Source organism: Pollicipes pollicipes, unplaced genomic scaffold (assembly GCF_011947565.3).
Source record: "Pollicipes pollicipes isolate AB1234 unplaced genomic scaffold, Ppol_2.1 Scaffold_2555;HRSCAF=2994_pilon_pilon_pilon, whole genome shotgun sequence".
NCBI lineage: Eukaryota > Metazoa > Arthropoda > Thecostraca > Pollicipedomorpha > Pollicipedidae > Pollicipes > Pollicipes pollicipes.
In genome coordinates, this window is record NW_023596136.1 from 2,120,533 (window position 1) to 2,262,612 (window position 142,080).

Here is a 142,080-nt window from a genome sequence, read left to right on the forward strand (position 1 = left end):
CACACCGCGGGCAGTATTCACAGCTTGCACAACCCATTGTTCTACATAAACAGAGTTATAACTTAAACAGAGGTAAAGAAAAATAGAGCGAAATTTGTCGTATAAAATAGCCAACTTTGCCCATTATTTGATAAGGTACTCTTTTGTTTGCCTTTCATTCTGAAATTGTACAAAGCCTACATGCTTTCGTTAAATATGTGACTCACTCTGTCATGGGCTCACGTTTGCCGAAGTGGGTTAACTAGATGACCGTCGCTGAGGAAGCATCAGATGCAATGTTTGTTTAGGAAGTTCCTCACGAAAATTCGTGCGAAAAAATCTTACGAAAAGTTGTCGCAGTGTCCTCTTACTACATCATGCTGCTGAAATCCCAGCATCCATTCATATCGAGCTGCCGAATAGGTTTGCATTTGTCAGAGTACCCCAAGTTGAAATATTTTTCATTAAAGACAGCAATGAAATCAGTTATGCAATGAGGCTACCTATGTGACGAATGACGAGTTTAGGTGACGAACCGAGGTTTTGATGTCGACTGAGGTTTGTATGGTGAAATTTCTGTGACCTTGCAGGCTTACGCGATGAAAATTGAATGGTCAGACGGGAATTTCTCTAGATGTTGCGATTGTTTTTCATCGCGTGCTGTTAAACAGATCAGTTATCTGACACACCCGACTAAGAAAATGTTCTCACGCGTTTGTCAGCACCTTCGTGTTCCGGAAGGGAGCATGTGCTTATTGTCTGCAAAATAACTGGGGCCAGCGTCCTTCACGTACGCACGAAAGGATGATACGCGCGCACCGCCGCACGCATTAAATTGAAACGAGTTGGACTAAGCACCTAATTGATGCTGGATATATTTACAATATGCCCTCAACCATTTACTGAATTCAGGGGGAGTCCTGCCGGTCAAAGCCTCATAGCTGCCATCAAATAGCACTCAGTCATGAATGCGAATTAAGCCCTTCCATTTGTCAGTGGCGCGTTTGGTCGTCTCCGGTCGGGGCATGTCTGCGTTTTTACTGCCTGTTTGAGCTCCGGCGCACGCCCCTTCTACGCACCAGCGGCTGCGCGCTCAGCTAATCGTCGGCACAAAGTGACGCGGCAGGCGCCGCCTGTTTGCCATAGCGCGGATCCGACACTGAGCCCCCGGCGGCGGCGGCCGGCCCTCAACCCTTCCGCGCGCGGCGCACGCCCGATTTCACCGCGATATGCAGTCGCGGCGGGCTAAATGGCCGCCGGGCATGACAGGGTGGCGGCCGCGCGTGAAATGCCCGCCGGTGGGTGGTCACCGCCACCGGGGGCGGAGGGGGGAGTGATGAATCGGCCTGTCACCGAAGGCGACAGGAGCACGCAGTCTATGTGCGAGTCAGTTCTAAAAGGCGGACCACGCAGATTCTGACATTTCACTCGCGTTTGGACATGTGCATTATGGTTTTGGCTACGGTGATTGAGCGGAATCCGCTCCGTGTGTGGTAACAGACAGGCGTGTTAGGGTGCAGAGCTGCATGCCTGAAGAGATGGCCCAGAGAATTAATAGCACGTGATGAGAGCATGTGACACGTCAAGGGCGGCGGTAGCTTCTCGTTTTGAAGCCGATGCTTAGTAACGCCGCAAATTTAGAGTTTTCAGGCTGCGATGTGTATGCATAAGTTGTAATGCCACAATTACATGTGTGTTAACGTATCGCACGAAACAGATAGCAGCCTTGCAAGACCGTGCGAGTGTGTGAAATACGCGTCCGGCGATCGCATCCATGCATCGGCCCGGCCCTCCCTATCACATCCGAGCGGGCCGACTACGTGCTGACGGCATCCCTTTATCCACGAAACATAATCCACAGGCGGTGCCAATCAATCTGATGAGTTTCCGAAAAAGCGGCGTTTCGCCCCAGCAGGGCCTGACGTCGACACGTGGCCGTCTGCGGCTACGGCTTTGTCCGAGGCGTCGCCGCCGGGGCGACCTCATCTGGCGCCGGCCGGCCGTCCCGGTCGCCCCTCAAAAGCCGTGCCGCGGGGGGCCACTGGCCATCCCCTAATTGCACCCCCGTCCACGCGGCGCCGCGTTTTTAGCCGGGCCTTACCGCGTGCCGGCGATAAGATCTCGGGCGGCGCTATAGTGCCGCGTGCGCCGCGCCACAATGGCCGTCATCAGCGGCGCGGCGAGGGTGGCGCAGACGGCACGTGTCGTAGAAAAAAGAGATGGATTTTCATTGAAATTTGATACGCAAAACTATGAAGGCAAATGAAACCGGGCTTCGGTTCAGTTTAATTCCCTCGGTCGTTGAATCGGATGGGGTTTAGCCATGTGTTTTATACGTGGATGTCATCAGCGCTGGTCGTGTTTCGGAAATATGGCGATATTTGTATACAAATACGCCCTTTGTATGGGAAATGAGGGCAGTAAGCTCCAATTACTGGCTACTTGGTCGATGACAATGGCATTTTGCCATTCATATAACTTCGATGTAAGAGAATATGTGGCTTGATCTCTGCGATGGTAGCCATTCTGCTCCACTGCACAGTCCAGTTTTAATTGTACGTGGTCAGTCCTTAGCGCTCGCCCTTATAGAGGGTGATGCGAGTCCTAAGGTTTTTTGTTAAGGAAATATATTGCGGAATGTTGTGCAATCGCCCCCAAATTTTTAGAAACCTTAAGGGCATTCATTCACTGCCTTATTTTGACATTTAAAACGTGTGCCTAGCTTGTCTTGTTTCATAGTACCGGCGGTTTTGAGGAGCACTGCACGGTGATCTACGGCCGGTGCGAACGGCGGGTGGCAATCGCCGATACCGCGGACCGCGCGGTAGGCAGACGTTGTTACATAATTTGAGCCGTATATAATACATTTTTGCTCAAAACACATAGAAATATACACCATTGTGCTCCAAATTGAAGACGAAACATGCCTGTTTAGTCTTGGTGTCTCTTCAAAGCTGGTCTAGGCATGATGTTGTAAAACTGAATACTGCGATTTTGGGGAGAAATTTGACGCTTAACCTGCCATTATATGACCAATTATTAGATGAACAACATACAGACAAGTATAAAACACGAGACTTTGTTAAGATCAACCCACTGATGTTTTCCGCCAAGCTCTATCTTTATTGATTTGGAAACGCCGGGGGTTCGCATTCCCCATCCCCCTATCAATCTGCGTTTTGAAAAACGGCAAATCCAGGGCAAATGTTAATCCAATAAAAATTGTATTGGCTAAATGCTAGGTTCTACGCTTGGTTAATTGGACTATCACATGACGCTCTCCATAAGGTCTGCACAATAGCTGGGAAGAATGGTGCGCCCAATGTCAACAGTCAGTCAGACCGTTGCGCCATCTGGTCGCACCTAAAGGACGACACTGTACTCCCAATCAGCGTCCCTCGATCAGAACCCAGAGCACGCCGCACCTCTGACCCGGGATCATGACCTAAGTTCCGCCTCTGACCAGGGATCACGGCGTGTGTTCCGCCTCTGACCAGTGATCACGGCACGTGTTCCGCCTCTGTCCCGGGATCACGGCATATGCCCCGCCTTTGACCCTCGGCATCACGCCGCGTTCCCCGCGCCTCGTACTCTCCCGACCCGCAGGGATCCGCGCCTGAGCCTCAATAAGCGGTGTGGCGGCGGCGGTGCAGCGACGGCCTGTCGACCAGCGGGGTGCAGCGCCGCCGTGGAGGCCAACCCTTCCCTCCGCGTGACTCTGCCGCCGAGCCATTGACGAGCGGCACCTCCAGCGCGACGGGCCGCCGGCGCGCCGCGGGGCTCCGGCCCAACAAAAGAAGAAGCCCCGATTTTTACCGATGTCGGCGACAATGCGAGCTTTGTGAGCCGCGGCATTCAGCACGGGTCGCTGATTAACAGGACAGGTCGCTCGTGACGTCAGGGACGAACGTGTAACGTCACCGAGGCTGACCTCGCCTGGCGTACAGCCGGCCGGCTTCGCTGATTGGTGAGAACGATCAGTGGAACCGGTCTGTGGCCGATTGGATAGGGCAGCAAAGTCTAGCTCGGTCTCCAATGGGCAGGTCTGTGGGATGATAACCAGTTGGCTCGGAAACCTTCCCAGTCGAAACCTTCCGACTCGGAAGCCTCCCCAGAGGGATGCTAACAGAGTGAACAATTACGTCCACCATGGTACCATTTAGTCCAACGATTTGTCATTTAGCCGCTTCGTTGGCAGAAGATGGCGGGTTCTGGCACAGATGGATTTTTGCCTTTTCAGCTTTGTCTATCAGTTATGGTCTGTTTCCAGTTTGTCTTGATTTGGAACATGTTGCTGGTTCATTTGTCAGTGACCATCCCCGAAAGTCTTGGTATATCGTGAACACGGTCTCATGTTAGCTGTATTTTCCTGCAGCACACATTGTTCAGGAAAGGCGCACTTTGACAAACGCGTATGTTGTCGATAAAAAAATGTTAAGATTAATGCGCTGTTCTCAGTTAGGACGGGCATAGGATGCACGCTGAAAGGCTTTCAAGATCGTGTCATTGTATCAAAACTCATCAGAAAGAGCGCGTGTGATTGACAACCTTGACATTCATGGCTGAATCGGAATCATTTGGAAATTCTGAGCATCTGTCAGTGCGCACTGCGTTGTCCGTGTCCGCGGCCGTCGGTTCCGATTGTGTGCGCAGGCCGGGACATAAGTATGCTGCGCCGTTTACAAGGATGCTATGCGGCACAGCATTCACGGCCAAAAACAAGCAAACAGCTGCCTCGGAGTCGATGGCTTTAACTCTGGTTTGATGTGCATCCATCCCCGCCCATGCGAGACAATGAACTTCTCGATCAATGGAGTAAATCTACTAGCCTGAGATGTGCAGCAATTTTTCGTTCAGCGGCCATGGCGCCACGCTTTCAGGCAATCAGCTTTATGCAGTCTCCACAGAGCTGTATCGACAGGCTGATCCCAGCTCTCCTTGAAAAAAGGATTTATAGGTTTTCCGGTTGAAAGGGGGAACAAAAATTGAGATAATAAGAGCGTGTCTCTTTTGAACGTACCGTCGAATTCCTGCTTTAAACCAGGGTGGATTACTATATGATCTATTCGAGTGGCTCGGGCGCAGTGGGATTAGCCCAACTATATTGACGCCACCCTCAACCCTTTCTTGTGTCACGTGCCCCGTTTCACGTATGATTGGAGGCGGCACGTTTCAGTCATGTCTGAAAATTTAATGTGCCGCTTGGACAAGCGGCGTGGGCCTGATTATTTCCCCGCCCACCGCAATGTGCCCCCGACGACGAGGCGGCGGTGTGGTGCCGCTCAACCAGCCGTCATCAGCGGCAAGAGTGAGGCTCGCAGCCGCCGGGTGCGCCAGAGCGTGGCAGCACCGCATCGCACCTGCGGTGGAGCCGAGCAGCACGCAGGGCAGTAGTGAAATCAGTCGCAGTGTAGATCCCGACAGGTAAGGGCTGGATGCACTGCCTCTAGGTCATGTGACATTGCTTAAGCATTTGCTTTTCGCCCATTCTTCCTGAGAAACCACCGTCTTCTTACAGGACCCATGCTCCTGAATGTGACAGCTTGTGCAGGAAAGCTGGTTAATAAGGCTACTGTATTTAAGCGCTATGTTTCAGACTGTTCAGAAATTTGAAAAGACATAAGCAAATTAAAATTGGAGAGGGCTAAAAATATTCTGATCAGAGAAATATGGTTCACCGCTGTTGGGGAGTCAGGTAAAAAACTGAGCACCCGTTCGCGTCTGTATTCCCAATGTCTTGGGATGCCCTTTACATATATGCAGTTAATAGTGCCGAGCCGATCACAAATGTCTAATATTTTGATGCCTTTTTGTCGCAATAATTCACAAAAGTGAAAAGATGCTTTCCTCAGCGCACTTGGTGCATAAATGTTGGTGTCGCCTATTTAGACTTCACACCAAGATATGTGAATTGGAGTTAGGACTTTAATCTTGACCCACCACTTCCTGTTTTCCGCAAAACATTCGTTGGGCATGTAAAATGACTTATCACGATCATATCTATCACACCTTTTACAACCATACAGTTACATATAAGCACCGCACATGTAACGATATATGAAAAGTAGTTCTTGTTTGATGACGGCTTTATGGTACTTGTAAACCCTTGACTTTTAAAATTTAGTAGCTCCGACAGTGGAAGAGCGCATCCACCAATAACAGCTCCGTACCCCCGCAATTAGCGCAAGTTAGAAGTACTTAGATGATCTAAGTTGGTCAATCCATGTGCTGAGCGGCCTCGATGACCCCTCTGCTCGTGCCATGGGCGTATTTTCAGCTTCCCTCGGAAGCTTTGTATACTAATGGGTATTTTCCCACCCCGGTGTGTCATCGGAGGCGATTGCCAGCCTACCGGTTGTCTAAAAGCACATTTGACAGCTAAACGTTGTTCTCGAAAGCATACACTTGCCTGCAGTTTTTGTAAAATGCAACCGACGCGGTTCCTATCCTGGGTGGGGTCCTGTGAGTGCTGTTAGCCGATGTCACATCCGGACATTTCTGTATCCAAAGACAATCCCAGCCTTACCTACCTGTTGCTGAATCACATGATTGCTGACCGGATTATTGTCCCCACTGCTGACAGCAGCATAACAGCAATTCAATATCACGTGAATGTTGGCTACATTAAAAGTGTCCCAAAGATCCTGCGATAATCCAATCGATTTTCTACTTAATTTATTACACTGACATGCGACAATAATGGGCAATAAAGGAGTCTAACTCGGTGCAGTCGTCCCTCCAAGTATGACAGTGATTCCGCTATAATTTCAACTAACGGCTTGCTATGTTTACCCAGGGAGCGAGTCGTACCGTCATCACCTAAATACTGACAGCGTGGCCGGCAGCGCTGCGGCACCGCCGACAACGGACGCCTGCGTTGACTGCGATCGATCGTACCTGTTCAGCGGCGAGAGCGGTGACGGCAGGTCTGAGCCGGAGCTGTCGGCTCTGAAAAGTCAGACCATGATTTCAGGTTTATAACTCCATCACGAGATTGGCCTGTTGTCTGAGCGTCGCGATCTAGCGCTCAGCCGACTGTGACTGATCGCACCGGGTCTCGCGCCCCGCACGCACCGTCTCCTGCAGTCGGGCAATTCTTCCACTGCTCCCGGCTTGATGACAGCGATAAAAAATCTCCAGGGTACTAAAGCTCATTTGAATAAAGCGATAAGCCTGCCGGTTTCGGAAAATGAAAGAAGGGAGCGCCCAATGAAATAATGATATCGAGCTTTTCATCTTGTTTGGCCAAAGCGTCGCAGATGTGTTTCGCTGCGAGTCGGCGAGCAGGTTTAATCAGGCGCGAGGAGACATATTGACTGCTTTTGCCCGAAGGAAGAACTCCATTAAAGCAAGAAAAAGGAATATGAAGGAACTTTTCGAAGTAAACGGCAACGTCAAAACAACGTTGCGGAGGAGATGTACTGGGGACATCATGCCAATCTCTCCTCACCGCCTCTTGCAATGGTTGTTACTTGCATCCATGAGCGTCGTACGCATGATTATTAAAGGAAGGTAGCGATCAGGAGCCCCTCACACCGCATCAAGAGAACGAGAGACAGCTATCCTATCGTCGTACGCAGGATTATTAAAGGAAGGTAGCAATCAGGAGCCCCTCACACTGCATCAAGAGAACGAGAGACAGCTATCCTATCGATGTCTGGCGTTTGACGTTAACCGTTTAAGCGCTACATAAAAAGAAATGATTTGAAAATCTCAATATCTCCCAAAAGTTTTCATCCGTGGGAACCCTGTTAACCACAAGCCATCACGTGGAACCAAATGGGCAAACGCCTCCGGTCCAATTCGTCGGTAGCGTTTTAAGGCAATGCAACTTAAATGATCAGCGAACATGGCATAGCCGGTCCACCATACGACCCTTAATAGGCGGCATGGTTCTTGGATACGCCATACGACCCCTAATCGGCGGCATGACTCTTGGGTACAACTGCGCATTGCGTTTCGCATGGAAATGGGGTTGTCACGGCCCGTACTTTTCCCTTAAAGACTTAACAGCACCACTTCATGCCCCAATGGTTTTGGGCTAATTGGGTGCAATCGAACAGATGGATAATTACCACTGCTGTAGCTAAAACGAAAATACTTATGGCCCATGATCACATTGTGACCAGAATGCGACAGGGCGCCTTACGCATAACATGACCAAAGTGACGTCATTATGCCAGGACGTGCGTGGACAGTGCTAATTATGTGCAATGCCAACAGCTATGATTAATTCTCAGGATCCACTGCATTATGATGATGGACAAGTCAATCCCTGTCTCATTTCCCCCCGCTCATAAGGTGTAATTGCCTGGGTTTATGTGGTGCCTGTTGAAATATTTTACATTAAAGCGCTGAATGCCTTCATATATATACATATACATATATATATATATATATATATATATATATATATATATATATATATATATATGTATATGTATATACACATAATGGTCAGAAGGCCCCGAAAGCATCATGCAGATACTAGCATTGTATTCTGCTGAGCATTACCAGGCAAGTCGTGGTCCGTTTTCTAGAACGTGTCCCATGCTGCCATCAGCCGAAACGACATTCTATTGGGCCCTCCCACTTTCCTGTCCCAGTCTGTTATCTTAACGTGCTCCGGCTCCCAGCGTGCTCTCCTTCAGGCGCAATACGCCGTGCTGAAACAACGCGCTGTCGCTGCCTTCATTAGCCGGCGGGCCTGCAAACAGAGGCCGCCGGCGGCACGCGCCGCCCGGTTTGCTTTTCCCATCGAGGCGCTTACCGAGCCCCGGGGCGTGCAATAATCATAAAGGGCGGTCGCATTTTTTACCGGCGGCCTCACATCCGGCGGGCGGCCGGGACATAAATCTCTCCCGACTCGACCGCCGGTATTACGGATTTATACTGCACGCCTGTTTGCAGTAAAGGCCGCCCGATCGGCGCCGGGCCATTGAAGGCACGTGGCCGGCCGGCTCGCCCAACCCTTTCCTACCAGCCGCAACAATATGCCTAATTGAAGGGATAATATCTGAGTTTAAACCCCTTCACTCCCAGGTTCACGGCGAATCCTGTCCCGGCTCCGGACCATGGATTTGTAGCCACGCACGTGCTGACACACACAATAGGAAGGGGCTTGAGCGCGGGACCCTACAAATGATGCTCTTTAGCTTCCGCTGGTATAAAATCGAAAAGCTTTAGGTCTGCATCTAGCATACAAAACGGCCCTTGAAGAAACGCCAGCTGGAATGTAAGTCATGATATTTCTTGCGGCGATGCATGCGAGTGATGTGTGGTGCTGAGCGATGCGATTATCACCCCTCGATTGCCACCGATTTGATCTTCAGTCAAAACGATTGCCTGTTGTTATTAGAGTTATCATCATTATTAATTATCCTCATGCCATCGATCTGTGTATCATGCGAAGCAAATGTTGGTCTCGGTTCGATGTCCATAACCACAGCTATTCGCATATGGAATAACAACAGGGAAGGTTTATCACAAATACCGTGACCTGGTTTGCGGTTGTCGTTATCACCTGCGGACTTCTCGGAAGGCTCACACCTGCCTCATCGAACATCTCCCCAATATCAGCAAGTTGCCTGTGCTCTGATGGCCCCTTATCTCCATCACAATTGTTAATCTACGCTGGCCATGATGCCACTAAACTCAGCCTGATCCCCCGACAAGCAGATTTAGTTTTCCAGTGGCCTGGTCAGATTGAGTGATCTGGACGGATTCCAGCTCACGACAAGCGGGCAGGACCGGTGCCGAGGACGCCTGTTCGCTCCAACACTTCCCCGATAACTGGGCAATATTTTCCCAGCGCGCGCACAGAGCGCCGGCCTTCCCCGCATTCGGGAGTGCTTTATGCAAATGAAACCTAGTAAATGAAGTCAATGGCGCGGAAGGGGCTGTCTCGTAAATACAGAAGCGGTGCCGGGGGACGCCCCACGACCGCCGCCGCCGCCGCCAGCCGGGTCAGCCGCAGCGGCGCTGGTGAGCGCTGCCCAGCCGGCGCAACCGGTGCCGCCTCATGACGGTGACCCAGGCGCTACCGGACAGCCCAGCGGTACGCGGAGGGGGGGGGGGGGGGGCGGCAGGAGTGACGTCTGATGCGGAGCGCTCGGTAGCGCCGGCTTGGAACGCTGTCGGTGGAACTGGCAGAGCTCCTGCGTTATGGCAGAGCCAAGGACGGTCTGGCCATTTCCAGACGTGACTCTAAATGCCGCGGTTGGTGTCTCGTGTCCAGCTCTGAAGCCAGGTCATCGACAGGTAACGTGCGTTCGCGATGTCGATCTGCAGGTCACGGAGGGATGGCCTTGCCGAAGACGCTTATGTGTGAATTGTAAAAATTGTTTATGTGGATTCAAGTCCTGACCACGTTAATCACGTTAGCGAGCGCAATATGCCTGAAATAAGTCAATATACATACGTTTATTTATGTAAGCCTGGTCAGGTGTCAGACCATGGTCCGCTAGCCCCGGCCAGTTGGGCCAGACGGTCCGGCTCCAGTCTAAAACCCGACGGCGCCCATCCGTCATGCGTCGACGGTTCGGCGGCGCCGGTGTCATCCGAGCCTTTATCTCGCCGCTCGAGCGGAACAAAGCGGGGTATTTTCCATATGTGGGCCGGCGGCAGCCATTGACTGCGTCAAGTGACCTGTCCATTAGAATATCCTGCACGTCATTGAGCCACGTGCGGCCTTTGGAGCCTGAAACAACTCTAAAAAGGATCGCATTCAAGGCAGGCGGCCACCGCGTGCGGCTCGCATCATGCCTAAAATAGCGGTAGAGCCTTCGGATCGGGCAGCGCGGGCCGCTCGCTCCGCGGGACTTCCGGTCGCCCGGCACCGGACGGCGATGTGACAGTTTGGAGACCGCTTCATTATCTGTCACGTACGCCACCAGGGCCCGCTGGTGCGCCGCTCGCAGCTCAGGAAGTCGGCAAATGCAAATCTAACTGTCAAATAATGAAGCCGCCCTAAATGTCGCCCGCCATGCGGAATTGAACGCCGGTGAATGGGTCGTGAATCAGAGCTCGGTCGTGCTCGAAATTCAGACGGGAATCTGGCTTGATTGTGCTGGTAAGGGATACATCTGGACCTTTTGATGACGCTCTTTTGTGACAGTTGTCTGGTGCCAGTGGTGTGGGCCTGGGTGACCACCAAATCATCGCTCCTTTTCTGACGCTTCAAAAGATCTGGTTTTTACGAGCTCAGGCTGACAGAACCACCAAGAACTATTCATATCAACATATTCATTCAGTTTATGATAAAGCCAGAAACCGCTTTCGCACATAAAATTCGCGATTGTCAGACATAAAAGTGAGACATTTGCATATATTCAAAACGTTCACTTTAGGTTTTACGGGACGCGTTCACGGCTGATCGCCATCTTGCGTCGTAAACGTCACTCAGCGGCGTGTTCCACCGCGCCGCAACCGTCCCAATCACGTCATTATTGCCGCTTTACGACAACACCAAAAATGGATCGCATCTCACAAAGGAAACAGAGGCGATGACACATCCTGGCAGTCGCACCGCCACCAGCTTTGATGTCAAGTAAAGGAGCGAGCTGGCTGGGGACAATCTTTCGTTCCGCTAGCAAAAACGTGGTCGCTACCTACACGATGTATGGAGGCCTTTTTAGCACCGTTTTGTTTTCGTAAATTCGTGACAGCAGAACTGCATCTCCCGTACTTTCCTCGCTTTATCGTCGGCGGAAGCCTGTTCATCCGCTCCGACTGTCCCGTCATTGGTCTCTCTGCGCTTACAGCTGCGCGTTCTGTCGTGTCGCCTCATTCATCTACAACAGGATTATCGCGTCGCAGTCGAGGACCGCGCCTCCCATGCTCAACGCGACATTGCGCTTGATTTATCTTTCGCTGAAGGCATTAGTTGTCCAATGAGGCGTCAGAGCCGAACGCGCCAACGCTGGCAGCGGGATTGGCGACGCCGCCAGCGGCGGTGAGGGGGGGGGGGAGGGGCGATGATGACGATGGTGAGTGACACTCGAGAGGTGCAGGGCCGTCGCTGGCGTCGGGGCGCAGCCCCCTGCACAGGCGCATCGGCGTGTCGTGGCGCACTGGCATGTGTAGCGCCATGGACCTGGGTGTTCGTCCTCAGAGCCGGACGGTCTTAGTCCCGGTCGTCCAATTCTAGCGAACACTATCTCGGATCGCCCAAACAGAGCGGGCACGCTGTGGTCCAACGGCTTTGACTTATCTGTGGGTTTTTGCTGTTTCTTTTCCTCTTTGGCTTCAGTGCTGCTTGGTGGCCCTCGGCCATCTCCCGTCCCAACCCTCGGATCCTAGTGGCGGTATGGTCCAGTGGCGTGGACCTCCCCCTGAACCTCGGCCGTCTCCCATCTCCGTCACCGGGGTCCCAGTGGCGGCGTGGTTCAGTGGCGTGGACCTCCCTCTGAGCCTCAGCCGTCTCCCTTTTGCGTCCCCAGAATCCCAGTGACTGTGTGATCCAGTGACTCGGACCTCACCCTGAACGCCGGCCGCCTCCCTTCTCCGTCCCCGGGGTCCCAGCAGCAGTGTGGTCCAGTGACTCGGACCTCACCCTGAACGCCGGCCGCCTCCCTTCTCCGTCCCCGGGGTCCCAGCAGCAGTGCGGTCCAGTGACTCGGACCTCCGTCTGAACCGCGGCCGTCTCCCGGAGTACGCTCCGCTGAGCCGTATGATGTGAACTGATGACATTGGCGTCGGTTTTTAGCCTCGCGGCCGTGTCGACGGTAATGACCAGGGCGTTGTGTGGACGGTCATCTTCGCCGGACCCTCTCAGTCCAGATAAAAACACGCTGACGCGTCTTCAGCGGACTGAGATCTGATACCCAAAATGAACGCCAGGGCAACAATCGCCATCACGCTCGTTAGCGGCTTATTGATTTGTACATAGAGCATGAAATATGCGAAGCGCAAACAACTGAATGCTGCGAAACACGTGACTCGATGTAACTGTAGTTAACTCTCTCTTCCACATGATTTTCCATGTGCATGTATACTGAGTGACTCACATCATAATGGTGTCGCGAAAGATTGCACCTGCTTGCATGATAAATGGAAATTAGTAACACATTAACGCGGAAGTAAATTCGAAATCCTAGCAAGCTTATTAACTCTTCGTTGGCAGCGCGGTGGGCTTTTCCCATTAAGTCGTAAATCTGCATACGGAAGCGTTTTGTGTTTGCCATCCGCCAATTAACCACGTGCCACCCAGCCATAATCGTATGTCAGCACTCTCCTTGATATTCAACACAACTATCCGCATTACCATAGTCCTATTTGAGCGCGACTACGACTGCAGTTGCCTATACGGCGCGGTGTTTGAACGCTTCGCTCCCCTAGAGCTGTGACGTCACCGGTGACCCCCTGGCGGGTCGGCATGGGGTGATTAAAGGCGGCCGGTGCCCAGCGCCGGGTCGACAGAGCCGCGACACGTGACGCAGTGTGGTGCCACCGCGCGCCCGGCAGCCCCGCCGCCAATTAACACCACATAAAGGGTTGCCGGATGAGGCGTGAAAGGATCGCTTTGTGTGAACGCTCTTGATAAATGCTAATACTGTGATAATATTTGAATGACAAAGTGGTGTGGCCAAAAGGTGGCGAGCGCAGAGTGGCTGCAGTCCCTGACGCGTCCCATTCAGACAAGGAAAAGGTGCATGTCACGTCTATCGATGGAGAAGTCGCCTGCAGCGTCCAATAGATCGAGCCATTTGATGTCGGTAGAATCGACTATGGCATCGTCCAACAGATCGAGCCATCTGATGTCGGTAGAGTCGACTATGGCATCGTCAGAACACGCGGCCACCGCAAACTAAGTCCCGCAACAGCTTACCAAATATCTGACGCCTCCGAAGTAGTAGGGTCGATCAAAAATGCATTGAAGCATGTTGTCATGGGATTGCGTAGTACTTCATTATTGGTACCCTTCACCTAGCCACCGCGCCTCATCACCAGCCAGCTCTGGTAACCAAACAACACGGGGAAGGCAGTTGGCAGACGCGCCTAAGGAACTTAGGCAGGGGGCAGACAGCTGACAGACACGGATACGGGCCGTTGACACAAACAAATGGCAGACTGAAATGGCAGACAGCGGTAGAAAAACAAACAGCAAACGACAGGCAAACATTGTGATAAGCAATGGACTTGCTTGAATGACGGCGGACAGCAACGCAGTCACTAGCAGTAACTAAGGACTACAACTAACAACTGACAGGCATAGCGTTACATGCATGTAAGGTGACTATGGCTATCAATATGGCAATGTGGCAATAAGTGGCAACAAGTGGCAATATTACCGATGCCATATCATTCCGACAGACACACATATCTACGAATATTCTATTGTGTGTGTTGTCCAAACCATAATCGAACCACCTCCACTCAAGCCTTGAATCCACTTGTGGGCTCCCAGTGAACAGACACGACTGCACTTCACATCCAACGCACGACTCGTTTGGGATTCAAAAAGTCGGGACGTACTCAACGCATTCAGGACCTATCCAGGCTTCCAATATGCTAAAAAGCCAACGTGTCGGATTATGCAGGCATTGTTGGTCGGCCGCTGGTGGTGGCATGGAGCACCTGAACGTGAATAGCACGAGCAGAAGAGGGTCTTGTGTGCCCGACCACGGAACGGTACTAAATCGGCCTCATCTAACACCCTCTTCTTCCAAAACTGCATAAATAATTTCCACACAAAACGCGGTTTTTGTCGAGCTAAGGACAGCTGGACTGTGAAGCCGATTTCACCTCGCTTTCCAATGGTTTTCTCTAAAAACCCTCCTTAATGAAAATTTATTGCATTTTAATAACTGTAACGGTAAATGATACGTGAAATGGTGTAAAAAGACAGCACGTCGTGCTAAAATAGCCCGCGTTTTTTGTGAGAAAAAGTCCCGACTGCGCCAGACGCACAGGCGCCCGGGTGAATTAGAGGCGCGAATAAATCTCGTGCGGACAAAACGCTGGCTCGTGCGCTGCTGTGTGTCGGAGGCGACCGTGGTGTGTCTGCGCGTTTTATCAATTACGTCTGCGCCATTGGCGTCGCCAAAAGCAACGCTGCGGCCGGCGGAACAAAGAGGAGCACACACAGCCAGTTAGTGAAAACGAGCCTCAGAGACGCAAGGCGCTCGGCGGCGAGTTATTACCTATTTGATTTGACAGCGGGGAACGGCGGCGGTCGATTTATGGCCAATAAGGGTAAACATCAGATAGAGAGAGCCTAACCGGACACTGGCCAGACGGAAGGAATCCCGTCACAGCTGGCGTGGGAGAAGCGGCAGCCCCTTGTCTCGATCGGTGGCGTAGATTAGCAACGCAGGAAGACGTCTTCTGGGGTACGACAGCATTGCCACAAAAAGCAGGCTGCCGAACACAGATTACACTAGTGGTTTGGTGTTATTTTAGGACGGGGTTGAACCCACAGCAGTGGCCTGGTTTTGTTTCACCTAGCTTTCACCTTGCACTAATGTTGGACGCCGTTGCGACTGGATGGAATGTGTTTTGGAAAGCGGAAACTATTTTTTTCGCGCACATATTGATATCGGAAACAATATGATGCATGGTTCCAAAGGGTAAGGTCAGTCGTTAGGTCGCAGGACAAGGCTGATGTTTCTCACGAATCCAGTTTGGAACCGCTACAATACACTATTACTGACTCATCTAACTGTGGTATGCTTCTTTTCAGAGTACTGGGGTGATGAAGACGACGAATCAAGACACATGGTTATATCACAATGTTCTGGCGTCGTCTACGGGCGTTTTTTCACTCGTTCCTAGATCGGGCTCCTCTAAAATCCAGTCATATTATGGCGTGTCTGTCGTCGCAGTGATGGAAGAAGTTGGAAAGGAGAGCCGGGCCACGCTCCAGGACTGTCGAAATTTGCCTTTTTCTATAAGTTGGATGTTTATGCCCCTCTCTGACCAGGCCTGCGCTGTTTTGTTGATCAGCGATACTAGAACTAACCCGTGACAATAATCGAACACGGGCTTACGACAAGTCTACGGAGCACTTTACATGTCGTAAAATTAAGAAAGACGATCCCATTCAGTGCACCGCCAATATCCGTGGGCATCTTATCAGCCCACGGCGTGCGCATAACAGCGCTATTTATCCCTGCCATCGTCCCAAAATCAGCCACCCTGGCGTCACAGCCCCGCTTACTCTTGTCCAACGTCACTTGAGCCCGCACCACGCGCTCACAGCGGGAGAGGCGTAACCTGGCCGCTCGGAGTTATAAAGCCAGGCCGTGCGCGCTGGGCCAGCTCCACAGATCCGATGCGGAAGCGGTGAGCGGACATCGCAGGCCCTGTTATAAAGGCCGTCCGTCCGCGCTGGGCCAGCTCCACAGATCCAATGCGGAAGCGGTGAGCGGACATCGCAAGCCCGGTGCCTGCCTTCCGTGGCCTGTGAAGGCTCGTCCGCATGGGTGCAGTGTGACGAGACGTCCCACACGCACCTCAGGGTTTGTATAGGGGTGCAGTGTGACGAGGCGCCCCACGCGGACCTGGAACTCTGCAGGGGTGTGTTGTGACGAGGTGGCCCACGCGGACCTGAAGATCTGCAGGGGTGCAGTTTGACGAGGCGCCCATGCGGACCTGTAGATCTGTAGAGGTGCAGTGCGACGAGGCGCCCCACGCGGACCTGTAGATCTGTAGAGGTGCGGTGTGACGAGGCGGCCCACGAGGACCTCAGGGTTTGTATAGGGGTGCAGCGTGACGAGGCACCCCACGCGGACTTCAAGGTCTACACAGACTATGCAGCGCGATACTGCAACGGTAATGCTCGACCAATCTTTGCGACCGTGTTTACTGTGTAGCCTGGTCCACAGCACGAGTTTCCTTGCCGAAGTGAGAACCGCAGTAAACCGGTTTGCTCCAGATCATGTTTACAACTTACGAGGCACAGTGTCTTCCGATCCAGACATTCCGTTGGGTTTCTTCTCTCTGCATACATGTGTAAATTTGCAAAACATTTTGGCGCTGGCTGTTATGTATCCAAACACAGCCTGTCGATTAAGCCAGCTTTTCTGCGGTGCTAATGAACAAAACGATTCATGTTTGCATACATACGTATATCATATGTCTTTCTATAGCTGATACAATATGACTCATTTAGTCACAAAAACTCATCCTAGATGCTTTTATTCACTATACTCCCCTTTGCGCTTGTAGACTTAGGTTCGGCAAAACGTCTTTCGTTGCATTTGTTGCGATAGATGGAATATATTTTGGATTTATCTTTAAACTTCACACACACATACGTGATAGGCATTAAAAATCACTGCTACTGATACGCGTGCCGTGGTTACACAAAAGTAACGCTCATGCAGTATTTTAGTAAGTCCCATCCTGGGGGTTGACTGTCTACATCTCCGGTTATTCCGTATCCATGGGCATTAGAATACTTTTTGCGATGAATGAATTATGAATCAAGTTAAAGGAGCCTGCCTGCTTTACATGGACGCGAGCCACGAACCGCAATACGCATTCGAGGCACCAGGCCGGACAACAATCCATGGCCAGCCACGACGTAAAAAGGAACAGAGGACGCTTCAATGGTTGACATGGCAACAACGGTCACCACCGGCCGACGGAGAACTCATAACTGACGAACGCCGCAAGATGGCGGGTGCTGTTGGTGCTCAGCCGGCTGCGGGCTCTCTGCCCTGCGGCGGTTCATCGCCGCGAGGGATGCCAGTCCGTCGCCGCAGGTAGTCAGCGGCTCACTGGGGGGCCCAGTCTCCGTTGTACACCTCGGGGCTGAGACTGCTCTGGTCGGCGTTGAACTCGGCGCTGGCCAGCCGGCGAAACTCGTCGGCGTACAGTGGAAATTTGGATACCATCTGTTCGGCATCCCAGCTCTCCCTCCCGTCCAGTGTCCACGCTGTGGGCCATGCACGGTCAGAGGGAGGGCTGTGAGAAGGACTGAGGGGAATTGAAATGGTGAGTTGGGGCAGTCGGTCGGCGCAGGCGATACAAGTAGAAGAGGGGTCCACGGTGCGAGGATGAGTTGCGGTGGTCCACACAGCGAAGTCACTCGAGAAAATAATTTTGTGAACATATACTTCAAACATGGATTTTTTTAGCGGGTAAGCATGTACATGACAACAAGCAGGCGGTAGTGAAGAAACATGTGCAATACGACATGACACCAAGCACTCACCAGACATCATTGTTTGTTTTCAATGGACAAGACAAAAGCAGCTGACTATCGTTAGTTACTTTAAGAGCGCTGTAAAGCTACTGACACCCTTCTAGGCACTAAGCTATCCTGGCAAACGAGTTGCGATTCGGTCTGGATCAAGCCTTGGCGCCCCAGGCACCCAGCCTCTCATGCATAAGAAACGGACCAGCTTTAGGGAGGAACAGCATGATGCGTCGGACGCGGACCTGTGACGCTGACGTAGGAGACGAAGGTGAACATGTCCTCGCAGAGTGACTCCACCGTCTGCAGGTCGCCGGCCCAGAGTACTAGCGTCGGCCTGAACTCGGCGTTCTCCAGCGGGTTGCCGAGGAGTTCGGTCGTGAGCTTGCCGTCGCGGATCTTGTAGATCTGGGAGCGGACGCGGACTCTCCGCTTTAGCATTCTCTCGCCGTGCCAGATATCTGCGGATGCGGCTGGACGTTTTGTAAACAGGTGTTTGTTATGCGGGTACTATATCACCGTAATATAAAAAGTCAATGCTGCAGTATTCTTTAACTCTTAAATGACATCGATTTACGTTCCATGTTCGGCGTGGGCGGCGTGGGATAGGTTTCCATACTAATCAGAGGTCGTTTTTCCGACCCGTTGCCGCCCACCAACTTCCTATTCGTGGGGTTGGGGGGGTGGAAGGGACCTTTAGACACCGGGACACTAGGCCAGGTAAGGCGCTGCGCTCTCTACGCCGTAGCGGCTCGACAGCTGATATTTGGAGGGTGGTCTCGACAGAGCTATCGTCCGTCTACCTGGACCGGGCAGCCGTAGTGGTAAGAGAGCACCAGGGTGACGGTCTTGTGACTGAACCAGACGCCCCGCTTCAGTGCCGAGGTGCCCTTCTGAGCGACTTCAAAGAAGCTGTACACGGTGGAGAAGCTGGGCGATGGCGTAGATGGCGAATCGACCGGGGTAACCAGCAGCTGCGGCATGGGAGATAGCTTTAACTTGACCTGCACAGCTACAGATCACGCACAGAGGATTAGCAAAAATGCAGTTTTTCTAAAATTTGAAGCGAACCATTTGCAGCACTTGGAGTTCATCGCAGGCAGACTGCGACAGTTGGTGGCATTTTCCGATGATCGTGGTGCAACTGCACAGGTCGTGGCACTTGTTGGCTGTGCAGGGTAGCACTTCTCCATTTTGAGGTTTGAAGGCTGTTGGGCATACCAAAGGGAGTGCGCTACATTTGGAGTACCAGCCAGGGCCATCCTTATGAGCATAAGCCCACCTTGAAACATCAAACATTGTTGATGTAACCATTGTTTGCACGGTGACGTCGTTTGACCAGTATCTACTGGTTAAGACAGTGGTTAAGCCTTATTCCTCGAAGAAAAACCAGGAGAATGGAGGTATAGTTTGATATTTCGGCAGCGTGCCTCTATCGGAACAATAGAAAAAGTGCATTTAAAATTGCCTGCCGATGATTCTACTCGATTTTACAGTCCTTTTTTGAAACAGTAAGCCACAGTTTTTACAGGACACAAATATTCCGGGGATTAAACAAGGAGCATTTGCCGGCTATTATTACGATGCAGTATATACCTAAGAATTAGAATAGGTGAAAAAAGGTGCACATGCAAACAAATTCAAGTAAACAGGCATCACTTATCACGGTTCATTCAAACATGTAACCACACATCACGCATCAGTCATATATGCAAGCGAATTCAATTGAATAGGCATCGCGCACCACGCGTCAGGCATCACGTGCACATGTAAACGATTTTAAGTGAGCGCACATCACACATTAAGAAGGTACATGTCACGTTCGCAGAATCGGCCATAATGAGCTCTGTACGTTAAGATTTGGTCGCCGACTTTTCATAAGAACAGATTCGCTTATTTTCCTGTCTGTGTGGTCCTGTACTCTGTAGATGACTTTGAGCTCTAAAAGCAGTATAGGCCCATACCTCCCTGGATTTCAGCCTGACCGTGTTTTGCCAATAAATGGCGGCCAAAAGGATATTATATCATATATGCACTGCGCGCTGTATATATATGAGAGTAGATATATACATATATGTATATATATATATACATATATGCATATGTACATACATATATATATATATATATATATATATATATATATATATATATATATTTCGTGTTTTCTTTTTTAGCGTCCCGCGGGTATTCATTACTTCTGAAACGAAAAGGGCGCATGGACTCCCCGACACCTAAGTTTCTCCCCTGTTTTTGACACAATTAACACTTAATTTTGCAAACCACGTTATTTGCGTGCAAACCCCCTGAAACCCAAACTTGCATACATCACAGTATTATCACCCGTGCACTTAGCTTTAAGATGGAATATTTCACCAGATGCTTTTTTAGCTTATTGTCGTTCTTCCAAGCTGTGCGCATGGGCAGTTTTGATTCTTTAAAGATGTGTTTGATTTTCCAAAGCAGATGCTCAACTCTGTAAGGAAGCGTTAAGAATCCGTCTTCCGATAGGTCGGGTTCCTATCATTATGCCCGCAGCGATCTAAAGACCCTTCAACTGGCCAGCAAACCATAAGACGGCTCAGTGCGTAATGCATTCTTGGCGGAGACAAGAAGTGGGCGACAAATAGCGGAGACAAATATAGAGAATAGGCGGCAGATAGTGGGAGACAAATAGCGGAGACAAATAGAGAGAATAGGCGACATATAGTGGGAGACAAAAAGCGGAGACGAATAGCTCAGATTCTTTCATGATTCACATTAGAAGTTCCAAGGATGGCCAAAGAGGGAGTACCTTACCATTTTGTACCCTTCGCGGATAGATCATACTCGTTCGACAAGGTTGGCAGGACCGGTTTTTGGAAATCCTGAGTGGCTCAATAGCTCTATTTGGAGAAGGAGATCCAGATAGATTAGAAATTAGGCTCTCCGTTCACAATGATATAAGTTACACCACTGAGTTGTATTGGTTTCCCAACATGTAGACATTACTCCTGTCTTATCTATGTAAATAATGCTCCTCGCAAATGCACTTAACAACTTACAGTATCTTCTGGTGTATTGGAAGTCGATTACTCAGCATAAGAACTCTGAACTGAATATGAGGTTTTGTTGAACGCAGGTGATGACATATTTGTGTAGTTTTCCTCAGAATGTTTTAAAATTTCATACCATTTATTTCACAAGCATTTTGGCCAAGAAGGGCATCGCAAACGCCGCATAAGACACATGTCGGGAAACCAGAGCAACTTAATGGTGTTACTTTTATCATCGCGAACGGGGAGCCCAACTTCTAACCTATTCTGCCGGAGCTGCTACTTTAAATAGACATTTTAAGAAACTCAGGAGGATTTCCAAAAAAATGGTCTTGCCGACTTTATCGAACCAGTATGATGTATCCACCAAAAAATTCCAGGAAGGTAAGTTAGTCCCTTTATGGCCATTCTCTTGGAACTTCTGATGTGAATTATGAGGGGATTTGAGACCCAACATTTGTCGACGCCAATAATTCGCCACTCACTGAGCCGTCTTATGATTTGCTGGCCAGCTCAAGAGTCTTTAGATCGTGCGGGCATACCTGACTGTTTTGGGGACCTTAGCTGACTTGGGGGTTTCATCAAGCTTTGTTCAAGCCAACCAAAAATGGGGCACCTTTATTTTTCAATAATATGAAAATTACGGCGCTAAGAAGCATCTGTTAAGCTATAACGATTGAAACAACGAAATTCGTGGCTTTTGCTTGTATACTTGCCACCCTTAAGGCTTTTGCTGATTATCGTAATGCTGAAAAATTGTCAATGCATGCTCGTTCTGCCCCATAAAGGTTGTGATTTTCAAAATAGTTCGAGTTTTTTTAAACTCAATCTTTCATGCGGCTAATGGTTTACGGCATTCAGTAAAGTTTGCTCTTGCTTACAAATAAGACATGTCCTAGGCTACTCGTCTCTGGCATTATAGATAAGTAATGACCGAAGAGCACTGTACCATTGGAATCGGCTGGAAAACGAAGTTGTAGGAAATCCCTCTCAAGCAACATTGAAGAATCGTTTGGACAACCGCTACCGGTCTAAAGATCTCATTTACAGCTGAATTTATGTAGGTCAGATGATTAGTTTTGAGGATATGTACGAAACCTGAGGTAGGCAAAGCTCGATGGGCCCTTGGGGCTCTTTGTTGGCCGGATATCATTATGCCTTATGTCTATAGGTGTGTAGTTTTATGCTGGCAATAATAGTCTTTCATTATGAAACAAGGTACTGGTTAGACAACGTCATTAAGCAAAGATAGGTTGCGGGTCTGAACAATAAATACAGTGGTTTAATAAAACATGTTCCACTGGTTTCTACAAACCTCGCGTATTACCCGCGTCCTAACACAATTTTTTCCCAACTATTCCCGCATAAAGAAGTTGGTTACGTTTTGCAAAAAATAAATACATTATGTGAGTATGTGGAAGGGGTTAGCTTACAAAAGACTTCAATGAAAGTGCTGAACATTTCAATTAGATCTGGATTATGCGTATCTCCTCTGATACATTCACCTCCCGTGCTTGCGGCCTTGGGCTGCCCCTAACCGCCATTAGAGCCTTGCTTACAACTACGCTAGGCACCCTTTGAGAGCTTAAAGCTCATGGACTGCCTATATTCCACTTCCATCAATGAATTGGCCGTTTCTGGGGCCTCTGGAAATATACGCGCTCTAATTCAATGCGTAATATACATAACGTGGCTTAGTTATCTGATGCATTGGGATAAACGTCACCCAGACACGTTGGAAGGCGTAAAGACTTGATTCTGCAACACAGCACCGTGCACACTATCAGCAGCGCACGCTGTTGGACACACCAGTACCGTGCACACCATCAGCAGCGCACGATGGTGGACACACCAGCACCGTGGACACCTTCAGCAGCGTGCGCTGTCGGGCACACCAGTACCGTGCGCACCATCAGCAGCGAACGCTGCTGGGCGCACCAGCACCATGCGCACCATCAGCAGCGTGCGCTGCCAGAGACGCCAGCATCGTGCGCACCATCAGCAGCACACGCCGCTAGAGACGCCAGCACCGTGCAAACCAGCACCGCAAACCAGACGCCAGCACCTTGCTGACGTGCGCTTCCACGTCTGAAGCCTCCACATCTGTTACTCACCGGTGACACCACCGGAGCGCTGACGTACATGTCCCCGAGCAGCCCCACGCCCACCCGCTGCTGGAGCACCAGCTGGTCCGGGTGTAGCAGCTCCGTGTCGTTGCTGGCAGCCGGGTCTTGCCCGGCGGCGGCGGCCGCCAGGCCGGCCAGCGCGGCCAGCAGCACCGGAGTCGAAGCGCGCAGCATGATGGGCCTGTGTCGGCTGACTGCCACTGACGGCCGGCCAGCGGCCGCTCCTCTGTCCAGGCCGAGCCGGCAGATAACAGTGGCAAACACAGGCGTGCTGTGTTTACAAGCCGTCAGCGCCCGGACACGTGTCGCTGGACGGCGGAGGGGAGGGGAATCAGAGCCGAGGGTCCCCTCAGCGCCCACTCTCTGCCGACGTGCAGGGCAGCAAAGATGCCGGACAAACTGTACGGTGCCGCGTAGCTATCGTGTGTCGTGTGATGTCTGCTGTCGGATGCGCTGCGATGCATAGTTCGATAGCCCGGCAGGAGCTGTATACGTTATGAAGCAATGGCGCGAAACGTATAATTACGAGACGTCGACACGCTTGGAATTACGCGCCCATGTGTTGTACTCGTGTCATCTCCTCTATTTTTGTTTGTTCTTGTTTTTCGTGACCTTACATGCATCTCTCTGATTCAGTGTACTGGTTGAAAATTGGTTCAAAATCCTCGTTTATTTATTAACTTTTCGCATGCTAAGGGATAAAACCATATGGCTGGTGTGTACAACACACACGCGTAGGTAGACGCACGCAGTTACCCTGCATGCTGGAATTGTTACTGGAAAAGTTCCGAATGCATTTCAGGCTAAACGAGACGAAGTAAATATTTGTATTACAACAAACGCATGTAGTTTTGCTAAGTCATAAATCATTTTCGCCCTGGATGGAATGCTGCTAGTAAGACCAATACTGGATTTTGTGAGGGATGATGTGAGCAAAACTCCGTTCCTCCAGCTTATTTCGTCAAGTTTGATCTCTTACTTTAAACTGTTTATACAGCTAGTGTGAGGGAGATCCATCGCGATCGCAGGACACGTCATTGTATACGCAAGCTTAAACAGACTGCTTATAACCGCAGCTGAAAACTGTGAGGATCTCCGAAGAATATTAGCAGAAACGCAATCTTAGAATAAAACGTTGATGTCTGTCCCGGTCTGCAATCAATCTGAGGTTCGAGATCTTCTATTACATTGCATACTTTCTACGAGTACTCGAAATCCTTTTCATGACTGTAACTTTACTCACTAGCTCGCATTCGCTGGCTTGCATTGCACTTGGACTTGAGCTCTGCTGGGTGAATGATTCCAATAGATATATGAATTGTTATATTCGAACATCCCCGTAGACTATAAACTTATCCAGCTGATTACAAAAATCTTGAAAACGTCCAGATCGCATGAGCCCAGCACGTGATCATCCATAGATCACATGAGCCAAGCACGTGATCAACTGTAGATTGCACGAGCCCAGAACGTGATCATCTGTAGATCGCACGAGCCCAGCACGTGATTATATGCAGATCGCACGAGCCCAGCGCATGATCATCTGAGGAGTCCAGCGCGTGATCATCTGTAGGTTGCACGAGGCCAACACGTGATGGTTTGTAGATCGCACGAGCTCAGCACGTGATGATCTGTAGATTGCACGAACCCAGCACGTGATCATCTGTAGATCTGGAGAACGCTGATTGCGTGACTGGTCAGGTCCAGTTCCATTTTTTGAACTTTGTTTTCAATCATTCAGGTTTTCAAATCAAATGCAATAATGTGAATCAATAGAGCTAAAACATGTAACGGCGCAAATAAAACGTAACCTATGATGGTTTTAAACCTGATGAGTCGGGTTAAAACGGCCATAAACTTACTTTTATGCACATTTAATTCGTTGATAAAATGTCGAGCATGGTAGTTTAAAATTATATCTACACTTCTGCCCTCCCACTCCCATCCATGCGTACGTATCATTTCCCCCATCGCCACACACATCACACATCACCGATGTGCCACACATCGGCAAGCTGCACTTAAGTATAACTTTGAATGAACATGAAACGCATTCAACGTTTGATTGTGCGGGGTCATTTTGACGTGAAACTGGATCTTGACGTGATCTGGATCTAGACTTGGCTTAGCTCTAACTTGTGCCAAATTAGGAGGCTCATCAAGAAAGTTTAAACTCAGTGCGGCGGGCGATAACATAACGAAGTATGAGAGCTAGCCTCGTAATCAGAGGTTGATTTGTAAGACTAAGTGCAAAAGCGGCAGCATTTCAGTTGCTGGAGGCTGGTCTAGATAAGTAGCTGCGTTCTGGAATGGGCATGTTATGAGGTTCGAGGAACACACCAATTAGAAAGCTCTTTTAATGTACCTGATCCTTTTAACATGCATTGTTTGTACACAGCCACGAAAATTTGGTTGTTAATCAAGTGAGAAATCATTCTTGTTCTGCTTTCAACCCATTTTCAAGAAATTGGTCCCGCATTTTAAGAGGCCGGTGCATGGGTTTTCAAACATAACTGAAGCAAATGGTCTAATTTTTCCCGAACCGTTACCCGTTCGGGGGACAGCAGTAACCATTTCGCGCCCAGCCTCACTGTCTGAGCAATTGTCAGAAAAACCAGCTCATCAACCTGCGTGGCGCCGGTAACAGATGGACCGAGGCGGCGCCCCACAGTCGGGGAGGGCGGCCGGACGCAGCGCCGGGGTGATCCGTCCGATACACCGTCCGCTGGCGGCCGGCTGTCGACCCTTCAACGCCGGGCGAGGCACGGCCGGCCGATCCTCCGGCCGATAACGGCGCCGGGGCCGCGACAGTGCATTAGCCAGGGGACGTCACGAGAGCACTCACCGCTCGAAACTGGGTGAGTTGGGGGCGGGGGGGGGGGGGGGCGCTGGTCCGGTCGTGGGAGGGGTCCCCGAGGTGGGGGGGGGGGATGATTGGCGGGATGTGTTGTGCGCCGGTGTGTACGCAGGACGCGGCTGCAGCACTATCGTTCACATGCGGCGTCATCCTTTCAAAGGGATTAGAGAATGCCTTTGGGCTGTTAACGAACGCCTAGGCTAGAAGAGCTGTGAACAGTTCCGCATTGCTGTGGAGCCGAGAGGCACGGGGATTTACGAGCACATCAAAGTGGATTGGGCACAGTGTTCCCCACTTTACAATTAACAGTAGCTCGCTTGGGATATGGTATTTGCGACTCATTAACAGGATGTATCGCACTGCTTGTTAAGCGCCCGCCGGGTAATGAAGTGGTCTTCGTAACTACCAGCCTGAAATCCTCTTCTGTTTTTGAGGCGTATCGGTTCCCTGTTATTTCTTCGCGGTCGTGTTCGTTGCTCGAATATGCCACGAGGAAAGACAAAAGGCAGATAAAAATACAACCTTTTGTCCGAATGCGTCTTCCTTGTCTTATTGCAAGTACTGCGCGTCTCGGCTGCCGGAGCGGTGATGGCTTCACTTGTCCTTATTCTGCTCTTCAGGGGGCCCCATCCTTGCCTCCAGACAAACCAATTGGACAATCGTGAGGTGACACTGCCCCTCCTCTGCAGCCATTGATCTCAGACGAGCCGCGGCCTGTCCAGCGCGGCCCCTTTGATGTCCTTTGATGTTGCCGCCCGAACGTGTGGCAGTTGATTTATGTGCTTCGCCTGGGGCAAATGGAGCGGTGTCGCGACATTTATTAGGGCGTTTGATCGGAAAATGCAATTCAACAGCGTCCGCAAACAATAATGATGCAGTTGTGAATGGTCATTGGGTCCTGGAAATGGAATTTAGGTGCGTTTGGGCTCGATTGGTTCTGTAGCCTTCCGCCCAATACCTCACTACAAGGCTTGTAAGACGAGACTGAACCGCACACTGCCTGTCAATAGCTTGTCCATCTTAAATTCCTAAAATAATTATTTAGAGTTTCCTATTCGCGGTGCCATAATCAAACAAACGATGTCGAAAGTCCCGAGTTTCACCGCTAAATATGTCGCAATACTCCGGACACATTGTTTTACGGATCACAAGCGAGTATCCCTTTAATATTATTACGCTGACATAGTGACTGGTGCTTCAATGACACATCTCCACTGAGCAGCATGCACCCCTTCTACGTTCTCAGCTCTCAATACCTTACCTCAATGCGCTCATCCCATGCGCCTCACTTCCTCAGTGCGCTGATTCAGGCTGCGTCTCGGCTGGCTTCCGAACGCCAATCTCTTGCCAAATGAGCCAGCCTTTTGTCTGCTCCGCTACCGGATGTCTTTCGGCGTGCTCAACAAGCGTTAATGCCGCCCCTATCACGCCCCTATTAATGAGGCTCAGAGTCTGGTTAGAGTTATTAGTGCGCCTCCGCCGGCTAATCCTTTGCGGCGCCCCTGGCAGCGTTATGCAAATGAGCTGCCTTTTTGGTCGCGATGATTTAACCAGAACGCGATGAGCGCTGACACGGGCTCAGGAGGCGGAAACTAAGCCAATTGCGGCGGTTCTGGGCGGTAGCACTTACCACTGAAGTTCTGCGAAAGTAAACCATACGGGCGGAGTTCAGGCATTCTACCGCACACAATTCTTATGTCGAGTTGCGTGAAACATCGAGGCAAGTGGAACTGTGTAATTCCGTCGTCGATTGAGTTGGTTTCTTGAGCTTACACACATTTTTAACTAGCCAAAGAACAAATCAAAACAGCGTTAGTACCAGCTACGTAGAATGCTAATGATTGTGGTTCCAATCTGTTGGTGGATCTAATTCGGCTGATTAAACAGAGCGAAAACACACCGGGTGTTATCACTACATATACACCTTGCTTGCGCCTGAGCGCGTCAAGAGCAGCACATACACCAATCGCATTGATATCGCATGCAACTCAAAATGACATCATAAATTACTCTGCCCGGCGTATGTGCTCGTGAACGGTGACTCGGTGTGAGCTGTCGCCTCAGGAAGCCGGTGGCTATGACAACCTTAGCCATTTGATGTAAATCTAAGTAAATCCTTCTGGAATATTGGCGCCGATAACGCCCCGGCCCGGGCGGAGGGCAAGTCGAGCGCAGGAGCTGCGGTGCGGGCTCGGCCCAGGCCGACGCTTCCCCGCACCCGCCCAATAATCAAATCACTGCGCGCGCTCTGTCTCGCGCAGATCCTCTCAATAATGTACACTTATCTGCAACAGCCAAGTCGGCGCGGGAACAAAGCGGCGAGGAGTGCCGCGGCCGCCATTTCCATACCATTCCGCGGCGGCATTATCGCACGACCCGATTCAATAACGCGACACTAACGGCGCGGCCCGCGACGCGCTATTCAAACAGCGGCATGTTAATTGGGGCGGGCTGCCTGAATGGGCGGCATTCATCATACCTGGTGGCGGTCTGGGGGCCGCTCTCGCGGCGGGACGCTGTCCGAGACGACGCTCTGTTTGCCGCCCCGCGCGAGGGCTAATGAGTCGGCGGCGCTGCAGACGAGGCACTGCACCGTGACCTGTCATAGCCACGTCTGCTTACGCCGTCGCGACTAATGGCCACTCGGCTACCGAAGCTGGGTCGAAGGCGAGGCGAACCGGCATTAATGCAAAGCCAAACATAATTTGCATAATGCAATTCGCGAGCGCTGCAAGTTGGCAAATTCAAATGGATTCAGAGGCCATTCTAAATGCTGGGTGTCAATAGCATCCAAGCCACCCCCGCGCTACTATGCGTGACTTATGGCGATTGTGGCCCATAATCAGCAATTTATCTCGTTTGTGGCGCTAGTACATGTACTATTTGTGCAGTGCTGATGTATTGCATGCCTGCCGGCGGTATTTGCTCGCGAACTATCTAAAATTGCAGCTCGTGCGGTCAAGGGTTGAGAAAAGAGGAAAAACCGACAATTCTCCCTCAATCCAAGGTTGATGGTGATTGTCTGCCATTAGCGGTTAATTTCCAGCTCTGCGGGTGTGTTTTAACCCAAATGTGCGCGGCTATGGTTTGTACAGACCTGTCTGTTGGCGTGTTCACCGATACTGCCGCTCGCGGAGGCATGGCTAACCCACCGTACCCACGACCACCCAGCAAACAGGCTCGGGAATATGCAACGAGAAAGCGGCTGTTATTGCGGAATAAATAAATCTAATTTCCTTAGAACAAACACTGATGTCGGGACGTTTGTACTTCATCACTGAAGTGAAAGACATGACCAGCTCTGATTCGAGTTCGCTGCCGACAAATTAATGCAATTCAAAGCTGCAATTCTGAGTTTGCTTACAATTCATCGACTAATTCAGTAGGCGGACATTTGCTTCAATACAACCATAAGCCGGGCATCGAGGGCCGTGCTCATGTATTTAACACCTCTGGGTCCACAGTGCACAACACTAGCTGTCGGCTAGATCGAACTATTCTTATGCTTTAACCATATAACATGGTTTCAAAACAAAAATGTACCCCACTATGTACCACTGAGACATGGTTACGTCTGTGATTGTATTTGACGCCTCTGCCGTGTGTTGTCTCACTCTCCCTGCATGTTTTCCAGACGTCATCTCGTCCGCGGTACAACAGCATAAGATCGCTTTCAGGAAGCCGGGGTGGTCTCCAATGTTCAAACCTTGTTGTGAACATATCACATTACTTTGCCTTTAGCCGATGAGCTCTTTCTTTTTCGTGCGTCATTAGAAGGCTTCCCGTCTAAACTGCGCAACAATTGCCAATCCTCAGCGCCAACGTTAAACAGGACGTTGCAAATGACAGAATAAAAAATGCAAATGTTCCTATTAGCTTCCAAATGGCTTCCTAATGACAATTAACTCTTTCTTTCCCATAGAGGCACTCTAACTTTTATCCTGGGCACGAGTCCCCCGGGGCGAGAGAGGCAGATCAATTTGCACCCGTCGTAAGCGTATCGTAAAAGAGTAATTAATTACAGCGTAGCCCCTTTGAATACGTCCGACTCGTAGCATGCATGTTAATTTTTGCCCTCCGCTGTCGGGTAGATGGCGGCGATAAAATGTCTCTCGTGGGTCCTAAACCGGATGAATATGCCGATTAAACACAATGCCGAGATGGGAGGCACGGATGCAGATCCATGGAAAAAGCGTATCTGGAGGGAATCTGTTTCAGCCTGGAGAACACAGATGTGCAACAAAGCCAGACCAATCTGCCTACTGACAGCCGTGAAATAGAGTTGAGTAACCCTATTGTGAATGATTCGAAGAAACGCCGACAATTGGTATCAACGTGGCATTCGCAGTATGCATGGCCCGAGGGGAGTTGGGGTCAGGAGTTGGGATGGGGTCAGGGGGTCCTGGTATACCGCAGGACGTCACACTCCTGAAACCACTGTTTCGGACAGATCCTGGTATTGTCACGTGGAGGAAGGTGTTACTTGCTTCCCGAAACTATACGATAAATGCCTATTTCTATGCATGGTAGGCGACCAATCACATTGCTGTACTCATTTCTTGTCGCGGCCGCCGACGAGTATCGGCTGAACATCCTGAACAATACTAATGTATAAAATGCTGACGCTCCCACCAAGCCACCGTTCAGAAGACCCACCGCGATAATAGATCCGGCACAATACCCGTCAGAAAGAAAGCCTCTCGGAATAATTTCCTGAATGGCTTCCCGACCCGGAGTGACATCTCGGCAATTTATAGGCAATTATTATGAGCACCCGAAATGTTTGGCTTATTTATGTTCCTGAAAGAATCCAGCATAAATAACAGCGGTCGGTTGCATTAGGCCCGCCGCTCCAATGCTAGAAATTGAACGGAAATCCTTAGAGATTTGCGTGGCGAAGCCAACAGACGCAAAGCATGCCCGATGCCCGAGCATCCAGAAAAAGAGAGATTGGGCCCTGTTCCCCTGGAGCAGCACGGTTCGCACGACTGATTGTTTGCACTCGCGGGCAATAGAAGACACAGACCTTCTAGGCTGCGGCTGCCGACGAATATGGGATTTATTCGTTACGACATTCGTGGTGGAGTTTGGCGCACCATACTGGTCTGTTTCCCCGCGCCGCAGAAAAAAAATGTCTTCATGCACCGACGGCGGGTCATGGCTCGCTGATTCAAAGCGGCAACATACGTCATTGGACTGTCAAGATGCCATTGGCCAATCGCCAAGCCCAAACATGTGAACTGCTTTTCCATCCGAGAGAGAAGCCCTGCAAAGGCCCAAAATCTCACACACAACCAGGGGAAAATCTTCAAAAGGCGTAGGGTGCCGAGGAAGCCGCAGTGGCAACTGACGCACTCGAGTGCGGCAGAAAGAGCAGCAGGAGTTCCTTCGTGGAAAATGGCATACAGCTTTGCAAACATCAACAATGTATCCAAGCTCACATTGCTACTGACACACGGTCAAGACACAAGGCACCGTCTTCTGCCAACGACGCCAATAGCGTGATCCGGGCAGACTGTTGCATCACGATAGCCTGCCCACTCACACCAAACCCAACAACGGCATCATCGCACCCCTCCGCACAAACACCCAGGTGTCATTCCTCCAACACTGCGACATCGACACGACACCCCCTGACGCTGACGACTCGGTGTCACCCCTGCCTCCAACGCCACGACGACCCCACGCCACCCCCTGATGCTGACGACTCGGTGCCACCCCTGCCTCCAACGCCACGACGACCCCACGCCACCCCCTGACGCTGACGACCCGGTGTCACCCCTCCCGCCTCCAACGCCACGACGACCCCACGCCACCCCCTGACGCTGACGACTCGGCGTCACCCCTGCCTCCAACGCCACGACGACCCCACGCCACCCCCTGACGCTGACGACCCGGTGTCACCCCTGCCTCCAACGCCACGACGACCCCACGACACCCCCTGACGCTGACGACTCGGTGTCACCCAGCCGGAGACTGCGCATCGCCCTTCCTCCAGCGTGGGGTCGACAGGGCGGGCCGGGCCGAGACGGCCCACGACATGACGCCGCCGCCTAACATGGTCCGTAAACCAGCCGCCTTTGTGTGCGGGGAGCCGATCCGGCGCCCAAACAGGTGTTTAGCCGGCTCGGCGGGCCGCCGATGAGGACATTCCGATGATAATGGCAGATTAGGCGCTGCGTTATGCCGGATCGAGCCGTCACGGGGCGGCCGTGTGTCTCGAGTTATGTCGCGCCGGAAACGGTGAACGGAGCTGCGAGCCCCGATCGGGCGCCGATAAGGCGGCCTGAGCCGGCGGGGCCCGTCTCGGGTCGGGGTGAGGTGGGGTGGAGGGCGGCCTGAGCCGGCGGGGCCCGGCTCGGGTCGGGGTGAGGTGGGGTGGAGGGCGGCCTGCGCCGGCGGGGCCCGTCTCGGGTCGGGGTGAGGTGGGGTGGAGGGCGGCCTGCGCCGGCGGGGCTCGCCTCGGGCTGGGGTGAGGCGGGGCGGAGGGCGGCCGGGGTTGGAACTGCCGGTGGGATGGGGTGGAGCGGATCTGTGGTGTTCAGTGCGATGGGCCTGTGACTGGGTTAAGGCAGAAAGTGGGACTGGTCTGTAACTGGCGCACGGCTGAGGGTGGGACAGGCCCGTGACTGGGTTAGAGCTGAGAGTGAGACGGACCATTGACCGGGGTAGTGCTGAGGGTGGGACGGGTCTGTGGCCGGGTTAGGGCAGAAGGTGGGACGGAACAGTGACCGCGGTAGTGCTGAGGGGGGGACGGGTCTGTGCCCGGGTTAGGGAAGAGGGTGGGACGGACCAGTGACCGGAGTAGTGCTGAGAGTGGGGAGGGTCTGTGGCCGGGTTAGGGAAGAGGGTGGGACGGAACAGTGACCGCGGTAGTGCTGAGGGGGGGGGGACGGGTCTGTGGCCGGGTTAGGGCAGAGGGTGGGACGGACCAGTGACCGGAGTAGTGCTGAGAGTGGGGAGGGTCTGTGGCCGGGTTAGGGCAGAGGGTGGGACGGGCCTGAGGCTGGAGTAGAGCAGAGTCGACCAAACCCCATCGCGTTGCTCTTACTGCCTAACTACAGTTGGGCAACATCCCATTACCAGTTTGCAAGTCAGGAGCATGCTTCACAATTCAGTTAGTGAAGGTTTACTCTATGTCACATCTCCGTGGCTCATTTCCGTCGAAAAGTACAATATGAACATCTACCACCACACACATAACCATAAGCCGCCACCATGTATTGCAATATGCCAGAAACGTCACGACAGAACATTGTTTCACGTCAAATCATCGCCGAGCTAAGCACGCGACTTCCAACCGAGGCACGAATGGCAGGTTCGTCTCACCAATCAATTTTTCAGGCGGAACAACAACCACCCTCGAGATTTCAAATCCAGACAGATAAGTGGAAAATAAATGGAAAAGGAATTGCGTTTGTCAGTTGAGTGGCACGGCGCAATAATTCCTATAGAAGATTAACCTGATACTCGGCAGCTAATTGAAGCAGGAAAAATTTGCAGACGGCACTGCGATTTCTTCGCTTTTTTGTGCCCCGAGGGACATGACAAAAACTTGGCTTTTAGAAGCGCTTGTCTCTCCAGAAGGTGAGTGGAAAATACGGAAGATTCACGTTGATCGTTTGCTAAGGAAAATTGCGTCTTCAGTTCACAAGGCTCTCAAGCACGAGGCCATATGAGCACAGTAAGCAGGTCACGTGTTTTCCGACGCTGCCGGTGATTAGTATTAATATGCATTTGTCAAGCAATCAAATGCAAATTTTGGCAGTTTCAGACTACTTCAGCTGACGCTGCAGTGGTTTGCTCGGTCCAAAGACCACGCAATGCATGCGCTTGGTTTACGAGCGACAGAGCAGCAGTGGCTCACTACTGTAATCTCCGGCCTCTTGTTTATTCAAGGAGCTCTCAGTTCCACGTGCACTCGGCCTGGACATAATAGGATTATTCCCAGAACGTCGTCCCGACATCGCCGCCCGGGATTTGGTAACTATCTCTCCCCGCACCCTTCGGCAATTTCCTTTTGTTTCCGGATCTGGCAGCCCACGCCCGAGGGCCTTCATTCATGCCATTCGATTTCGCATCCTCTGCTTAAGTAACGCTGAGCCGTATGGCTAAGATGATTATCAGAGCGTCTGATGAGAGCTCTTTGAGTGGTTCCCCGCCTCCTCCTGCTCGGGAGATATGCAAATTAATCGGGCGTTTGTTTCACTCCGGCCGCCACTCGAAGGTGGATAACGACAGACGATGCCGACTGAGGTGAGCTAACAAAGCCAATTCAGCGCCGCCTCGCAGCCCCGCTCGCTCGCGAGTTTGAAAATAATTGCATCATTTGCACCGCTTCGCCCGAGCTGGAATGGTTGAACCGCTCGCCCCACTTGCGTCCTCTAATGAGCTGTGATCCCGCGCCGGCGGATCCCGCAGGAAAAATGTATCTGTCGAGGCGACAAACGACCGGGCGGCGACGAGCCGCCGCCGAACGCTGGCGACTCGACGCCATAATCCGCCCGCTCATCGCAGCCGATAGACGGTGGAGAGCGGCAGACGCGTCGCCGTGGCAACGCTGCTGGCCGACCGCTGCCAGGGATTGGCAGCAGACGACGGGCCTGGCCCATCACCCACCGCATTAGTATCCGGTGGGAGATGGGCGGTATCCGCTGGGGCGTCGCCACCACTGCCAACGGACTACCTGCGCGAATAGTGCGGGAGCTGAGCCGAGGGGTTCCAGGTATCTGGCTCATCTTTTCAGCTGCTCACCCTCCCAGAATATCGTCACTTGTCTGTCATCCTTTATAATACTAATCCGCAAGTCAGGCCCACCCTCATCCTACAAACATTGGGACACACTTCTCGGTGCATCTTGCCCAGCATATTCGAATGTTTCATCAAACAATGCACCATGTGACATGCGTGTGGCAGCACCCCACATCATGAGACATACCGATCCGGAAACCGACCTTCGTACTTAACTATCGACTACCTCATCCACCCTTGCGACTTTCTTGCATTGCACATTGACGACTCTGTGAAGGCTGCCACCATCCAACTCATCGACTTTCCTCAGGCTGTCCACCTGGGTACTGTTCTCTAGGGGTGAACGACATTTACTGAGGTAGCAGCCTATGACATCACAGGCAAGTGCATTGGACGTCCTAGGAAGAGAGTGGCATGTCCAAAGATGAGGAACAACTATAAGCAGCTGATTCAGTCCGCGGAGGCATATAAGGCGCAACAAGGGAGCTTCTGGATTTCAGCACGGCGGACAGTAATCGCAACGTGACGCGTTTACAACATCGCCATTGATCACACTACATGTGATCAAGCGCCGCCCATTTGTCCGACAAAGACGACCGCCAACACGCACCGGTGCAAGGCGTTACCCGGTAAACAACCACGACTCACCACACTTGCTTCGCCATCCGGCTAAGAAAGGAATGGATCTCGGCAGCGACGAGCAGGTGGGCCAGTTCGCTACGTCAGAGGTCACATGAGCTCATCCGAAGTGAATGGGCCTCCAATTGTGAACGAAGAGCGGAACGTTGGCCAACCACGACACTACTCAGACACTTCTGGAACGGCATGCTCGGCTCCCCACCGTACAGACGGTGGTCAGCTTCCTCTGAGGTCGACGGCATGTCATCCCAATCAGGGAACCTACTCGACCGGTATGGAGCCCGCCTTAACTGTGTTAAGCAGCACGTGCGCGCCGCCACGGGGCACCAGGGTCGCACTGGCTGCATTCCTCATTACATGCGTGACCGTGCTCCGAGTGAAGAGTGGCTGAGGTGCAGCCAGTCAAGCGGCCGCAGCTCGGCTAAGTAGCCTACGGCATGGAGAAGGATACACTGAATGGACAGTATTGCTAGAAGTACGTTGAAAATCTGAGCATTGAAGTACTTGCCTTCAAAGAATGTTAGCTTCCGTTTAAGAAGAACAGATAGACGCCATATCTCTCTAAGCATGTGTCAACAACGCGGCATGAAATTTGACGACAACCATGCTATAAACTGACATATTTTGTTTTTTATGAACATGATTGAATAAGCACTGAATAAACAGTATCGCTAGAAGTATGTTGAAAACCTGAGAATTGAAGTACTTGCCTTCAAAAGATGCTAGCTTCTTTTAAGGAGATCAGATAGACGTTGTATTTTTCGAAGCATGTGTTAACAACGTGGCATGAAACTTGACGGCAAAGATGCTATAAACTGGCATGTTTTTTACATAAACACGACACTTAAACTTATCCAAGTTGTTGCAGTGGCTGGTGCCGAAATGGAGACGACCATCAGCTTTGTTTACATGTCTTTGATGCTGTCAATAAAGCTGCCAGGCGTACATATCGCTTCGGACTTAAAATGAGCACTCCCGTGAAAACTACAACACCCGTCGCCAGCTCTCAAACCATCCCAAGTGCGTCAGGTTCACGTAGACCTGGACGACAATCGTGCCATCTAAATCGGCTTCGTTTGGTCAGCTCCCGGAGGCTGCATCCTGCCACGGCAGTCTAATCCAGCACAGACATAAACGAGATCGAGCGCGTGCAGCCGGTATATCTGCGGTCACTATGGCAGATCACAGCATCTGTGGTCGAGCCGCCGCGCAGGCTGCCATCCAGCCTTTGCTATAGAACCTCGAACCAGACCGCGCAGCTGCTCCCCGCCAATTAGCTAGCTCCGCCCGTCCACTGCGCCCGAGCGGACGTATCTCAGGAGAAGCGCGTGGCCTACACGAACATGGGTGTTATGGTACCGCATACGGGCACCGAATGATCTAGGAAGTGCCTTGTTCGTCTTGATAAGGCTCATGAGTTCCGTGCATACCGTACCCGTTTTTAAATTGCTCATACTTAATATGTATAGAATGTGTCAATGTGCGGTGTTGTGTAGGTGGTAGATCGTTGACCACCCTTTGACCGCATTCGTTTGTGCATGCCACTTTTGTGTAGGCACGCACGAATGCTTCTAAGTGTCGTCCCGCTGCTGTTGCTAGCAGCGGAGGTCTGCGCGGCGTGATCTGATCTGCGGTTATTTAGTGACTTTACACGGGCGGTATCATGAGCAGTTCTGGAGAGGTCTGCGCGGCGTGATCTGATCTGCGGTTATTTAGTGACTTTACACGGGCGGTATCATGAGCAGTTCCGCGCAGATCTGCGCGGCGTGATGTGATGTGCGGTTATTAGGTGACTTTACACGGGCGGTATCGCGACCAGTTCTGGGCAGATCTGTGCGGCGTGATCTGATCTGCGGTTATCAAGTGCCTTCACACGGTTCTGTTCATCAGAGCGGTTCTGTGGAGGTCTGCGCGGCGTGATCTGATCTGCGGTTATTTAGTGACTTTACACGGGCGGAATCACGAGCAGTTCTGGAGAGGTCTGCGCGGCATGATCTGATCTGCGGTTATTTAGTGACTTTACACGGGCGGTATCATGAGCAGTTCTGCGGAGGTCTGCGCGGCGTGATCTGATCTGCGGTTATTTAGTGACCTTACACGGGCGGTATCATGAGCAGCTCTGCGCAGATATGCCAGCGTGATCTGATCTGCAGCTATTTAGTGACTACACGGGCGGTATCGCGAGCAGTTCTGCGGAGGTCTGCGCGGCGTGATCTGATCTGCGGCTATTTAGTGACTTTACACGGGCGGTATCACGAACAGTTCTGCGGAGGTCTGCGCGGCGTGATCTGATCTGCGGTTATTTAGTGACTTTACACGGGCGGTATAATGAGCAGTTCTGCGGAGGTCTGCGCGGCGTGATCTGATCTGCGGTTATTTAGTGACTTTACACGGGCGGTATCATGAGCAGTTCTGCGGAGGTCTGCGCGGCGTGGGCTGATCTGCGGTTACTTAGTGACTTTACACGGGCTGCCCACGCGTCAAATTCCCGGCGTCGCTTTCTGGCGACAGCTGCGTCATGTCAGTCATGTCAGTCCGCGCGCTGCAGCAGACGACGGCGGCTCGGACCAGGTTACGTAACGGCGGCAGCGTCCTGCAAGCCGGCCGTGTTGGGCGAGCTCCCCCTTCCCCCCCCCCCTCATTCCCACCAGAGGAGGGAGGGGGAGGGAGCTCCGGGGGCTAGGCGCGTGTGGCGCCGGCGCCTCACGCGCCAAAGCCGGGCGCCAGTGAGCACCGGCCCCGCGACAGTGCTGCCACGCGGCGGGCCTGTGACGCGCCTCGGTCAGGGTCAGGGTGAGCCTTTCTTTTCGCCGAAGGCACTGAACCCGGGCCGCCTAGCACCACACTGCACCACGACCGCTGCAGAGCGAGAGCCGCAGGATCTGCGCAACTCCCACAGGACTGCAGGCGTGGCGCGCTGCACGGCGCAATACCACTGAGGCAGAACAGGGCCTGTAGGGCATTCTGATGAAAACAGCAACAATCAACGTCTCTTGACGGATGCAGTTGCAGGACAGCAAGATCAGGACATGACCTGTGTTTTGGTCCCATTGCAATGCGTCACGAGACTTGTTTTTTCATCACCCTACGGCATGATAGAGACCGCGTCTGGTGACATACACATTGGGTGAGTAGATGCGAAGGCTGCGCAACCGCGAAACAAAACTGATTGCGGTAGACAGCGAATGGAAGGGTTGTTGAATGTATTACCCCCACACGCCGACGATACAAAAATAGTCAGATCAAGAAGCAACAGACACACGCACACGAATCGCACATGCGAAATGACGTCAATGCCCATCGCCCACCGCGCAGCCATTCGAAGAGCCTGTCACCACCGGATATCATATGCCCTTCCGATGTATAGTTCAGATTTCACTGGCACGCTCTTGGGTCAAGTAGGCGGAACCCGGGGTCAGGTATCGACCTCATCCGCTCATATCACTGCAGTGTGAGTCATCCAACACGTGCGCTTACCATGTAAAATGCCCATGCTGCGCGCGGGCAGAATGCTGCATGTTGTCCAGCCTACAATGTTGAGCTTGCTGTGCTGGCCACTCGCCGAACGACAAGCACGAGAGAGTCCCTAAAGCCGCATACTGCCAAGAGTCCCTAAAGCCGCATACTGCCACATCAGCTGACGGCATGTCACATAGCATGGCCCTGTCAGCTGACGGTATGTCACGAGTCATGGCCCTTTCAGCTGACGGTATGTCGCGTGTCATGGCCTTTTCAGCTGACGGTATGTCACGTATCATGGCCCTGTCAGCTGACGGCATGTCACGTGTCATGGCCCTGTCAGCTGACGGTATGTCACGTATCATGGCCCTGTCAGCTGACGGCACGTCACGTGTCATGGCCCTTTCAGCTGACGGTATGTCACGTATCATGGCCCTGTCAGCTGACGGTATGTCACGTATCATGGCCCTGTCAGCTGACGGTATGTCACGTATCATGGCCCTTTCAGCTGACGGTATGTCATGTGTCATGGGCACGTCGCCTGCACGTCACGCCACGCCAGCGCTGGAGAGCCGCGCGGAACACACGAGCCGCCTCGTCACCCGCGGGGACCGCCGCCGGGACCGGGCGCCCTATCCTCCGACAATCCGACGGCAACACACCGGCCGAGAGGGGAGTATGGGCTGCAGGCTGAAGGCGGCCGGAGCCGCAGGCTGAAGGTAGCTGGAGCCGCGGGCTCGCCCGCCCGCCACCGACGGCCGAGCGGCGCTGGCGGCGCGACGGAGCCTGCTGAGGCGTCGCCAGCTGGCCAGCCCGTCTGGCCCGACAGACGGCAGCCGTCGGTGCGCCAGACTTGAACAGAGCGGCGCGCTGGCGCGTCGGACCGCAGCACCGACGTCTGGCGGTCTGGCACCAGCCCCGTCCGACGGCCGGTCAACACGGGTACCGCCCGACGCTGCTGCCTCCGGAACCACGGCCGTGCCTGATATGCAGAGTCCAGCCGCGCGCCAGATGGAGGCGGCAGGGTCCAGCTGCGCGCCAGACGGAGGCGGCAGATTCCAGCTGCGCGCCAGACGGAGGCGGCAGAGTCCAGCTGCGCGCCAGACGGAGGCGGCACACTGCCGGATAGAGCCTCCTGGTCCTGAGCTACACTGCCGGCTAGAGCTTCCTGGCCCCCAGCTTCATCGGACCTTTCCGCGCGGCTCGCTTGGCCTCTAGCTCCTTCTGTCGCTGCTGTCGCCGTTCTTGCATCGCCGACTTCTTGTCTTGCTCGCCACCGGTGCCTGAAAGGCGGGGAAATAGTGCTGAGTCTGAAAGCGGTACCAACAATGTCAGCACGACAGCTTTGTCGAGTCAGCACTCGCCGCTGACGTATGTACCCTGCGGGCAACTATGCACAGCCGATGTTTCCACAGATCTGCCCCCTCCCCTCCCCTCCATCCCCCACGTCACACGTGTTCCATCCCTCCACAGCCTATACCAGCGCTGAGCTGCCCCGCCCCAGCCCGTGTCATGTCCGCCGACCCGTTCCTCCGCAATCCATATCGGCACTCACCCGTCCCTACACCACCCATGTCACCCCAGTCCGAGTTGTCCCAGCCGCCGCCGAAGTCGGCCGCCGCGCCAGCTGACGACGCCGTGACGTCAGCGGTGGGCATGGCTTTGCGCTGGCTCTGTCGGGCAGGTCCAAGCATGTATCGGGTGTACACGGCAGTCAACGGAGTTCTCAACACCAAGTGTAATACGCTTTATGCACGCATGAAGCGCTTGTGATCATGCCCTGTGCACACATGTCTTCAGCAAACGAAGCGTGCGCAACTACAGACACACAAACGATCGCACTTGTCTGTACAGCTCAACTGCAACTGTGGTCACTATCTCCTCAGGCCACCTGCTCCCTATTCCGTCAGGTCGCGCGGGTCAGACTCCTCCGCCTCTCCAATGGCGCAGGTCGTTACTCGTCGGCACGACCATCCGCCGCCACGCCGCGCCGGCCACCCACCGTCTGTTTGGTGGGCACGGAGGCGAAGGGGTCCTCCACGGCACCAGCGTCGGCCCAGCGGATCTCGGAGAGGGGCCTCGTGTCCGGCTCGGCGGTTACCGGGCTGAACTCGTCCTCCTGCCACGAGTCCCAGCCGTCCGAGGGGTTCGATGGCACGGCCGACGGCTCCTGAGGACACGGTCACTGTCAGCTGATTGCGCCTGCTCCAGGCACTCTTGGGAGGCACTCCTGCACTCTTGCGGTACTCTTGGGAGGCGCAGGGACAGCGGCCCGTCCGAGCACAGCGATACTGGAGTTATACACAACGGCCCATGCTCGCCATGTGTCAGCACGGCGCCGTACGTGACGTCACGGACACGCCACTCTTCACCTGTCATTCGTGCCGCAAACACAGCGCATCACAGTGGACCTTCCCACCAGTGTACGCCTCTGTGAATGCACGGGATCAGGCGGCTGCCACTGCGGCCTGACGGCGCCGCACCAACAAGACATAATTCCTGTGGCCATGTCGCGGCGCGCAGCACCAGTCCCGTCCCGTCTCAGCACGCTGGCGACGAGAGCCAGCCGGGCCCGTGCTCCGCCGCCACTGACCGTGGCCGGCGCGGGCTCCTCCAGCGAGCCCCAGTCCTCGTCGTCCCAGCCGTCCGAGGCGTCTGCCATCGGCGAGGTGTCCTCACCACCACCACCGCCGCCGCCACCGCCGCCGCCGGACTGGAGGGACGGAAAGCAGTCAACAAGGGCAGGATGGGGGAGGGGGAAGGGACAATGAGCAGTTGGCACAGCGAGACCACCTCTTCCTACACCGGACGGGAGGGACACGGACCTCAGTCGATGCAACCAGACAAATACCTCCAGCGTCGCCGCAGCGGCCGAACAGTGGAACTCACTGGACACGACACGACCTGGCAGAACAGACAAGGTCGGTGAGCAGAGCCAGACCAGCCCACGGACTGACGGAGAAGGAGGTCCGTCAACACAACCTGACCAGCGTCTCCAGCACGGTTGAGCGGCACCACCCCAAGAATGATGCGACAGCTGTCTGCACACACAACCAAACAGCCAGACGGAGATCAGGTGGCAGAGCCAACCCATTCCCGGCGCGACGCCATTACCACTGCAACACCGCTACTGGACCCGTGTGACGATGGAGGTCAAGAGAACAACACCAGTGCCTCCGACGCCCCCACACCTCAAACAGCACACCAGGGCCGATACAGACGTGTCTCTCGACGTGTACGTACGGCTGCAGTGTCCGCACGAGCTACCTACCGCCAGCTGAAACGCAAGAATCGAAAGCGGACCTAATTCGCGATCACAGACGCCACACAGACGCCACGTCGTGCTATGCCCCAGACGCGGGCCGTGACCCGTTCCCCGTCCCTCTGTGGGGTGTCCCGGCCAGGAGACGTCCCTGTCCCTCGGCTGAGAGCCCCCCCCCCCCCCCCCCAGGAGCCGTCCTCGTCCCTCCGCGAGCGTCCCAGACCAGCGCCTCACCTCGGCCGGCGGTGGGCGGCTCGGCAGGATCTGCCCCCGTGACGGCTCGGCGGCGGCGGCGGCGGCGGCAGAAGCCGGTGCCTCCGAGCTCCCGCCGGAGTCTGCGGAGTACAGTGCGGTCAGCGCACAGCGCAGTCAGCGCACAACACACAGCGCACAGCGCACAGTCAATCGCAGCCGGAGGAAGGCACACAACGACAGACACGCAGCCACGTAAGCCTTATGATGGTGTGGACGCTGACATGGGCGGTGCGGGTTTGGTCAAAACACGGGCCGTCCAGAATCGTCTCAGAAATAGCCTGAAACAGAGAAACTCCGGGACTCCTGCCCAAGCGAAAAAAGGCCGAGTGGGACAGAGGAAATGGTGTGTCATCTGCGAAAAACCATCCTCGCCACGCCAACGGCAGGTCACTTCAGGTCACCTGAGGCCCCGTCAGGTACCACAGATGTCAGGACCGATCCCATACCCTCGACTGCCTCAAAACGAGGACCTCAGAGCAGGAAAATGCGAGGTGCTTAACCACATTCCTTGCTCCACAGATGTCATATCGCTATTGGCAGAAGCCCACACCAACGAACAAGACATACTCTACTCTCAGCACGAGACAATGGGCCACGATGGACGACATGCGCAAAATCCCGCACACTGCTCCTGCAGAGGTGCCACGGCCGACCCTCATGAGAACGGGCGAAAGCGCCATAGCTGGCGCGCAAATCCCCGCGAGTAAACTAAAGCCCCATCATTTCCGCCAGACAGTGAATCAGTCCCCAAATCCACCCGAGCGAAGGATGGTGCAGCGGGAACAGTCCAGCCCCGGTGCGGCACCACCAGCCATGTCACATCCTGTGATGCTCGCTCCGGCGACCAAGAGGCCATTACGCGGAGACCAACTGGAACCGTTACACAAGCAGCCGGGCGGAGTTTTTGTCCGTCATTACGGCGGCGGTCGGGTTTACCGGGCTCACCTCCCGAGGCAGGCGATGGTGGTATAGTGGTGAGCATAGCTGCCTTCCAAGCAGTTGACCCGGGTTCGATTCCCGGCCATCGCAATCAGGCGTTTTGTGCTGTACACAAACGCTAAGAATAACGCACAGGACAATGAAGCCCATGCTACGAACAGAGTTGGGAGCTTAACCAATGCTTTAAGTCAATGCTTAACCCCCAATTCAGGACAAGAGACATCAGGGGGCCAGTTGTCCTGTATGGCATTATGTGGGGTTGTGAGGCTGTATAGGGTTACGTGGGGTTGTGTGGGTTTACATGGGGTTGTGTGGGCTTGTGTGAGGCTGTGTGGGATTGTGTAAGGTTATGTGGGGTTTTATGTGGGGTTGTGTGGAATTGTGTGGGGTCGTGTGATGTTCTGGGAGATTGTATGGAGATTGTGTGGGGTTGTGCGAGGTTGTGTGGGGTTGTGTACGGTTGAGTGGGGGTCTGGGGGATTATATGGGGTTGTGTGGGGTTGTATAGGTTTGTGTGGCGTTCTGGGGAGTATGTGAGGTTATGTGGGTTTGTGTGGGGTTGGGTAGGATGATGTGGTGTTGCGTGGGGTTATGTGGAGTTGCCTGGGAATCTGTTGAGTTGTTGTGTTATTGGGGCTTTACGACGCACTCGGCTGCTAAGGCTACATGGCGTCGCCCGCCTCTCACCCTGGCAGGAGGGGCGGGCACCGCGGTGAATCGAACCCCGCACCTCTGGATTCCCAGACGCGTAGTGGTTAACGTAGGCGCGTTAACCACTACACTACCGACACCCCTTTGTTGAGTTGCGTGAGGTTGTGCGGGCTTGTGTGTGCTCATGTGGGCTCGTGTGGGATTGTGTGTGCTCGTGTGGGCCCGTGTGAGCTCGTGTGCGCTCGTGTGTGCGCATGTGGGCTAATATGTGCTCGTGTGGGGTTGCGTGGGGTCGTGTGGGCTCATTTGGGGTCGTGTGGGGTCGTGTGGGGTTGTCTGGGGCCTTGAAGAGACTTGCAGTTTCTTGCGGGGTCTTAATGGGCTTTGGGTATGGGTATTATGGGGTCTTGTGGGGTTTTGTGAAGTCTTCTGGGGCATTGTGGGGTATTGTGGAAGGACGCTGGCCTTTTCTTGTCCTGCCCGACGTGGACAGATCCCATGTGACCTGGCCTGACTTCAGCAAGCTTAAACCCCTGTGCAAGGCCCCCACACCAGATAAAACCAGATGAGACCAGCCTAAGCAAAACCAAACCAAACCAAACTAGACTAAACTAGACCAAAACAAACCAAAACGGACCGGACAAGAGGAGACCACACTAAACCAGGCTAGAACAGATTAGGTCAGTTCAGGTCATTATCTACTGCCCTGTGGCTTCAGGCAGTTGTCTAAGCTCGATTACGAAGGTCACCGTATGCAGGGCACGTACATTCTGGTCTAAGTCTAGTCAGACTAATCAAATCAGAGAAGATCAGGTCACATCAGACTAGATGAAGCCAAGCCAGACGCAGATGGCGGGCAAAGCATGGCAAAGCCTCGCTCTGGTCATGGTGTTAGTAAGTGCCATACGAGACGTGTTCGTTAGATTGTTTTGTTTCCGAGTCATCCCCGACTACGGAGTTCATTCGGTACCTCATTTCTAGCATTCAGGATATTGGGTTGCAAATAAAACGGTCGATGCGATGGCCGGGAATCGAACCCGGGTCAACTGCTTGGAAGGCAGCTATGCTCACCACTATACCACCATCGCCTGCCACATGTCTGGAACTCGGTAATTCCGACCGCCGCCGTGATGACCGACAAATATTCCCGGCCGGTGGCTAGCCTAGCCTAGCTATACCTCGCCTCAGCTGCCTCGCCCTACGCTGCCCTGCCCAATTCAGTTCTGTCCCGCTCCGTTCCGTTCCGTTCCGTTCCGTTCCGTTCCGTTCCGTTCCGTTCCGTCCCGTTCCGTTCCGTTCCGTCCTGTTCTGTTCTGTTCTGTTCTGTTCTGTCCTGTACTATTCTGTTCTGTCCTGTGCTGTGTCTTACTGTGCTGTGCTGTACTATGCTGTGCTGTGCTGCATTGCGCTGTGCTGTCCAGCTCTATCCTCCCCAGACCAGACCACATCAGATCAGATCAGACCAGACCAGACCAGACCAGCCCTGCCCTGCCCTGCCCTGCCCTGCCCTGCCCTGCCCTGCCCTGCCCTACCCTGCCCTGCCCTGCCTCGATCTGAACCCATCCGATGTGGCCTGGCCAAACCTGATTGAGCTTAGACCTCTCATGTATAGGAGCCACACCAGATGAGACTCGATTACACCAGCCCAGACTACACTATAGTATACTAAACCAGGCCAGACCACAACAGACCGGACCAGACCAGGCAAGACCACGTCATACTCTAGTATCTAGTGGTTTTAGATGGTTGGCGAAGGTCGATCACGTAACCTACGGTTATAAAGGGTACGTAAAGTATGGTCTGGTCCAGTCAGGCCAGGTCAGATCAGCCAACATTAGGTCACATCAGATGAGGTGAGGCCAAGCCAGGTACGTATGGCGGCAAGGCAAGGGAAAACCTCGCTCGTATGGCCATGGCGTTAGTAAGCGAGATAAGAGTCGTGTCCGCTCGATTCTATTGTTTCCGAGCCATGCCCGACTACGGGCTTTGTTCGGTACCTCATTTCTAGCATTCAGGATGTTGGGTTGCAAATAAAATGGTCGATGCGATGGCCGGGAATCGAACCCGGGTCAACTGCTTGGAAGGCAGCTATGCTCACCACTATACCACCATCGCCTGCTGCGTGTGTGGAACCCGGTAATTCCGACCGTCGGCGTGATGACCGACAAAAATTGCCTCCCGGTGGCTAGCCTAGCCTACCTATACCTCGCCTCGGCTGTGCTGTGCTGTGCTGTGCTGTGCTGTGCTGTGCTGTGCTGTGCTGTGCTGTGCTGTGCTGTGCTGTGCTTGCTGTGCTGTGCTGTGCTGTGCTGTCCTGCCCTGCCCCGTCCTATTCTGTTCTGTTTTGTCCTGTGCTGCGCCGTGCTGTGCTGTGCTGTGCTGTGCTGTGCTGTGCTGTGCTGTGCTGTGTACTGTGCTGTGCTGTGCTGTGCTGTACAGTACTGTGCTGTGCTGTACTATACTATACTATACTATACTATACTATACTATACTATACTATACTATACTATACTATACTGTACAGTACTGTACTGTACTGTACTGTACTGTACTGTACTGCACTGCACTGCACTGCACTGCACTGCACTGCACTGCACTGCACTGCACTGCACTGCACTGCGCTGTACTGTGCTGTGCTGTCCTATCCTGCCAAGACCTGTCCCGCCTTGCCTCGATCTGAGCCCATCCGATTTGACCTGGCCTAATCTGATCGAGCTTAGACCCCTCATGTAAAAGCGCCATACCAGATGAGACTCGATTACACCAGCCTAGGCTATACTGTGCTATATAATAGATCAGACCAGACCACACCAGACCAGTCCAGACCAGACCAGACCAGACCAGACCACACCAGACCAGACCGAACCAGACCAAACCAGACCAGACCGAACCAGACCAAACCAGACCAAACCAGATTAGGCCAGGCCATGCCAGGCCACGTCATGTTCTAAGGCCAGATGAGAACAGATCAGGTGAGGCCAAGCCAGGTACAGAGGGCGGCACGGCAAGGCAAAACCTCGCTGGTGCTGACATGGTGGTTCGTACGCGAGATAAGAGACGTGCCCGTTGGATTGGATTGTTTCCGAGTCATCCCCAACTATGGGCTTTATTCTATGCCTCATTTCTAGCATTCGGGATATTGGGTTGCAAATAAAACGATCTATGCGACGGCCGGGAATCGAACCCGGGTCAACTGCTTGGAAGCCACCTATGCTCACCGCTATACCATCATCGCCTGCTACATGTCTGGAACTCGGTAATTCCAACCGCTGCCGTGATGACCGACACAAGTTCCTGCCCGGCGGCTAGCCTAACTTAGCTATACCTCGCCTCGGCTGGGCTGCCCTGCCCTACCCTGCTCTGCCCTGCGCTGCCCTGCGCTGCGCTGCCCCGCCCTGCCCCGTCCAACCCTGCCAAAACCTGCCCTGCCGCGCCCTGCCCTTTCCCTTGCTCTTGCTCTTGCTCTTGCTCTTGCCCTGGCCCTGGCCCTGGCCCTGGCCCTGGCCCTGGCCCTGGCCCTGGCCCTGGCCCTGGCCCTGACACTGCCCTGTCCCGTCACGTTCCGTCCCGTCCCGTCCCGTCCGTCCTGTCCTGTCCTGTCCTGTCCTGTCCTGTCCTGTCCTGTCCTGTCCTGTCCTGTCCTGTCCTGTCCTGTCCTGTCCTGTCTGTCCTGCCTGTCCTATTCTGTTCTGTTTTGTCCTGTGCTGCGCCGTGCTGCTGCTGTGCTGTGCTGTGCTGTGCTGTGCTGTGCTGTGCTGTGTCGTACTGTGCTGTGCTGTGCTATGCTGTGCTACGTTACGCTGTGCTATCCAGCCCTATCCTGCCCGGACCTGACCTGACCTGACCTGACCTGACCTACCCTGCTCCGCCCTGTCATGCTTCAATCTGAGCCCATCCGATGTGGCCTGGCCAAACCTGGTTGAGCTTAGACTCCTCATGTATAGGAACCACACCAGATGAGACTCGACTACACCAGCCCAGACTACACTATAGTATACTAAACCAGGCCAGACCACAACAGACCAGACCAGACCAGGCAAGACCACGTCATGCTCTAGTATCTAGTGGTTTTAGATGGTTGGCGAAGGTCGATCACGTAACCTCAGGTTATCAAGCGTACGTAAAGTATGGTCTGGTCCAGTCAGGCCAGGTCAGATCAGCCAACATTAGGTCACATCAGATGAGGTGAGGCCAAGCCAGGTATATATGGCGGCAAGGCAAGGGAAAACCTCGCTCGTATGGCCAAGGCGTTAGTAAGCGAGATAAGAGTCGTGTCCGCTCGATTCTATTGTTTCCGAGCCATGCCCGACTACGGGCTTTGTTCGGTACCTCATATCTAGCATTCAGGATGTTGGGTTGCAAATAAAACGGTCGATGCGATGGCCGGGAATCGAACCCGGGTCAACTGCTTGGAAGGCAGCTATGCTCACCACTATACCACCATCGCCTGCTACATGTCTGGAACTCGGTAATTCCGACCGCCACCGTGATGACCGACAAATATTCCCGGCCGGTGGCTAGCCTAGCCCAGCCTAACCTCGCTTCGGCCGCCCTGCCATGCCCTACCCTGCTTCGCCCTCCTCTGCTCTCCCCTGCTCTGCTCTGCTCTGCTCTGCTCTGCTCTGCTTTGCTTTGCTTTGCTGTCCTGCTATGTCCTGACCTGCCCTGCCCTGCCCTGCCTGCTTTGCTGGCTCTGTTCTGATCTGCTCTGCCCTGTCCTAACTGTTCTGGTTCTGTTCTGTTTTGTCTGTAATATCCTGTCTTGTCCTGTCTAAACCGATTCCATCTGACCGACCCGATCTCAACCGATCCGATGTGGCCTGGCCTTACATGATCGGGCTCAGACTCCCCATGTCAAGCAACCACACCAGATGAGACTCTACCCGGCTACACTAAACTACACTACACATAACAAGGCCAGACCAGTTCGGACCAGACCAGACAAGACCAGACAAGACCAGACAAGAACGGACCACGCCAGACCAGACTAAGTCATGCTATCGTGTCTCGTGGCTCTATGTCGTTGTCCAAGTTCGATCACGTAGGTTCAGGGTACATAGGGTAGGTAGCCTGATCTGGTCTAGCCAGGCCCGCTCAGATCAGGCAACATCAGGTCACATCACGTCAGGTGAGGACAAGTTAGTACAGATGGCAGAAAGGCAAAGTGAAACCTAGCTCGCACTAGCATGGGGGTTAAACAGTAAGCGACAAACGAGACGGGTTCGTTGGATGGATTGTTGCCGGGCTAATCTGGGCTAGGGGCTTCATCCTGTGCCTCATTTCAAGCATTCAGCATGTCGGGTTGTAACATAAAACGGATGATGCGATGGCCGGGAATCGAACCTGGGTCAACTGCTTGGAAGGCAGCTATGCTCACCTCTATACCACCATCGCCTGCTGCGTGTATGGAACCCGGTAATTCCGACCGTCGCCGTGATGACCGACAAAAATTGCCTCCCGGTGGCTATCCTAGCCTGACTATGCCGCGCCGTGGCTGCCTCGACCCACTCTGCACTGTTCTGTTCTGTTCTGTTCTGTTCTGTGCTGTGCTGTGCTGTGCTGTGCTGTGCTGTGCTGTGCTGTGCTGCGCTGTGTTGTGCTGTGCGCTGCTGTGCTGTGCTGTGCTGTGCTGTGCTGTGCTGTGCTGTGCTGTGCTGTGCTGTGCTGTGCTGTGCTATGCTGTGCTGTCCTGCCCTATTCTGCCAATACCTGCCATGCCCTGTCCTGCCTATTCTGTCTTGTTGTCCGGTACTGCCCTGCCCCGCCCTGTCATGTCCTGTCTGTTCTATCCTAATGTGCAGTTCGGTCCGGTCCGGTCCGGTGCCCTGCCCTGCCCTGCCCTGCCCTGCCCTGCCCTGTCCTGTCCTGTCCTGTCCTGTCCTGTCCTGTCCCTGCCCTGCCCTGCCCTGTCCTGTTCTGTTCTGTTCTGTTCTGTTTTGTCCTGTCCTTTCTTGTCCTACTGTTCTGTCCTGCTGCCCTACCCTGCTCTTGCCTTGCTCTTCCCTAACCTGCTCTACGCTGCCCTTATCCGATGTGGCCTGGCCTAACCTGATCAAGCTCAAACTCCCCATGTAGAGCAACCACATCCGATGAACCTCGATTAGATCAGTGTAGTCTAGTCTCGACTAGACTGGTCTAGACTATACTAGACTAAACTAGACTGGGCTAGATTAGATTAGACTAGACGAGATTAGACTAGACTAAACTACATTGTATTAAACCATACCAGACTGCAGTAGATCAGGCCAATACAAACCAAACCCGACCCGACCCGACCCGACCCGACCCGACCCGATCAGATCAGACTAGACTAGATTAAAGCAACCAGAACAGAACAGAACAGACTAGAACAGACCAGACCAGAACAGCACAGACCAGTCTGGGCCAGGTCAGGCCATGCTCTACTGTCTAGTGGCTTTAGGTAGTTGTTCAAGCTCGAATATGAATATCATCGTACATAGGGCACATAGAGTCTGGTCTATGTCTAGTCAGGCCAATCAGATCACCGAAGATTAGGTCGCGTCAGATCAAGAGAGGCCAACCCAGGCGTAGATGGCGGCAAGGCAAGGCAAAACCTTGCTCGTATTGTCAAGGTGGTTGGTAAGCGAGATAAGAGACGTGTCTGTTGGACTGGATTGTTTCCGAGTCATCCCCGACTATGGGCTCATCCTGTGCCTCATTTCTAGCACTCAGGATATTGGGTTGCAACATAAAACGGTCGATGTGATGGCCGGGAATCGAACCCGGGTCAACTGCTTGGAAGGCAGCTATGCTCACCACTATACCACCATCGCCTGCTACATGTCTGGAACTCGGTAATTCCGACCGTCGCCGTGATGACCGACACAAGTTCCTGCCCGGCGGCTGGCCTATCCCAGCCTTACCTCGCTTCAGCTGCCCTGCCCTGCCCTGCCCTGCCCTGCCCTGCCCTGCCCTGCCCTGCCCTGCCTTGCCCCGCCCTGCCTGCTGTGCCTTGTCTGCTTTGCTTTGCTTTGCTTTGCCTTGCTTTGCTCTGCTCTGCTCTGCTCTGCTCTGATCTGCTCTGCCCTGTCCTACCGGTTCTGGTTCTGTTCTGTTTTGTCTGTAATATCCTGTCTTGTCCTGTCTGAACCGATTCCATCTGACCGACCCGATCTCAACCGATCCGATTTGGCCTGGCCTAACATGATCGGGCTCAGACTCCCCATGTCAAGCAACAACACCAGATGAGACTCAGTCAGGCTACACTAGCCTAGACGGGACTAGACTATACTACACTACACGTAACAAGACAAGACTAGTTCCGACCAGACCAGACAAGACCAGACAAGACCAGACAAGAACGGACCACGCCAGATCAGACTAGGTCATACTATCGTGTATCGTGGCTCTATGTCGTTGTCCAAGTTTGATCACATAAGTTCAGGGTACACAGGGAAGGTAGCCTGATCTGGTCTAGTCAGGCCAGCTGCAGACCAGGCAACATCAGGTCACATCACGTCAGGCGAGGCCAAGTTAGTGCAGATGGCGGAAAGGCAAAGTGAAACCTAGCTCGCACTAGCATGGGGGTTAAACAATAAGCGACAAACGAGACGGGTTCGTTGGATGGATTGTTGCCGAGCCAATCTGGGCTAGGGGGGCTAGGGGCTTCATCCAGTGCCTCATTTCAAGCATTCAGCATGTTGGGTTGGAACATAAAACGGATGATGCGATGGCCGGGAATTGAACCCGGGTCAACTGCTTGGAAGGCAGCTATGCTCACCACTATACCACCATCGCCCGCTACATGTCTGGAACTTGGTAATTCCGACCGTCGCCGTGATGACCGACAAAAATTACCGCCCAGTGCCTAGCCTAGCCTATCTATACCTCGCCTCAGCTGCCTCGCCCTACCCTGCCCTGTTCTGCTCTATTCTATTCTGTTCTGTTCTGTTCTGTTCCGTTCTGTTGTTTGCTGTGCTGTGCTGTGCTGTGCTGTGCTGTGCTGTGCTGTGCTGTGCGGTGCTGTGCTGTGCTGTGCTGTGCTGTGCTGTGCCGTGCCGTGCTGTGCTGTGCTGTGCTGTGCTGTGCTGTGCTGCCCAATCCTGCAGACCTGCCCTGCGCTGTCCTGTTTTCCGGTCCGGTCCTGCCCTGCCCTGCCCTGCCTTGTCCTACCCTGCCTGCTTCATCCTGCTGTCCAGTCTGGTCCTGTCCTGTCCTGTCCTGTCCTGTCCTGTCCTGTCCTGTCCTGTCCTGTCCTGCCTGTCCTGTCCCATCCTATCCTGTCTTGTCCTACTGTCCTGTCCTGTTACCCTGCCCTGCTCTTGCCTTGCCCTTCCCTAATCTATCCCGCGCTGCCCTCATCCGATGTGGCCTGGCCTGACCTGATCGAGCTTAGACTCTCCATGTAAAACCACCACACCAGATAATGCTACACTACACTAGACCGGACTAGACTAGACTGGTCTAGACCAGACCAGACCAGCCCAGACCAGACCAGACGAGGCCAGACTGAACCAGACCAGACCAGACTAGGCCAGGTCAGGCCAGATCATGCTCTACGGTCAGATGAGATCAGATCAGGTGAGGCCAACCCAGGCACAGATGGCGGCAAGGCAAGGAAAAACTCTACCCATAATGTCATGGTGGTTAGTAAGCGACAAACGAGACTTGTTCGTTGGTTGGATTCTTTCCGAGTCATCCCCGACTATGGGCTTCATTCAGTACCTCATTTCTAGCATTCAGGATACTGGGTCGCAAATAAAATTTCCGATGCGATGGCCGGGAATCGAACCCGGGTCAACTGCTTGGAAGGCAGCTATGCTTACCATTATACCACCATCGCACGCCTCTCATATGGAACTCGGTAATTCCGACCGCCGCTGTGATGACCGACAAAAATTCCCGCCCGATGGCTAGCCTAGCCTAGCTATACCTCGCCTCGGCTGCCCTGCCCTGCCCTGCCCTGCCCTGCCCTGTCCTGCCCTGCCCTATCCTGCCTTGCCCTGCTATGCCCTGCTCTACTCTGCCCCGCCCTGCCCTGCCCTGCCCTGCCCTGCCCTGCCCTGTTCTCCTCGTGTACGAATCTGACCCACCGGGTGCTCCGGTCTGACCTGGCCGGGACTTGGCGCGCTGCGTGCTGCGGTAGACGGTGGAGACGGTGGAGAGCGCAGCCGTCGCCCAGCTGGCCCAGCCGGAGCCAGCCGTGCCCGCTGTCGGCGTGTGGCTGTTGATGTCGGCCTCTGTCGGTGGACGTCAGGCCGTTACCACAGATATTAGGGACAAATAAAAGGAACTATCACAAACAACAGTCATGGTCCCAGATGGCTGCTACCATCACACACACACGCACGCACGCACGCACGCACGCACGCACGCACGCACACACAGTCTAATACTTGGAAAATAGTCGCACACAACAGATACGTCAAACACACGCACATGACACATCGTGTATCGGAAAACAGGAGTAAAAAGCGAAGTAGAGAGCAAAGTAGAGAACAAAAGCAAGGTATTATGAATAGGCACGGTCGCAGACAGCTTTTCTACACAAAAACAGAAAACCGCCCCATCATCGACGCGGCGGCATCTAGTGATGGAGGCAGACTGCAGTGACAAAGGTCTTCAGTCTGCTCTAAAGCCGGTGAGCACCGGGCCTCAGTCGCCGCCGAACTGCCGCCAGACACCCCTCACACGGTCACCGGCAGTCGACTGAAAGGCAACAGGGTCGGGCGTCCCTTGACGCCTTGATGGCCCGTGCACGGATCTCCGGCTTGGAACACAGACCCCTTGCCCCTGTACCGCCTGCCCTGGCGGCCGATCAGCCCACCCTGCCGCCAGTCAGCTGCTGCCACGACAGCTTCAGCCGCCAGTGGGCTGCGCCGGTACCCGCCACAGACCAATGGCCAGGGCTCCGCACAGACGGGGCACGCATCGACACCGACAGTGGTGGGATCAAACACGGCTGGGACTGGGTCACGCCACCTACTGGCCTACTGCGGGGTAAACAGCGCCGGGCGCGGCACGAGTGTGGTGAGGGGTGACGCCCGGTGCCCTGCCTCACTTCACCGCCACAGGGACAACGGTGCACCGCCAGGTGCGGCATGAGTGTGGTGAGGGGTGACACCCGGTGCCCCGCCTCACTTCACCGCCACAGGGACAGCAGTGCACCGCCGGGTGCCGCATGAGTGTGGTGAGGGGTGACACCCGGTGCCCCGCCTCACTTCACCGCCACAGGGACAGCAGTGCACCGCCGGCCGCTCACCCATGGTCTCCTTAAGGCTGGGGTCGTCCGAAACCTTCTCCAGCTTGCCCAGGAAGCCGCGGATGGTCTTGAAGCAGTGCTGTCGCACCTCCTTGTCCGGGTCGAGCGTCAGATGGCAGAGCGCCGGCAGAACGCGAGCCGACACGTCGGCCAGCGAGTAGTATTGCTGGGTGGCGGCCAGACCCAGCACCCCTGCACAGAACACAGAGGGTGGTACTACTGAGTGGCGGTCAGACCCAGCACCCCTGCACAGAACAAAGATGGTGATACTGCTGAGTAGCAGTCAGATCAAGCACCCATGTGCAGAACGCAGAGGGTGGTACTGCTAGGTGGTGGCCAGACCCAGCATCCCTGCACAGAGGGTGGTACTGCTGGGTGGTGCCAGACCCAGCACCCCTGTACAGAACACAGATGGTGGTACTGCTGGGTAGCAGCCAGACCCAGCACTCCTGCACAAAACAAAGAGGGCGGTGCAGGGCGCGGACGTCAGTCTGGCACCGGTATCCAAATCGAACCACACCAGAGCAGAGCAGACCACATCAGAATAGAGCAAGTAGAGAGCAGCACAGAGCACATCAGAGCTGAGCAGAGCAGGGTAGAGCAAAGCATGGTAGAGCAGAGCAGAACAGAGCAGAGCAGAGCAGAGCAGGGCAGCACAGAGCACAGCAGAGCTGAGCAGAGCAGAGTAGAGCAAAGCATGGTAAAGCAGAGCAGAGCAGAGCAGCACAGAGCACAGCAGAGCTGAGCAGAGCGGACCAGAGCAGAGCAGAGCAAAGCAGAACGGCGAACAGCATTCGTTCTACACCCGAACACTAGGACTCGCCACGTTCCGGCCCGCCGACCACCTATCAGACGCACCAGCAATTCGAGCAGCCGGGAACGGGTCCTTGGTGGCGCGCAGGAAGGCCGAGATCAGCACCTTCTGACGCACGGACGGGTGCAGGTACTGCGCGATCTTGCCCATGCAGACGGTGGTGTTGGTGCGGATGCCGCCCTGTGACGCGAGGGGGCAGGTGGTCAGATGGAGAACTGGGAGTACGGGTGTTGATGAGGGGGGGGGGGGGGGCATGAGGAAGAGGCAGAGCTTGACGTTGACCGTCAATGCTAATAAGTTAACACCACTTCAGCAAACACAACAGAATGGGCATACCCGGCATCAATAGAGTCGTGGTTTCTGCAGAAGGCGAAGGGAAGAGCGGCAGCAGCAGTGAACCCCGAACCGGGCTGTGATGGCGTCAGTAGACATTCCTGCCACCCACGTGACGGGCCACACGGGCCACATCGACGCGCGGCACGCTGCCGGGGTGTCCGATTCGGCGTGTATACAGGCGGGTTACGCAGGGTGTATTGTCAGGCCTGGATTGGTTAGGGCAGGGGCTTCAGAAAGATTTCGCAGTGGGAAGGATGGAGGGGGGGTGGGGGACGAAACAAATACAAATCTAACTGAAGACCGAGGTTAACGCACCACAGGCAAGCGAAATTTCTCGTGCGGAATTCCTCGTATCACATCACATATCCACGTTTCGTTTATCTTTACGTGCATGCTTCGTATTTTATGATAATGTGTATTTACAGGCATGTTAATGTGCTTCATACATTTTAGGAGATGCACACATGCCCCTGGGGGCCATCATGCAGGCAGTGGCAAAGCCAAAGAGAGGGGGTGGCTAATTGGGCTTTGTCCCCCTCCCCGTCAGGTTCGGCCGTAGTTTTTCACCCCGACACTACTGAATATGAAAACTGTTTTGGTTGCAAATATCATGGGTACCAGCACGGTTAGCGACATGTAGAGCCTTGTGGGCATAATTAATTTACACGACTAGCGCATAGCAGAACAAATCTAAACGGTACGCAGCAGAACCGATTGTCAGTCATCGTAGCCTCCTCCCCCGTCGCCATTTCTGGCTGCGCCCCTGCCAATATGCATGCCACTATTTACGGGCCAAACTGCGTGAGGTGCTCCAATGCCCGCCGCTTATCCATGTACGGAGAATCATGAGCGCCGTGTTGCCGTGCTGTTCTTCGACACCAGGATAGCCAGGAATTCAAGGCCGTTCGTTGTTGTTGTTGATTGGAGTTTTAGGGCGCGTCGACTACTGCGGTCATTTTGCGCCCATAACAAAGGCCGTTCGTTGGAATATGCATGCGTACATCTCGAGTTGCTGCTATATTTCCCCAGATATTGGGCAGTTTGCCACGAACCCAACGACTTGTGACGTCGCGGCCGAGACCCAGGACCCCGTGACGTCACGACCAAAAGGTTGTGACGTCACACTTTGCCGCATTGATAGTTGCCTGTTGCCTATCGTTCTGTCTTTGGCTGATATACAAGCCTGAACCGAGCGATTTGTTAGGGATATTCATAGGTAACAGAGCCACACGGAGACCGAACACAATTAAGCAAATCTGATTGGATCATTTAAAACGGCCCACCCACTCCTCGCGATGGTGGTATAGTGGTGAGCATAGCTGCCTTCCAAGCAGTTGACCCGGGTTCGATTCCCGGCCATCGCAGTGGTTTTCGTTAACCATGGCCGTCGTGTGCGAGGTCAACTTGAATTCCCCCGAACAAAAATGACGAGGTCGATCGTTTACTTTCTGCAACACAATTACAAATACAACAAACAAAAACTACTTCTCGTCTTCATAATACAATCCACTGACCATATCCACGACCTACCAGGTACCTAGTTTCTGAAAACGCGATGCGTGTTTTAAGTTTGAAACCTATCTCGAACCTGCATTGGCGAAAGCTTTTTAACACGTGATACCTTTCTCGCAGAGATGCAGTCCCCTATCACGCTGCCCGCACACATTGCCACCTGTTACGTGATAGTTAAATAACATTGCACGGCTCAGCCGTGAGATGGCCTCATCTCGCTCTTCCTCTACTCTTTTCTTCTTCTTCTATTACACCACCCCCATCCGCTGCCACACCACACGACACCGCCCCCACCCGCTGCCACACCACACGACACCGCTTGGAGCCGCTGCCACACCACACGACACCGCATTAACCCCCTGCCACACCACACGACACCGCCTGGAGCCGCTGCCACACCACACGACACTGCCTCGCCAGCAGTGACCCGACCGCGCTCACCTGGTCGTCTTTGGCCTGCAATCGAGCGAAGTACTTGAGCAGCTCGACGTTGAGGTTGTTGTAGTTGAGTTTGGGCGCCAGCAGCAGGCTGGCGCGCACCGTGTGCTCGCGCAGCGTTGGGCTCGTGTCCAGGAATCCGGTCACCACGTGAGAGAAGATCTGAAGCAGGTGACCCGCACCGTCACGTGAGACACAACAGGCACCTGTACTGCCGCAGCCGGACACGCACGCACGCACGCACGCACGCACGCACGCACGCACGCACGCACGCACGCACGCACGCACGCCCGCCCGCCCGCCCATTCCGTGAACCGGCTTGTCGATAATGCTAATTGGCTGGCGAAATGTAAATCCTGAATTTTCGCGCAGCCGCCCACAGCACTTGAGGCAGGTTTATAACGGCATACGTTCGTGCTGAAACCCATTGTTTTGGAGGGTTTAAGTCAGTTTCAGCACCTCGGGTCATTAGGCGTCGTCACTCTCCCCGCAGATCCCCGCCGGCAGACGACGAAGTTGTCGTCGGGACCCTGACCATTGAACCCAGCCCACGGCACGGTTGTCGCTCGGAAGCCTCCCAGCTCGGCCTCACCGGCTTCCAGGCTTTCATGTCACCGTCAACTCACGCAAGCTTTAGTGTCATCCAATATTTCTAGGCTCGGTTTCAGCTGAGCTGGCCCGTCTCAGCTGTCCCGCTCCTTCTCGGCTAGCCTGACCTTACAAGACCTTCTCCCCAGCTAGCCTGACCCCTGACCCGCCAGGTGGCCTGTGACTGACCTGTTCGTTCACGGTGTTGGGCTGTAGGTGGTCCACGAACGACTCCAGCTGCTGCAGAAGTTTGACGCGCGTGGCCCGGTCGGGTGATGAGAACAGCTTTACCAGGCAGGGCACCATGCGCAGCTGGTACTCCTCCTCTGACAGCAGGCCTCCCAGCTGCGCGAGCCAGCGCCGGCGCGTCACGGGCGGGCCGCGGGACCACAACACGACGAGCAGTGACCCACGTGCGGAGCGCAGCTTGCGCAGCTTGCGCCAGTGCAAAACGGCCTTCCGTTGCAACACCGGGCACGCAAGCCGGCCAGGCGGGACTCCGTGGCGGCGCGGTCTCATCAGCGTTTGAAAACTTACAGAAAGAGGACAAATGGCAAGTACCTGCCGCTACAACAGGGTGATCAGAAACAAAACAAACAACGCTGTCCCCAATCCATCAGACATCAGCGCAAATAACGCGAATTATAAGGCATATGGTACCCAGCTGATTGTAGAAACATACCACTTCCCCAGCCCCATCCATATGAGTAGAGATCCCCGGTCGACGGGCATCCCGAGCTGTTGTTCGGAGGTGGACTCGGCCGCGCTCTTGGGAGATCATGCGGTGGCCCGTACGGAAAAGGCGCCGCTGAGGACGCGCCCACCTTGAACATGGGCGCCAGGATGGTGGACCCAGAGCCACCGAACTCGAAGGCCGTGATGAGCTGCGGTAGGATCTTGTTCTTGGCAAGGTCCGGTGGAAATTGGTCCAGCATCGGCGGCAGCTGCCCGAAGAAACGGTTCTTCTCCACCGTGTCTGGAGAAGCCATCAGCCAATAATGGTACTGGTGCACTTAACCAGATGGATACGGCGAAAAAACACGCAACTCACGCAGATGCGATGACTTGTATTGTTATACTGTCGCATGTGAGCGATGATTGGTAAAAAATGAGCAAAAGCGCAAGCTAGAATATTGACGTTGGTAATAATTTTCCAATGATACAGATACTAGCGAGTGCTGCCAAAATACAAACAGCGGAACCTTGAATATTCATGTTTGTTCATAAAGTCCCGAATGATAAAGAAGTACGTACTGTTGTCATCGCCTAACAGCCCCAACCCCTGATTCCTAACTGCGCCCACACCCGCCGCTTGGCACCTTTGATCTGGATCTCCTCCACGAAGAGCAGCGACTGGATGAGGTTGTTGTTGAAGAAGCCGCCCGGCTGCCGGCCGCGCTCCACCACCTGCGCCGGGTTGGGCCGGCCGGCCGGGTTCCCGCCCACCAGGTCACAGTACAGCGGCGTCAGCGACTTGGGCAGCTGCCGAGGTCAAGGCTACGGTCAGACGCCGCACGGTCCGCCGGACTCGTGGAAGCTGACCCGGTACGCAATATACGCTGCAGAAACCAGCGGACGCTTGGTCCGCCTGTTGTGTCGCTCGACCGCGTGCATCACCAGCCAGCCACAGAAATCGCCAACCCTTGAAATCCAGCACCTGGCCACCACAGTGAGTAGCACACATTCAGTATTCCTCATATGCCTTGCAGCCTGCCATCGATTACCAACAATCACCTGCGAGCATAAATCTATAACGGTGCCGGCCTCCCAGCGAACACCTGGCTCGCTTTCCGACCCGAGCCACCGCCGGCTCCCTGGTTCACCGCGGCCCCCGCGCTGGCCGGCGACAGGCCGTCTCCCACCTTGCTGGTGGACTTGAGGGAGGCCATCTTCATCAGTGGTCCGTTGAACACCTCCCAGATGAGACAGCCGAGGCCCCAGGTGTCGGTCGACCTGCGACGGGCGGGCGACGCGTGACGCCGGGCAGGGTCATGGAGCCGGCGGTGATGCCGGGCAGCGTCGCAGAACCAGGGGTGACGCCGGACAGGGTCACAAAACCGGGGTTGATGCCGGGCGGGGTCACAGAACCGCGGGTGACGCCAGGCAGGGTCACACAACCGGCGGTGATGCCGGACAGGGTCGCAGAACCAGAGGTGACGTCGGACAGGGTCACAGACCCGCGGGTGATTCCGGACAGGGTCACAGAACGGCGGGTGATTCCGGACGGGGTCACAGACCGGGGCGACGCCAGACAGGGTCACACAACCGGCGGTGATGCCGGGCAGGGTCACAGAACCGGCGGTAACACCGGGCAGTGTTCGGACACCACTGGCGCATGACGGGGAGGAAATAACGGACGTGGCGCGTAGCAGGTGAGCGGCGAGACATCACGTGGCGTCCGAATGTGTACCTTCTCCGGGTGGATAAATGAGATCGCCACACATATACAAGCCCAGCGGTATCCGGAAACGAGCAAAAGTGAAACATTAACAACTGGCTTCTCGGCATCATTTATCTGACTGCGAAAGGCGATCTGGTCCCTTTCCAGTGAATCGTCTCAGTGATACAGATCAAAAGATGACGCCCGAACAAACGTGAGCTTCACTCGGACTCTTGGTGAGAACTGATTCAAGAGTCCGCCAAAATATTGTGGAGTCAGGGTGGTGACGAAGCAGCTAAAAACCTTGTGAGGTTGACGGTGCTTTCGAACGGACTCTGTAATTGCGCAACACTAGTTCAAATGTCTAGAACCAGAGGTGACTCCATCTCCTTTTTGGATGGTCAGACTCAGGTGCACTGTTTAATCTAACGGGTAAAATTAATTAGTCAGAGTCCAAACTAGATCTGTGTTCTGGAAGTCATATTTAGAATCGACTTCTTTTAAGTGGAGCCAAGTACCGGTCTGGGTCCGAAGAAACAAAACCAACCTCAGATCATCGCGATTCAAACAAAATACGCTCTTCAGCTATACAGATATTTCCTTGCTGCCTTTAACAAGCTCTGAGTAATTGGACGGCGTATTCCACCACAGCTCGAAACTGTCGCTAGCCTGACCAGCTGTGTTATGGGTGGCCGGCTTCCGAACAGTCTCATGGCAGCTGTAGAAGGCCAAAAGGGGCATGTGGTCCATAGTATCGATCATCCACAAGACTCGCACATACAGCCACACCGCAGAGTGGCGGCCCCGGTTCATCGCAACACAGGTCGATTGACGACAGACTACCAGTCACCACTGCCTCTTCCCCTGTCCTCGATCCACGACAGACTACCAGTCACCATTACCTCTTCCCCTGTCCTCGATCCACGACAGACTACCAGTCGCCACTACCTCTTCCCCTGTCGTCGATCCACGACGGACTACCAGTCGCCATTATCTCTTTCCCCTGTCCTCGATCCACGACAGACTACCAGTCACCATTATCTCTTCCCGCTGTCCTTGGTCCACGACAGACTACCAGTCACCACTACCTCTTCCCCTGTCCTCGGTCCACGACAGACTACCAGTCACCATTACCTCTTGCCCTGACCTCGGTCCACGACAGACTACCAGTCGCCATTACCTCTTCCCCTGTCCTCGGTCCAATCACCATTACCTCTCCCCCGTCCTCGGTCCAGTCGCCATTACCTCTTCCCATGTCCTCGGTCCACGATATCGCATCCACCTTCCCTGCATTTCACAGTGCTGTGACAACCGGCACGACATGACAGACCTTCGCTGGCAGCACCGCATCCTCTGTCCTCGGATCACACATCGATCACGACGTTGCCGCCCCCTCCACGCGTCGCACCGCTGGCCCGTGGGCCGATGCGTCCCCCTCCCCCTTGGACGTACCAGGAGGACGTCAGCCGCTGTTTGGAGGGGTCGGACCGCTCCGGCGGGTCGTATACCTGCAGCTGCGGAAACGCCTTATGAGGCGGCGGCCCTGACGAGCCGGACGTCACGTACTCCAGACCTGACGGCGGATCATGGCGTCATGCACTCCAGACCTGACGGTGGATCATGGCGTCACGCACTCCAGACCTGACGGCGGACCATGGCGTCACGTACTCCAGACCTGACGGTGGATCATGGCGTCACGCACCCCAGACCTGACGGCGGGTCATGGCGTCATGCATCCCAGACCTAACGGTGGATCATGGCGTCACGTACTCCAGACCTAACGGTGGATCATGGCGTCACGCACTCCACACCTAACGGTGGATCATGGCGTCACGCACTCCACACCTAACGGCGGATCATGGCGTCACGCACTCCACACCTAACGGTGGATCATGGCGTCACGTAGTATGGCCGGTACCCAGCAACAGAACAATGTCGCGTACTCAAGACGTAACAGCGAAACAACGCCACGCGTTTCCGCCTCGGTAGCAGGGCGCCCGTGCCCAGGATCTGGCCCGCTTCGGTCAGTGTCCAGCACCTGGCTAGCTGCTGAAATCGGTAATAGCGCGGCTGCCTAACCATTATGCATTCATGCTCCGTAAGCGTTGGCCATCGTTGTCATCTCAGTTAAGCGAGAACTATTTTGATACGGGAGGAAAGTGTCAAGATGGAAACGCAATCTGCGCACGACGTAAGGGACCATAATTTTATACCGATAAATACCAGACCGGTGGGAGGCCCAAAGACAGCACATCACGCATAAAAGGAAGAAAAAAGTGACATCCAGCATTCCACTGCTAAAATACGAACGTAGTCCCATCGATTTCGCGAACGCTTCTGAATAGTATGCAAGCTTGTTCAGGTGGCAAGATTCGGCACGATAATGGGCAGGACGACCGCGTTTAGTTCAAAACTGGGACACAACGTCTGGGGGGCATAGCACACCAACCTGCCAGCTTCCACTCCCCAGCAGCGTCAACGAAGACGGAGGACATGCAAATGTTGTTGTGCTGCAGCTTCCCGTCGTTGACGAGAAAACTTAGCGCCTTCTGCAACACAAAACACGCATGCCATTACCGCACAGGGCACGGTGTGAGCAAGGCCATGTTCACCGCCATGGTACATCCACCGTCGTTCAGTTCCTTCCACCCAGGCAAATACCAAGACTAGCAAAGGAAAGAGAACACAAACCTTCGCGCTAATCTGAAGCAGAGCTCATTTAACGACCCCTGCTATCATGAAAAATTACAAAGACATGACAAACTGTCCCCAAGTGACAGGTAGACAGTATCATGATCCATCACTCGAAACGTATCTCGTTTTAGAAACAATGATCCACGATATGATAGCCACGGCCACCTCTCAATCCTGTCTGAATGCGTTGAGCCCTCCACAACATCCCCAACTTACAGTGATCTGCAGCAGACCCCAGGATATGGCGAGGTCTCGCTGTTTCTCGGATATGGAGGACTTCTCCAGCCATTCCTCTAGTGGTGTCACCGGCTCCGTGGCCAGGTACACAAGCTTGTCTGTCTGTATTGCACACGTCAAGAGAAGTCACAAACTGATATGCATTATGGGCTGAGCATTGCCGATTGCGTCTGTGTTATAATTTATGGGACAAAAACTATGAAACCTTCAAGCAATGCAACAACGACAAAATATTTACCATCTTGTTTTCAAGCTTTTCATAATGCATGACATATGTATCCACTAACCATATTTATTCGTAATCATTTATGTTTGCATCACATTTCAGCTTTGACGATTCATCTGGCATTTCGTACAATTTAAACAGGATCATCATGTACGAAGCTGGAGGCTTAAGCCTGAGCATCCCAAGAAAGCTTGCACTAAACCTAAGTTAAATGGGAACACAAAAACCCGTGAACATGCTCAGACATACACCTCTACTGTCATGCGCATGATATCTCGGTTTGATCGCTTTCGACGATAAAACGATAAATAATCGGTGAAATCATGTACAGACATACAAACACCTTTATTCTTTGATGCGTCGTTTACCTCAGTGCTGTAGGTGACCACGCCCGGACGTCGGAGCGTTTATCCCAGTACTGTCAATGTAGGTGACCACGCCCGGGCGTCGGAGCGTTTACCTCAGTGCTGTCAATGTAGGTGACCACGCCCGGGTGTCGGAGCGTTTACCTCAACACTGTCAATGTAGGTGACCACGCCCGGGTGTCGGAGCGTTTACCCCAGTACTGTCAATGTAGGTGACCACGCCCGGGTGTCGGAGCGTTTACCTCAGCACTGCTCATGTAGGTGACCACGCCCGGGTTGGTCGGAGCGTTACCTCAACACTGTCAATGTAGGTGACCACGACCGGGTGTTTGCGGAGGTTTACATCAGCAATGTCATGTAGGTGACCACGCCGGGTTGTCGGAGCGTTACCTCAGCACTGTCAATGTTAGGTGACACCCACGCCCGTGTTTGTCGGAGCGTTTACCTCAGCACTGTCAATGTAGGTTGACCACGCCCGTGTGTTCGGAGCGTTTACCTCAGGCACTGTCAATGTAGGTGACCACGTCCCGGGTTGTCGGAGCTGTTTACCTCAAGCTACTGTCAATGTAAGGTGACCACGCCCGGGGTGTCCGGAGCGTTTACCTCAAGCTACTTGTCAATGTAGGTGACCACTCCCGGGGTTGTCGGAGCGTTTACCTCAGCACTGTCAATGTAGGTGACCACTTGCCCGGGATGTCGGAGCGTCTACCCAAAGTACTGTCAATGTAGGTGACCACGCCCGGGTGTCGGAGCGTTTACCTCAGCACTGTCAATGTAGGTGACCACGCCCGGGTGTCGGAGCGTTTACCTCAGCACTGTCAATGTAGGTGACCACGTCCGGGTGTCGGAGCGTTTACCCAAGTACTGTCCATGTAGGTGACCACGCCCGGGTGTCGGAGCGTTTACCTCAGCACTGTCAATGTAGGTGACCACGCCCGGGTGTCGGAGCGTTTACCCAAGTACTGTCAATGTAGGTGACCACGCCCGGGTGTCGGAGCGTTTACCTCAGCACTGTCAATGTAGGTGACCACGCCCGGGTGTCGGAGCGTTTACTCCAGTACTGTCAATGTAGGTGACCACGCCCGGGTGTCGGAGCGTTTACCTCAGTGCTGTCGATGTAGGTGACCACGCCCGGATGTCGGAGCGTCTTGAGCCGCTTCACGGCCGCCTTGGCCAGCTCCAGCTGCGCCTCCGAGCCGTCCTTCACATCAAAGACGAACACAGACACGTTCTGGCTGGTACCCTGTGGAAGCGAACACAGGCGCGCTCGGACTGGCGAACTGCGAGGGGGTGCTGTTGCTGCTAATCTCAAACGACAAACAACATTCTGGCCAGCGCATGCCACAAGGTGGGGGCAAATTTGAAACGTCGCGGAGGGACTCGTACGGACGTCGTATCAAAACTACTGAGACATTATTCATGAGTTCAGTTACATGTGAAGGATAAGTCCCTTATTATCCAGCTTTCGGCGGTTCGTCAGCACGTTCGCGCCTCGCCCTCTTAGTTGGCGGTCGGTCAGCGGTCGATGATACAGCTTGCATTGTCTGGCATCGGGTGACAGCTCAGTGATATGTCCTTGTGCGATGTGCTGCTTTCCTGCTGCCCAATGGATCAGATCTGCTCGAAAACACCGCTGTTAATGAAAAATGCCACAATTTATGAAAAATTTAGCTATCTGTTCATCAAACCCTAAGCATGAGTGCTTGCAACAAAGGTTCAGCATGCCAAGAGCACTTTGTTCTCAAAGGTTGCATTGCACAAGCATGGAAAATTGTTTCAAGATGCATTCTCTCAGACTGCAGCATACTGCTGGGCTTCTGTCTCCAGATGTGTCAAGTGGTTAAATGGTGAAAGCTTATAATGCACACACAAATATAATGCAATCACAAGGCAAACAAGGTATTTGTAGAGATGTCTAGGTTATCCAATGTCAAGCTGGAACCACATCATGTCTTGGCTTAAACTGGACAAATGAATAATATGGACAAATGAAACCCCTACCACTATGCCAAAGACAGCAAAGACATTACTTTAGTTCATTTCACCTGACACAGCAGGTCACATGCAGCATATAACATGAGCCATCTCCTGTAAAAGTGGCATATGACAGATCAGGTTGCCATGCAGCCCAGAATTTCTGTTACACCACACCAGTGTGTCAAATTTGTTTAACACCTTAACAGTATTCACCATGATATTTAAACACTTAATATGAAACTCCAGAGTCTGGAGCCACACTTACACTCAAGTATGCAACAAGTATGGTGTCCTCACATAGAACAACTGCTGGTCATAACTTGCTGCACTCTTTGCCATCCTGATGACTATAACACCTCCTTGCATACTGGCCAATCAGCAAAACACCACTCTGACTATGGCTCAAACCACAGGCAAGGCAGCATTGTACTGGCCTGTAGACAGTGCAAACCTCTGTTTTTTGCTGCATCATGTGCAGTCTAGATGCAAAGGATGCAAGGGATGATTTGGCCACCTCCTCTGATGCTCCTACCTATAAAAACCATTCCAGAGAGAGAGCAGTAGAAATTGATGACTTTTCTGGCCTGGATGATGGCCTTTTGCTCATCTTCTTGGAATTCAGTTCTACATGCTCCACAAGTTGTAAAACTCTGTTGCCCCAGTGGCTAGTCTAGGTTCAGCATGCAGGAGAAAGATCAAGTCAAAATACAAATCTAAGGTATACATGCACAGATAGATTTCTTCTGCTGCAGCTTGAAGTTTTACTGAAGTAAGTTTTTGTATTATGACACATCAGAAGTTGCCACAATTTTTTCATCTCTACACTGCACAAAATATGTCATAAATGTGACATGCATATATGTTAAAATTGGCATAGGGCTCTATAACAGTTGTGGTCAAATAAGACAATTTTTCTCATCCCTAGCCAATGCAGCCTTCTATATGGCCTTTGGGCCTACAGACATAACATATATAATATATGGTATAGCCATAGTGGGGCATCCAGACTTAAGGGCCTCAAGGCTGTCTGGGATTCCCAGAAGCCCATATTTTTTTTGTTGGTACTTTTACATATCTAGCATTCAAGGTTTTATTAGTATTTTTAACAAGCCTGACTAATATCAGACATCCTGCAGACATCTTATTACATGGTCCATTCCAGGCTTTAATGTTCAAACCTTCCTAGGACTCCTTAGCTTGTCAGCCCCTTTAAATTGACCCTGTAATTACTGGTACTCATTGATGCAGCTCTTAAGTTAAATACCATCTCTATGTCAGGGAATTAACAGTTCACTAGGCAAGGACAGTCAAGATTAAGGAGGCTCTTAACCAAATACAAGCTCATTTTTTATCAAAACTGCAAAGCAGCAGAAGGAACTGGATCTACCTCATCATATCACATTCCAATACACTGCAGTGGACACCACCTACATTTTTTTGAAACATGTTGTATATACTTACATTTTATCACAGGGGACAGATCTGAGAATTAAAAGGTTTGAACTTTAGAAAACACAACAGTACTAACCATTTCTATCAGACTGCATCGTACCTTTTTGCGACCTGCATGGACTCGCCAAAAGCTTCTGTATTCTAGCCCCTTGACTTGGTCACTTATATCAAACGCAAAGTCTTTAGAAGGATCTCTTGAGAAGAACGACCACATGATGTCAATCGGTAGCTCGGTGAGGCGCTCCTGAAGCAAGAACAAAAGAAGCGTCAATTATGTAGCTCTTGACCGTCAATTATCAAACCCCTCACAATAACCCGCCCGTACCAACTCACCCGCCAAAACCTTGCCAACGTCGCCCCTACGCCTACTACCTTCCGTGTGTGCCCTCAAGTTGAATTTTCGTGAACCAATGTACGGAAAATGTCCCCTTCGCGCCATAGCTGAAGTATATTAGGGTTGACGTCACAAAAAGGTGCAGAATGCTGGTTTTGTTGTATCATTTTTGATACCCACGAAACGCATTGTTTTGGTCCTAAATGGAGGTCAAATATAGTAAGAAACTATTTCTATAGCTTAAGTAAAACTACTATTAGTCCATCTTGTTTCAAGATGAAAATTAAGGTGACAGACGCAAGAGAGCACTGCAATAGTTTTGCATCTTTACCACCATGTTGGAGAAGTGTGGCTACTAAAATAAAAATGTCCATTTGCACAAGTTTTGATCAGCTGTATAAGCCAACCCTGCCGCATATCTCAGACGTAACTTCGTATCACTACTTCAACTCACTTTTTGTTACATATTACGGACCTCGTAGTGATATGTAAAGCCTGAAACACAGTTTTACGCATGACATTGTGATTCACTAGTGCGTCACAGCTGCTGCGTCATAATTGCACGCACGCCCTCAGCTTAGACGTCAGCTGCTTGCGCCTGTGTGGTGGGGTATTGCGTGGAGGTGGTTGTACTGTACGAAATTAAGTACAAGTAAATATACCATACCCAAGAACACTATATTGTGAACTGTATCTTATTCACACTCATCATGAATCCCGAATAGTAAGTTGGTGTGGGGTCGGATTATTCCTTCGAGATAATCTGCTGCTGAGACGTTTCTGGCGTGTTCGGTGTTTGGAAGGATCTCGTGCTGGGCTTTGTCTAACTTTAACCTGTTCTTTGTTTGTTGCATGTCTTTTGTGTTCTGGCTGGTTACTTACATTCCCAATCAAATTTTAGAGTTATTTTTGCATTATATGTTTTGTGGATCTTAAGTGTCAGGTTATTGGTCAAAGATCCATATTTTTCCCTACTTGGATATGTTTCCATTATATTAGCTGTGGAAAGTATTTTTAAGAGGAAACAGTATTTGATTTAGTATTAATGCTGTGTGTACCATTTTAGGGATTATTAAGTTGTTATTGAGGTTGTTTCATCTTGCATTTCAATTTCTGACACCCACACAATTGATCTTGCATCATTCATTTCACTTGGTTTAGGTGCTGAGATAAAACCCTTGGTCCAAGATCCATATTTTTCTCTACTTGGATGTGTTTCCATTATATTATCTATGAAAAGTATTCTTAAAAGGGAACAGTATTTTATTTATTATTAATGTTGTGTGCACCATTTTAGGGATAAGTTGTTATGGGGTTTGTTTCATCTTCCATTTCAAGTTCTGACATCCACACAATTGATTTTACATCCTTCATTTCACTTGGTTTGGGTGCTGAGATAAAACCCAAGTCTAGTCCAGCTGGGTTGTTTGTGCAACCTCAAACTATGAGTTGCTTTGGAGCAGTGGCTGACAAATGACCTTACAAGGTTTTTCCATCTAGGAAAATATTTCCCACTACAGCACTCATATTTTGTCTGTTCTGAATGCCACCTGTGACATGCTGTTCATAAGGAAACTGATATGGTATGTAGTTGAAAGCCATATCCTGTGCCTGGAATGGGAACTTATAAGACCTGAGATGCACTTTTTCAGGTAATTGTCTTTCAAGACTATGTTGTCATGCCCTGTTTGTCTTGGAAACTCCAATTTAAGTAAGCAGAGCAAAAATTGAATATTTCTCACCAGCATATCAAGGAAATACTGAGATCAGACTTCAGGTGGTTCCATGCTGGATGGGAAAGCCATTTATAGGCCATTATAAATAATTTTACCATTATGAAGCTTTAAGCTTAATTAAGCTTAAGTGAGCTTAGGTTGCTGTCCAATTAATAGACCTGGCAGGGCTAGTACATGCCAGCCATAGCATGACATACATGCTGCCAAACATCTTTGGGCAGGCATTTGTTGAACTGGCCCTTCAATAATGTAAGGTATGTCTTTGCAACTGAACAGAGACACAAGTGCTCTCATCCCACTTCATCAATGGTTATATGTGGGGATATACAGTGTGGGGAACTGGCATGCCCCATTTGTGAGAGGCTGGCCACAGTGGGCACACAGCCACGATAGTCAGCCACTTCCCATTGCTGGCATGAAGTATGAGGTATTTTTTGGTACTAATAAGCTTTAACATTTAAATGTACTACTTTTTGCTCAGTCCAACCATCTTTCAGTTAATTATATACTTTGTTGTTGTTGAAGCTTCTAACTTTGCTCATCAGGGGAATATCATTGAATTCTTAATGTGCCTTCCAATTTGTATACTTTCCACTTTCTACAGCTGCCGTGACCATGCCATCTATAGGCCAGTTCAATACATGAGCATGTACAGAAAAGTTATTTTGTAGGGTTAGATGCAGTGTTAGAAATTCCAAAAACTTTCCTGGTAGCAGAGTACAAGTTTTGTATCATGAAGTACAAAATTATCCAAGTGCTGGAGGTCATTACAGCTTTATTTAGGTTATCTTTGAAAGATAGTGGTACAATGGGTGGCACTCAACAAAAGGGCCACTTTTCATATGCAGCAATTCTTGTAAAAGCACTTTAAATGACAGGAAACATTAGTATTAAACATGGCACACTGAAACAACAGTCCCATGCTCTGTTCAATGAAACACTTGTGCATATACACTGGTTTGCACCTTATGAAAGGCTCTGTGTATACACCCTTCAAAATGGAGGGTAATTACCCATCAGGTTTATACACTCCAAAATGGAGGGTGGCTACACCCAGCTTATACACCCTCGAAAATGTAGGATGGGTACGATATGCACAGTCAGACAAAAATGGTACACAAAAGATGCAAGTGAGCATGCCACAGACGGCCACCTGCTCATGTTCCACCACAATCACGCTACTCATGCTCCACCATGGTCACGCTTCTCGTGGTCCACCAGCTAACTGGTTTTAAAACAGCTAACCATTTATGCCCCCCATCTTCTCATTCCCGGTCAACACACGAGGCCCTGCACATCCCCACCTGAACAATAGAGACAGGCAGCACTCTTAACACCCAGCCAGCACAAGCACAATGCCTGACAGACCCGTCCAGACCGGCTGAAAGGGATCGGAGTCACTCGCTCTGCTGGCTCCGGCGGATAACGCAAGGTATTAATGGATTTGATGCGCTTTGACCGATATTGCGAAACATGGTAATGTATGATGCAATTAACTGATGTTTTTGTCCTAATAAGCCCTTCTCCTTAATTTGCCAGGCCATAGTCATGGGTTCATGTCACTCTGGTGTCCTGGTGTTTTTGCCGGAGTGAGATGGCTGTCTCACGAACAGTTTTTTGGCTATTTATAGCAGCGTGTTTCAACTCAAAAATGATACTTTTGTAAAGCCTGAATTACCAGCTTTAATTTTGTACCCTTAAGTGACAAATTTAACTTGGTTTGAACCCACAGCTGCCATAACATTTTTGAACTCCGGATAGTAGGAGGTGGCCAAGAATCCAACCACATGGCGGTTCTGGATGTCCTTCATAATTGTGATGCCCACCTCTATATAGCTACCCTCCAAATGTTTGCAAATCTGTTCAAGACATGAGCGCGAGCAGAAATTCATGCTCTTGACAAATCAGTCATGAGGAGGCGAATCATTAAAACCAATTGGAGAGTTTTGCTATGATCAACCTCCGACCTGAGCTGGGGCGAGGGCGCAAGCCACTGAATAGTTGAGACGTGTCTGACGCTGAATTGTGAGTGATTCTTTTTGTTTGCATTGCCATGACACAATGGTGGTGCATGGGTAGGCGGCCGTCTGTGGCAGGTGATTTTGCGTGCGGTTTTCTATGAATGTTCGTTGCATCCTTGGCAATTAATGCGGTTCGTCGTCAATGGTAAGTTAAGTCATGTTCAAGTTTGAGTTGGTCTGTGTGGGGCATAGGAAGTGAGAGCTTTGCTAATCTGCAGACCTGTGCGATTCTGGTACTCGTTCCTCATTTCCCGGTAGTGTATAAAGACGATTTCATTCAACATTCACACCCTTAGTTTTCACTTTTGCGTACATGGTTTTATCATATACCTAGGTGGCAACACAGGCTGCTTGCTATTGGACATTTTAGTCTGGTGGGTGCAAGATTTGTGCTCTTGCAGATATCAATACATGCTCCTGATAGAAGCAGAAAATCTCAAGCTGTTGTACCTTTTGGCTCTATTTTGTCTTGACACAAAGAGGTAAAATGAGTTTTTCCAAAAGCAGTTCTTGTTGCATTATGATGGAGTACAAACTATTTCGTTTTACCTATTATTTACCCATATTTTACCGATGTCACGATCCTGGAGTACAAAATCTCCTGGTATACATTACACAGCAACATCAAGTTTTCCAACACTGGTTAGATGACATATTTATTTGAAGACAAGCTGTAGAAGCATAGAAATGTTATGACACTTAATCAAAAGTGCCAAGTAGTTTGGAAAGTTTCCTTAACCAAGCAAATGCATGATGGGTCAACTGTCAATTTATATCTATTGAGTATGCTACTGTGGGTAGGTTCACCATCTATGTGCACATCATATGAGATTTTTCTACAGTTGGTGCAGCTTTCCATCAGTGGTAGGTGACTTCCAGTCCCCTTGATCTTCATCAGATACTGGCACTGACACTGCTGCTAAGGTGCCCATCAGTGAAGTTTCTGCTTGTCTGATCTCTTGGCATTATTAAAAGGCATGATTGTGTAATGTTCATGCCAGCCTTTTGCATCCCCACACATATTGTAGTAAAATTGTATGAAATCTCACATTTGTTGCTTTTGTGTAGCTAGGTCTCATAGATGCTAAATTCTCACTCTAACAGATGCCAATATCTGATTAAGACAGAAAGAGCTTTGTCCACTCCATTGCACCTTACAAGTGTCATTTTGTTTCTAAGTAAGAAAATTAGGTGGCTGTAAAGAGAGGATCTGCTGTTGGCTACTATTGCCATAAGATTGTTTTCCTTTTGTCTATGGAAAAGTACACAAAATCAGATTTCATCATAATCATGAGGTTTAACACCCCTGATGCACATTCCATCCAGTGTTGGAAAACTTGATGTTTCCTGGTATGATGCATACCAGGAAATTTTGTACTCCTGGATTGTGACTAGGTAAAATGAAATATTTTGTACTCCATAATGATGCAACAAGAACAGCTTTTGGAAGACCTCATTTTACCTTTTTGTGTCAGGACAAAATAGAACCAGAAGGTGCAACACCCCGAGACTTAATGCTTCGATCAGGAGCCATGTATTGATATCTGCAAGAGCACAAATCTTGCACCCACCAGACTAAGATGCCCGATAGCAAGCAGCCTGTGTTGCCACCCAGGTATATGATAAACCATGTATGGAAATATGAAAAATAAGGCACATGAATGTTGAATGGAATCGCTTTTGAACAATACCGGGAAATGAGAAACGAGTACCAGAATCGCACCGGTCTGTAGATCAGCAGAGCTCTCACTTCCTATGCCTTACACAGACCAACTCAAACTTGAACATGACTCAACCTACCATTGACGACGGATCGCATTAATTACCAGGGATGCAACGAACATTCATAGAAAACCACGCGCCCAATCATCTACCGCAGACGGCCGCCTACCCGAGCGCCACAGCTGTGTCATGGCAATGCACGTAAGATAATCATTCGCAATTCAGTGTCAGAGACGTCTCAACTATTCAGTGGCTTGTGCCTGCCTCCCAGCTCAGGATGGAGGCTGAACATAGCAAAACTCTCCAATTGGTTTTAATGATTCGCCTCCTTGTGACCGGTTTGTCAAGAGCATGAATATTCTGCTCGCGCCCATGTCTTGAACAGATTTGTCAACATTTGGAGGGTAGCTGTATAAAGATGGGCATCATGATTACGAAGAAGGACTTATTTGTTCTTATAGAGAGCTGCCATGTGGTTGGGTTTTTGGGCATTTCCTGGTATCCGGTGTGCAAAAATGTTACGGCAGCTGTGGATTTAAACCAAGTTAAATTTGTCACTTAAGGGTGTAAAATTAAAGCTGGTAATTCAGGTTTTACAAAAATGCCCTTTCAAGTCGAAAAAGTTACTCCAAATAGCCAAAAAACTGCTCGGAGACAGTCATCTCCTCTGACAAAAACCCAGGACACCAGAGTAGCATGGACCCACAACTTTTGCCTGCCAGTTAAGGAGAAGGGTTAATTATGACATAAACATCAATTGCTTGCAACATAAATTACCATATTTCGCACTGATATCGGTTCAAGCGCATCAAAATCCATTAATACCTTGCATTATCCGCCGGAGCCAGCGGAGTGACTGGCTCTGATCCCTTTTGGCCGGCCTGCACGGGTCTGTCAGGCATTGTACTTGTGCTGGCTCGGCAAATCGGTTAAGAGTGCTGCCTGTCTCTATTGTTCAGGTGGGACGTGCATGGCCTCTCGTGATGACCGGAAATGGGAAGGTGGAGGGCATGAATGTTGAGCTGTTTTTAAAACCAGTTAGCTGGTGGAGCGTGAGTAGCATGACCGTGGTGGAGCGTGAGTAGCATGACCGTTGTGGAACGTGAGTAGCATGACCGTGGTGGAGCGTGAGTAGGTGGCCGTCTGTGGCATGTTCGTTTGCATTTTTTGTGTACCATTTTTGTCTGGCTGTGCGCATCATGCCCACCCCCATTTTGGAGGGTGTATAAGCCCAGTGTGTAGCTACCTTCCATTGTGGAGAGTGTATAAACCCGATGCATGGTTACCCTCCATTTTGGAGGGTGTATAGACAGAGCCTTTCATAAATTGCAAACCAATGTACATGCACATGTGTTTCATAGTACAGAGTATGAGACTGTGTTGTTTCAATGTGCCATGTTTAAAACTGATGTTTCCTTTCAGTGTTTTTAGTGCTGTTACATGAATTGCTGCATATGAAAAGTGGCCTTTTTGTTGAGTGCCACCCATTGTACTATTATCTCTCAAAGATAATATAAAGTTGTAATGACCTGCAGTGCTTGAATGATTTTGCACTCCACTATAGAAAATTTGTACTCTGCTACCAGGAAGACTTCTGGAATTTCCAACACTGATTCCATCAGCAAATATGTGATTTTTCAACACAAATAAAATGTTGTCTTCCTCAGATGCATTGCAGTTGAACCATTGTGAATTAACTTCATTGTGAACTAAGTCACTTGTCGCCAACTCAGAGTTGGATCAGAGCCAGTTCCATTGTACTGCCTTGAGTGGTGTCTGAAAAACTTTTGCTTGAAAATAGCATGCTGTACCTTCAAACTTGCACACTGCTGTAAGACGTCATTTGTGCCAATATGTGGCCAGTCCAATTAATTAATTTACTCCCTTAAATAATTATTTGATTGATAAAAAGTGTATCAGTTAATTTACTCCTGCAATAAGTAAGTGTGCAAGATGTTTTCTATTAAAGCCATGGCTAACTAACTACATCAGGACAATTAGACACATGATTCAAAATGAAAACAATTAAACGCAGGCCCTACAACATGTTATTTAACCTAACAATGGCTCGATGGTGAGCTTTGTCGACTACAGAATTTGAATGTTGACTTATTTACCTAGTTCTGCTAAAATAAATGCATCATACTTTGTATCTACCAAAGGGCTGTCACCATTCTCCATCACACAGATGGTGTTACTCAGAGCATACCATTTTCACCAGACAGGCAGATTCTGACCATAGCATGAAACAGAATGGTGGCATCACCTTTGCACAATGTGCCATGTATTCAACTGAGAACCAATCCCACTAATATTGAACCCAGCAACGATGTTTAATGTTTGATCCAGGCCTCAACAAAGCAGCTTATAAGCATAGAATGAAGTGTTTTTCGCAGAATTGCCTATCCCATGTTTGCTGTGTCACTCATAATGAAGCCTTAAGCAGAACATGAGCTATGGAGCACCAAAACTGCCAAAAAGCCACACATTTGAGATTTTTCGTTCAGCGGTCTCCCGAAAGACTAACCATACCTATCTCTTTATAAAGTTGCATTTACTTGTACAGAAAGGATTGCTTGGAATTTTGACTGAGACTGTGTTTGCAGTTTGCAAGTCATTCACTTCTGTGGCGGTTGAACTGGTTTTGCATGTTTTATGAGAACATAAAACACACTCTGTCCAAAATTTCCAGTGATGACACATGTTGGCTCTTGTCATACTGAAAGCAAATTTTTTTCTACTGACGGCTTTTCCAGCGTAGCCAGTCTCAGCCATCAGTTTAGTGGATTTGCAGATATGCTGTCAACATTTTGCGGATATGCTGATTAGTATACATATATGCTGTTCGCACTACATGTTTCTATGGTATGCAAGAAGTTGGTTACACTGCAAAGGAGCTATCTGTGGAGCTTTTGCTTTGTGCAAGCCACCTTTTGCAGCCACCAATACATTGCCTGGTAACCTTCAACATTGGGCTTAGAAAATGCATTTCCTTTAGATGTTCCTGAAGAAGTTAGTGAGATAACTTAATGTTAATGAGGTCAGTTTTAGTTATCAGAGATTTTTAGTGAATAGGTTAGTTTGACGGTTCAGAAAATTGGTGAGGTGAAAGACCAGAGCGTCGAGCATCGAAATCCGCAGACAGGATTTTACCAGGATCAGAAATAGCCCTGTCTGATTCCAGCCAAACTCCACATTGCATTGATCTTTCCCGGACGTCAGCAGAAGATTGCGATACAATCCTCGGGACCATGCGATACAATCCTTGAAACTAGAGCGTGCGAAGGTGGTCCAACTGAAGGAGGCATTATCTCATCGCACAGTGCGGGCTTAGCCCTAAAACGCTTTCCCCAGGGGGTCGAAACGTGCTGTAGGTGTCATGATGTGCTGATGACTTGATCACATTTGGCCTCAGTCATTAGAACACACCAACACATTAAGACAATTGCCACGGATGTCCACAGCTGTATATAATAGGCTTAAAGGATGCAGTCTACCCCACAGCACAACTGAGAGTCAATACATGGGGCCTGGAATGTATCCAGGGTTCATGCAGCATGCAGGAAATAACCGTCTTTGAAACAAAGCACGAGCAACAGCGCCGGCGTGGCACCGACAGCCAAGCTGTCTTCGGTCGTCCGCTTCCAGCTGGCGCCTTGCGGTTGTGGCAGCCGATGCTGACCGCGCCCCGTCCGTTCCAGCGACTACCTGTTCAAGCTACTGCTGATTGGCGACTCTGGCGTCGGCAAGTCATGCCTGCTCCTGCGGTTCGCTGTGAGTGGCGCGGGCCGTGACCTGCCGCGCGTGACCCTGACCGCTGCGAGGCGTCCCCGGTCCGGTGACGTTCGTGTGCAGATCACACTGTGGGGAGTCTGTGGTGATGTGGAGGTAGATTGGCCATGTCGGCAGGCGCCTTGATGAAATGCATCTGCGTGATGTTGCTAATCGCGACCACGCAGCCAGCGAGCGCGCTTGGTGCGACCGCCACGTATGCCCGCCTGTTCTGCCGAGCTCCGGCAATGGGCCGGCACGGTCAGTGGCGCCGCCGCGAGTGCCAGCGGCGTCCTGCGGCCGTGCCGTTGCGAGTGAGGAGGCAGCCCCCGTATCATGCCCACCCTCGCGCCGTACGCGCGCAGCCCGCCGGCGCCGACGCTAACGCCTGCCCCCACCCGCAGGACGACACGTACACAGAGAGCTACATCAGCACGATTGGCGTCGACTTCGTGAGTAGGGAGGGGGAGAGGAAGGGGGAAGGGCGGGAGGGGGAGCACGCGGCTCAGATGCCGCGGATAACGGCCGGCGGCCGGGCGTCACGGCCGCTGGCCGGCGGCTGCACGCCGTCCCGGCCGCGTGCCGGGTATCGATCCGGGCTGTTTGCGTGTTCCGGCGCCGCCCTGCTCGTTGGGGTGGGCCGGCGGCGCCTGACGACCGGGCCTGGAGGGGCATCGCTCGCACGGGCAGGTCGCCGGCCCGGCGAGGTCAAGGTCTTGCCCGCGTGCGGTCACCTGTCCCCTTGGTTATTGGGTCAAGGTCAAGACTCCGCTTGCAGGCGTTGCGCTATATCCGGGGAGGACGGCCTTATGCGCACTACTGTTCATAACGTCCGGCTGAGGGCTCGCCGGCGATAAGACGGACGTGCTGTGGCGTAGAACGGCACGGGAGTGTCTGCTCTCCCGGTCCGGTGCCTAGGCAGGGCCGGGGCAAACGATAGCATTTGAGCGGGAGCCGCGCCACGTGGGCGAGCGGCCCGCAAGCCACAGCTGCGCCGCTCAGCGGGTACTTTGCGCCCGAAGCCGTTCACGTCAACGGCCGGCAACAACTCGCTTTCGAGCCGTTGTGAGCTCTGTGCCGACCTTGGGAGCACTGTTCGCGTTGCGTGACGTCACGGGCCGGCCCGCTGGTGGGGGTCAGTGACCGGGCGCCGGTGAAGCCGGGGTCGGGGCCTCGTGTGATCGGCCGTCCGGAAGGCGGCACGGCCCGCCGTGGCTCGCCGGCCGCCGCAGATGGGGCCGGATCGCACCGGATGGAACTGTCCTGCCGGCCGCGACTTGTTGATCGGAGCGTGCTGCGGGACGGGCCCGTTGAAAATTGGGTGCTTGCAGTTTGGGGAGCCCGGCGGTCGTAGCCGGTTGCGTTTGGTGGTGTCAGCTGCCGTCGCTGAGTTGTTTGTGGGAGACTCGGTGACTGCCGTTAATTTGCCCTACTGGAGATGTTTGAAGGACGATAAGAGTGCATTTTCGGGCAATCCATGTTTGGTAGCACGATTAACATGCTGCTGGATCATGTACCTTCTGGGTTTTTGTCCGATTGACGTATTGATGTAGCCGGGCCACCCCGTACCCTTGCGGTAGCTTTGGCTTGGACTGTGAGCATTTAGGCTGTCGTGCCTGCTTCTGTGAATACCCAGCACGTGTGGGATTCATGTAATGTCAGCTCAGGTACGAACACGTTCGCCCCGCCATTCCCACGTTACAGGTCGATGCTAGCCATCAGTGGGAGGGCGGTTTTGCGGACCCGGGTGTGACGCGCTTCCGCCTTCGTACGTTGATATTCGGTGTAACTCATAGTCTGTTTCCATGTGCCGAAATCGTGGAGATGCCCAAGATCATCGCTCGTGGTTTGTTTAGGTTGGCTCAGCGGATTCGCCCGGATCTGGCCGTGTTATGTGTCAGTGATTTGGGATGAGAGTATTTACGAGCGGGGCCATGGGTCGAGCGAGTCTGGCCCATCCTGTTTGGCGTGGCCTGAACTGGCCTGATCTGGTTTGACCTGACCTGACAGGACATGACCAGATTTTTCCTGGCGGTTGCGCTGCATACACGTCGACATTTTTTCAATCGCAAGCTACAGGTTCATGTAATTTGTAGCGATAGGAAGTGCAGTTCTTTAAAAGATGGGCAAGATGAATTTGAAGCCATTAGGACTGATGTCACCCAGGATTGGCGTCAAATTCCGAGTAGGGGGGGGGGGGGGGGGCGGGGGTACAGCGACATGAAACCAACTGTCCGGCTACAATTTCACGAAATGATCGGGACGAGGCATTGGTTTTATGGATGGAATAATTGTTCGGACTATCGTCCTTGCCTGCTGTGCTGTATGCACAACACGTTTCGGCTAGCCCATTTTCCATCCGTCGTGAGGTGTTTTCCGAGCACTGAGGACTAAGTCGCCGGCTCGTCTGATCGGCTCGGTGATGTAGCGCTGGGCTCTTAATCAAAAGACGCCGGTTTGAATCCCAGCAATTCCAAGGAGAAAATGGGGCTGTGACGCGTGCATGATTGAAAGCTAATAGCATCCAGTCCTTGTAAGGACTCGGTACCAGTCGACGACGGCCGTTAAATGAGCTGGCCGAACGGTCGTGTAGATATTAGCACACCAGAAGCGGGCGATAGCCCCCGTCCGACTGTGCAGTGAAGATAGCTGCACTCACTACGACGCACTTACAAACGACAGAGTATTTGGACCCATAGGTGTGCCAGCTGTGCCGGCCGGACCCATGTAATAGGATCGCCAGGAGTCGGCTGGAAAGTGGGCAGTGTCACCTTTCCCGAGACCGATATCGAGTACAAAACTTTAGCCCGGGGAGTATGACCCATGACAACCATAGGGGCTTGTACCTCTTTTTATTGTGACAAATATTCACCCAAACTATTTCCTTTCACTACACTTGTCACCATTGCCAAAACCGCAGTTTACTTCAAAATATGTTAAAGGTTCTTACATTGAGTTAGCAACCTTTAGTATGCTAAGGCTGCTCGTAAAACAATGTTGTAATGTTAATTAGCAATCATATTGACCCTACGTAATATTTTGAGCTGTGCTGATCCTCAAGAGTGTGCCGTTTAACCAGCACCTCCTAGTATATCGCAGGTCGTCAGCATAATAACTGTTAACTCATGCTGCCGAAAACCAGGAGCTGAGGGATTTCCTACATCAAAGTGACTGTAAAGTTATCAGTGGTGCCGGCTGAGATTGCTAAGCTTGCCTGAATTGACAGGCAGCCAATTTGTACCAGAGGGACTTTTGTATCAGCGCTCGCACGCTGTACCAGTGGATCTTGACGTCTTAAACCCCAACGGAATGCGGGCTTTCGAACGTTTGGATCGAGCGCAGCTCCAGAGACTTAGTTTTTACACGGTATGCGTCATAGCAAGTGATGACCCTCACGCCCGTTATTGCCTCACTCGTCCCAGACCGTGCAAGTGGCTGGCTGGCTCATATGTGTCTTGTTCTCGATCTAGTCAGTTTCGATCCAGTCACTCAGTCTTGAAGAGCTCGGTGGCATCAGGACGGATTTCTATTAATTCCCTTCACTCGGTGTACGCCTGCCCCCAGAGGTGTTATTGGTGAATACGGGACAGCTCAATCTTTGTTCCTAATCATCAACTACGAATTCTGGTTTGGCGCTGGCGCAAGTCTTTTACCTTAGTGCATACGTACTCATTCCGTGGTGGCGGCGGCGGCCGTGAAGGCTGGCTGCATGGTCGAACGGGTTTTTATGTTCCCAGTATGGCTGCGACCTTTCCTTTCCATGTACTTTATCCTTGATGTGACGGCTCCTGCCTCCATGCGGGGAAGGTGTCGCTCACTGAGGACCCACAATTTGACATTTATGCGCCATTTAAGTGGCAAGGTCAGACAAGGCCAGCCGGGTGGGATTGATTCTCCGCTGTCCATCGCATGTTCCAACATCCGCCCAGACAAGGCCAGCCGGGTGGGATTGATTCTCCGCTGCCCATCGCATGTTCTAACATCCGCCCAGACAAGGTCAGCCGGGTGGGATTGATTCTTCGCTGCCCATCGCATGTTCCAACATCCGCCATTTGGCCGGCGTCAGTCTCTCCTCAGTGTCCACCAACAAAGCATTGTGCTCTGTACGTAAGTGACAAACTCGGCTCGAATCTGCCAAATGCTCGGCCTTGGTGTTTCCAACGTCATTTGTGCGGTTGACTGGAGCGGTGCATAACCACGCCCCGTAAATTAATCATGACGGGTGCGTTGTGCATAGTGTGAGCTTTGTGGGCTTTTATACGCGTCGGTTGTCAGGCTGTGTGGTTTGCATGACGTCACAGGCGTAGTTGACAGGCAACATCAAGCCCGTGGAACTCTGACATTTGCGGCTAACCTTTGCCTTTGTGTGCAGAAAATCCGCACGATAGAGCTGGAGGGCAAGACGATCAAGCTGCAGATCTGGGACACGGCCGGCCAGGAGCGCTTCCGCACCATCACCTCGTCCTATTACCGCGGCGCGCACGGCATCATCGTCGTCTACGACTGCACCGACCAGGAAAGCTTCACCAACGTCAAACAGTGGCTGCAGGAGATCGACCGCTACGCCTGTGACAACGTCAACAAGCTGCTGGTCGGCAACAAGTGCGACCTGGCCGCCAAGAAGGTGGTCGACTTCACCACGGCCAAGGTAAGCGCGCTGCCCCCTGTGTGTGTTTCTCTGAGTTCGGGGTACGGATGTGCAGGTTGGTGTGCCCCTGCGCTTGGTCACTGTCGGCGGTTCTGCATCCGTTTCCGGACAGAAACAAGGCGATGGGCGCGCCTATGTATTGTAAGCATCGCGAAGCCAAGCGTCCGAGGCGTGTAAGAGGGTCGTTTGTTACGGGACGCCGGACTACGTCACGGGCAGGACGGACGGCGCGATGGACCCCGGAGTTTGGCCGAGAGGCGCCGGCACCGACCCCGGCACGGTGCCGCCCCGGCCGGGACCTTCAACGTCGGCTTCACGCGGTCGAACGCTGAAGATCCGGTCCGTGCTCGAGTCGGCGGGGAGTTTGCGACTGCGCGCTACGGCTCGCTGCTGGTGGAGCGCGACTTGGCGGCGTGTCGACGCCGGTGCGCGCGCCGCTCGCTGGAGCGACCCTCACCGAGGTTGGTCGGCTCGGCGGAGTGCCGCTTGGTCGTGACCGCCGCGGCTGGCGGCGCCAGTGTCGCCTGCTCGTGCAGCGTGGACAGCAGCTGGTTGCCGGCCTGCGCGGCCAGCGCCGTGCGCAGCAGCATCCGACACGACTCCTCGAGGCCGGCGCTGAGCGCCGCCACCTGGCGGGTGTCGAGCGGCGGCGCCGGTCGCGGCGCCGGGCCCGCCGCCAGCGCGCGCGCCGGCGGCCCCGGCGCCGGCTGTCTCCCGGCTGGTGGCGGCGGCGGCGTCTGCTGCTGCGTCTGCGGCGGCGCCGGTGGCGCCAGGCGCCAGACGGCGCTCACCATGGTGTGGAGAGCGGCGAGCACGCAGCGCGCCAGCGTAGCGGCCGCCCACAGGTGGCCCCGCAGCCGGGTGTACTGCACCCACTGGTCGATGGCCGGCTGGTGGCGCAGTAGCCAGCCGTGTAGTGCGCCGCGGTAGAGCAGCACGGCGCCTCGGTACTGCGGCGATAGCAGCCACAGCAGCAGCACCAGCTTCAGCTCGGCGTACAGCGGTAGCCAGAAGAGCGCCGCATCGGACAGCAGCTCGCCGGTGGTGAACACGCCGAACGTGAGCCAGTAGACGAGCAGGGTGATCTGTGCCTGGCTGTCTTCGCTGCGGATGGCCTTGAACGAGTCGTAGGCGGGCAGCAGAGCGCCGATGGCCACGGTCACGACGCGTACCACCCCCAGCGGGATCATGGCGGGCGCGGGGGACGCCCGAGCTGGTGCCTGCCTGCCGAAGAGCTCAGGAGGACAATCGTATGAGGACGATGATGGGTAGTTGAGAAAAGCCGTGTGGATGAATTGATGGGTTGTTTGGTAGCGCAGGATCGAATGTATCGTGTGCCTTATCACCGGTTTCTTTGGAAAAATTGACCCAAAATTATGCTCCTTTAAGTATGTGGTGTGGAAAAAACCGCAAAGAGGCACCCGCAATGGTGTTTGGGACGCTTCGTTCAGAAGATAATTTCACTATCATCTTGTTTTCTTTGAAAGATGTTTGAAAAATGAGCGCGATTGGTTGGTCCCGTGAAATCTGAAGCATAAAGATCAGTGAAATTGTAAAATATTTCCTGGCCATTCTGCACTTTTCGTTCGTTGCATCTCACTATGTTCACCAGAAATGTGTAAATCCGAGGCCTTTTGTTTAGTCAGCAAGCGTCGGTAGCTTGTAAACGGAACGTTTCCGCTTGACGAAGCATGACAGGGCGTGGCCTTGGTCGCGATCATGAAACAATGAGCTCGCCTGTCGGGCTGTTGTCCGACACACTGTATCTGCTCTGCCCGCCCAATACCGTCTTGTCCCTTTCTGACTGTATGTGGGGGGAGGGGGTATGGGCGTGCGTGCGCGTGTGCGTGCGTGCGCGTCTGTCCGTGAGCTTCGTTGTCGCCCGGCCGCTGACGCCGTGCGCGCGCCGTCCGTCTCGCAGGAGTACGCCGACCAGCTGGGCATACCGTTCCTGGAGACGTCGGCCAAGTCGGCCACCAACGTGGAGCAGGCGTTCCTGACCATGGCCTCCGAGATCAAGGGCCGGATGGGGCCGCAGTCGGCGGCCGAGCAGGGTGGCGGCCGCGTCCAGATCCAGGAGGGCCGGCCGATCGAGGCCAACAAGAGCGGCTGCTGCTGAGCCGCGGCGCTTAGGTCAGTGGGAGCATCGGGCCTGAGGTTAGTAGGGGCGGCGGCGCTCGGGCGCGGAGCAGGTGCTGGTCTGGGAGCGGCGGCGGCGGCGGCGGCGGCGGTGCTCAGGCGCGGAGCAGGTGCTGGTCTGTGGGAGCGGCGGCGGCGGGGGCGGTGCTCAGGCGCGGAGCAGGCGCTGGTCTGTGGCTTCTGCGGTAAGCCGCGGGAAGGGCTCGGATGCTCGTTGCCGTCTCTCGATCTCGAGTGAGCACGTTATTTGTAGCCGTCCTCTGATGTGGGAATTGGCGTACGCTGGTGTGGCAGGCGGTTTTTGAACCCGGCTGCCTTAAAGTTCACATTGTTTTCGTTTCAATCTCCGAAATTCTCCTGTTTTAAATGTCCTGTTGTTGAATATCCTGCCGGTTTTCTTTGTATTCGTAGTTTCACATGTGTGGCGCTAGTTGGGGCGTGTGTTGCTTCCCGCGATGCCCCCGTGTCCTTTGTTCACAAGCTCTCGATTGTCGCTGTTGACAGGAACTGAGGTGGTCGGCTCGGCGAAGTTCCTTTGCTTGTTTTCATGCTTGTGACTGGCTGCCAGGTTTTGCAACACCGAATAGAACAAAGAGACGTGCATTGTTTTCCTGTGTTTAAAGGCTTTGAGCATCCCTTAGCGGACCGTTGTAGCATTGGCAAAAATCTCGGAACAGTTGGGGTATGACATGCGAAACAGCTGAAGAAGGCAACGGCGAGGTTGCCAATAGGTGCTGTTGAGTCACTGGGGCGTCTTAAAATGCGGAGCGGTTTCTGTGCTGAGCGGTGAGAAGCGACCACCAGGACAGCCTTGTCATCATTCTGTCACGTCCGCGTTTTTCCTGGCGCGAGCGAGCCAGCGGTGCGGCGGGCCGCGGGCGGCGTGTTTCGTGCCCTCCCTCCCGCCGTCTGGTGTGCTGTCGCTGAACTGGCTGCTTGACCTCTGCCTTGTCGGCCTTCACGACCGGTGTCTGTCCCGTGACACTGGCGGCGTCTGGCCCGTGGCACTGTGCCGGTGTCGGTCCGGCGACGCTGTGCCGGTGTGTGTCCGGTGACACTACCGGTGTCTGTCCCGTGGCGCTGTGCCGGTGTCTGTCCGGCGACTCTGTGCCGGTGTGTGTCCGGTGACACTACCGGTGTCTGTCCCGTGGCACTGTGCCGGTGTCTGTCCGGCGACGCTGTGCCGGTGTCTGTCCGGTGACACTACCGGTGTCTGTCCCGTGGCACTGTGCCGGTGTCTGTCCGGCGACACTGTGCCGGTGTCTATCCGGTGACATTGCCGGTGTCTGCCCCGTGGCACTGTGCCGGTGTCTGTCCGGCGACTCTGTGCCGGTGTGTGTCCGGTGACACTACCGGTGTCTGTCCCGTGGCACTGTGCCGGTGTCTGTCCGGCGACACTGTGCCGGTGTCTGTCCGGTGACACTGCTGGTGTCTGTCCCGTGGCACTGTGCCGGTGTCTGTCCGGCGACGCTGTGCCGGTGTGTGTCCGGCGACACTGCCCGTGCCTGTCCCGTGGCACTGTGCCGGTGTCTGTCCGGCGACGCTGTGCCGGTGTGTGTCCGGTGACACTGTCTGTGTCTGTCCGGTGGCGCTGTGCTGGGAACTGGAGCCTGAGCTGGCCGCCTCTGTTGCAGGTAAATGGCCGACTGGCGAGACCGACCCGAGGCGGAGCCGCACGCCGCCCGCCGCGCTCGGCCCCCACGCCGCTAGGGCCACCCCCAGGCCCGCCACGGCCCTCTGCAGACGTGCACACGCACGACTCCACATGGACACACACACACACACGCACGCGTGCGCGCGCGCAGGAGACGGTGGCACGCCCGGCGTTCCCCTTCCACCCAACCCAGCCAACGAGACACCGCGCACCCATACATTAGATAGCCCCCCCCCCCCCCCCGACGCAGCACACCCATCACCGGCACACAGTGGGTATGCACTTGGAAACGGACAGGCAGGTTTGCTTCGCATGTAGAGGCGCATAGTACATGCGGGCTGAAATAAACATTTACCTTGTTTCCCGGCCGCACACACACACACGCGCACACACGTGCGCGCACACACGCGCGCGCACACACGCGCGCGCACACACATACACACACACACACATACACACACACACACACATACACACACACACACATACACACACACACACACACACACACACACACACACACACACACACACACACACACACACACACACACACACACACACACACACACACACACACACACACACACACACACACACACACACACACACACACACACACACACACACAGCACGCACGCACGCACGCACGCACGCACGCACGCACGCACGCACGCACGCACGCACGCACGCACGCACGCACGCACGCACACACACACACACACACACACACACACACACACACACACACACACACACACACACACACACACAAGTACACGTACAGTCGTATACTGTATGTAAATACAACGGAAGTGTATGGGTGGGTGTGAGCGTGATCAGTTGTGGATGTGTGTACTCGCGCCACCCTGGCTGCGCGAGACAAAGAGGACGGGGTGCGAAATGCGAGTCACGTGGCGGCTTTACGGCAGAGTTTCTTATTATCATTATTGTGTCTGCTGGGCTAATTTGGGCTGGTTTCCTGACCGTTTGTTTACTCTAGCGTTGTCGCGTGATCAAATTATGCCGTTTTATTCTGTATATTTAGACCGTGTAGTGCGGGGTTATTTATGATGGGCGTTCGTGTGACCCTGTCGCCTGTAGACGTGTGCTCGGCGGGGCCCTGGCGCCACCCGCCCATTCGGCGTCCATCGCAAGACCGTGCGCACCGCGGCGGCCCCGGAATGCCCACCGGCGGCCCCGACGGGTGCCTGGGGGGACCCGCCTGAGACCGGAGCACCCTCCGGGGCCCCGTCGGCGATGGAGGGGCTGACGGCAGCGATGTCTCCCGATGCGCGCCGCCACCGTCTAGTTGGGACATGGGCCGCCAGGCAGCGCTGGTGTAGGCATTCCATGTGGTCGCCGCTGCAGCCCGGTAGCAGCGGTAGCCAGCGTAACGTTGATCATCTATCGTTGATCAGACGATCAAGGTCGGGAGCGAAATTGAGGTATGAATGTACACAACGTGCTTGCTTTGTACACGTGTCTCATTAAATAAATTATCCGAATGTTGCGGTGTGTTTCTGTGCCAGCCTGGATACTGAGTCGAGTTGACTGGGTGGCCACGCGGCCCGTCCCCCGACCGAGGAAGCTTGCTGACTGCATGGTCTTCGGTCACGGCGGTCCTCACGAGCTAACGACCAGACCAGACGAGCGGACCAGCTGCGAACCTTTCAGTACCACCGGTGCACCGATAAGATACGGGGTCATAGGTGTGCGTGCGACGGTGCAGGCCCCACGCACCGTCGCGATCGCATGCGCTTTAAAGCCAATAAGCCGTTTCGTAGGGCCTGCGGGTGCGCTGATATGCTCGCCAATTACCTCAGGTTTCGTGGTTGCGCGTTACAAATCACATTGCAGCTTCGAAAGGCTTGCTGGGGGATGGGAGTCGTGCTCTGGCATTGCTCGCTGTGAAGATTATGTAGCTGTTGGGCTGGCGTGACCGTTATGGAAGGTGAGGCGGCGGCAGTGGCGCTTTCATCGTCATGCTGCTTCAGTTCAAAGTGAAAACTGAGCGAAGGAGCATTTGTACAGGGTTTGTTGGGGTCATCTTTCTGTATCCCCAATCCTCCAACACCGCATGAGCCTTCAGCAGAACCCACTTCGGAAACAATTACCATGACGGGAGGAAATAATCACTTCTGTGCCAGAACGTTTCAGTCTTCTTTCTTGCGGAAGCAGGGCGGAGCCGGATTTTCCAATCGTATCATGAAACCGCTTCATCTGGAGCGCTGCTACTTGCTATGACGTTTCATAGCTGTCAGACATATGGTTTACAAAATTTCACGGTCCACGTTTCTGCCTCATTTGTAGTAACCAGGAAGCTACACGGGGAAAGTGTGGTCTTTGCAGAGGCACGCAGCATTGGGGGATTACTTCTCGCTACTGAAAGTCGATGTTTGGCCGAGGTAGTCGTTCATTGCATGTCATGAATAGTCATTAGCATGCACGTTAGAACTGCATCGGCTATGCGGATGCAGATGATGTAAAAGGAAGGTATCATCAGGAGGGATTGACGTTGGTTTCGTTGCTGAGAAAGGTACACCATTGCGTGTAGGGCAGTTAGCAACTAACGGACAGCCGGGTCACGGGTACTGAACGCAAACAAAAGATCAGCAAGCAATCCACAAAAAGGATGTGGATGGGTTGGGAATGCTACATCAGATCTCATCCGGACAATTTGGCTCACAATAGTCGCATCACTAGAGAAGAGGAACGCTTTTTAGCTAACTTTTTCAGCGCTTGTTTTCCAAATTTGAAATTATTCAGATAATAAGCTTTCGATTCAGACCACGCCCGTCAAAGCCCGAGGTCGTAAACTGGTGGCGCATTGGATCGTCACCGCATGGACCTGAGGGACAATTTGCAGCGCAAAAATGGCGCTAATGGTCGGTTTTCGCTAAATATCTGAATCAGCATGCAGGCACTCAGCATGTCAGGACGAACTGCTATGTGGCGGGAGGAACTAGCAAACCGTCCCGTTCGTGTCATATTATTCAAATGCCTACTTGGCTGCAGGAAGACGGTAAGTGAACTGCTGCCCCAAATAATAATGGCTAATTCCATGCGCGCCTCGCGTATAGACGATTGCCGAGCGCGGTAGCTGTGCCCCCGCCCCCCCCCCTCGCAACACCTACGGCACGTTCGCTGTGCTGCCATTTTTGACCCGGGCGGAGCTGCACCGACCGTCCACCCCGTGGCCCGGCAGTCCCCCGCCGTGCGTCACAGAGGTGAGACGTGCCGCCGGAACCGTCCGCCCCGTGGCCCGGCAGTCCCCCGCCCTGTGTCACAGAGGTGAGACGTGCCGCCGGAACCCTCCGCCCCGTGACACGACAGTCCCCGCCGTGTGTCACAGAGGTGAGACGTGCCGCCGGAACCGTTCGTCCCGTGGCCCGGCAGTCCCCCGCCGTGTGTCACGGAGGTGAGACGTGCCGCCGGGACCGTCCGTTCTGTGGCCCGGCAGTCCCCCGCCCTGTGTCACAGAGGTGAGACGTGCCGCCGGGACCTTCCGTTCTGTGACCCGACAGTCCCCACCGTGTGCCAACGAGGTGAGACGTGCCGCCGGAACCGTCCGTTCTGTGGCCCGACAGTCTCCCGCCGTGTGTCACAGAGGTGAGACGTGCCGCCGGGACCGTCCGTTCTGTGGCCCGACAGTCTCCCGCCGTGTGTCACAGAGGTGAGACGTGCCGCCGGGACCGTCCGTTCTGTGGCCCGACAGTCTCCCGCCGTGTGCCAACGAGGTGAGACGTGCCGCCGGGACCGTCCGTTCTGTGGCCCGACAGTCTCCCGCCGTGTGCCAACGAGGTGAGACGTGCCGCCGGGACCGTCCGTTCTGTGGCCCGACAGTCTCCCGCCGTGTGCCAACGAGGTGAGACGTGCCGCCGGGACCGTCCGTTCTGTGGCCCGACAGTCTCCCGCCGTGTGTCAACGAGGTGAGACGTGCCGCCGGGACCGTCCGTTCTGTGGCCCGACAGTCTCCCGCCGTGTGTCAACGAGGTGAGACGTGCCGCCGGGACCGTCCGTTCTGTGGCCCGACAGTTCCCGCCGTGTGTCACGGCGAGAAGTGACGATCAGAAGGTTCGTTCACGGATATGGTGTGCCGATCAATGTCGGCTTAGCCACGCGTATCTGTTTGATCTTCGTTGATGTGGGCTGTCATGTCGCTCGGTCAGCAGAATTGCATGCATTTGGTGCGCATGGCACCGCAGCCCAGGCGTCCAAATCACGGTAACTTGATCTATTTGGTCCAAATAAGGCTGGATTAGAGCGTGGCACGTCGGGTAGCATGGATATGCTAGCTTTCCGTTTTAGATGCCGCCCAACTAGAACGCTATATGCAATGCAGGCTGGTCGAGTGTTGAGAAGTCAGTGACCGATTATGATACCAGTCTAAGAGGGACGCTCGCTCGATTTCGGAACAATCGTTCCTGATCGCATTAGAATTGCAACTTTTCCTGCAAGTGCAGAAATTGTTACAGAAATGGCAAGATAGTGCGAACTGAGATCGCCGCGCGGAACAATTATGGATCCGAGGTTCCTGAGATTCCTCACGAATCCCTTGCACACCCGCTCACTAATCTTTGCTCGTCTGCCGCCGCAGTGCTGCCCGTCCTGCCCAGGACCACAATGGGAGGCGTTCCGTGGGTACTTTCCTTCGGTCTGCTGCTCTGCGCCCACGCTCTGGCTGACAACTTGGAATGGATGACTCGGCAGGTAGGTGCACCAGAACGGTGTTTCAAAGCACCCGACATGGCGGTTCTTCATTTTCTGCGGCAGGAAGCTGTGGCCGCACATTTTTCTCGTTGCGAGGCAGATCCTAGAGCATAGCGAACAGAACTGACGCACTTGGCAAGTAACCAGATAATCTGTGTTCAAGAGCGCGCTTCTGTTAAAAGGTTTTGCTCCGCGCAGGACGTATCTCAGGCCGGATGAGGCCCGCTGTGGCTTCGCGGGTCCTCAGCGGAGGCTTTCCCTGACCGCAGGCCGAGCCCCGCAGTATTCCCTGACCAAGATCACCGACAAGATCACGCGCCGACACGGCTCGCCGTCCATCCCTGAGAGTGGTCCGGGGCAGAGCGGCGCCATGTGGCGACTTGCTAAAATCCTAGCCGTCTTCTAAAATCGCTGTATGCCGTATTTTGAACTTTTCATCCCCCATATCTGTCTAGACAGAATCCGCGTCAGTTCAAATGACTGGGGGAGAGGGCGAGGAAGGAGGTTCTTGCTGGAAAATGTGGTGCATTACTACGGCGAGTCAGAATGATGCACCTCTTTCTGCCATCCTACGTTACCAGCAGTGCACCGTACATAAACATGTCAAATCTGATCCTGGGATGGCGGACAGATGAGCACACTCAGCCGAGCATGAAACGAATTGTATCGATTAGCCGTCACTATCGAAGATAACATCTGGCGGTATTGCATCAGCTGCGCATGCGGCTATCTTGCACGCCTGGAGTGACTATCGATACCACGCAGTGCATCGCGGCCGTCACCGAGGGGGGGGGGCACGCGGCACCCAGGCTAAAACACAGCCTGACACGCCCACGAGTCCCGGGGTGACACGGCGTGCGACCTTCGAACCTGCGACCGACCGGCGCTTTGTTGAGAGGCTCACTCAGCCCCGCTTGATAACGGCAGAGCACGCGGCCCGGCCGCGCTCTCCGTTACCAGCCAACCACAGGTCTACTCGATTCCCACTTTCGGGAAAAGCCGCCATTAAGTCATTCGGACTCAGAAGCGGATCCTGCGGGGCGTACCATCTCCCAAGACGGCGGAGAACAACATTTGCGGTAATGTTGTTTGCTTTTAGTGGGACCGCACTGGCCAGCACTCGAATGGCAGGTGGCGTCCTCCCACGGTCCGGCGCTGGATCCGCCCCTCCCCGTGTTCCGGGAGCCGCCGCCGGTGATCCGCCCCTTGATCCGCCCCTGCCCGTGTTCCGGGAGCCGCCGCCGGTGATTGCACGACTCTGCACGGCACGCATGACCGCGACGCGGCCGCTCGAGCCGAGAATACCGAAACCAATCTGCCGGCGGCGTATTTCTGTCGCGGCGGCGGGGGCGCTCCTGACCCGCACGCTCGGCGAGGTCAAACGCAGCGGCCGACGGACGGCCGGCACTGCTGGCGACACGGTCCGGTCCCCCTTCCCCCTCCCCCTGCTCCTAGTCGTAGCCTCTTGTTGAGAGAGATGCAGGCGGAGCGGGAGCAGAGGAGGGGGAGGGGAGCAGAGGGGTCGGTCATCTCCCTTGGCTGAAAAATTTGGCATTAATTCTATGGCAATGCGTGAGAAGAGACGAGTTGAAAATCGCGTTTATGGTCTCTCCCGTCTGCTCAAAAGCCCACCTTTCACTGGAGTATAAATGCAATGAATTGACGTCACCACTGGTCTTACATACGCCTTGATAATTCGTTTAGATAGGCGTCACATACCCTGCAGGCATGTGACCATCGCCTTGCATGCTCCAGCCACCGGGTTTTCATTTGAAATAGCGTAAAGCGGAAAGCTTGAAGGAGGGCCGGTGGTGCAGGCCCAGTTCACAACGCCGCAGATTCAAGGGCTTCCACAAAAGGAAGGGCCCCGGGCAGGCCGTCCACAACAGGAAGGGCTCCGGGCAGGCCATCCACAGCAGGAAGGGCTCCGGGCAGGCCGTCCACAACAGGAAGGGCTCCGGGCAGGCCATCCACAACAGGAAGGGCTCCGGGCAGACCGTCCACAACAGGAAGAGCTCCGGGCAGGCCATCCACAACAGGAAGGGCTCCGGGCAGGCCATTCACAGCAGGAAGGGTTCCGAGCAGGCCATCTACAACCGGAAGGGCTCCGGGCAGACCGTCCACAACAGGAAGGGCTCCGGGCAGGCCGTCCACAAAAGGAAGGGCTCCGGGCAGGCCGTCCACGGGTACGGCGCGCCCGGATCTGCCACCGGACTGGCGCACACCAGCAGCCTCCGAGCCCCGGCGGCGCTTGGTCCAGCCCGCCACGACGGCCGGCCGCCGGACCTCGGCGGGGCTGTAGCAGACCAGCCGCGGCTGGCTCGTGCGTCACGTCGCCGACCGTAACAACCCCACTTACGCGCTAACGGTGCGGCCCGCATCCCCGGCTCGCAGTTCGTTGGCCGCAGCGGATTCGACGCCGGCTCAGCCCGCAGGGTCTAGCGGAGGGAGAAAGATCCTCGGGCGAGCCGCCTTCTCGAGAACGGACGAGCCGCCTCCTCAAGAATGGACAAGCCGCCTTCTCGAGAACGGACGAGCCGCCTACTGGAGAATGGACGAGCCGCTTTCTAGAGAATGGACGAGCCGCCCTCTCGAGAACGGGCGAGCCACCTTCTCAAGAATGGGCAAGCCAGCTCATAAGGGCAAAAGCCTGCCTCGCAGCGAGCTAGGGGATTGAGGCATTATCCAAACAGGCGAGGGAGTCCCACCAGGCTCCGGTAAATGGCACCTAACTGGAGCGGACTGAAGCCGTGGGTGGAACAGGCTGCAGTAACGGCACCCGAAGACGGGAGGAGACGAACAAGACGTCCGTCAGCTGGTGTCGAGCCCCGTCACGTGTAGCGTGTATTACGTCCGAAAACACAGCGGAGGCAGCAAGGGCCAGTCGCCGACTTTTTACAGGGGATGGGTAGATCTGGGTCCCTCTGATCTGGTACTAATGGCTCCCATCCCTGACCCAGAATGTGCCCTCAGATTGCGCCCTTTTTTGTTCAAAAGAGCTTCCTAGTCATGTAGGAATGTATCATTGAATAGGCCCTGTTTTGTGTGGTGAGGTCCCTGATTTTCTAATTGGGGTCTCCTGGGCTAACTGAGCTTCCTGTGTTTTTCATCGGGCCTCCCATGCATTTGATGGTGCCTCATTTGGATCGTCTTGGTCCTTCTGTCAATCAAGAGGTGCTGATGTTGGCCTTTGAGGTCCTATGGAACAGACATTACGCCTTTTTTATTTGACTGAGTGTTCTGTCATTTCTCCGTCTCAGTCAGCTGGGACCTCTGTCCTGTCTCTGTCATCTGGGGTTTCCTGTCAACATGGTGGGACCTCGTAATATTTCAGGGAAGCAGGATGAAGTGTTTGCCGCATTGGCAAATAGTAAGGGGAGGCTGTTCCTTAACCACTGGTGGCGCCGCCCTCGGGTTATCAATGTGTCCTCAACGATTGTCAGCGTGGGCTCTGATCATTGTTCGTGCGAGCAGGCTGCAATTTACGCTCCAACAATGACAGACATTTTAGCACGCCGTTCAATATTTGACGATAGTCGTTGGACAATAGATAATGGTGGACAATGCAGTGCCTAAGATCTCACCGCAAGGCCGTCTCGACACCTCTCGTCTGGGCAAAGGCTAGAAACCTCCGAGAATCCCAAAAATCGGAAAGGCTTCTTCCAAGAAAAAGGCTTCGATGCTCCTCAGCGATTCTTCTGTGACCTTTCTAGCCGGCATCTGTCTCTGTCCACACTGCTGGAGCTGGAATCGGTCACTGTTTCAAAGTGGTCCCCAGCCGTTCGGGCCAGCATCACCTCCCAATGGTCCACACATCACGCGCGCTATCGCTGGCCGCGCGCCGAATATCGATGCCCTCGGGCCGGCCGCGAGTTACTGCCACCTGCCCCCCCCCCCCCCCCCGCGCCGTCGATCTTCCTGACACCGCTCAGTTTAAGTGACTCATGCTGCTGGCGTCGATGTGATCACACGCAGATAGCGCCGGTCGTGGAAGTGAACGAGCGACGACCGTGCATCCCAGCCCATGGTGCTGCAGTACGTGGGTGTGGCAGCGGATAGGACTTAGTCACTTGACCCACCGGCACTGGCCAGTGAAGCGCGAGTCCTGTTTTCACTCACACCGCGCCAGTCCAAATCCGGGCTTTGCTGAGTGACGCGGCGATATCTAAGACCTGGTAATTCGATTGACAGCGTCCAACGTACTCTCATTGAGCTCCGTTGCTTAAAGAGTGCTGGTCAGCCCAGAGGCATTTTCCCCCCACCCCTTCCCACGAAACAAAGCATCAATTAGCTGATGATGCTCTTCATTTCCACCATATGAATATCGTCTATCAGCCTCATGCTGTGGGAGCAAAAAATACAAGCGGTAATGGATCGAAAAATACCAATGCAACCAAGCCAAACGCTTCCCAGCGTGTACTTGGCGCTTGACCTTTGCTGCTACAGCCAGGTCGGCTTCATGTTTGACATTCAAGCCGCTGAGTCTGGCGTGCCGGTTACTCAGTTAACTTGATCTGATTTGATTTGATTCCTTTAACCAAGTTTCTCCGCCGGATTTCGCCCGTTGAGCCGACCTGACCAGGAGTTCTTGTCATCACAACATGACACCTGCATCACGAGTTTTTGTTTTGCCCTTTGGTTGTTTCTCGGAGACTGGAAACGGTGCCGAGAATGTTGAACGTCGGGCGCCGCCGCTGCCGCGGCGTCTGACGGCAGTGCTGCCGCCTGCTGCAGGCGCGTCACCGTTCGCTGCGGCTGGACGACTTCGCCGGCTGGCTTGAGTCGGTGGCGCTGCTGGACCGGTCGCTTGACCCAGACGGCCAGCTGTTCAACTCGCTACTGCAGCCGATCCTGCGGCCTCGCTACGTAACATCGGCCGCGCACGAGGACGTGCGACAGGTGAGAACGCCGCCGCGTCCGCCGGCGAGGACGTGTGATAGGTGAGAGCGCCGCCACGTCTGCCACCGAGGGCGTACGACAGGTGAGAACGCCGCCACGTCCGCCGACAAGGACGCGTAACAGGTGAGAGTGCCCACACGTCCACCGAGGGCGGGCAACAGGTGAGAACGCCGCCGCGTCCGCCGACAAGGACGTGTGATAGGTGAGAGCGCCGCCGCGTCCGCCGGCGAGGACGTGTGACAGGCGAGAGTGCCCACACGTCCGCCGAGGGCGGGCAACAGGTGAGAACGCCGCCGCGTCCGCCGACAAGGACATGCGATAGGTGAGAGCGCCGCCGCGTCCGCCGGCGAGGACGTGTGACAGGTGAGAGCGCCCACACGTCCGCCGAGGGCGGGCAACAGGTGAGAACGCCGCCACGTCCGCCGACAAGGACGTGTGATAGGTGAGAGCGCCGCCGCGTTCGCCGACAAGGACGTGTAATGGGTGAGAGCGTCACCATGTCTGCCGCCGAGGACGTGCGATAGGTGAGAGCGCCGCCACGTCCGCCGCCGAGGACGTGCGACAGGTGAGAGCGCCACCATGTCTGCCGCCGAGGACATGCGATAGCTGAGAGCGCCCACACGTCCGCCGAGGGCGGGCAACAGGTGAGAGCGCCGCCGATTCCGCCGAACGTCGCGCCGGCCAATGCCGCTTTGTGCCCGCCCCGGACGTCGCATTTTGGGAATGTCACTCTGGGAAACGTCGCTCTGGGTAATGTGGGCTGGAATGTGGGATGCCCATGGGACTGTCACTTTTTAGAATTTCACTTTGGGGAACGGCGCTGTGGGAAATGACACCATGTGGGAGTTCAGTCTCGTGGGGAACATTTCTCTGGAAATATCACAGCAGGTGGGTGGGAGTGGGAATGGGCTGCAACACGGCATCCAGCTAAACAGCACCTGTTATGACGCGTGTAAGCATCGCACACGGTAGCACGTGCCGCCTTCTCATCACTGCGGACGCGAAATCTGCGTCCTGTGCCAGCCTGCGGAAGCGGCTTTTGGTCGTCTGCAAGGTCGATGTAGCAAAAACTTAACATTTTCAGATGTTTTCCGAGGCAAAAATCATAAAAGGAGATTGCTTGTCATGAGATGTCCAACGGACATATGAGGAGGTAAGTGGTTTGTACACACTCAAAGAACTCCGAGGGACGTGTATGCTAGCGTTAACGTTAGTGGTCCATCAAAACGCAGACGATAAACCGGAAACAGTCCTGTGTGAAAAAGGAAGTGAAAACATCAGCACAATGAAGCAAACAGGATCCCTGACTCGAGGCAGCTGAAGCGCTCCCGAAGGTCCCATGACTTTTTACTGCAGTTAACCTCACTGAATGGTGCTCTATGCCTTGGGTGCAGAGGGTGACTGCGTTAAGCTGCCCGCTCTATTTTGGGCGGATCTGCGGGACGCGGCTCCCTAAACTTGGAGCGCCTCGTCCAAAAATACCTCCCAGGCAGGCTTTTACCGCTTGTTTTGCTCCACCCGGCGACAGGATGGGCTCAGCACGACCCGGGGGAGCTCATAAGAGTGGCGGAGCTCCCGTGAGCGGCTCGTGCAGAGGCGCCCTGTCACCGGGCGCTTGACGTGTCTGGGGTGGAGCGCACGCTGCGGAGAATGCGGAGCGGCCCACTTCTCTCAGCGGAACGGCGGCGGGCACCTGCGGGCCAAACCCGCAACAGCCGTCCTCGCCAAATGTACATGTGGCGAGGACGGGCGAGGAGGACGGGTGTGACGTGTGAGGACGTGTGACCGTCCACTAGCCTACACGCGGCTCATTCCGACGGACGACGCCTCTCACGAGACCCGCGCATCCGCAAAAAGCGGGTCACCGCTCTGCCGCGCCGCCAGCGAGCTCGGCCGCCGGCCCGGCCGCGCCGCGCGGCTGTGAAAGTGGTCTGACCGGCGGCCGCCCCGTTCGCAGCACATCGTGACCACGCTGGCCGGGCTCGGGTGGTCGGTGGACGGCGACAACACGTTCGAGATGCGCACCCCGCTCGGTGTCATGCCCTTCACGAACGTGGTGGCCACGCACGACCCGGCCGCGCCGCGCCGGCTCGTGCTTGCCTGCCACTACGACTCCATCTACAAGCGGGACAAATTCGTAGGTGAGCCACGCAGGCAGGCCTGCAGCGGAAGTGGAACCGGTGGCGCAAACCTACTGTACCTACAAGGTCGGCCAACCGAGCACCAGCCGCCCGCAGTTAGTCGTGCGGCCGGCTATGAGCAGCGCATCGACATCGTCAAAATAAGCCTCACATACAGATGCGGAATAATGTATCGGGGACATGTGTTATGGTTCCATGTGAGCCCATGAGCCGCGTCAAAAATGGTGACAGATAGCCATGTCAGGAAGGGGCTGTTGGCCGCAATCGACCAACACCACTGACTCACTGATAGCCCTTGCTTGGCAGCGCGAAGCCTCCTGACGCGGGCAATCAGTTACCACAAAGCCTCAACAGAATAGTGACGGCGGTAGGACAGGTGAACTGCTGTTTACATTTGTTCACTTCACATCGTACATGTTTTATTTTGGCCGTACACATTCTTTTTAACGTTGGGGAGAGGAGGATACCTGCCGTAGCGATATGTCTGGATGACTCGGCTTCCGGCGCACGCGCGAATTCGATCCGATCCCATCAGCGATCTCCCGTGCTGCCGATGGCTGCCTCACCGATGTGTGAGGGAAGGTCAGCTGCTCATCGGCACCTTCCAGGAATGCGCGGACGTCCACATCAGAGCCGGTTCCATAAACCGGCACGCCGGAAGCTGACCCCGTGACCCGCCTCCCTCGCCCCCGCCTCCCGCCCCGATACTCGCGTGACGCATGGCGGAAGCCCGCGCTAGGTCCGATCTATTGACCCCGTTTCTCAGCCTGCGGATGTAACTGATGGCGTCTGTGCGAGCGACGGCAGTCACGGTGCCGCAGCGCGATGGCCGCCGTCGAAGGACTAAATCTGAGTCTGAGTCTGAGTCTGAGTTTTAGTCTGACCGGTGAGCTGAGTCTGGGGACGGTGGGGCGGCCGCAGGTGTGTCGAGCGGGTCAGCGCGTGACTGTGCGCGGTGCCCGGATGGCTGGTGCGAGCGGCGGCCGCAGGTGTGGTGGTGACGCGGCGCGTTCCCGGCCGCCGCCGCCGCCGCCGAGGCACCCGCGTGGTCGCCGGGTGAAAGGAAGAGCACAATGTCGCGGCTCTCGGCTGTGGCGAAACGGGAAGAGGAAGCTGGTAACTGCGAGCGGGACGGCCGGTGTGGGCGGTTGGATGTGACGACCTGTGCTGACATTGAACGTCTCGGCGCCAACCTGCGGTCGAGGGAGAAAGAAAGAGAGGGAGGACGGATAGATAGATAAATAGGTAGACAGATAGTTAGACAGATGGATAAAGAGAGAGAGAGAGAGTCTGAGAGAGAGAGAGAGAGAGAGGAGAGAGAGAGAGAGAGAGAGAGAGAGAGAGAGAGAGAGAGAGAGAGAGAGAGAGAGAGAGAGAGAGAGAGAGAGAGAGAGACAGAGAGAGAGACAGAGAGAGAGAGAGAGAGAGAGAGAGAGAGAGAGAGAGGAGAGAGAGGAGAGAGAGAGAGAGAGAGAGAGAGAGAGAGAGAGAGAGAGAGAGATAGAGAGAGAGAGAGGAGAGAGAGAGAGAGAGAGAGAGAGAGAGAGAGAGAGAGAGAGAGAGAGAGAGAGAGAGAGCATGTTCCCAGCGTCAAAGCCACGCTAATGGCATGAGAGCAAACGCGCTCTTGAAAATGGATAGGACGTCCCGACTTGGGCTTCTCGGATGTCAGAGGACGTCATAGCTTTGTGTTAGAATGCTTGGCCTTCAACCGCGACGTGGTGAGTTGGGTGCTTACCTCCTGTCCTATGTCGGTACCGCCAGCTGAATTATGCATGTTGAATTGCGACGCTATTTGCCTTTGTGCTTAGGGATCTACGCAGATGTAAATTGGCAAAGGTAGTGCGCGCAATATACTGCAAGCGCCAGGCGACCAAATGGTCAAAATTAATTTCCTGTGTTAATTTCAATTTCTAAATGCCATATCCAGCCGGTGAGTTCTAACCAACCATTGTCCGAATCCAAGCTTTGCTGAGCAATTTCATATTTTGAGCGTTGTATCCAGCCGGGCCATTGCCGCCGGTTCTGCGCTGACCGTGCAGCGCGCGCCATGAGGTGTTTAAACCCTGGCAGGCAGGTTTCGCTGCTGCTCTACAGCCCATGCAGTCTCCTCTTCGCTGCTGCCCCACAGTCCGTGCGGTCTCCTCTTCGCTGCTGCCCTACAGTCCGTACAGTCTCCTCTTCGTTGCTGCCCTACAGTCCGTACAGTCTCCTCCTGTTTTCTAGTCACCTCCAATGTCGATGCCCGGCCGTATCGAAATTTCTAGCACGCCAGCAGCTACCGCATTCTGTGGTGGAATGCCACGTCTGCGCTTCCTGCCGCACGGCCGAGCGGTTGTCAGCTCCATCCGTGGAATTCTATTCATGCCGCGCTATTGGCCGGACGCTGTGCGCCGAGTTGAGGCACGTGCCTGGCGTGTACCGCCGCGGCCATCGACACCACCCATCCCACCGCGCCGGCGCCACCCCGCTCCGTGCTGCCCCGCCCCGGACGTGGCTGGAGCGCGGCGGTGCGAGCAGCTGCGCCCAGTGGGCCGGCCCCGGCAGGAGCTCGGATACGGGGCTCCCGGCTCTCGATCAGAGAGAGATCACGCCGCCTGGTGCGCCGGCCACGGCTGGAGCTCGGATGCGGGGCTCCCGGCTCTCGATCAGAGAGAGAGATCACGCTGCCGGGTGGTAGTGCGGTCTGCTGGAGAGGCATGGCGGCCCGGTGAGGCCCTACTTCTGGGGTCAGGCCCTGCCACCCCCCACGGTCACGTTTGACATTTAGTGGCGGTGCACCGCGCCGTTTTGCAGCTCTGTGATGTAATCCTGGGCCTGTGGAGGCTTTCTGTTGATATATGGCCGGTGTCAGAGACGGCAGAACAGTTTCGCGTCGCCGTCACACTTGAGTAGCAAGTTGAATGGGAGCGCAAAGACTAGCGGACTAGCCGGGGAAGCTGATGGAAGTTTTCTGCGTCTCTGACACGGTGCGGGAACCGACCGGCAAATGCCATGGCTCTTGTATGGTTATCAGATAAGTCAGCGGTGCGTTGAAGCGCGTTCTAATGGACTAATGCACGGATTCGGACCAAAACAGAACGCCATCAAGCAGATGCATGTATAGACCACGGAAAGGAATCCCGGAACTGGATACCAGAGTTCTGGATGTCGGATTTTCTCGGAATGTAGTACCCGGTTTCGTTTCTGTTACCAAAGCTGGTTTTTATTGATCTTCTGAGATCCAGGACTTTTGTATAATTTTGCCGGAGCATCATCTGGGATCTGAGATCTCTAATTTTGCCGGAAAATCTCGGATGGTTCCTGTATCTCTTTGAGAAGCTTGTTTTCAATCTTCCAGGCTTAATTATGCAAAGGCATGCAACTCCTTCAAACCATCTCCGAACCAGAGCAAGATACGACGAGTCGCCCAATCTTCAAGATTTAACATGCGCCCGGGCGGCCGGTTGGATATCCTTCGCTCGGGTGGCAGTCAGTTTGACCTCTTGAGGTCTCAGGAACTATGAGAGCTAGAGACACCTAATTCCCAGGGTGTGTTGGCTTGTACTTTAACTCACTTGCAGCAATTTTTGAGGTTCCTGGTTCATGACCTTTTGTCAAATAAGGTCAAACAAGATCAAACTCCAAGTTGGTCTCCAAAGTAACCCCAGAACCCAGATACCTGTTCTAAGCAAAAGGTCACATGCTCATTTAAGGTCGGTGACCTTGTTTGACCTTTCGAAGATCATGGGGATCCAAATCACACAGGACTGCTTTGAGTTTTGCAGTTGAATAAGCGACAAAGATTACGCAAAGCAGTACGCTCCGAAAAAAAGAAATATTGACTTGGGTCATTCTAAGTCAGTGACCTATTCTGACATTCAAGAAGTCCATGGAAGATATCTTATGCGGCTCCTGTCATCAATGAATTCAAGATAAGCACCAGAAACTTCGCCATACAGCAAGCCCCAGAGGAACAAAACAGGCTGGCTTTGACCTTGGTCTGAACTTCATATTTGACCCTAGGTCAAGTATGGAGTTATTCATTCGATTGTTGTGTTGCCTGAGAAAGTATCTCAGATATGTATAGCTCTGTTTAATACTCCGTTGTTCCACCAGCTTGAACGACTCCCTAAAAATTGACTTCGCTGAATATATGGCCTGACTTTGACTTGTAGGTCAGCGACCTTACAGGGTGCATCTAATTTTATGATACCACACGATCTTTTATTCAGTTTTCTACAGATACGCAAAATTTGGCATGGTCACGCCGCGTCGCTCGGAAAATAGTTTGGAAAAACCCTCGGCGGGGCCAACTTTACCCCCACCTGAGCGCGTGTTAAGTCGTCAGGTTGCGATGGTCTGATCGCTTGACGCCATTCATTTCGGCCTAAAATTAGGCGGTCATTAAGCAGGTTCATGACCAAGTAAAGCAACACGGTACTGAAATCACCCTTTCCAGTGCTGCTCTTTTTTCTACAAGTGTTCCTATGTCCACAAATATTTGTTTAGATATTTTTTTACAAATATTCCAAACAATCTCATTGCCATTTCTTGACAGGCACGTGTGAATGAAATGGTGCGGAAGGGTTGTAGGGCTTTATATCTGCTTCACGTAATGAAGAAATTCCGTCAGTTTTGGGATCAGGTGGTTAAAATTTACACCAGATGTGCTCGACCACTGCTAAAAATATTCTGCCGACTTTAGCAGAGTTTTCCACCCACCAAGCTCAATAAATTGAGTGCGTGCAGAAGAGTGCACTTAAAGTCATTGCCGGGTAGGACATAAATTATCAACGGCTTCTAAAGGAACTGAAATGAAAATTTTGCGGATAGGCGGGAGCAATGAGCCTGGATTCTTTTAAGAACTACGTTGGGCAGACTACATTGCAGCAGCCCGTTTGAATAAAATCGAGGCCCAAATTTACCCAGAACTGCCACTCAACATCCATAAAATTCAACACTACAAACGATGCAGCGACGACTGGTGATTAAGCCATCAGCTACCGTTGGCTCAGGGTCGTTCAAGCCAATGTCAAACTGATGCGGACCGCATCAGCATACAGTACCACTAGGTCGGCAGCAAACAACGTCCGATAAATCGTCGGCGTTATCCCACATGAGCGCTCTTTAGCACGTTATGTCGAGGTAAATTCTTTGAGCCAACAAATTTCCGCCCGATACTTATTCATTAATCCGTTTAGCGTCCGTGAATCGCCACGGCTCAATGTCTGTGTGACGCTGTTTCATGTCCTCAGAAAACCGAATAGACATGATTTAGTTGTGGTTGCGGTTCGCTTGCAGTCACGGCGGAGACCCGGCGTCAATGATGTCAATATAGCACTGCCTCAAGGCACTAAACAGTAATTCGCATCGCAAAGCGTGCTTTGTCCTTAAAAGTTTCTCTAGGATTTCAATGCTTGCATCAATTGGCAGTCCCCTGCATGCGGAAACCCCATATTGCCCAATGTCGCCGCACATTTTAACATTGACACGAACGTACGGTAGAAGGTTTTCGGTCCGCTGACGCGCAGTGCCAGGTCAATTGCTCCACACTGTCGGCCCTCCGGACGTTTGCGTTTTGCCAGGCTAGCCTCCCACACACCTTTCAAAAAGAGGTACCCGGGACCTTCAAGCTATTTTGTCAACTTAGACCATTGCCTCGCAAACCAACGGACAAGCGCAATTAACAAAAGGTAAACAGAATGCCAGGTGCTTTATGAGTTTGGAAGCTGTTATGGTAACAAAATCGATCTTCATTACACGAGGAGAAATGGTTTTACATTATCAAAAAAAAAACATTGCTTTCACAGTCACGACTCGAAGTTTTAAGCTCCACTCATTACAAGTGAATAAGAACATTATCATTATCAGTAGTAGTTGAAGTAGTAGTAATGGTTGTAGTGGAGGTAGTAGCAGTAGTAGCAGTATAAGTAGTCGTATTATCATCAATGTTAGTATTATTATCATCATTCTTATTATTCTTGCTGTTGTTGTTTTTGTTCCCGGTACCCCGTCCCCGCCACCCGCTTGACTGCGTCTGTGGCTCAGTGTACCGGCTGGTGACAATGCAAACTTCAGCTGCGCGCACGGTGCGGACGTGAGTCCGCGGGGAGCCCACTGCTCTGCTTCCGAGATCGGGCCCTACGCTCGGTCTGGGCACACTTGGTCTGGGTCTAGCCAATCGTTGCCCGGACAGGCGCCGTTCCGGTAGTGCTTGCAGGTCCACCCTCCGAGAACAAAGCAATGGCGCTCAGTGTGAGTCGAGAGAATGCGTACAGGCTCCAAATGTCTCCGGGGTATACTCTTGCACTATCTGAGGCATGTGTCTCAAAAATAGCGCGTTGCTGAAGAGGATGAGTGTGCCCTCGCGCGGTATAACGCTCCATTGCACAGACTCATAATAAATTTGTCAAGAAAGCAATCAGTCTCCTTTCGCGACTTAAGGCCGCTTTGGGGACCTTTTTCCTAGAACTGTCCTGTCATCGTTCATGGCGAAAAGCTGTTGTGTCATAAGCGACAGTTTACAGCACAACATGGATGCCGTGTAAACATTCTGAGCAGAGGCTCTTGAACGATTAAAGGGAATGTGCCATATTTGGAAATATTAAAGCATGCATCAGATGTGCTGAACTAATCTAACTTTTGACTTTTGATGCAATTTCTTAGAAGATAAGACTGTTTTAGACAACACAAACTCTCTATTTAGTAAAAATGCTCCTCAATACGTCACAGCTTGACAGCGTCATTGTACCTTGCACGATATTGATTTAGAGCCAGTTGACGGCCGTCATATTAGGTAATCGTGCTCACAAACGCCAGATATGGACGACTCAACGATTATATTTTTCCTTAGCCTTGATCAGCAAATGACCAATGTCATTGCAGCACTTGCATGATTATGGCGTCATAGATGCCTGGGTGATCTTGAAATAGTCTGCACGAAATAGTCTGCACATCAGAGAACGCGTCACTTTTTAATGTCATTTCATTTGCCGTCGCAAAACGTCAGTTACGGAAAGCAGTCTAGCGAAAAAAATAAAGAACTTCTAAAAATTTCAGAAACGCGATCAAAACAGGAGTTATTCCAATAAGTTTTGCCTGGGTTTAGACGATGGTATGTACTCGACTGGTGGTGATGGAGTTGGATGACCGAATACCTTGAGGTCCGTGCAGCTCAATTATTATTTGCTGCGCCATGCTACAAATGTTACGTTCAGATTGTTGGTCAAATGTGCCAGGACAAGAAACGTTGGCTACGTCGCAACTTCAGAAGTTGATCCTGGGATCGCATTCTTGATTTCTGGATCCTGGACCTTGCAGGGTCCAGGATCCACCTCATAATTTTGTCGAAGGATCTTTTGAGACCGGGCTCCTTGTTCAAGTTTTGGGGAGCACAATACAAGATCTAAGATGATATCTGACATCGTGCCGAATGATTCTTTGGGATCCAGGATACTCTTCCTTAGTTTGTCGAAGGATTCGGTAATGTTCGGGATCATTTCCCCAGTTTTGCGTTTCAAACTTTGGGATTTTTTTAGGCACACGTCTGCTACGTCCGTACGTCATGACTGATCCGGGACCGTTCTGACATCGGCATTTAGGTTATACGAGGCATGCCTCTGAGTGGAAGTATCGAAATAGTATAAACCGATTACACGCCCTTGCACCATTTCTCTAAAAAGTGAACTTGGAGCTGCCGGCGGGACACATTCTGCAGGTTTTGTAAAGATGTGGTGCATTCAAGGTGAGCCCTACATGATTTGTCAACAGTTGTCTGCTTCATAGCAGGGGCAAAATGTTCATTTTCCTATTGTTCGTGCGCGGTTATTCATAGTCATTGGAGGCTGCAGCAGAGTGGCGCAATAAGCGGTGGACTTGACGACTCAGTGTATTTGTTGTCAGGGTGTTCATCAACACACGTGGTTGCAGTGCCATTAAAGTTGAAATGTTTTATGTTGCGGCCGCTGTTTATGTGATGTGGTTAGTGCAGCATGGTCTGCACTACACGTAGGGCTTTACTAAAGGTCCTAAAAATTGAACACCTGGCGAGGAGCTGATTGCATATGTGGCGACTCACGTAAAGCTCAAACTACGCCGTTCAACTTACACAGTTACGCAATTCAATGCGCTGTTGAACGCGCCGTGTACGAGATGGTGGGACTGCAATAGCCATAGGCAAGAGTACACGACAATTTCAGAGCATTATGTCTCAGACACCGGTACAAGTCGCAGTTATTTGGACTTGTGTATTAAGACTACTCATAAGCCCCTACACTACCCCATGCCGGTCAAAATTTCGGCGTAAGCGTAACCGGGTTAGCACTACTGCAATTGGTAGAGCATCCTACAAATGCAAGAAAGCAAACACAAAACTGGAAGTAGTGATTCGCTTCGGTGATCATGTGTCATTTCATTTCACCTTAACGCCGTGTAGATGTGCATACAGCCGTACCATTAACGCCATGCAGATGTGCATACGGCCGTATCGTCACGAGTGACATGCGGTCCGGAAAGCACAATTCGTGACGACTTCTCCAACTGGCGCGAATGTGTACCAAGCAGAGACGCAAGTGGCCCCGGTCCGCCACCATTGTGATATGCGGGGCACAGGTGCGGCGTGCCGCGAGGTTAGCGCGGTGCCACCCACCCGCGTCATCGTGGGGGCGGTGAAAACACCGATGGCAGCTGCTCAATGCCGATGCTGGGGCGGAGCTTATGCTTGGCGATTATGTGTACGTCGAGGTAATTTTCAATAAGTGGTAGTTGGTGCTGATTGTCATGTACACAATTATGTTTGCATGAGTGTGTACCCAAGTCTTGCCTAGTTGAGGGAGAGAAGCGTAATAATTGCGCCTGTCTAGCGACAAGTGCCCCGACATGGACCAGGTCAACTCTGAGACTTGGCCCAATAGCATTGTAACCGGCATAGTGAGGATGAGAGACGCGGCTTGGAGGACCACCACATGGAATGGTTTCAGCAGTAAAAGTTTCTGATTTGGAGCAATCGATAAGTTATGTGACAGGGGAGGAAGGTACGATGGGGGGGGGGGGGGCGCCATAATTGGCGTCACGTAAATTGCCCATGCGAGATTATTTCTTGTCCTTGGAGACTGCAGATTGCTGGTGAATTCAACTCTAGTTTTGATGGTACATTATAATCGCTGAGATTGTGCGTGGTACAAATCAAATGGTGCCGTCACAAGAAATGATGCTTGAGCTAAGACACGCCGGGGTGACCGGTTAAATACCCTTCGTTCGGTTGGGGTGGGGGTCGATTTGACTCCCATTGAGATCTTGGAAACTAGGCGAGATGGAGAAATAAAGTTCACAGGGTGTGTTAGCCTGTACGCGAACTCACTTATGTCAAAATTGGGGGTTCGTAGGTCATGCTCTTCAGGTCATTCAACATCAAATAAGGTCAAACTCCAGGTTAGTGTCCAAAGTGCCCCAGGACCTAGATACTCGTGCAAAGTAAGGGGTCTTTAGTGCTCATTTAAGGTCGCTAGCCTTTTTTGATCTTTCACAGGTCACGGTGACCAAAATCATACGAGACTGCTTTGAGTTTTACATTTGAATAAGCGTCAAGATTATGCTAAGCAGCATGTCCCTAAAACGAAGTGGTGACCTGGGTCATTTTCGGTCAGTGATGATGATGATGATGATTAGGGGTTTTGGGACGCATCGACTGCTGTCAGTCATATAGCGCCCATAACTATCATTTTATGCATAGCCGCAAATCAGACATGGGTATCGATCAGGAAAATGATGCATGCATCATTTTTGGTCAGTAACCTACCCTGATCGTTAAGAGGCTTATGGAAGCTGTATAGCGCGGTTCCGTTACCAATAGATTCGAAATGAGCATCAGGAACTACCCCCATACAGCAGGTTCTAGAGTAATAAAACAGATTGGTTTTGACCTTGGTCTGGCCTTCATACTTGACCCTAGCTCAACGTAATTTGTTCATTTAGTTGTGTTGCCTAAGAAACTATACCAGAGGTAGCCGAGCTACGCCTAACACCCCGTTGTTGCATTAGATTGAACGATTCCCTGACCTGACGGTGACCCCTACTCAGGCGCGTGTAGCTAAAAATTACAGGCGCTATGTCGGTGGTGAGATTGGGTAAATGATTCGGGTGGGTTTGGCTTGGGGAAATGCGCTAACCAGTCTAATAACGTTCTTGTTAGGAAAATTCGGCGACCTTTTGCTGCATTGCTTCTACTGGACTGACTCTCAAGAAAGCATTGTGTAGAGGCACGCATTTCTCTCTGCAACTATGGTCCTTGCCAAGATAGGCTTCTCCGCACCCCAATGCAGAGAACCGAGATGTTTCATGAAGCTGGCACATAAAGGCAATGTTTCACATTTGAAGATATTAAAGCAAACATCATTTATGATAAAACCAGCTCACTTATAGCGTTTGGTATGCTTTTTGAATGGAAAAGACCGCTCTAGACCGCACAGTTCTCTGTTTAGCGAATATGCCCGTCTATGTATCATGACTTGATTGCGTCATCATACCTTGCGCAACATTGCTTGAGAGCCAATGGACGCCCACTATATCTGGAAGTCGCTCTCACGAATGCCAAATAGGAACGTCTCGACAATTTATTTTTTTGCCCTTGACCGCCGCGTGACTTATGGAATGGCAGGATTTGAATGACGTTATTATGACATTATGAATGTCAAGGTAGCCTTGAAATATTCCCTCCGACATACCTTTCTCCATTGTTGAGGACGTGTAGCTCAGAAACTAGAGGGGCTTACGTCTTAAGAAGGGCAGGATTGTGAACAGAGACGGAAGCTCCTCAAGACGGCTGTTTCGGTTTAAAACCGCGCATAGATGTGGAAAACTCCGTGACTGCCGGCGTGTATAGCGTATGACCAACGCATGTGCCCGTGAATATCAATGCGCATATGAGCGCCTTTGATGCGGACGCGTTTGCAAACTTGCTGCAATCTAGAAACGGGAAAAATGGAGTATATGGAGTAATTTAAGGTTGTCATTGATTTCCCAACAGTGGTATTTGTCACACAATCGCGGATGTGATAGTTGTTTGACTGGCAGCTGAGTGGTACAGCGTGATCAGCGAAAGCGGTAGTCGTCAGTAGTCCCTTACTAAGATATACTGGAATGTCATTTTGTTTTGTGAAGAACACCCTGTGCTGAGCTTTTTGCAAAAAAGTTAGCTTCATATCGCCTTAAAATGGGAACTCGTTTCTCTGTAGCAAAACAACTTTGGAATCTACCAACTATTTCAACGAACCTAATTTTGCTTGAGCGTCGCGGACTCAAATTTGAAGTGGCCAAAATCCGGGGAGAATCATATTTTGGGGACAGGTTAGGTCATCCTTTCGGCTCAGCCACCACAAACGATTTAAAAATGTGATATCCTGCCGCTGGATTAGTTTTTTTTCTCCCTCCACGTGAAGATCAAGTCGTGAGTTCTTTCTCGATAATATTCATCCTCAATAGCAAGTGAAGACGAAAGTGTTAACCGTAAGCACATTTGAATAAATATAACGCAGTCATTCGGTCCCAGACAGTCAGTCACTCAGTCCCAGACAGTTATTCACACAGTTCAGACAGGCAATCTCACCGTCCAGACTGTCACACAGCCCAGACAGTCAGCCACACAGCTCGAAAAGTCAGTCACACAGTTCAGACAGTCAGTAGGACAGTCAGTCACAGCTAAGCATCACTGCGCGCCGTATCAGGTGCACCACGCTCCCATCAAATCACATCAGCCCAGCTGACACCTCAGGTCAGTCCCCCCACCCCCACCCCACCCCCCTCTTCCTCGCAATCTCAGACCACCCGAACGAAGCCACCCGCAGGCAATCTGTTAGGCATTTGCTCTGTGCCGCGCTCGCCTTGTGCTTCCGGCGCGTTATCGACCGCGCGCGGCGCGGTGCGGTGGGCTCGGCGCGCCGTTTCGGTGGAACGCCCCCAACGCAAACAGCTGGTGCCAATACTCGCGGCCGTCCGTCGGTCACATGATATAGGCTTAAAAACAGGTAAGGGGTCCGATCTCATTTGGCGCAGGCAAGGGATTCCATCTCATCTGACGCAGGCCAGAGATGGGCGTGACATGTGGAATGAAGAGCGAGCTTAAGTGCGGTGCTAGCACCTCTGCGATTGCCGTGTTCGATGACAGCACGGATTTTTTGCACATCCGGTCGGGGAATCCGACCGGTGGAGTACGAGCAGCACTTGAAGCGTTCCTTTAGCGAATCTCTCATGTTTGTCTCGGTCCAGAGAGATCTAAATACATGATACATTTTTTGTTTCAAAGGGCTCAAAGGAGCTAGATGTCCTTAATGCCTGCAGACAGAATCTCTTTGAAATGCGAAAAGGACGCAATGACGGATTCTGCCTCGATTGCCCCACTGCATATCACCCGCGCATAAGACGTAACACGACGCACAGGCGCAGGCAGAATAACACTGTGTGGGGCTTTAAAGGAATACTTACAAGAAATATAAGGATATATGAAGTTAACCTGTCGGAACAGGAACATAGGCAAGGAGAGCCCGTTCATCATCCAATTTCGATGGAAAATTGACGCAATAGGCTTTTTGTTAGCAGTGAAGTGCGTGGAAAAAAGTCGCGTTCAGCTTAATTCCCCTCCTTTCTACTCCCTCCCCCCCCCCCTCGGCCAGATATTCACCTTTACTCGCATTTCATTTTGGCACTGCTAGAGCGCCATCATGTATCGCAGCTTATTCGCAGCATGTTTGAGATGTTTTTTGGTCTGAGAACAAGTGTGTGAATGACTGAATGTGAGGAGAAATCGAAATTTGTGTACACATATTTGGGAATGCATGTCGTTGGGACATCCCTTCCTCAAAATTACGTAAAAAGGTCCGGCTTAGCAAGAAATGCTTTTGTCGTATGCTGTCCCTCAATGGCTCAAGGCAGCCCAACGACAGCTTGCTCGACGAAACCATCCTTGCAGCGACATGATGAGACTGAGTGCTTGAGCTTGAACGTTTGAGCCCGTCGCCAGTGAGGTGCGATGTTTCACCCGAACGTCGTGCTGCAATGGCCGTGGAAGGTATTGCATCGCATTGTCATTCCATTGCAAAGCATTGTCATTCCATTGCAAAGCATTGTCCAGTGTGCCTGCTTCAGCGGGTGCGTTCCTTCGGACGCTCGGCTTTGAGCCGGACTCAGAGCACTCCAGCAGCGCCGCTGAAACGCACCGAGACGCGCACTGTCTTGTGACGTCTCAGCCCGTGACTGACCCCACGTCGTGACTCTCCATCTTTGACGCTTGTCTCTTCTCTCAAGCGCGTCCGCACGTGATTAGTCTCATTATTCCCTGACTTAATGAGGGGAGCACGACCTTTGGAAGCTGTCAGGCGAACCCCCGAAATGAACGCTCGGGACCATTTATCACACATCAGGACACCAGAAGTTGCCCTGGGTCACCCGAAATGCTGTATCATTCGGGCCTGTTTCCGAGCCCTCAAAGGATGGGTCGGAGGTGAAAACAGCTCTGGATAATGACGATGACATGGCGCAGTGGACACCAGCCATGCAGCTTCCAATGGCATCCGGCCGCGGCTGTCATATAACGAGTGGCGTCCGGCCGCGGCTGTCATAGAACGAGTGGCGTCCGGCCGCGGCCGTCATAGAACGAGTGGCGTCCGGCCGCGGCTGTCATAGAACGAGTGGCGTCCGGCCGCGGCTGTCATAGAACGAGTGGCCTCCGGCCGCGGCTGTCATAGAACGAGTGGCATCCGGCCGCGGCCTGTCAGAACGAGTGGCGCCCGGCCGCGGCCTGTCATAGAACGAGTGGCGTCCGGCCGCGGTCTGTCAGAACGAGTGGCGCCCGGCCGCGGCTGTCATCGAACGAATGGCGTCCGGCCGCGGCTGTCATAGAACGAGTGGTGTCCGGCCGCGGCCTGTCATAGAACGAGTGGCGTCCGGCCGCGGCCTGTCATAGAAACATATTTCTGAACGCGGTAGGACGCAGCCATGCCTTGATTCCGTGAAGTGGTGGATCTTGAATATGGCGCGCTAAATGACATAATGGAATTTTACCCGTGGATTTGCACGCTGATCGATTATGAATGTGATGAGCTGCAACACTTGAATAACGGATATCAGAAGACATAAGGCACGCTATGTTCTTACATGATTCGGTGTGATGGCAGAGGAAAACATAGCAGAGTCGCAGAAGTTTTGTCGGGGGATCTTGTCACGTGGAGTTGAGAGAGCCTATTGGCTTCGATCTATTTGCTATTGACACATATATTGCATGGTGTATCTTCAAGACACAGAGGGCAAGAAACAACTGTCTAGCTTTTCGCTGCCGCTGACGTGTACTGACGCGCCCTCCATGGAGTTGACAGTTCTGTCTGTTCTGTTCCAGCCGCCACCGACTCTGCGGTGCCGTGCGCCATGATGCTCTACCTGGCCACGTTGATGACGAAAGATTACCTGGATCCCTTGAAGGTCAGCAGTCTTTACTGCATGCACTTTCCACACAGAAGCGTAGCCAGAATTTCACCCAGAAGGAAGCCAATTCGGGGCTTAGACCCCTGTCAACCAAGAGGCCCATCTTTGCCGCTAAAGGGGCTCTGATTTTATTCGAACCGTTTTACGAGTGGAATATATTTCGATGCCTCGGAGGTCCGTTTTAGACATTAAGATTCAAACTTTTAGTTATTCTCAATCGCCAAAAGGCTCGGACACCTCCGGTCCCAGGAGGCCCCGCCACCTCCAGGGAGGGGCGGCAGGACCACAAAATCCTCCCCTCGGTAACGCCACTGAACCCACCTAAAGCTAGCCTCAATTACGTGTGTTCGTTTTGAGCAAACCTGGGCGTGGAAAGATTGTTTAACATAATCCCATTCTGATCTATCGTGAAAGGCTCTTCTCGCTGAGTTTGCGTTGTCTTTGAATGCAGCCCATGACCTCGCGAGGCAGCGCCACCCTTCTCCCCTCCCCTCCCCTCCCCCTCCCCCTCCCCTCCCCTCCCCTCCCCGCTCCCGCTCTCGTTCACCTCCCACTCGCCGTTTTCCGGACCATCACCGGCAGCTGGTGCAGCTTAATATGACGGTGGCGGGCGACTCGCCGCTCGGCTGGGGACAGCTCGGGGCATGCCGCCCGCGCGGCTCCCGCCGATGGTTCCATCACGTGACCCGACGGCGCCTGCGGCCATTCGTCTCCCACCCCAAATAGCGCCGAGGCTCAATTATTTCGTCCGGGCGGCAGCGGGCTAGATTGGCGCCAGGCGCAGACGCTATTGGTGACGGGCGCGTGGGCGGACATTGGGATCTCCGCGCCGCACCGGGCGCCGGGGGAGGGCGAGGGGGAGGGGGAGGGGGAGGGGCCTCCAACCTCAACGGCCTGACCCGCGGGCGGGAGGCGGCACGCCGTGGCGTTCTGCACAGGAAGATCGTCTGCTCTTCTTTCCTCATTCTCCCACCGGCGTGAAGCATCGTTTGTAGCTGGTACGCCCCCCCCCCCAAAAAAAACGCGGTCAATCGATCAATTGATTCCTCATTCTCACTTCGTCCTGCATCCTCGCCAAGCGCTGTTCACCCGAGACGAGCTACATGCACCAGTCATGAGTGGGTTGATGCCTCCTGGTACCCCCTCCCCTCCCCCGTCCGAGCGCCGAGCACATTCCCGGCACAGGGGTGTCGGTGTGGGCTAAGACCCGACAGAGGACCGCCAGGTGCATGTAATTGTGCCCCACCGTCATCCACCTCCCTCCATCCAATAGCCCTGAAATGGTCATGACGGGCCGAAAGTGTTTCAATCTAAACCAAAGCCAAAATCATGGGCGGGTGTTAAGGTTCGGTCGCTGTGCTCTATGGTTGAGTGTGATCTTCATGCCACGTGGTGCGGGTGGACCATGGAACTCCATGACCCATACAGTCGTTGAGTGGACAGGGGGACTTCCACGTCGTATTGGGTGACACTGGGATCAGCGCGAACCAAGATGGGAGCGGGCCCTTTCGCCCGACCCACGACTCATCAAACACAGCTTTCGGCGTATATAGAGCTCGCCTGACGGCAGAGTTGCGCTAAGATATGTTTCTATATGTTTATATGGGCAAGATACATGTTAAAGAAGCTAAATGGTTGGAGAAGAAAGAAAATGCTCCCTGAGATGCACCTGCTGGGCTCAATGTCTTCTATGATTGCAGCTCACGTTAAGTAAACCAAAGTAATCAAGACTGCAGGCCAACAAAGTGCACGCATCAAGTAATTAGCACAGTTTGATTACGCTACGTCGTCCCTGGCGCAATTGGGGTTTCACGATGCACTCAGATGCTGGGGATATATCGAGTCCCCTGCCTATCACCCTGCCAAGAAGCACGGACACTGAATGAAATCGAACCACATACATTTATTTCCTACGTGCGTGGGGCTTAACCACTGCTTTACTGGAATTCCGTAACTGACGCTAAATGTAAACAAAGAAGTGCAGCATGATGTGTGAAATCCTATAAGTAAATACAACATCTACCGAGAGTTATTAATGCGCCTTCGTAGCAACCATGCGGCACATTTTGTTCACAATGACATGTCGCCTTTGTTTAAAAGCAATACTTGACAAATTGCGAAAATAAGAACATGGTTCAAAGTACGTTATTTCCTTTAATCATGATGTCATGCATTGTCTTGTCACGTCATCTTGTCATTCTTGCGACACTCCCGCAACACCATTGTCAGCAAAATAGCCAGACCAGTTTCAGCTTTAAAGATAGCAGTACCAGGTCCCTTAACGTGCCGTTGGTGGTGCCTAGCTAGACGCTCTCCAGACAAACTCGCCGAAATGCCATACCAAGTTTGCATGGGACAGGTTCCAGACCAGACGTCCTGGGGCGCCACGGAAGCTGTGCCCGCTCACGGGTCGGTTTATGTGCTACTTCTGATGACCTTTACGGCTCGTGAACCCATTGGTGGGGTCTACCATGCCCATCGGGCATCCGTCTGTCCGCCTACTGACATATTTCCGATTCTGGGTATACCCCTCGCAACAGAGAGGGTGGCCTTGTTGACAGTGGCTCAGCGATGGAACCAGACATATTGGCGGGGTCATGCCCATCGGACATCCGTCTGTCCATCTGCTGACGTATTTCCGGCTCTGGGTAGACCCCCTCGCAACAGAGAGGGTGGCGTTGTTGACATTGGCTAAGCGATGAAACCTGACACGTTGGCGGGGTCATGCCCCTCGGACATCCGTCTGTCCGTCTGCTGACGTATCTCCGGTGCTGGGTAGACCCCCTCTCAACAGAGAGGGTGGCGTTGTTGACAGTGGCTCAGCGATGAAACCAGACATATTAAGAATCACGTGAATATGATGAGTCATTCTTTATCCTGAGAATGAGCTCGTTCTCATTTGCAACGACAAGCGTGGACATGATCTTGGCAAGAGCACAGCGTTAGCGACACAGCGGGGCGCAGCGAGCATGTTCTGTAAAATGAGAAACAATGAAAATTAACATCTAATGTATAGATCTGTCTTATGGGTAGTCTGTTTGTCTGATGTATATGTCCTGCATCAACCCTAAATCGCAACCAGACAAGCCAGCCGTTTGTGCTCCTCGCGGCTTTATTCTTCCCTTTATGGGGTCGTTCCCTCTCGGCACAAGGTGCCGAGAACGTGACAAAACGGTAACGTGACGGAGAGGCTTACGGAAAATGCCGCATTGGTCCAGCTAAATCTGACCCGTTTGCTCCGCTCGTTACTGCCTGAAAAGAGGCACTCACTCATACGTCCTCAGACGGGCGAAAAATGAGAGGAGGCAATGCAACGCGTGTCAGTCCAATTAGTAAGGCATTCGCTCGCTGGACAGGCGTTGGTAAATCCGGCGCGGTTAGTGTCACTGATGCATCACTCATCTCGCATTAGCGGCAAAATTAGATGTGATTCATTTTTATGGTCATTACGTTTGTTATACAGTATGTGCCTTGGTGTGTTTAGGAAGGAGTACACCCGGCGTTATGTCAAAAGGAGATGGCTTGATTTAGTTGTACGCTAGTTTTGCCTGCTTGCCGTTATTTTATGTCTGAATGTGAAATGCAAACTCTTATGATATACGAACGTTCAACTGCGATACCAAGCCAATGAACGCCTTATTCACCAAAAATGATGATCCGCATCTGAGCCAAGCACCGTTCGCCGAAAGCGCCCACATCCTGACACCCCCGCACTCGGTTCTATAACAGTCCATATCTCGTGTTTGTGCCGGCATTAGCCCGCCATCCGCGTGGCGACGGCGCCCACCTGTCCCCCGCCCACGCTGCCGCCGCCCACCCACGCCGGTGAGAGCCCCTGTTTCTCCTCCCGTCGGTGGACTTCCGGCCGGCACCCGCCGTGACGTCACACCAGACCCCTCCCCGTCGCCGGCGGCGGCACCCTGGGACATGTTTTGTCGGGGATTATGGCGGCAAGGCGGAACTCATTTGTGCGCCGGCCGGCACGCGGGAACGCCGGTATATCCGGAAACGGCTGGGCTGAGAGCGGCGTCGCACCAGCCGCTGAGCGCACGGGCTCTCCACCCAGAGCAGGGCGGGTCGGGGACGACGGAGGTTCGGCGGGTGGTGGCGGGCGCGTTTGCAAGGGGTGTAGTGAACGAGACTCAGAAAAATGTGGCGTGACTAGGGCCAAGATTTTTGCGGCGGTGCTATGACATGTATACTTTTGCACTGAACTTTACTAGATCATTTAATGTGAATTAAATTAGTTTTACCCTTCGTCAATAGGCACATCGACAATCACAAAGCGACAATCATAACCACTACACGAAGAAACAATACGACAGTTAAGCATGCCACATACTTTGAAACATGCATTGCAAACGGTTCTTGAATGTAGAGCAGGCACACGCGCTACGTCGTTGCTGATGACATGCTGTTAGATATTTGCAGCCGGTGGACATATATCGCCTTTCCGTGGTTGTTGTTGGGGCGAGAAAGAGATAAATGATTAAGCTGGCGTGTGATGCGCTCAGTGGTTTCATGGCTGTTAGTGACCTCTCAACACGAGGTATCAGGTTTGGTGTAAAAGGCCAACATCGAAGGCGTCAAACTTTTGCCGCACTATACCAAATTAGTCTAACTGCTATAGAACATTCACCACGTGGTGAAACTGACGTCTCAGGAGGTTACCCCAGCTGCAAAGTTCCCCACTTTCTGCGATCCGGCAACATCTGTGCGGTTTACGCACCCATAGTCCTGAGCGCGGTAAAAAAAAAACCGGGAAAACATAAGCGCGTCGAGATGATGCTCGGCAGAACACTGTCATGCGCGGCCGCGTTTGGCATTGGGGAGAGAGAGAGAGAGAGAGAGAGAGAGAGAGAGAGAGAGAGAGAGAGAGAGAGAGAGAGAGAGAGAGAGGGAGAGAGAGAGAGAGAGAGAGAGAGAGAGAGAGAGAGAGAGAGAGAGAGAGAGAGAGAGAGAGAGGAGAGAGAGAGAGAGAGAGAGAGAGAGAGAGAGAGAGAGAGAGAGAGAGAGAGAGAGAGAGAGAGAGAGAGAGAGAGAGAGAGAAAGAGAGAGAGAGAGTAACATTCACTGAACGTCTTTACAAATGCAGTGCCGAGTGTGGCGGAGGGCTTGCCCTCAACTAGATGCAATGATATTCATGTTTATGGGAGTTGTCATACATGGCACGCTTGATTTTCGCACCTTGCGCCGCAGCAAAATGTCTGCAACGTGTCACCATATGGAGTGTTCTTTCCCGAGATCGCCTCTCTTGTTGGTGGGAGCATGTCTCTATGCCCTGGAGATCCCAGGGTTTGCTGTCCAAACCGTAAGCACAGCGTCTCCCTCCTGTCTGCAAGTGATTCCTTTTTCAGAATCTGTAGAAGCCGTTGATAACTCTTGTCATGCTCGGCAAGGATTTTGAGAGCCCGCTTCTGTACTCGCTCAATTTGTTGGGCTTGAGGGCCGGTGAGCTCGGGATGAAAAACAGTCGCAGAATGTTCGAGCAATGGTCGAACTTATGTGATGTAAATTTGTACCACTTGATCTTGTGGCGGACTGAATTTCTTCATAACGTTAGGCATATATAAAGCCTCCGAACCTCTCTTAACAATTTCATCAACATGTGCCTGTCACGTCATATCGCTGGATAATGTTACTCCTATAAGCGTAGTACTGCTAACAATTGGTAAGCTGGTCCCACTTGTTGCGATGCCCGAGAGTATCAGGGGTTTCTTAGCAGTAAAAACGTGCACTATCTGACACTTCTCAGTATTAAATACCATCTTATTTGCAGCTGCCCATCCACATTTGTCAGTTTTGTCTTGCAGTTGACTGTGCTCATGTATTCCGTCAGTTTCACATGCTTTATATATTGATATATCATCTACATATTTCAGACGATGTTGTGTCTCCGAAGCAGCACCGTTGACCATAGCTAAAAATACAGCCGGTCCAACCAGGATACCCTGCGGAGTGCCGCAAGTTATCGATTTCCAACCACTAACCGTTCCATCTGGCATCTTTGCTCCCTACTCTCGGCCCTGGAGAAATGAGGCCAGAAGAGCTTGTCTGGCTAATCCAACTCAGAGAGTGGATTGTGCAGCAATCTTATCAAGTAGTGGGACGTTGAGACACCCTTTACACTACCCTTTACGTTGAGGCGTCCTTGACGTATTGGCGTTTGTCTATTGACGTTTATCTATTTTCTGTACGTCTGTATTGCTGGGGCGAGTGGCCGAACCCGGAGCGGCCTTTGTCCAAAGGCAGGACGGTGGTTGTCCCCCGGATCAGGCTGCGTTGCCGCCTGTTTCTGCAAAGTAACGTTCCGTCGTACCGGCGTCAGCCGTCATGCCACGCTGGACAAACCGTGTGACCAGAGCCGTCTCCAAAGATTGATGCAGATCTGAGGCCCATTCGTGCTCCAGTGACGGCGATCTGCATGCCGTCAGCGCGGCGGGCTGCTGTTATACGAAAGCCTTTTGCTAACCCTACGCGATAGGCTTGCTTACCCACCGTCATGCGGGATAGGTTTCCTAACCCTATTTTCTTGCGCGCACGATAAATTGTCTGCTAAACACGATCGGATGCTGGTAGCGACTTTCCTCCAGTGGAATGCAAAGGACAGTGACGCGGGTTGGCAGTGGTTCGCCCACTGTTAGCAAAAGTTGCGCGTAAACTCGATGGGTATTGCGTGCTGGGACGACCTTTTGTGTACATGTGATGAGGGCGTTGGAGGGGGGGGGGGGGAGGGGGCAGCCGAAAACCAGAAGACCCAACACACCTCAAATGTGTTTGTCTTATCGGACTTACAGCACTCTGTTTCGGCAAACGGCGACGCCCGTTCCTAATTGTTGTACCCTTTCACGAATGGTCCTGCAGTTGAACAGCGTAGTAGTCATGCCCATCGAGGCCCCAATAAAGTAGGCTTAAAGACAGGCAAAATAACTCGATAAGACAGGTTTTGTGTGGCATTTAGCATCTTCCCTGAGGTTTGGGCTACCGAGAAGGCACTGTCTGGTCGTTGAAGGAAAAACAAAACTTCTTGGCAGTTCAGATCTCTTAAAGGGTGATAACCGAATTCCGGTAACCGAATGCTCCGGGAATATAGACCTACTCATAGACGGTGGTTGGGAAATTCGCACTGCGCTCGATGACCTCATGTTGGAAATTATGCAGTGTCTCGTGATATCTCTTATCTCCGTGCCACATCATGTTGGAGCGAAAAACATGAAGGAAATGTGGTACGAAAACGAAAGAGGGGCTAACGTCTACCTAGCAGAATGGAAACAAATTGTGAGTTGTGGGTGCTAGATACTAGACCAAACGACGTCCTGTGCTTACGTTTTACTGTTGCATTCAGAGGCCACCGAAAGGTGGCGTCTGGGAGATATACCAGTCTCCACTGTTGCTAGAACTCATTTGTCCTAACCGTGCTGCATCGCAGCGAAAAAAAGTGTAAAAAGTCGTGTTTAGGTCCCTCGTCCATCTCCTCAGAGTGTCTGTCGCCACTGACCTAATTCAGCTGCTTCTGAACCGTGACGTAAGGAAATATGATAAGCCCGTCATCCCCTTTGCTGTGCGTGAGGTCATGCACCTCATTCGCGCGGGCGTCAAGGTTTGAACCTACCCAACGGATTTAGATTGCTCACAGGACCCGACGCTAGGTCGGGCCCTGCTGCCCCGCACCTGACCGCGCAGCCGTACCTCCCCCCCCCCCCCCCCCCCCGCTGGGGAGTGGCGGCCGCGCACGACCCAACAGCTGACGACCCCCGGCCGAACCGCAGGGCCGCTCGGACCTGACGGTGCAGCTCATGTTCCTGGACGGAGAGGAGGCGTTCGTGCGCTGGTCCGACCGTGACTCCATCTACGGCTCCCGCGCGCTGGCGCGCGACATGCAACGCTCCGTGTTCCAGCTGAGGAACGGCCAGTCAGCCGTCTCGGAGCTGGACCGCATCGTAAGTATAGCCCAGCCGCGAGCCGGCTGTCATCTCAGCTGCCGCCCGCTATCAGCCGCGGCTCGCTGTCAGCTCAGCTCCGGCCCGCTGTCAGCTGCGGCCCGCTGTCAGCTCAGCTGCGGCCCGCTATCAGCTGCGACTTGCTGTCAGCTCAGCTGCGGCCCGCTGTCAGCTGCGGCCCGCTGTCAGCTCAGCTCCGGCCTGCTGTCAGCTGCGGCCCACTGTCAGCTCAGCTGCGGCCCGCTATCAGCTGCGGCTCGCTGTCAGCCCAGCTGCGGCTCGCTGTCAGCTCAGCCCCGGCCCGCTGTCAGCTCAGCTGTGGCCCGCTGTCAGCTGCGGCCCGCTGTCAGCTCAGCTTTCGCACAAGCCGTGCAGCAGGCCGGGCTCTTTTTAGTACAATTTTGGTATCTTAGAGATAATTTAACCTAGTGTTTTGCAAGACTGTCTTGTGAGTGTCTCAACAGAGTCTTTGGTCTTTCCGGGGTTAGTCCGTCGCGTTTTCTAGAGGCCTTTATCTGTGCAACTACTGATTGGTAGAGGTGTGTAGAGCCACCGCATTTTGTAACAAGGACCGCAGTGATGGACTGTGCTGTTTTTAAGGTGCATGTGTGCAGCTTGTATGAGCAGGCGCAAATTTTCTATAGCGTCGCGGCATACGCAAAAGGTAGCCTTCTCCTTTCGGTTCATATGGAATACACAGCATCGTCTCGGTCGGATAAAGCTGCACGACGATTGCTGAAGCCGTGCTCACTTCTCAGCACAGGGTGTGTGGCGGCGCAGGCCCAGCTCCTTTCAAGGAGGGAGGGGATGGACGGTCGTCATGGCAACAGCTTGGCTGGGTGTGTGAGCACTGTGCAGAAGTTCACGTGCCCTCCAGGACCAGACATAGATCCGCTTTTGGACGTTTTTAAGGGTTGGTTTCATATCTTGGCAGCCAGAGCAGATGAGGGCATGCATCGGACTAATGAATTACAGGCGAATGTGACATGTACAAGTCAGTAAGCGATCACAACGCTGTTCAACGGAAAGTGATGCCAATTGGGCGACGAACATGCAACCTCGACTTTTCACGACTAGTCTCAAATACCTTTGGATCTAGCCTGAACCGACAGAGAATGGGCCATGCAAGCTACAAAAGTGTGAGGCCATGGTCCTTGAGACCAGCGTCCACCTGAAATATTCGTATTTTACAACACATTGGTGCAATGGTAAAATGCAACACAAAAATAGAATACAGTACATTGTTACAGACATGCAAAGAAGCAAGCAAACAGTGCTGGCTCGGACTTCGTCCTGCTTTTCAGACTGTTTCACTCGCGCCTTCAGTACATGTGCTTGCGCTTTGTGTTCGGCCGCGGCGTGATGGACAAAAACCATGCATTATACTAGTGCCACCACGCGGAAACGGCCTCCTATGTTGTCAGTGTTATGGTCAAAGACTTGTACAATTATTGCAACGTAATGTAAAAACTCTCGACAAAATTAAAGATACCGAATGAAACTGGCAACTATGCCACAACTTTCTGCATGCATAACTGAACATTGCCATTCGACACGCCAAGTCGCTCAAACTTTGGCAACTTTGCCATAACTTTCTGCATGTTACTGCACTTCGTGCAAAAAACGTACCATTCTATAGGCGACATTGTCTGAAGAGGAGTTGGGCGCGAGGCATTCTGAGCACGATTTCAGCGTCAGCGCTAGTGGACTGCTTTGTTTTGAAGAATTGTGCAACATAAACTTTGTTGTTAGCCAGCTATATCTCCGGCACCTTCCCCTGCGAAACCACGCTGTATCCTATGAATGCAGTTGTCAAGTTGTCTCCTGATACGGCCATTTCTCATATGCGGTCTCAGAGTAGCGATCGCATGCTCCCGGGAACTCCTTGGAGCGCTTCATTACGCAAGAGCGCTGCTCTGACCAACCGGTTTCACGAGATCGACTGCCTTCCCTCCCTTCCTGTAAAGCGTATCATTATCCTTACAGCATCGGGCGAGCCCAATGGCTGGATCGCAGGGCTGTTAGTGAAAGCTGCTTGTGTTGAGCTATTCCGGGGCGGGTCGCGGGGGTGCTGATGAGCGAACTTTCAAACTGTCTGGGCGCCGCCCAGCCTGAGCCGCTGTTTGCCAGTCGCCGCCGCGGAGAAGGTCGATACAACAGTCAGGGTTATGAACAGCCGTCACATCCGGTGGATTTAGTCGCCGGCTGTTATGGCCCATCCATTATTTCTGCTTGCGCGAAGTGTCGCTCGTCAGGCTGCCGCGTGCTAGAGCCAATAATCCATGCGATCTTCGGCGGCGTTAATTGGGAACGCGACACTCCGTCGAGGGTCGCCCTCCTGTCACTTCTGTATTGATCGGTTGTATGCCGGCAGCCTCCTCAACCGGCCCGCTCTGTTACACGGCCGAGCGGAGACCCTAAGAAATGTGAGCGGAGCGTAACGTAAACGAAACGTTCAGAAAAGACAAAAACAGGAGCTGGGTGGAATCGCAAAGTAGCCATTGCTAACGCACGGCAAACGAACGCCATCGTGGTGTGTGGAGCGAGTGTGGCAGGGCAGGCGTATAAACACGCATCGTGTCATGTTGCTTTCTGAAAGGCGAAAGATACGAGGGCGATGATTCTCTTTGGTTGCTTGTGCCTGGTGTGAGCCCTGATCCTGCAAACAAGCCGGACGTTGGTGACGGAATCCCCGCGGTAGAGGTATGTCCGGGGAGTAGGCACCCGTCATGCAAGAGGCTACCAACAATCCATAACAATTTCATGTAAGCTGTCGGGTGAGCCCCGAGCTTGCGATGAGCTACTGCACCTTGTGGCTCCACGCATCAAGAAAAGAGCGGCTCAAGGTATCTATTATCGGTTGAAATATGTTTTTTAAGATGACGAAAAGCACGGAATGCATTCAAAGTACGCACTGAACTAGCACACAAGGCAAATTGCATACACAAAAAAGGGCACCGCTGTCGCGTGCGACACGATGTAGCCAAACGCTGCGTCCATATCCAACAAGATAGCAAGATCAAGTTATCTTTTAAGCGCCACGCTCCGTTCTGAAGGCGCTCGTTTTATGATTGTGGCCTGGCCCTGGTTTGCACTGGACTCCATTCACCGCCTGCTAAACATAAAGATTCGTTTTACGTTTCGTTTGCGCCACCCTTATGTTCCACTTAAGCTTCGCTTCTGAAACGTATGGATCTGACCAACAGAATCGGCGTTTATGTAAACGTGGTGATCGAATATTGTTGTTGAGGTAGCACTGGCAGAATGTGGTGTCATCTATTACCTGTTGGACAATATGGGACACGCTTTCTTTTCTTGGTGCTAACTGTTCACGTTGCGCTGCAACACTTTTGCAAAGTTTTGCACACACGCCTTGTCCGACCGGACTCGTTTTGCACGCCGACTGGGTAGCCGGCACACCAGTGTGGTGACGAGACATTTGGGGTGCATATCATGCCGTAATGGCGCCATGGGCTGGCTGGCAAGGCATCGGTGCACGGATGCTACTGTTATGGCTCGCCTGAATCGGTCGTGGTCAGAAACTGGCTTCGGGCAACACACAACTTTAGATTCACTCTAGAGGACACAAGGCTCGGGATGCTCGGTATGCCTTCCTCATTGGACTTCGCACGGATACTCTCTCAAACGTTAGAAGGTACGAATGCCATAGCAGCAAATACATTCATTCGTACTGCATGACTTGGCATAAAAGGAATTTCAACTTCATGACACAGATCAAGGTCATGGACTGAATGTTGCGTGAAACTATGCATTTTTGCGGCGGCAGCCACTCACCATAATCCGAAATTTGGAAGTCAGGTCTTCCGTGAGCTGTGACACTGATGACGAATGTTGCGATATGAAAAGCCATAAGCTCTCGAATGGAATGTTGCACGAAAAACTGTCGTTGTCCTTGACATTTTTCCCAGTTACTGTGACCACATGACTGGGTGTCGTAAAAAGGTCGTCATAGCGCCATTCGAATCTAAACATCGCGTGCCTCTACAGGACCTGTTCGTCCTGCTAGACCTTCTGGGAGCCTCCAACCCCACGATCTCAAACTACATATCGGAGACGAACGGCGAGTTTCGGCACATGGCCGCCGTAGAGAAGAAGCTGCGCAAGAGCGGCTACCTAGAGGCGGTGCCGGCCATCTTCAAGTACCGCAGGTTCTGGGGCCTGTTCGGCGCGCCGCAGATCAGCGATGACCACCTCCCCTTCATGCGCCGGGGTGAGACCCTGCCGCACCGGCGCAGCTCGTCCGGCACGGTCAGCTAGCGACATTGGGCTGGCAGCTCTGTGGAATTGCTCACTGCTTTTTAGTAATTTCACACAGTAATTTTATGACACACAGTAATTTTCCATTGAAAGAACATAGCATTTCGGTCAGAGATCATCAGGGCACGCAAGCCATGTCAGGAGCTCGACCTTTTGTAACCGCATCTTGGTGACCATACTTGGTAAAACAGTCTGCAATGTAATCAGGCTGCGTGCTATTTGAACACAGCCGCCAACTTGTTGTGATGGCAATAGCTCACAAACAACTAAACTCTTTCTGCGTCTTCTTTTATTTTTGTCCGAGCATCCTACAGCCCATTGCCTTTGCACGCTCACTATCCCACAAAGCTGGAGGTGTCAAAGCACCCGCCTCGTCCACGCGCCGGGCAGCGGTCGTGTTTTGGCCCTGGCCTTGTCTGGCCTCCATTCATTCGCCGATTAGCTGCGACATCAGCTCTGCTTGACGCGCAACAAGTGACAGCTGTGACACGTTTCCTGCTGATTGTTTGATAACGATCGGTCGTATTTCGTCGGCTTTCCAGGCGTGAAGGTTCTGCACGTCATCCCACACCCGTTCCCTTCTGTGTGGCACAAGAACTCGGATAACGCCGCCGCCATCCACCGACCCACCGTCAACAACCTCAACCGGATCATGCGCGTTTTCGTCGCAGAGTACCTCAACATACCCGCCTACCTGTAGGCAAAGGTAAGTGAAGACTACGTGCATGCACCATCTGTGTCGCGGCCAGCCCCCCTCCGCTTCCACGTCCAGTCAAAGTGAAACTAAGGTGCAGCCTGCATTCCCTGTCTGGTAGATATCACTGAATGGAACTGGTTTTGTCATGATTTACAAGTCACGGCCAACGCAATTCTCCTTGGTATTTTGGAACAGAACGTATTGAATTTTCGCGAGTCAAAATGTGAATTCCAAGCGGCAGCCATGACGCTCCTCGTCCTATGTGTAAGTTCTCAGGTAGGCTTAACGTGTTTCTGTACATATGCAACGGCCTAAATGGGGCCGGTGTTTTATATCGCTGCGTGACCTGTGACGCAGGGCGCCGCTATCGCTGCGTGACCTGTGACGCAGGGCGCCGTTATCGCTGCGTGACCTGTGACGTAGGGCGCCGTTATCGTTGCGTGACCCGTTACGTAGGGCGCAGTTATCGTTGCGTGACCTGTGACGTAGGGCGCCGTTATCTGTGAAATGGTGCCAGAGTTCGTGTTCGCCGAGCTTTCAGTGGCGGCACTCATCACACATGCAACTGACACGTAATCGAACGGAAGAGGTGCAGATGCTTGCTTTACCGAGGATGACATCTTGTACTGTGTTAGATGGGAAGCCTCTGAGTTGGGCCCATGTCCGCGTGTGTTCCAGGAGCCGCCATGAAGCCGGGCCGGGAGCTGTTCCGATTGGCCCTGATCCTCGGTGACGTCAGTCACTGACCGCGGGTTGTCACAGGGTGTGGTACAGGACATTCGTCCAAATCAGCAGACCTGACCCCTGGCACAAGATGGCCGGCGCCGGGCACGTTTTGACTTTGTCCTGCTCCGTTTTGTTCAAGTTCACATTGTGTTTTAGCGATATGTCGTCTTATTGCACGGACAATTGTTTGCGTTTTTATGAGATGATCGAACCCCTGTTGAGCGCTACGACACTATGACTTCAGCTCGGTGACTCTTCCGCTGAGCATATGAACACTATCGAACATATTTGCCACTAAATATTGTTCATGCTGAGGTAATATGCACTACAACCAGATACAGCACAGACACTAAATGCGTGCCGACAGAAAATGCGAAGGGCTGATGAGGCAACAGAGGAGAATGTGCCTGCCATGTCCTGCTCCTCCCGTTCCCAAAATCTCACACTTCCTTCCAAATGTAGTGTTGTGAAGTTGTCATTTAGAACAGACCCCGGGGTCTCCAGGGTTCCACGCATTCATTGCTTTCAGGAATAGCCGACATGCTGTTGGTGCTTTGCGGCGCCCAGACCCCAATAAGAGTCGGCGGCCTCGCTTACACGCTGCTCGCCTGGTGAAAGTCCCTCAGAGACCGGGGTTGAATGCCGTCATTGGTCACCGCTCAAGCCCAAAGATGCATTCAATTCACTCACCCAGTTGTGCCGAACAGACTGCCTCGCTTGCCCTTCTGAATTATCCGAGCCGAGCCCTGCATTGACTTCTTATGTGCCTGTTCGTGTGCGGACTTCTAATGTGTACGTCTGTGATACTTTGAGACCGCGCCATCAACTACGTTGTTATTTTCTGTAGGTGCAGCTGCGCACCATGGGAAGCGAATCATGAAAACGAACATTGGTAATCGTTTAGTCTACAGCTTCCGAGCCGCGAGTCGGTCATCAGCAGACGTCTAAAAATTCGACGGCTGTCCTGGTTTGGAGTGTGGAATCAGCGTGGAATTATAGGCCACATGCACGTAGGGTACACCCGACTGGACGATGGCCATTCCAGGATTAAACGGCAATCTATGATGTCCTTGTTTTATCTGAAATCGGCTCGAAGTCTGCAGTGCTTCTGATGAAGAGCACCATATTGTACCCATTTGAGCAGAATAGTGCCGTTCTGTCGTCCGAAAATCGTGCTGTTTTAATTTGCACCCTCGAAGCATCGAAATTTACCGGAGTCGAACGGCCACTGGTTCGCCTCAAAGGACTAAACCAGTCGTCATTGGCCCCTAAAACGGCGGGCTACCATCTGACCTCTCGTTGTATGACTTTAACTCAGTCTGAGGTGAAGTGGTAAAGGAACGTGTATAGCCATTGTCTACGACAGAAGTTGAAATAGCTTGCGTCAGCTCAATTACAAGTACGTTTCTAGCAACCGCCAGTCCGAAAGCACGCCATCATATTTCCCCATTTCGAACCCAATTATTCGTCAAAGGGGTAAGCATTCATGTTCGTAGGACGCCTGTATTGATTCATATTTTGGGAATGTGTGAGCTACATTCGAATGGGAAGGGGTTTTGGAATGCTCGGTCAAGGTAAGCAAATTATATGGCGTTTTCCCTGAGGAATGAATCCTCAACCATGCTCAGTCACCTTCATGACTGTTCATGATTTGCAATCATCACATGGCTTGCGTTGCCTCAAGCGGGTGTCACCCCGGGCAAATGTGCAAAACCGCTTGACAAAATTGGTTTGCAACAAAGCTTTTACCGTGCGCTGCAGTGTGCTCGGAAAGGTGTAAATTGACAATTTGCTTCTTTGCTCATTCGTTGTCGATCAGATAACCATACTTTGATCTGTCCTTGCCTGACCAAGCCTGCTGAGTCCCGGCAGGTCGAACGCAAAGCGCTGTGTCATTTATTTCAGACGACATACCGGCAGGTGCACATAACATCACCCAGTGATGTACGAATATATTTTGTCACAAACTTGCCTACGCGTGTGTGCCCATCACTGGCCCAATAAGCGGGCCGAGGCTGCGTCACAAGCAGGGCAGAGCAGGGCCGCGACATGAGGCTCAGAGTGATCGCAGCTCAGGGCACCGGCCTACCCAGCGCTGTACTGCACGGTGGGCACTGCTGCACGGGACGCTCACTCGCACGCAGCAGGCCCAGCGCTGTACTGCACGGTGGGCACTGCTGCACGGGACGCTCACTCGCACGCAGCAGGCCCAATGCTGTACTGCACGGTGGGCACTGCTGCACGGGACGCTCACTCGCACGCAGCAGGCCCAATGCTGTACTGCACGGTGGGCACTGCTCCACGGGACGCTCATGCGGACACGGCAGGCCTTGCGGCGGTTGGAAACCATGGCGGGTGCAAGGCACAGTGTGGTGGAAAGCACCCAGTTCGCCGCCCTTTTGGGGCCCAGCTTAAATCGTGCGCAGGGCGAGTCATGGCTGGGGTTATTCGCGAACCGATCGAGAACAGGCTGACAACCCTGCTTGTCAGCATGCGCGCGCGCGGGGAGATTAAACGCCGGCTGTCCAAACGTCGGTCCTGGAGAGCACAACACAGCTCACACATCAGCCGCCAGCTGAGCTAGATCACCTGATCAATCGCGCCCAGACGTCTTCTGACCGGACAGCACCAACCTCTCGTTGAGCGTTCTGTGACGCTGGGGCGCATCCCGGTTCAAGATAGAGGTTCCGAGATGAAATAATTGCCTCTGACGTGCAGGCACTAGAGTGATAGGTATGAGAGACGGCACAAATAAAGCCGACGAGTCCCACCAGGCAAATCTCAGGCTGTAACGCGAGCGGCGTGGCGGAGCGCCGGAGACGCCAATCACTGGGTTCTGACTGGTAGGACTCGCGGTGCGGCCGCAGCGCGCGCGTGGGAGCAGTGGCGAGTCGACAATGATACCGGCTATAGACCGCGGGACACCTAACGCCAAGACCTTCCGTGGAGACGGGACTGTGCAAGTTTGCCGGCCAGCTGCACCACAGGGCCTTTCCGAACTGTGACCTGCGTCGCAGTCAACGCCAGCCCGTCAGCTTGAGCCATCGACGACGCGCCTGCCTACTGCCAGCCCAACCAAGCTCCGCCAGGAGCGCGACGGCCGACGCCAGCCAGCCGTACAGCAGCAGGAAAAAAGTGGTGCGCATGCGCATCAGGCTCAGCGCTTGGTGGCGCGCGCCGTCGTCGCCGCGCTCGGCGCGCGCGCGCTGCAGCATGGCGCGCCGCGCACGCTGCGTGTCGTCGGCGATCATGGCGTCCATCCAGTAGCGCACCAGGCCGGCTTCGGTGCAGCGCTGGATCAGCGCGTCGATCTGCGCCAGCAGCGGCGTGTGGCGCCGCACGGCGTGCGCCACCAGGAACGGAAACATGCGCTCGCGGCCCAGGTGCAGCGCTTCGAGCCGCACGCGCCCGTCCGACTCGACGGCCGCCTTGTTGCGCTCCGTGACGTAGTTGACGGACTCCTCGAGGAAGGCGAGCCGCCGGCCCGGCTGCAGCATGGCGACAAACGCGTCGGCGGCGGTCATCTCGACTAGCCGCGGCCGCAGCTGGTCGTACAGCTCGCCGCGCAGCGAGCGCACCATGCGGCCCCAGATGGGGAACTCGGCGTTGGTGGCCACCGTGTAGCCGTGGCTGACCAGCTGACGCAGGTAGTCAGGCGCCCAGAAGCGGCGAGGCTCGGCCAGCCCAGCTGCTAGGCTCGAGGTGAAGCCTGTGCACAGAACGATGCTCATTAGCAGCCAGGCACCGAGCAGAACGCGCAGCGCCGCCTGGCGCGGGAATCGGTCAAGCGACTGAGTCGTCAGCACGCCCACGGCCAGCACCAGGCTGCGGCCAGGCGGCCATGACGGTGTCCATCGTCCCGACGGCAGCACCATCTTTTGCTGCGACGGTGGCGCCGTCTCTTGTTCCAACGGTGGCGCCGCCTGAAACGCCGCCACCGACGTCACCTGCCTCTCCGGCAGTGGTGGACCGATGCCGATTGAAAACGGCGTCATCAGTAGGGCGACAACCAGCATGCTGACCACCATGGCCGTCCAGAGCGACGGCGGGAATAGTCGCGTGAGCTCGATGTCATCGGGGCTCGCGATGCGGCCGCTGATCATCACCATCTCGTCGATGAAGACGGTGCGCGTGAAGGCGACCACCTCTGCCCGCTGCGGCTCCATGATCAGGCCCGAGACGGCGGCGTCCGCCGTCCCTCGCTTCACAAAACTGGGAAGCATCGGCATGCGTCATGGGTTTGACCAGCGTCAGTCATGCTTTGCATTAAACACCAATATAGGCAAGGTCCGCAAAAAGCGTGGATCACCAGATTTCCCGGAAAATCTATCGGGAGTGGCCAGCTTCCGACAGCTTTAAATGGTATGACACGGCTCAGGATTTGGGGGATGCTTTCTCTTTTTTTGCCACGGCTAATACATTCTGAATTACTGCACAGCGGGTTCGGAAATGCAGTCGAAGCCGTAAAAAAGTATCGAGTTTGCTAAGTTCATAGCCCGATGGAATTGCTGCGCGTTGAAGACTTAGCAATCATATTTTGGTAGCAAGAAGCATAAAAATACCACATTTTGCCTTTATATGAAGATAGTATCGGCCAATATTGAGGCTAATGCAAAAAATACAAGAATAATGCAACGTTGTTATCGCATGGAGTGTGACTTATTAGATGTCTATCAGAATGAACGAGCTCAATGACGTTTTGATACTGCACCAATGCATCTGATTAGCACAGTTTTCCTAAGCAGCATTCATTCATACTGTTGACGTCTCCATCGAGTTCCTAAAGGCATGAATGCCAGATTTTGCACGTGTTTACCCGTTGACCCTCGTCTGCCCTGCGGCAGCGTCAGTTTACCCGATGTTGCCGTGCCAAGAGCCGTTCTCGTCCTGGTGGCCCCAGGTGAGGTCGGGTGAGAGCACAAACTGCACGCTGAGGTTGAGCTGGCGGCCCGCCTCCTGCATGATGCTGACGTCCGGGCCCAGCCGCATCCGCCGGCATGTGACGTTCGGCGCCGGCGGCGGCACGTCCGCGCACCACGTGTACGGCTTGTAGTCCATGTAGAGCACGCGGAACGCGCGGCCGTGGCCGCCGTCGGGCCTCAGCAGCCGGGTGGGTGTCCAGGTGGTGCCACTAGCGGGCTCGGACACCAGCCGACCGGCCGGCCCCAGTTGGTGTACGGTGGTGCCATCTGCGCCGCTCTGCAGGCAGAGTGGCAGGCTGACCTGGCGCAGCAGCGGGCGCGGCCAGCAGGCCGCTGCAGCCTTCGCCGGGCGGAGCCAGCAGCGTCACCTGCGCGCGCATCCAGTGGGTCGGCCGGCGGGCGCGGCCCGAGACGGGCCAGCAGCTCCCGGCCGCCCAGCAGCAACGCCAGCCGCGGCTGCTGGCCGAACAGCAGCGCGACCAGCTCCGCCTCGGTGCCTGGGCGACCGCCGTGGACCAGGAGGCCGCCAGGCGGCGCCAGACGGCGCACCAGCGCATCCTGGTCGGCGGCGGCCGAACGGCCCGCCAGCAGTACCTCCGAGCTGGTGCAGGTACCCGAGCGCCGTGAGGCGGGCCAGCACGCCGGTGTAGTGCTCGGCTGCGGTGCCGAGACTGGCGCGGAGGTCTTCGGAGACGCCGGCACTGAGGAGCACGGTCCTGGACGCGTTCTCTGTGGAGGCAGAGGTGCTGGAAAGCCCTTCCAGGCCAGGAGCGTCAGCGATGCTACGCAGGCTCATAGAACTTTCGGCGGCGCTGGTCACGGTGAGAAGCGTAACGGACCAGGCGGCCACGAGGCGTGCCGTGCAGCTAGACTCAACAGACCGATGCATACCAACCGCGTGGCTTAGTCACAGGTCCTAGTGTGACTCCTTCGGGTCACGCTCCGCTGAATACCTCCGGTCCGGCAGCCTTAAGACCGGATGCACAACCGCTGGCCCAAGGTGTGGTCGGTGCCAATATTGCCTTGAACAATCCCAACACCACAGTCGTTTTCTTGCGTTGTCCCTGCCTTCGCGCCTGCTCCAGGTTTCGACTGGTTTTCTTGTTCAAGCGATCATCAGCCTACGGAGGTCAGGGATGGTCTCCGCCCGGTCTCGGTTGTCTGAAAAGAAGCTCAATCGCTGAAAGTACTCAGCCTAAGTGGGTCACACTGCCACAGACCGGCTGGTCACACTGCCATAGACCGGCTGGTCACACTGCCACAGACCGGCTGGTCACACTGCCACAGACGGGCTGGTCACACTGTCACAGACCGGCTGGTCACACTGCCACAGACCGGCTGGTCACACTGCCACAGACCGGCTGGTCAGACTACCTACAGACCGGCTGGTCACACTGCCACAGACCGGCTGGTCACACTGCCACAGACCGGCTGGTCACACTGCCACAGACCGGCTGGTCAGGCTACCACAGACCGGCTGGTCACACTGCCACAGACCGGCTGGTCACACTGCCACAGACCGGCTGGTCACACTGCCACAGACCGGCTGGTCACACTGCCACAGACAGGTTACGTCGGCAAGTGAGCCTCTGCGCCCTCGACCTCTATTATGTAGCCGGTCAGGCCGTCAAAAACGGCTTCATGGCACCGCTAGACATCAAAGAAGCTGAAGGCATGCGTGTGAATTGCCAGCAACTGTGCACTTCCCAGGCCGTTCAGGCTGATGAGGTATTGATTATGTTCCTTTAACACTGACGGCGGCGCCGGTGAATAAGGCCCTGCGTGTCCGCATCAGTTAGCGAAGAGCCGTTCGATGATGGCAGAAAGCCAAGGGCAGTGAATGTTGGTAAAACACCCATAAGCCAAACTAAGCAGCTTGGTTGTGGCCCAGTTCAAAGCCTCCCCCACCCCACCATTGTTGACCTTGTCAGGAGACAACTGGCGATTAGATGCCAACTGATCTCGATGCGTGCCATAGCGGAACGCAAGCATGCACGCGTGCGTGGACATGCAAGCGTATCAAAATAATATAGTTGGAATTTGTTAGGCTAAAGTAGGCCAAAATTCCGTGTACCCCATCCTTGATCCGAAGCGGACTACATAAAGCAGAAAAAGCCATCTCGATGAAGAGCTTTAGCCCACTCTACTCTGCTTCTTTTCTGGTGTCCGTTCCGTCCCAGGCCACGTATGGACGGGTCCGAATCAGTGATTGCAGCATTCACTCGCACAATTGTATGTTGTGATTCCACGCATGGAGAGCAATTTGATTCCTCTTCTGTTATACCTAAATCTACCGCGTGTCGGTTTGACTTTCCAAACGCGAAATAAACCCGGAGGCGTGAGCTGTCTTCTTATCATCATCATCATGCTAATTAAACAAGACATGCAGTAGAAAGCGAATGTATATCAGAAAGGTGCAAAAGCAAGAGCTTAAATTGAAATACCTTTTCTGAAACACCCAAAAAGAAATGCTTAACTGGATCATCGTCATGGTGCAGCTCGCTCATTCACTCAATTCGGATGGATGGTCAGCCACCACACGGCTTACTGAGAATGTCACGTGTAAGGTGTAATGCCATTGTTGTAATGCCATAAAGTAAGGTGAGGGGATTACTAACAACACTAAAGTTTGATAAACTGTCTAAATTTGAGCAGAAAGCTTTGGAAATGCTGAGCCACCACCGAAGCATTGCCGTTGCTGAGTTCCGCGTCATATGTAGCTGATATGAAGGTAACCTGTGTCTAAATTTCGTGTGTAATGTTTGAAATATGCTGTCAAACAGATCGTTTCTTTGTTATAGATTATTTTGGCACGAGAGGACGCAATGATGAATGCTTTCAATTTGGTATCCACACTGGCACGCCGGCGAGGTTGTCTTAAGAACAAGAAACAAATGAAAAATGAAGCGGAACATGTCCATCTTTAGTCAATCATGCAAAACATTTCCTTCATTTGATTGTAGTGTGCAGTAATGGGGTGGATCGGGCAATCCTAACCGCTTCTATCCTAATCTATCCTAATCCTAATCCTAAAAGCTGTGTTTTTAAAGGCGGAGTGGGTGAGGTATGTTGCGGTGCCCCGCAGCTCGTTCTATTGCTTACTAGTTCCTGAGAAAATTGATTTGTGGCCAGATGCTGTGCGATTGGTGGCCGTAGTGTGCGGACTTCCATTTCTGATAGCGTCTTTTGCGCGGTTCTTGGGCATGATTGCTGTGATATAGCTGGTAGGTGTACGTTGCTCGGGGCCGTTAAGCCTGTCATAGAACGTCAGGCGGTGTATGTGTTGCCGAGTTGTCAATCCATTTCATCCTAACTCAGCCATGCCATCCTGGCTAAAACACAGCCCACGCATTACAGGTAGTTGTCAGTCTATCCCACCCCAACCCAGCTATTCCATGTTAATTAAAGTGCAGCACGCGCATTAAAGGTAGCTGCCAGTCTGTCCCATCCTAACTCAGCTATCCCATCCTATTTGAAGAACAACACGCATATTACAGGTATAACAGTGCGGGCGAAGGAATACAAGCACGATCAACCGGATCATTTACTTAAGTGCGTGGGTATGACGGTTCATACCTTCATTTGCTGAAGCCTCGGAGGATTCCAGACGGCCTCCCGTCAGCTGTTGTTGTGAGTGGGAGATAACTGAACACTTCCCTGGGGCGCCAAGCTATTGAGCACCGCGAACAAGAGAGAGCGTCAAAACACTTCGTACCGGCGCATAAGCCCAACTGAGTTACCATGATATGATTCATGATGTCCCACTCATTTATGTCTTGATCCCGTTCCTGCTACATCGTTTTAGATACATGCAGTATGTTGTTCAGATGGTGGTCGAATTATCATAACACGGATGACAAAATAGTCATGCAAATGAGCGTCCAAGTATCTGCCCCACACGCATAACGCCTGATTGCGGACATGCTCGTATCGATGTAAGCGATGTCATTCCGTCGAATATTATCATTATCCATATGCATTATGCCAAGAGTCAGAGAAATCGGAAAACCCCAGTGTCGTCAACGGCGGAAAAGGACTCTGAGACATTTGTATTTTTCTTACATACTTGCTTTTTTGTTGTTGTTTCTGAAACAAACACAACATTGTCATCCAGTGAGGTAAGCACGCTGGCATAGGGAGCCGGAATACAGCACCTCTAGAAGTGACAGCAAAGTTATCGTCCTACATCGCTTGATAACACACCGAATACTAAATTATCGCAACGCATCTTGACCTAAGTAAATACACACATAAGATAATACACTAAGTAAATACAGCTCTCTAACCAAAGCTGTTCCTACTATCGCCGTTCACGAAACGGGCAGTTTCCAGTGGCGCACGTCAAACTTCGCGCCACTCGCCACGCCATCTGACCCCAAAGCAAAAGGGTTCGCTTAACTACACTAACGGCCGCGCAGCGAGGCGGCGCCACTTGCCGGTAGTTCTTGCTGCACCAGCTATCGTCCCTGTTCGGATGCCATCTACGGGGCACGCAGACACAACCGTTGTGCACGGAACATCCAGGAAGCAAGAGAATTTCGAAGTGAGGGAAAGCATGGAAGGCTTTTTCACCATCTGAAACAGAATTAAACATCCGTTATAATCGTGCGTTTTTCATACCCCTCTCTAATTCCCTGTCATTGACGCTGCACCACGAGCCGTGGTAGGCGGCTTGCCTTCCTCCTATGTAGGCTGGCCAAGCGCTCTTCAAAGCCTTAGGTCAAAACTTGAACATGTACCCAGTATACCTACTCCCAAATGGACGTCTGACACTGCTCGAAACTAATAGGGGGCACATGTAAGCTGTAGTGTCCGGAAGCTTAATAGATTGCTCATACCATTGAACGCCGCTGGTTCAGGCGTCAAGCATCCCGTGTTGGTTTTTCTTCACAGTAAAAGTTAGCTATCAATGCGCGTTGCGTTGGTGAAAATTGCTATCAAACTCCCTACTAAAGCTTTCTAGCACAAATATACCGCTGCGGTCTGTTACCAGTTACCAATGCAGCCAACAATAGATATTGCTTACTTCAAAACAAGCCAAAGTTAAAACGTGAGACCGACGTCTCATGCTGTGCTAAAGCATAAACTAACCAGCCTGGTGTGCTAAGACGGAACTTGATTTGTTTGGTATATTCTTGACTTCACAATAAAGACGGGGGCAGTCACAAGGTTTCCGGCGATGCCAAGAGTCGGTACGATGCCAGCTAGATGCCAGATGCCAGCTTATTCTCTAATCGCAATACTGAAATGCCCGAATGCCTGAGTTGTCTTGTGCTGCCACGATAACCCCATCTTGCAGTGCTTCCACAGGTAAGCGTGATGGCGTTCCACGAGGCGAAGGCTAGCTGAACCGGCCTGCCAGCCTTCCTACAGATGGCTACCGTACCGACATGCGGTCGTCATGGTAACCGTGCCGCCGACTTTTCACGCCCAGCACACGGTCGCTTGTTCCAAGTCGCCAACCGACCAGCTGGACAACTGACAACCGTGGCCGAGCCGTTCCCCGCAGGCCTGCTCACAGTGAGCAGCATGCCCCTGAACGAGCGTTCTCGAGCGACAGTGTGGGCGGTGCGCCCAGGGGTGTGCACCGCAGCGTGTCATCAAGGGAGGGGATCTCTTGGAATCAACTGAGACAAAATTGCTCCTTGGCACATGGATTAATAATAAATTTTGAGGTCTGTCGCAGCGGATCAATGTCGATGTTCGTGAGGCGAGAGCAGTTTCCTTTGATAGGCCAAGCGCTACCTATTTCACGCACTTGCGTCATCTTCCAACAAGTCTCAATCTTGGCACTTTCCACACCTCTGGCACTTATCTGGTGCATTATAGCCATCACGAAAGAACACTATTAAATCATTGCCAAACAGCTTTTAAGTTTATTTTTTATAGAAAAATATAAAATTTTGGTAAAAACCAAAACTGTGCAATTATGAAAATGCTCCAGCAGACCGGTGTAAGTCCAAGGTTGCATTTGTTTACGCATCACTGTGGTGGCGATTTGCAAGTTATGTGCTTGCTGTGTGGGCAGTAACGGTTTAACGGATAACGGACGACGGATTTTGACGAGGCTCCGTTCATGGTAGAGGGTGGTGACGATGCCCATTGTTCCAGTTGAGTCCGTTGTCTCTGCAGATCGTAACGCTAATGATCTGACTAGCACCACTCTGGTAGTCGACAGCTACGGTGGCTCAAACCGCGCCGCTGCTGCCATCATGAACGCCTCCCAGCAAGACAGCAGAGACGGACTGGCTGCTGGAGTCAAATATCACAGATCCTAGGAGGATATGGCGCGCAAGAGACAGAGTGATAAAAGAGACGGCTCATAGCAATGCTGAATCAATCTACGAGTCAGGTTTGACCATCCTCAACTTTAACGGCCCCAAAGACAGGAACTACATGAGTCACACATAGCCACGCGAATGCCGTCGAAAAACACGTGGTTATCATCACTGAGCTAGGTAGCCGCTACGTGACTCACTTCACATCCGAGTCCGGCCTCGTCTTGTACTTACTCAACGAGCTACACTCCGTGAGCCCGCAGTGCGACGGTCACGTCAATGTGCTCGGCCACGACGGCACGGCCGTCGACAGCGGGGCGACAGGCGGCGTGTTCCGGCTGTTTGAGCTGGTCACCGAGTCACCCGTACACTTTTTTATCTGCCAGCTGCACAACGAGCCGAACCTTCGCTACCTACTGCTGAGCCCGGACGGCACGACCACGGGACTGAAATCTTTTTCTGAACCCGTCGCCAAGACTTGCGCGGGAGAGGTCTGGGAGAAGAACGCTATGGCATTCGAGCCTATGCCAGGGCACGTGCCGAGCCTGCCGGTCGACCTGATCCAGCAGCTGAGCACTGACTGGTAGCTGCTGTGCCTGCCAACCTCCGGCGTTCAAATCGGCTCCGACCGGACCGCGACAGCCCAGCGATGAACCGGACCAACGAGCCGTGCCAGGTCAATATGAAGACGCATTATCTTCGAATTTATAACCGTGAATATCTAAACTTAATCACGTATCATTTGGCATTTCATGTATCCACAGTTGAGCACCTACTCATTATCGTACGTTGTGCTGTAGTATGTTGAATCATTTGCACATTGGTTCATGCCAACTAGCATATTTGCTGTATGTATTCCGCTGCATTTAAGGATTCAGAATATCGACATATTTACGTACACTAAGGAAGCGCAATAGCTTTCGTATGATCTAATGGATTGCAACAATTCGTAGTGAGCTGTTGCAATCCATTCGCTTTTGTTTCAGATGGTTGTGCTCCTAGCTTACATCTCTACCGAGACCTCCAGCATCGCTCTCAAAGGCCTCGTCCAGCACGTGGTTGGCCTCTATGTGCTGGTGTGGTTTCCTATCCGGCAAAATAGCAGCTGCGAGTTGGGCTCACGCAACTTGCTCCGGAACATGGCGCTGCTCCGCGAGCCGCCGCAGAGCACGCAGGCCGCGGTGCGGCCGGTCCTCCAGAGCAACGGACCCATCCGAAACAACTGCTGCTGGCCATGGTGTCGGACGAGAAAGACTCCCATTTCGACTTCAATTCAGTACACAATCGCTCTTGTCTTTATCTATACCATGTCTCAATTGGTCAGTATGCAAATAGGCAATATGCTTCTGGTTGAGCAGCACGGCGGCCGGAAAGTTGAAGACGTGCAGCTCACAGAATGGGAACAGCAGCGCCGTGTATCAACCAGCATGGCAGCGGCTAGCGCAGTAGTGCCTGTACACGCGCCACAGAGCAGAGTGAGGCCAGCGCCACAGTGCCGAGAACGTCTGGGGCTTGAGCTGGAGCTTCGGCAATATGTAGAGCCCAGCTGCAACGGTACCTCCGTTACTGTGCGACCTCCACAAATACGCGTTTCGGGTTTCCGGTCCATGAGCAGCTCCTGTTTGGGCCGGCTCATCGAATACGCAGGCTCAGCCAGGAGCAAGACGTGCAAGATGGGGTTACCTTACCCCCCCCCCCCCCCCCTCCACGCTCGTGGTGCAGGCTGTGGGCCTCGCTATATGCATTAAGTTATACACCAAGTAATATATTCTGAGTCATATGATATGCATGGTTTTGTGTTCAGCACGCGAATTACCTTAGAAAAATGAAAGCCTAAAGCAGTACTAAACAACGTACTTCCCGAACTCATACTCAACAACGCATGAAGCCTCTGTCATGTGGCATTCAATCGGGCAGTGTCTTATCCGCATAGGTGACCGTAGACTGGGAAATTTTCGTACCGCAGCTTGAGAAACGCTCGGTAGCACGGTCCCCTGCGCGAAGCTATTTTGTATCACTTTTCGTCCACAGCTTGGTGCTACCTGCGGCGGCCAACGCCTTCCAGCGTGGGTGACTGTAACGCCGGGCGCCGGTTTTTAGCGATATTTCGATCGGCTTGCGCGCCACGACGTCAAGTTTTTTGGAAAAATTGGTATGTTGCGTACTTCTGGGCTCAAGCACGAAGGCATTTATTTGTCTCACTTGGTTTTGTTACTGATGACACACCCTAATGCGCATATGCCTCCACCACGGAAGGTCTTGAGGGGAATCCACCCGTGTCTGGGCGAATCCGAGCGTGGCATGTTCTGAAGACTGCTTGCATGTGTCGGGTTGCAGCCTTCCACAGAATTGTTGTGGTGACCATTGCGTCTTTCGCGGTGTGGTTAAACCGCTCCGCTATACCACAGGACCGCAATGAGTACGAAGAACAACTCCGCAACTTCAGCAAACAACAGAACCCATCGTCGGCCAGCATCCTCTCGGGGAAGTCCCAGAAGGACAAAACGTTAGGGAATTTGGTAGCTGTGGCAGGTGTCGCCTCTGGTGCAATCGTAATCGATGCCAAATACTCTACTTGTCCACTAAGACAAGGCCAAGCCTGTTCTGTAGAGGAACCGCCACCGGTCCAGCGAGTTCGCCTTTGAGGTACGTCATGTCCGGCCGAGCAGTGAGATCAGCTGCAGTGGGGAAGTCTGCGACGCTGGACTTCAGGTGCGCTGCAAAAAGCGATCAATTGCGCAGTCTCTACTCGATGTCATAGTGTTGACCAGGCCACCGGTGCTTCTTTCTGAAACGCTGCTTGGTGCTTACCTCACCCTGATGGTCCCCACTCGCCAAAGATATCAAACAGCCATGCATCTCGGTGGAAGCCACCAGCCTGTGACCTAGGAAGAACATCGAATACGCGCAACCCAGCTCACATGCAGCCATGGAGAAGGATTTGGGGTCCAGATGTCACGTCCTTAAACGGCGGCCAGGAGTGGGACCGAAGGCAAGGATCCCCTGTTTGAAGAGACTTTCCTGCAGCTGTGACCGTTCGCTACACCTGGTTGCCTGGTGGCTGAGCCGGCCGGCACGCATAGCGGAGCGATGTCCTTACCGTCGTTATCCTGCCACAATACAGCAACCTCGGGAAGGCGGAACAAGCCGGGACTGCAGACAGTCCGCATCAGAAGAAGAGAAAGTCGGCTTAGCTTGCCAGCGTGCAGTGCAGTGGCAGGTGTGACCGGACACTGCCTGTGCCAGCGTGCAGTACAGTGGCGGGTGTGACCGGACACTGCCTGTGCCAGCGTGCAGTACGGTGGCGGGTGTGACCGGACACTGCCTGTGCCAGCGTGCAGTACAGTGGCAGGTGTGACCGGACACTGCCTGTGTCTGCGTGCAATGCAGTGGCAGGTGTGACCGGACACTGCCCGTGGAGGGTCAGGAGTGTCTTGCTGTCCGTCCTGACGGGTAAGCGACGACTGTACAGGACCGTGTGCCACTTCTCCGCGGTCCGCCTTCGGCCGGGGGCCTCCCTCTGCACCCATCATCGATTGCTGACGCCCGACAGCAGAGAAAACTGGAAATGAATGCCATCATTCGGCCAACATGAACGTGGCGCTGGCTGAGACAGGCAGCACAGCCCACGACACTGGCAACGCCGTCATGATAACTGCGGAAAGGCGGGGCCAAGCAGAGCTAGAGAGGAAGACCGCGATCGCGGCCTTGGCCTGGTCGAGGAGATTGAACGTCTGTCGTGACATCTCGAACTGACCCTAGCAAAGAACGCGCAGGGTCTCCACCAGAATCAAAAACATCAGGATGAGGTTAACATCAAAGATGGTGGCCCCCAGGCATGCGTTCAGGACTGTTGATATACCAGTCACTGTCTCCTTCAGCAGCGGAGCGGTCTCGGCGTGCGGCTGCAGCGAGTTGCATGGAACGATCATCCCTAGAGACCTGGTGTGTGTGATGCTGGTTCACTGGTGTTGGTGGGCTCATGGATGACGTCATCGAAATAGACTCCGGTACCTGCCAGGTACAGCAGCACGCCTGATATGATCTTTTGGGGGTCCGAACGACTGACGTCATACCAAATGGGCAGCCTCCGTAATAGAACAATCACTCGTGTGTTTCGGGGTCTGTGAGGTCTTGCGAGTCGGCCTAATGATAGACATCTCACAAGTCAATCACTGGATATGCCCGCTCGAGTGTGGCGAGCAGAGCATGGGAAATCTTCCCTATGTGAGGATTTGGTAGCCATCAGTCGTGACAGAACGGTTCATCGGTGCCAGGCCCTCGCACAGCCTGATGACACCGTTCCCCCCTCTCCCCGCCATAACAGGCGACATCTCAGGGCTGACGTACACTCGTTTGATTGCATCAACTTCCTCGACCTCAACGGCGCTGGTGGTGACCTTTGAAGGTGCCGTCTGACGGGCTGCACGGCCGGCTCAACCATCACACGGCGGTGGCGGTCCTGGTTGACGGCAAACGGGTGGACGGCACCGGAGGATGGCCCCTCCGGTGCCGGAGGGTGGCTCCTCCGGCGCCGTCCACCCGTTTGCTGAAGCAACAGCGGTGAACAGGAAGGTGTATGTTCACCTGGGTACAAAGCTCTAGGCGACCGTATGCTGCAGTGCTCACAACGTTGACCTCAAAGGATTTCGTCACGTCCAGTTCCGTGACGGACAACCGTGGCGCATGACTCCGCGACAACAAGCACTTTCATCGGGTTGTGCAACTCTCTGTTTCACACCGCAAAATCACACACCCCAGCGTCTGAAGCTGGATGCCGCCGTATGTCCACCAGCTGGCTCACTAGGTCGGTTGCAGTGGCGCAAACATATGGTAATGCCCTCAAGGCAGTGCCATTGAGGCTTGAAGGCGGTGCCACAGAGGCTTGCCCATACGCACACATGCAAAGTGGGCGAGGTCTCCGTACTGGCAGCATCTCTATCGCGTAGCAGGACGGCCGGTGGACGAACGACGTTGGATTCCCAGAAGAAACACGCGTGGCAGCTGGTTGTTCATCAGCAGCAGAAGGTGGAGCAGAATGAAGTCTTATGAGGTCAGGCGAAAGTGGCGTATGGGCTCAGGGGACTTTCCCCGTCCCCTGAGGGAACACGGGATAGGCACTCAGGTGGCTTTCGCTAGGAGGTCCCTGCAGCAGCTGGCTTGCTGGCAGAAGGTTGCGAAATACAGCAGCAGCCTGCCATCTATCGGGTTAGGTTAGTCATCATCATAACGTGGGGGTCAGGGTTAGTCACTCCTTACGGCAGCAGCTGTTGTCAGTAATCACTCTGATCGCCTTTTCGCCTTGAAATGTTTGTGCTTTCATCCCAATTTCTCGATGTGCGCCTCCGTGTGTGCATTGGATATGTTGTCACTTGCCATAAATGCGGTTTGAAAGCAATGAAAATGGTGTTTGTTGTGAGAGGTAACGCGCGGCGTGAGCAGAACGATATGGGGCAGGATGAAGCGCTCCAGAGACTGATACTGACTGCTGCTGACATGAGTGCCAAGCACCGGACACATCAACGTTTGTGGTCGGTTTGTGTGGAATGACATGGATCGAGTGTGATGTGGTGAAAACAGTCCTGACTAAAATAACGGATTGTAAATACGGCACTTAGTTTGGTTGATTTTGCATGTGAGCTACGTATGCAAACGTTTCTTGAAAACGGCCACCT

General features: G+C 53.2%; 4 protein-coding genes and 9 non-coding genes across 14 annotated transcripts; 4 read left to right on the forward strand and 9 right to left on the reverse strand.

The window, feature by feature from the left end:
- Positions 1-17,102: 17,102 nt before the first annotated feature.
- LOC119111776 (uncharacterized) lies at positions 17,103-23,520 on the reverse strand. Its single transcript, XM_037235599.1, has 4 exons — positions 23,271-23,520; positions 18,925-19,095; positions 18,367-18,529; positions 17,103-17,860 (listed from the first exon to the last, which is right to left on the reverse strand). The coding sequence occupies exons 1-4, from the start codon at positions 23,454-23,456 to the stop codon at positions 17,700-17,702; spliced, it is 681 nt and encodes a 226-aa protein (XP_037091494.1). The 5' UTR covers positions 23,457-23,520; the 3' UTR covers positions 17,103-17,699.
- A 15,195-nt stretch (positions 23,521-38,715) lies between these two features.
- yata (N-terminal kinase-like protein yata) lies at positions 38,716-67,755 on the reverse strand. 2 transcript variants are annotated; one of them, XM_037229096.1, is made up of 19 exons: positions 67,670-67,755; positions 67,437-67,580; positions 65,010-65,150; positions 63,296-63,418; positions 62,835-62,934; positions 61,838-61,958; positions 59,868-59,958; positions 59,325-59,487; positions 58,830-58,981; positions 58,195-58,350; positions 57,421-57,579; positions 55,176-55,311; positions 54,318-54,509; positions 53,167-53,295; positions 42,485-42,585; positions 41,582-41,701; positions 40,991-41,158; positions 40,544-40,661; positions 38,716-40,271 (listed from the first exon to the last, which is right to left on the reverse strand). In XM_037229096.1, exons 2-19 carry the CDS (start codon positions 67,548-67,550, stop codon positions 40,147-40,149), a joined length of 2,409 nt encoding a protein of 802 aa, XP_037084991.1. In that variant the 5' UTR covers positions 67,551-67,580; positions 67,670-67,755; the 3' UTR covers positions 38,716-40,146. The 2 variants fall into 2 exon arrangements, with proteins under 2 accessions (XP_037084991.1, XP_037084998.1); XM_037229103.1 differs by having other exon boundaries at positions 67,709-67,739.
- TRNAG-UCC (transfer RNA glycine (anticodon UCC)) lies at positions 43,463-43,534 on the forward strand. Its single transcript has one exon. It is a non-coding gene; the product is annotated as a tRNA-Gly (tRNA).
- On the reverse strand, positions 45,112-45,183 carry TRNAG-UCC (transfer RNA glycine (anticodon UCC)). The gene has a single exon. It is a non-coding gene; the product is annotated as a tRNA-Gly (tRNA).
- On the reverse strand, positions 46,139-46,210 carry TRNAG-UCC (transfer RNA glycine (anticodon UCC)). The gene has a single exon. It is a non-coding gene; the product is annotated as a tRNA-Gly (tRNA).
- TRNAG-UCC (transfer RNA glycine (anticodon UCC)) lies at positions 48,471-48,542 on the reverse strand. Its single transcript has one exon. It is a non-coding gene; the product is annotated as a tRNA-Gly (tRNA).
- TRNAG-UCC (transfer RNA glycine (anticodon UCC)) lies at positions 49,418-49,489 on the reverse strand. Its single transcript has one exon. It is a non-coding gene; the product is annotated as a tRNA-Gly (tRNA).
- TRNAG-UCC (transfer RNA glycine (anticodon UCC)) lies at positions 50,818-50,889 on the reverse strand. Its single transcript has one exon. It is a non-coding gene; the product is annotated as a tRNA-Gly (tRNA).
- Positions 51,782-51,853, reverse strand: TRNAG-UCC (transfer RNA glycine (anticodon UCC)). Its single transcript has one exon. It is a non-coding gene; the product is annotated as a tRNA-Gly (tRNA).
- TRNAG-UCC (transfer RNA glycine (anticodon UCC)) lies at positions 52,827-52,898 on the reverse strand. Its single transcript has one exon. It is a non-coding gene; the product is annotated as a tRNA-Gly (tRNA).
- On the forward strand, positions 56,760-56,831 carry TRNAG-UCC (transfer RNA glycine (anticodon UCC)). The gene has a single exon. It is a non-coding gene; the product is annotated as a tRNA-Gly (tRNA).
- Positions 67,756-68,216: 461 nt separating the features above from the next.
- Positions 68,217-85,815, forward strand: Rab1 (RAS oncogene family member Rab1). Its single transcript, XM_037226607.1, has 6 exons — positions 68,217-68,394; positions 76,851-76,923; positions 77,325-77,372; positions 81,293-81,568; positions 83,490-83,701; positions 85,342-85,815. The coding sequence occupies exons 1-5, from the start codon at positions 68,381-68,383 to the stop codon at positions 83,685-83,687; spliced, it is 609 nt and encodes a 202-aa protein (XP_037082502.1). The 5' UTR covers positions 68,217-68,380; the 3' UTR covers positions 83,688-83,701; positions 85,342-85,815.
- A 2,762-nt stretch (positions 85,816-88,577) lies between these two features.
- On the forward strand, positions 88,578-127,175 carry LOC119107489 (glutaminyl-peptide cyclotransferase). Its single transcript, XM_037230943.1, has 9 exons — positions 88,578-88,590; positions 89,961-90,073; positions 94,808-94,972; positions 96,930-97,113; positions 111,479-111,561; positions 119,334-119,504; positions 123,513-123,735; positions 124,325-124,488; positions 125,158-127,175. The coding sequence occupies exons 2-8, from the start codon at positions 89,987-89,989 to the stop codon at positions 124,480-124,482; spliced, it is 1,071 nt and encodes a 356-aa protein (XP_037086838.1). The 5' UTR covers positions 88,578-88,590; positions 89,961-89,986; the 3' UTR covers positions 124,483-124,488; positions 125,158-127,175.
- Positions 127,176-142,080: the final 14,905 nt, after the last annotated feature.

What these genes read in the sequence shown, in the direction of transcription:
- Rab1 (XM_037226607.1), top strand. An exon ending in GCCTGCTCCTGCGGTTCGCT is followed by an intron (nt 76,924 to 77,324) that starts GTGAGTGGCGCG and finishes CCCCACCCGCAG; the next exon opens with GACGACACGTACACAGAGAG. An exon ending in GCACGATTGGCGTCGACTTC is followed by an intron (nt 77,373 to 81,292) that starts GTGAGTAGGGAG and finishes CTTTGTGTGCAG; the next exon opens with AAAATCCGCACGATAGAGCT.
- yata (XM_037229096.1), bottom strand. Translation starts at nt 67,550, where the DNA reads ATGTGGTCGTTCTTCTCAAGAGATCCTTCTAAAGACTTTGCGTTTGAT. An exon ending in CAGCGGCTGACGTCCTCCTG is followed by an intron (nt 59,959 to 61,837) that starts GTACGTCCAAGG and finishes CGCCCGTCGCAG; the next exon opens with GTCGACCGACACCTGGGGCC. An exon ending in GGAGGAGATCCAGATCAAAG is followed by an intron (nt 58,982 to 59,324) that starts GTGCCAAGCGGC and finishes TGGCTTCTCCAG; the next exon opens with ACACGGTGGAGAAGAACCGT.
- LOC119107489 (XM_037230943.1), top strand. Translation starts at nt 89,987, where the DNA reads ATGGGAGGCGTTCCGTGGGTACTTTCCTTCGGTCTGCTGCTCTGCGCC. An exon ending in TGGAATGGATGACTCGGCAG is followed by an intron (nt 90,074 to 94,807) that starts GTAGGTGCACCA and finishes CGCCTGCTGCAG; the next exon opens with GCGCGTCACCGTTCGCTGCG. An exon ending in CAAGCGGGACAAATTCGTAG is followed by an intron (nt 97,114 to 111,478) that starts GTGAGCCACGCA and finishes GTTCTGTTCCAG; the next exon opens with CCGCCACCGACTCTGCGGTG.
- LOC119111776 (XM_037235599.1), bottom strand. Translation starts at nt 23,456, where the DNA reads ATGCTGCGCGCTTCGACTCCGGTGCTGCTGGCCGCGCTGGCCGGCCTG. An exon ending in GCGCTCCGGTGGTGTCACCG is followed by an intron (nt 19,096 to 23,270) that starts GTGAGTAACAGA and finishes CCCATGCCGCAG; the next exon opens with CTGCTGGTTACCCCGGTCGA. An exon ending in CTCCTACGTCAGCGTCACAG is followed by an intron (nt 17,861 to 18,366) that starts GTCCGCGTCCGA and finishes CATGGCCCACAG; the next exon opens with CGTGGACACTGGACGGGAGG.